Source organism: Acanthochromis polyacanthus, chromosome 22 (assembly GCF_021347895.1).
Source record: "Acanthochromis polyacanthus isolate Apoly-LR-REF ecotype Palm Island chromosome 22, KAUST_Apoly_ChrSc, whole genome shotgun sequence".
NCBI lineage: Eukaryota > Metazoa > Chordata > Actinopteri > Pomacentridae > Acanthochromis > Acanthochromis polyacanthus.
In genome coordinates this window covers 23,857,445-23,975,778 of record NC_067134.1, presented here as the reverse complement: position 1 = coordinate 23,975,778, position 118,334 = coordinate 23,857,445, and the positions used below count along the sequence as shown (strand labels likewise).

Genomic DNA, 118,334 nt, shown 5'->3' with positions numbered 1-118,334 from the left:
GAACACTGTAAAATTACTCCATTACGTGTTAAAGTTTTGCCTCAAAAATCCCACTAAAGTCTAAGAAAATGAGTATTAAGAGCAAAATTTAAAGTATTAAAGTAAAATCACTGATTCTGTCCCTCTGACTGCTATATTATTACATATATATCATTATTAGATGATTATTAGTAAAGCATCTGTTTATCAGCAGCTTGTAACTGCTGTAGTTGCTGCAAATGGAGCTACTTTAAACTACTTTATATCCAGTTTTATATACAGTGACAGCAGATAAATGTCGGCTTTAGTAATGTTTCTCTAATCCTTGACTTTTGGAAAGATGCTGGATTGTTTGAACAACTGCTAATATGTAACCATGTGAAAGGTTTGTACAGCAAATTCACTATTCCGACTCTAACTACACACTGATTTTAGTAAGCAGCTTAAAAGGTTGGAAACCACTGTTTTAATCTCAAACAACGTATTGCATTATAAAACCTTATGATATAATCCATGATGTAAAATTATCTTTTAAAAGTAACTCAAGCTATCAGAGATGTATGAGAGTAGAAAGTACAATAATTATCTTTAAAATGTAGACAAATATAAGAATAAAGGATAATAAAACAGAAATATGAAAGTAAAATTGTACCTAAATACATTTATAGTTACTTTCCATTGCCCACTCTTAACTAGCAGGTAGGTATAGACTGTAATGTGCCTGTATCTGTGCTAGTGCACATCACAACCTTGGAATAAGAAAGAAAAAAAGAGAAAAACACTGCTGATCCACTGCAAGTTGGAAGAGTGGGTGGTGGATGAGAGTCACAATGAAAGACACATTTTCAGAATTATTACAAGATTAAAACTTGGCATTGAAAAAGAAAAAAAAACATGTAGGAATCTGAGTTTAACATTTGAATTTTACATTGTGATAAACTTCAAGGCGCTAACAGTAAATTGAGGATGCTGTCAGTGTTTGAGTTCAGGGTTCTGCTGCAGGACTCTGCAGTTACTGAACATCTTTATGGTTCTGTTTGTTGCTGCTCATCTGCTACAGATCTAATTTTGGTGATGATCAAACACCTCACTGATTGCAAAATACAGTAAATGTGTATTAATGCTAAGTTGGAAAGACGAATGTGGGAAGGCACTTCAAAGTTTCAGTTAACATTCATAGATTATCATGGCCGATATTCGGCAAATTTCCAATTATTTGCCACTTCAGGTCTGATGCAGCCACCCCCCACAGCCTGTATTCACTCTCAGGAAGGTGTCTCAGACTGCAAAAAATGAACAATCAACACAAACCAGGAAATCAGCTGCACTCACAGTGGCTAAGGATACTATTTGGCAGTGAAAGTCTAATCCAGCCTTAAAGCAGGACATCTGTCATAGTAAGTTAAATATTCTGCGCATGGTTGTGTTTCCATAATTAAACACAGAATGTGACATTGCTAATCGATTATCTGTAAATGCAACTACATGCACTTCAGACTCCTGCCATGTTAGAAGCGGTGAACGTTTGTCTGACCTTGTAATATGTCTGTGGCTTTTATGGGAAAGCGACCTGGGTGCTCATTCAGATATGAAGCCGACACATTCAAATATCATCACATTAATGGAAGCACAACATGGTGATGTACTACAATGCATGTAAAGAAACAGTTGTGTGAGGGCTTCTACGGCTCTGGTGGCATAAGTCTGAGAGCAACTTGCTTTTGGAGACTTATTCCCAACTAGGTGCATGTGTACAGTAGAAATGATGATGCATTTACCAGGCAGGCGGAACGTCTAAGAAAAGATGCTACATAGCTGCATATACAAAGTGTATATTAAAAGCCAGTGCTGGTGCAGAAGGACCAGTTGGGACAAAATGCAAGCCTCACAACTTTATGGAAGCGCAATATTAAATTTTAAACTTTAATGCTACAAGAAAAGCAAAATGAGGGCAATATTATCCTCAGCTGTGATGGTCCCTGAAGGTATGAATGCACAGTATTTAGCAAAAACAACTTCTGTGGGTGTTAAGAAGCTGTGTTGGATTGTCAGAACTGCAGAGGAGAGTCAGGTTGAATTTCTCGATGTTCTGCTTCAAATGAGCATCTGTCCACCAGTTTCAGTCTCACTGATTTTCTTTTGGTTATGTTGAAAAGTCCACATTTAAATTCATGACCTGGGATAATTTTGTGGGTTTGTCTTCGGATATCACATCTTTTTTTGGTTTTGGGCAATATGCGTAATTTCTGTAGTTTGTCTTGGTGGTCATGTCACGTAATAGGAGACAAAAGCCAGCTTTGATCATGTGGTGAAAATGAAAAGCTGCTCTGGACAAGATTACGCACAGAAGCGTTATTATCCTGTATGACAAACTGTGGTTTCCTGATGCCTGTGGGTACTCTTTATTCCCACACTACATTAGTTTCCCCTTGTAGTTTTAAACAAACTACAAGCCGCCTGGTCTACTCTTTCCTGGCACGTTAATTCATTTGTGGGTATTAAAAAGTTATATTTTTTCTGCAGTTTTACCACTCTGTGCTACACAGAGCTGCCAAATCTGAAACTGCCTTTGCACACCCAGCTTTGAGTATTCAGCAGGGCAGTGAAAGGTGTGACAAATTAAACCGATTAGTTCGAACATATATTGTTTAATGCAATTTGTCCTGCATAAATTTGTTGTAGATATGTTTGAGTGTCTTTTGTCTGTTTTCTCTTATCTCCAACTTGCAGATTTAATTACCCGTGCGAGTCCATGTGGAGCGCACAACACAGAGAGGTGGCGCGCCGCTTGTGCTGGTAATTATTTTGTACTTCACCGAGCTTGTAGACAACCCACTGAAAATGTAAGCAGCATCCGTGATGACAATGCATCAGCAATGGGCTGCTCTGGGCTGATTACAGAGTCGTAGTGTTTAAGATGGAATAAGCAGAGAGGAGCAACATTAGCCATCTTGACATAAAGGTCAACTTTGTGCTCGCAGTCCAACGAGCCAAATTTCTTTCACCTCATTGTATGTTTGACTTCATTCAGAGCAATTCCGTCAGTTTAATGCGAGAATTCAGATAAAGAAACACTAACAGAAGCAGCGGAATTGCTCTCATTTACATTCAAGGATGGTAAACATGCAGTTACTTTGCATAAGAAGATTTGAAAGTAATTATTTCAAACTACAAGTGTATTTCTCCACCAAGAGTTTACACTAGGTTCTAGAGAAAAGAATTCCATTTTCTCAAAGTGAGTATAATTGGTGATTTTGCTTGTTTTCTTTGATAAATAAGAGCCAAATTAAACTAAATGTTAAAGAATGAATAAGTAAAACAAACGCCTCATTTGCCTTATTTCCCTCCAAACTTCTCAATGCACATAAATCATCATTTTCAAAAGCAAACAAAAGGAAGTGGAAAATCAACCACATTAACATGAGGAATTAAGATTTACCAGCAAAAGTAAAGGGTCACATTTGCATGAGAAGTGAGGAAATGTTAAAGTAACTGTGGGTTATACAATCTGCACTGATGCATGCAAACAAGCCAAGTGACTAAATTACTGGCTAATAAACACAGGAGAATCACTAAGGAAGCCCATTAAGTCAACACATTAGGGGAAATGTCACAATAGCTATCCGTGTTATTGACATGTATGTGGGCTAATTCAGTGCATCCCAGCTTTACACTTTCTGGTAATTGAATTTGTGCTGTCTGTTAGACTAAACACAGTCTTGTTCAGTCCAAATACTTCTCTGACACTTAAACAAGAATGCAACAGAACAAACTTTTTGACCTGCTGATTAAACAGACGTGAACTCGGCAAATTAGCTGTTCAGTTTTGTGTGCATTCCACATTATCTGCCTTACATCTTAGAGTAAAGAAAAGAAGAATTCTGAGACTCTTGAGGCTGTCACTGCTTGCACTCATCTGTCAGTTATACAAGATGGTGACGGCAACCAACAGGAACAGGAAGATGAAGCTAAAAGTGTCTTTGCAATCATGACAAGTCTTGACCTGCTATTATTCTGCAACCTGGACTTCTGAGCAATAGTTACTGTGATACTAACTACTGTAACATGAGTCACATTTCACAGATAAGGTATGTACTTACATACTTAGGGCTGAACAGCTATGAACAAAATAATAATCATGTGGATTTTCATCGATATTGTTATGATTTATTTCAAAGAGAAAATTATATCCACATTTGAATAAACAGAGCCCTGTTTTTACTTCCACATTGTGCTACATATGTGTGAATCTTTGCGTCCATAGCTTCTTCTTCTTCTCACAATTTATTCATATCTCCTAATGGGAAAATATTAAGACACGAAAAGCACTTAGAGAGAGCAGTACTCCGCCAAGGCTGCTCAGGCGTTGCATCATTTCGAGCGGATGAAATCTTTAATGAAAAATTACCTTGCGTTAAACACAGGCGTGTGTTATGCATGTGTACGTTATGTGCGGATACTCAATCACGTGACTTAAATATGTAGTGGGCAGCGGGAATTGATGGGATTCAGAAACACCCCCAAAATTTAATTAATTGTTCCTTGCATGATTTCCAAATATCCCAATAAGTCCACAGCTGTTGATTTGTAGTAGGATCGCAATCATGTGATCATCAGCAGGCAGCTGACGTCGTGTTTACTTGTTGTCATAGTTACAGTGACACCATGCCACTATCTGGCACCAAGTCGCATCACTGTCAAAGTTTAATCACTTGGTCCTTGTGTCATTTCTGACCTTCCCTGAAAATTTTGTCCAAATCCGTTTGTCCGTTTTTGAGTGATGTTGCAAACAGACAGACAAACGTATGCCGATCGTCACAAAACTCCGCCATGTTCCTTAGTGGAGTAAAAATGGTACCCAAAACACCTCACTTGCTGAACATCTGTTTAACAATGGACACTACAGTTTACCGTTGTTTCATAAATGCCTCACATTCAGGCTAAGTAGACGCTAGCTAGACGAGCTAGGCGGCTGTGCACAGAGAAGCCTTTCGTCTCTACTCACTTCCTGGACTTTTCACTTTTAAAAGGAGTAAAATAAGGCATTCTAATGCCAAATTAAGCCAAGTTAAAAACCCAATTAATTTATCTACATGTACTGTTTTCTGAGATCACCCATTTTAAAGTCTATCATATAATTATGGAAAGCCAAAAGCGTGATTTTGATTAATATTTGATTAGTTGTGCAGGTCTACATACTATACATTCCAGGACTGTATTTTTTGCCATCAACGTTGGCTTAAGTATTATTTAATACAGCTGATGGTCACTTGCTAGATACACTATTTTCTGTGTTAAAGCTTATTCAACATTACATTTATTGAATTAGAAAGAATATCTTTCAAATCTGTCTCTTTGTGTTCCAAATGAGATATTTCTGCACTGTCTCTTGTTCTCTCCCGTTACAAGCCCTATTCATCATAATGAGATGCTTTACTTAGGAGAAGGTCTCAGAACTGGCTGATCACGCTGAGCTCTGCGTGCCGGCCAGGTGTCATCGCTTCACACCGGCGTACGGAGACAAGACCACTCACTGTCACCACCTGTTTCCATGCATTCCTCCCCAACTGTTGTCGAGGATTGTAAACACTCAGCGAAACGTTGAACAAAAAAAAGCGTCCTTGCTTATAGCCCTCACTGCCACATCAGTTCAGCACGGTCGGCTAAATGTCACGACTAACAGTTCCAACAAAACCAAAACTCTGAACAATTAATAATTACAAGCTGTCACCGCCAGTGTCCATGGGATGGTGAAATTATTAGGTAATGACGTTTTGTCAACAGCAAATACATGATGTTGGAGAAAATAATGTGCTCTTGTCGACAACTGATGATGGTAATTTATTGACATACCACCAAGATTTCCAAAAACCTCAAGTTTCACAAACTCTTGCCCCAAAACGTCTAAATTTACTCCTTTATCAAGCTGCTACAGCAAAACTGACAAAGCGCATTTATGAAAATGAAGAGAGGTGAATTTGTACTCATTTTTAGGACCTACTTGTCAGTTCCTAAGACATGTTACCTGCAGAATCTCTCTCCAGAACGAGGGCTGCTGATTTAGTCCAAAGATCTGTCTGATCACTCAGAGCATCTGTCTGTGGGTGTGCAGTAATTACAAGATGTACGCATCAGTGTGGAGAGGGATAATCAAGGACATGCAAACGCGGTACGACCACTTAGATTAGCTAAAAAGTGCTTCAGAGCAACAGCTATCTTTATTATTGCACTCTACCTGACAACCTTGAGAAGATAAGGAGAGATTCCAACCTAATGATGTATGTGTGTATGTGTGTGTAAATGGTTGTCGTTACTTAGAAAATGTGAAGATTCAGAGGCCTTATTTCTTCCATCGAGTTGCACCAACACATATCAAAGGTAATGAACTGAATCGGGCACTTATCCAATGCCGCAAGCTGCATTTTCAATAATCATGTAATTTTCTCTATGTACGGCTTGATGTCACTTCATTGTAACCTGGTAGAAAGTCCTGTCCTTGATCATAGTGTTACTATTAAAACTTCAGTGACACGACATAATTTGATCTTTTCAATTTTATTTTATTTTTTTAGTCCCTGTACTCATGTCCTCCATTGGCTGCACTGGTAACTACTTCTTTAAGAGGTCTTTCAACCCATTTTTAGTGTCAAATAACACATCTTAAGTGTAACCTTTTGTGACAGTTCTCAGAGACGCTCTTAACACATAATGTGAAGGTACATTTAATCCATTACCTTCCCTAACAACTGGGTCCTAAAGTTAGTGAAAGGTTGCTATTTTTATTCTGCCAAGGAGGCTGAGCCTTGGTGGAGTTATGTGATGATCAGCGTTGGTTTGTCTGTCTGTCTGACAAACCAATGCTGATGGACTACAGACTAAAGAATATGGATGAAATTTTCAGGGAAGATCAGAAAGGACACAAAGACCAACTGATTAGATTTTAGCAATGATGTGGCCTATAATCTGGTTTGTCAAGATTTCGTTATCATTGCGAGATAGTACTATGTAACTGTCACTAACTGTGACAACAAGTGAACACTACGTCAGCTGCTTGCTGACGATCACATGACTGTGATCCTACTACACATCGACTGCTGCTGACTTACCAAGACTTATCTGTTGGAAATGATACAAGAAACAGTTGATTAAATTGTGGGGGTGTTTCTGAGCCCCATCAGTTCCCTCCGCCCGCTACATATTTAGGTCACGCGATTTGGCATCTGTACATAACGTACACATGTATAACACACGCCTGTGCTCAGTGAAAGGTCATTTTGTTTGTGGATACATCTACAATAAATGGCCACATTTTATTGTGCCGTGATTTATGGTGCCACAAATTTTTCAAGATTTTAGCCATCGGAAATGATACGACTGAGCAGCCTTGGCGGAGTACTGTGCTTTTCTTTTTTGGTTATAGTATAAGCAGTGGTGAATTTCATCATCACTTCAGACTCCTCACTGCTTCAGTTTTCTGGTGCTTGATGCCAAAAATAAATGTTAATGCTGGCATAGTGCACAATGAGTATCTTTTTCCTTTTTTTAAACATTTCAATTTGAAACATCGATGTTTTGGCTGAAAAAGCACTGCTGTCCTCAGCCATGTTTTGGCTGCACTGTTTGCAGGAACTGTGAAACAAGAAAACAGGAAATTTCCTGTTTTCCATTAAAGTCACATTTGTATTCATGTGCTAACATAATTGCACAAGGGTTTACTTATCATCAATTAGTCTGGTATCTTTCTAAGGCTTACAATTTACAAACAAATCATGCAGCCACTACAGTTTACCAATGTTCCACAAACGCCTCACGACTACCATGACGCTGTGCACAGAGAAGCCTCTAGTCTTCACTCAGTTACTGCAGCAAAGAAACTCAGACAAGCGAGAAATAATTTGTTTAAAAAGAACAAATTTATGTGCGTCAAAGTATGATTTACTGAAGCCAAAACGAAGTATATACACAAACAAACTTGCTAAATGTCAGACGTACTGATTCAACTCATAAAAATGTTGGTGACAGATATTTGATCACACGTGCAACCAAAATGATCACATATCTCTGTAGTGTAGTTTAATTTGTACTTTTGTTTAAACATAAAAGAATGAGCTCTATAAAGTTTGTTGTTTTTCGTATAAAGATCCAGATTTTAACTCAAATATTACACTGTGCCTAAATTATTGTAAAAGCCTGAGTGAGTCGGCCAGCAGTTTAGAGCCAAGTTTGTATTTGTGAAAAATTCACAAAAGCAGATATTCATACTCATTCTCATACATCAATAAAATGATGTCCTAAGCCAGAGTTTACCTCACTGTTACGAGAGTTAAAGATGGAATGAATTTGCTTAAATCTCCTCTGATCTTGGTGAGATTTGCGTCAGTGTTTCTTCTACATACCACGACTTAGATGTTGTTGACTGCTGTTAACTTCTGGCTCAGTCTGCTCATCTCTTGGAGCTCTTGCACATCCATTTCTTCCATTTTTACGCCAGCCATGAAAGCAGTCGACTCCCTGAAGACAAGCAGCCGGTGAGCTTCTGTGACTGTCCACTTTCACATTAAAGCCGAGCAGTAACTTGAGCAGCTGCGGCAGGACTGCATTTCAAAGCGCTCCTTTGAATGTGAGACGCTCAAGGCTTTAAACTGGTTAGTCAAATGTAAAACTAATGTTCATGCTCGTCCAGCTGGTTCAAGTGCCAAGTGTAATGTAATGAAGAAGGGAAGAGGGGCATCCTTGTGTATTCCTTCTCTCAGTCATCTACACTCTACCCATGTAAAGATGAATTACTGCAGTGCAGGGCTCACGTCTCAATGTGTGTGTGCTCTGCGTGGGCGGCTTCCTACGCCGAAAAGATATGAAACTTGGCTTTGTCAAAATTGAAAATTATAATACATTTGATATGTCTCCCTTTGCCTTTAGCACATTCTGTACAATTGATGTGAAACACTCCAAAAAAAAAAAAAAAAGACAAGTGTGTGGGTAGCACATGTTTTCCACAACTGGTAAAATAATTTGCTAAGAAAATGTGGAAGCACCAGTTACATGTTTTATATTCACCTCAGTGAAGAAAAGCTGTTGTTTGTAACCTACAGTGCATATTAGCATTTTAATTACATACAAATATTTAGCGTGCTTATTTTTTTCCCAGAACTCTGCTGTTCGGTTAATAAGCAATAATTACAGCACCTCAACTCAATACATTAATTAATTTAACTCGCCATTTATCGGTGATTAAAATATCATCCTTGCTGGTTTTAATGGTACTATTATCACAATGTGATATTTCTGATACTGAGCCCACCTCTGACAATGTTTACAGTCAGTAACAGTATCTTCAATAATGATACTTTCATTGTTACTTCATCTTGGCTATGAAAAATATTCACCTCATTTTTAAGGTAGATATATAACACCACAGCTTTCAATGAACATAGAAAAACACAGCTTTTTCACCACAACAACAGTGAAGTAAAATGCATTATTTGCCTATTCTTCCAGGAGAAGCAGCTCATCAAACATCTCATTTCCAATGAGGCAGATGCAACAGGCAAGTGCCCTCTTGAATGGATTGGTGTGGGGGGAAAAAGAACTACGAGCCCTTCATAAATAACAACTCCCAACTCTCTCAGGAAGGACAGCCGCACAATAAAGTGTGAGTGATAGGGGTTTCATCAAAGGTAAAGGTTGAAATGGTTTTCTGGCAGGCCCTTGCCTTCCTGAAGTGGGCGGAAAGCTCTGCGGGAATCGAGATAATATTTGCTTTACTGAAACATCAATGAGTTTCAGAACAAATGTATACATTGTTGAGCCGAAACTCGATGATTACACCTATTTAATCAACCACTGGCACCCCTTATGCCACCAGAAGCAGGTGAGCAGCTAAGGTATGGATTCTACAAGACATTTAATGGTGTCCGGTGGCATCAGGTACCAAGATTTCAGCTGAAGACCCTTTAAGGTCAAATCCCAGGCTTGTTGGAACACATCCTGTTCTGCCGGTTATGGTTTATGATCCATCCTCACACCACTGTTGGTAGGTATACATCCATGCTGACTGCTTTACCTGCACTATAGAGTCACCTGTTAACATTAGTTGCCTTGTGCAGTCGTGCAGCCTTTATTGTAGTCAGAGATACTTTCCCAAATGACAATTGTGAGGAGTCCCTGAAGAGCTGTGTGGGTGCTTTGGCTCTCTGCTGAAACAATATTTTATTCTCTTCCAAAACTTTTTTATTACTTTGTTAAAAAAAAAATAAAAAAAAAACTTTAAGCGACAATTCCTTATCAGTAGATACATCAGTTTTTACACATTTAATACTCTTACAGAGCTGTGTTTTGCTATCATCTTGTTTTAATGTTTAACAAAGCATAACCCAAGGACTCTGTGATTATCTTCCACATCATGGTTTTATGCACAATAACGGCAACCGAAAACCTGAACATAGCACTTAGCCATTAGTGCTAAAACAAAACTAAAATGCATATTTCACAGAAATCGACATTAGCCTTCATTGTAATGAATATAGAAAAGGAGAAAAAAGCTTTTGTGTGCACCACAGGTGAGCAGACCTCTCTAGATAAGGATTTAATGTTAAACAGTATATAGACAGTGTGTGACTCCAAAATTTATAACCTGTAATGGCCTTTTGATGGCTGACAAACTGGGAAAAAACTACCTGAAACTGTACCCAGAAAATGAGGTAAAAAAACCTCCCAAAAACATTTAGTATAAATGATGGAATATGCTGATTAAATATGCATTAGAGACTTTGAAGTAACACACTTTTAACAAGGTACTTATTCTAAAAAACTGGAGGTGTAGAGTCAGAACTGGGTCAGTGTTGAATGACGAGATGTTAACTGCGAGATCATTTTACTGCTGGAAAGTTTGAAACTTTAAATGCCTGAAGAGCCCTTCATTAATACACATGTAGAGTGATGTGATAGACTACAGGATGATGTTTACTGTCATACTAGGCTGGCTTTGCACTGAGGAGGAACTGCACCATATTCCACTATGACAGACTCGCTTAAATATTGCATTTAAAACATCCTTGTATGCCTTGGATGAGACTCACAGGTGTGCGCTTCACACATCATCAGGCCATCAAACAACATCATCCTGCGCAGCATTGTCAAGCTGATGTATTCTGAGGGAAAGCATATCACGACAATTTTCCACCGTGGCCCATGAGGCATTCGAGGCTGCGAAAAAAACAGGGTCACAAAAATGGACAAGGGCAACTTTAAAGCCCAAATGTGCCACTAACAAACAGATTTCTACTAATTCACAAATGGATATCCGAAATTGTCATGCACCCCGTGAATTCCCTCACTCGGTAGCAGATAATTATGATGCTTTAATTCTGCTCACTGTTCTCTTCTCAACCGTTATTAATCCATTTTAGAGAGAGGACATAATGACAGATGGGATACTTCTTGTGCTCATGTCCTCCCACTCTGATTGCAGCGACCCATCCATACCGCCCAGGGGGCCATATGTGCTGTACTCCTCCTTGAAGGAGTGCAGGGAAGGGGCATGGAGGCACGCCAGATCGCTGTAGCCCTGCTTCCAAACATGGGCTTTGTCATCATGCAAGACAATTAACCTACATTCTTTCTTTGTTTCTTTTTGGTTTCTGCTACAGTGTCAGGAGTGAAAACAGAAGCGATACCAGAGGTAACAGTTTACCAAAGTGCACACATTGACCTCGGTCCTGACAGCCACCACGGGGTTCTACTATGAAAAACCATTGACTTGGCAAGAATCCAGAGCTTCGCTGTCATGTCAGAAAGAGCTTTTATGGACCATTTCCAGCAACACGTGTCATTTCTATTGAGCTCAGTAGTCCCTTTCACTCATCAACGCTATCCTGGAGCGCTGCTATTGAGGGGACGCTCGGCCAGGTTGGCTGTTATCTCTAACGTACGATGTCTTGGGGTGAGGTTTGAACAGCTGAATTAGCATCCAGGTCTCTGCAGGAGGCCTCGCTCTTTATGCGGCGCTCTTTGTTTCTTCACTAAGAGGATTCCAGAGAAGTAAGGAGGTCAAAGGAGTGACATTATATCATACCGGCACAAATTGCGCCTTCCATCCACGTACTTGCAAGAACTCAGAGCGGCTGACATCTTGCAGTTGTTGCTGAATGCATCTCTTTGGCTCAAATTCAAAAAAAGATCACATTACATTCCAGTAAAAGTTAATCCTCCAGTAGGGAACAACTGATTTAAAGTCTAACTTCCAAATGCCGAAGCCAATTCAAACCCAGGCTAACACAAATGACCCTTGGTGGCTTTTCAGTCACGCTTCATCAAAAGTGATATGAACAAACTGATCCAGTCAGCTGGGTCCATTGTGTTAGATGCTGTTCCAATTGCCTCAAATGTGGCTCTCTTTGTAGAGCATGTATTGCCTGTGGCATTTGGAATCTGTTCGCCATTTAAAATAAATGAATCATACTATAACAATATCAAAAGGCAATATACGTTTCTGCTATCGTGGCCTTTCACAGTGATCAGATTTCCTTATTGGTAACACAATTGTCTGATTGATTAAATTAGAAACTCGCACAGACAATGAGTGAGGGACTGGTCGCATTTTTTTCTGGACCAAGAAGGTGACAGTTATGTAAATGCAGCATCCTAATCTGTCACTAGCACTCCTCCAGGATGGATATTTTGACAGCATGACAGACTTGAGCCTTCTATTTTTGGGAGATAGCTTCAACTGTCAGAAACACTGACAGAACTGTCTTGCAGCTGGAGAGAGATTATGTTTTCGGGCACATTCTTATTTAGGCTTTGAGTTTTGACAGACCAGAGGAAATGTCTTTCATTCGCTGGTTTGGGGGTGCAACTGATCGTTATTTATCACTAATTTATCTGCATAGAATTTGTTTGATTGACTGCGATTTTCCAAGATTTCGAGATGAAATCCTAAAATTATTTTGTCTCACCTGTAGTCCAAAATCTGTTTTCAGACTAGAAATACTTTCTACAGGTGCAAGGTGGGGCAATTGTTTCCAGGAGAGTTCCCTAATCGGCCCTTTCAGCCTTTCTGTTTGGATTGCGGTTCCAAAACAATGACAAATGGTGTTTACTGCAAGTAGCCCCAGTTATATGAGCATGCAGAAAATTGAACATTATACAGTGTGTCATGTTAGCCTGTTTGGTGAATTTGACATATTTTATGGTGATTTTAGCTGGTAGAAGACTTAACTAGGACAGTGAAAGAGCAAACAAACAATTATTTTGCTTGCTATCCTCTTTGGGTTGAACCAATCAGCATCAAGAGCTTTTCAGAAGTAATCCTGTCTCCACAAAATTACATTTCCATACAACTAAATTGAATTCTCAGTTACACTATATTATCAGCTGGATTACATTTCATTTTAACGTGTTGCAAATATACTTCAAATTAAGATATCCTTGCCATTTATTTTATTGCTTTTCTGTTTATGTTGCTGTCCCCTTGCAGTCATATATTAGATGGGACTCAAAATGAAGGAAAAGCTTAAATCAAGTAGTCAAAGGGTTGTGTTTTACCCTAATTAATTCCTCACTTTAACCAAGCATCTACAATCTACACAGTAACAAAAATATACATAACAATTTTGGAAAAACAAACAACAACAAAAAAAACATTGAAATAAATCAAAAATGGTGAAAATCTCGTAGCTAGGATGGCAGAAAAAAACTGTTAATGTAAAAAACTATAAAAACTGTGACAATACTGGCAAATGTCTGTAAAATTGTGTAAAATATTGATATTTTCAGCTGAACTAAATACAGGCAAAGGTTAATTCTGTGAAAGTGCTGGTCTCTTGGACAAAAGTCCCATTGCTGGTTAATTCCTTCATCCACTGATCCATTCTCCAGTCGTTTAATTGTTTACGATTGTAATTCTGTAAAGATGGGGTTGCCCGAAGAATGTACTTTTATTCTCACCTGAAAACAGCATTAAGAAGACGATCCACAGTGGTGGTTGGAAAAAAACAAACTTCTGGGCAGCTAGAAAGCAGCCTGCAAGTTCTTTCAGTAAAAAAAGACCTTGTGAGCTTCATGTTCACGTAGATTAAACAGAGGCGTAAAACGTGTAAATGTCGCAGCATGAGACGAAACCTACTTAACCTCCTAACATTACTTCCAGCATTGCAATAATTTCAGGGCCATTTTAATGTTTTGGTTTTTTTCACAAGTAAAATGACAGGGAATACAAATTACCTGATTTTTGGCGCACAACACCCCCTGCAAGTTTAACAATTAATGCAACACTTTGACAAATTACCCTCTCAGTGAACTCCTGGAAGAGGTGGGCTAAAAGACTAAAACCTAAACAGTCGCTGAACACTTTGAACGCACCGTCAGAAGCAACTTGCAGAACAGTTGTGAGAAATACTCAGTCACACATTAATTGCAAACATTTTTTTAGTATGAAAGGCTTCTCTTGACAAGTCTGCGTATCCACTGAACTTTGCAATCACATGTGCTGCGGCTGACTAAACGCATGTGACCCAGCGACGATCCTTATTCTCCTAGCAGATGCAGAGAGTGCAATTACTGCTCACACAATTACGACTCCTCACAGTGCACAGTGGGCTATAGGGGAGAAAAAAAAACTCCGCAGCCCTGCAGAAACGAAGAAATCCTCTTTAGCTGCCATTTCAATTTGTCAAACTGGAAAATAAGGTGTGATCCTAGAAGAGGTGACACGTAGGTTTCAATATGACAGCTAGATTATGAATATTTACTGTAAAAAAAGTATTTCAGTAATTAGAAATTCCACCCCAGATCAAATACTACTACTAATTCACGCAGCAGTAAATATAAATTCCGTTGAGCTTTGAAGGATTCTCGAGGAGTTTTTTTCCCGTCTCGTAATATTAATCAAAGCAACAATGCATCCAAAAGAAGCCACTGGCGCAGAATGTACTTTTTTTCTTGCCCCTCAACGACACTCCGCTGACCAATTTCCCATCACTTGCTCTGACTCACCCCATTTTGAAGAAGCTGCACACTGACTTTATTACCGCCGCACTGGCAGACGGGGACTCATAAAGCTGACAGGTGTGATAACTCGTCCCCTACCTTGTCATGGCTCGGAGAGGAGGACGGAACAAAGGTGTGATGGAGAAGGGCATGAAGCCATCATCCCGCAGTGTGCTCAATGGGTTTTCCCAGTGACACCCTGTCGCTCCAGATTTAAAGACTGAGGGAAGGCCCGGACAGTGACGGCTGATGGAGTGCCGGAGATGCAAACGGAGGGCCGGTGTACCTTTGGTGTTTACGTCTCGCTGTGCACATCTCAGAAGGGCAGTTTGTTCTCTTGACTGAGGCATTTGAAAAGGTGAAAAGGGCAGCAGCACCTTCTGATGTTCTTTTATTCCCTTCTATAGATAGATCATGAAAAACTGAAACTGTCTGCACTTTACACAGCCTATTCATTTTTAATCTTATTAATATTAATAACATGTCATAATGTCATGATTACTTAATGAAGGCACCTATCTTCACTTGCCAAGCTACATAAACAGAATATAGTCTCCACCTCCTTTCGGGTTAATTCAGATCAGAGAGAGTCAATCAGAAATCTTTCTTCTGCTCATGCAACAACAACAAAAAAATACTATGAGATCACATATTCAAAATGTAAAGCAGAAAATCAAAACCAAACCATTCCTCATACAAAAACTGGCATTTATAAAAAAAAAACCCAACATGGTGGGAATGTGTGGATGTAATGAATACTTCAGGCCTAGTGCAAACTGAAAATGGCAAAATGTGGTGAGAGACCAAATCTCATATGCTTTAATATCTAATATGCTCTTTTAGTTGTCAACTTTACTATTTTATGAATTTGCTCTGCAGTCTACAAACACAGAAATACTGTAAAAAATCTAAAACAATAAATAAATTAAGCTGTTGCGAGTCCTGGGTTGTGATGTTACTGAGAAAAAACGTTATGATGAAATGCTATACTTTAACTGATAATGACAGACATTGATTTGATTTAATTACCTATTTTTTCATGAATACTATTAGAAATTAGATTTAATTAGATATTTAACCACTTCACTTTGAATTTAACCTCATCCACCTGTACATCAAGCTGCACAGGTATTCATTTTGACATAAACGCAACAATAAAAAACACAAAGAAATTAATTCACACACAAATAAAAAAATGAAGGATCAAAATAAAGAAATGAGAAGCCTCTGAAAAGGGAGGTGTGTGAGTGTGGAGAATTTTTTGTGCATGAATATGACATAAAGCATCACTGGATTTGGACACAAGTCCTAAAATTAGATAAAGTGAGGCAAACAAATGGGTCTTAATCATATTGGCTCATTTATGTATTGAGAAAAACACCATGAAAAGTATGCAATGTGGTTTGCATTTGATATATTAAGTGAGTGAAACCAACATCCTATGCTTCATTGAACCTAAGTATTTACAGTCGGTACAATTTGCTACAGTTTATAATTGCCTAGTTGTCATTACCTTCCATAATGATCCATATACAGGGGGTCTTCCATTCCTACTGATCTATGTAAGTCGATTTTTGCCATAAGTCGGACCTCCGACGAAGAAAACAAAGTCGTTACGTTCATCATGATATCGATCAGTTCATCAGAAAAGTCACGAATATCAGTGACTTTCATGCATGTAAGAATTGTTTTACAAGAAAATAACAAAATATTGTAATGGACTGATGTTGTTGTTGATGTTGAGGTTTCAATGTTTATTTTTCAGTTCAAGATTTACCTAATGTCAGTGAACGTACCAAGTTTAGTTAGCTCACATCTGATTGGCTGACAGTCAGCAGTAGTGTGTGTGTCGAGTGAGAGAGAACTGGGAATGACGGCTAATTCTGGAGGTAAGGTGTAAGGTTTTCTTTTGTAGTTGTTTTGGCGTTGGCTACGGTGACAGTAGCTTGTGTGAAGGTTCAATAAACGAGAAGAGAACAAGATAAAGTCTCACTTATTCATCACAGAGGGTCACTATAATATGTTGCATTGTTTGTACATCTTGACTGATGTTTGTCGGTGTTTCGCCCTGTTTTGAGCATTTTATTCTATCATATTTCACTTCCACGGAGATGCTTTTCTTTTCTTCTGAGCACTGCTAATAGAAGAGTTTCATTTATGCTTGGATCCATAATGAAGGGCAAAAAATTAGCGAATGTAGCACAATTCAAGGTGCTGTACAACCGGCAAATGTAAACAAAGCCGTCATTAGTGCCACATGATTCATTCACTCCGCTCATCAACTAGTTCCACATAACCTGTTCCGACGTAATGCCATACGTTTAAACAAGGACTAGCCTGTAACCATTTCCAATGAAATGATGAAGCGCCGTAGGTCGATGATGTCATAAACCAAGGACCGCATGTGCTGTGAGCCTTGTCACAATTGCAACTGCTGTAGTTAATGTGAAGTTTTAGGAACTCCATCTGCTCGGTTAAGGGTAACGGAAATATCGTCCAAGTTAAACTAAAGCGTCGATCGACTTTGGTTTCAACTTGTAACTTTGCCCAAGAGAGCAGTTATTATTTGCAATTGTTTGAACAAAGCTGTGAATACATGAAATAAACTGAATATTGGCCTGATTCTTACTTAGGCATCTCACGACAAGTGCACATCTGTAAGCATACCATTTGTTTCTTGAATCTACAGACAGACTTTGCCCAAGGAGAGAAAAGAAACAACGGTGTCACACAACAATTCTACCCTTCTTCCTTAGCAATTCAGACTATTGATTTGGAGCCCGACAATGATTTTCTGTTGAGATAAATATTAATAAACTTGTGTAGTTTTGGCTAAAGCTTTGACTTATGGGTCATGGAATTCTGAATAGCTCAACAGTTTAAGAGGTCATCACTGGTGGGCGGTTATCATCTTCGATTCACAGCTCTGTAAGTTTGCTCGGGGGTATTGTCGACCTCTGTGCTGACACAAACTTATTGCTGGTGTAAATCACACTCCAGCCACTACACCACTCCTGCCCTCTCACCATGAATATTTAAACAAGTATACATACCACGCCGCCTTACATTGTCTACAATATCATTGCTTGCCTCAAGTTGCGGTTGAATTATGTCTTTGTCTCAGGAAGCTTTGGACATGTTTTATTTACATTTTCTCTACATTCTGACGCACTCTGATCATATATTAGATGGAAAAATAACATCCAACAGAAACACCTGCTTTGTGCCGTTTTCTCTGAGAGGTTACCGAGGACACAGAAGTGACGGGGTGTATCCACACTAATGCATCTCTGCTCACAGACAGATGACACACCTCCAGACCTATCTGTTCATTTACCTCCACAATCAAGATTCACGGCTCTATTTCCCACTGCCCTGTTTGCCAGAGGTGCTCTGTTTTCTTCAGTGTTAAATGAATTAAATGGGCCGGCTGCCAAAAGCCGTGCTCATTCCACGTACCAGATATAGCAGCATGTCTGGGTCTCGGGTATGTATAGACAGAAATTTGGAGAGCGCTCTGATGTTGCCTGGGGCTGACTGAAAGCGATGGCGTTTCGGGTTGAGAGCTCAGCACCGTGACCTCTATTTTGAAAGGTCAAACTGTGTTAATGTCATGATAACACCGGCTTTAAGGTATAATTGACGAAAGTATTACCTGTAAATGCCAGCCCAGATTCCACACTCGAGTGCACACAAAAAGTTGCAAAAGAATGCCACCCTGATGAGCACAGTTGCTCTTCCAAATGAGCTGCAATAAGCCTCGCGCCCGAGAAACAGCGAGGAGCAGGCGGCCGAGCCTCGGCTCTGCTTGACTGACTCCGTCAATGGCAGCATACGGAGGCCTGGCGCTGGCCAGGTGGCTCTTACATCTGGCCCATTAGCTCTCGACCACTGCAATGACTCTCCACGCCACTGAGAGCCTGTTGAAATAATATGATCAGGACCTATAAGTGCCGAAGGCCGCCTTGCCCATTGCCTGCTCAGAATAGCGAGTCCCAGCCACACTCTGAATCTGACCTGCCAGCTCTGAGGCCAGATCCATCCCTGAATGGAGAATACCTTGCGAAAATGTCTGGCTTCTGCACTGCAAGCAATGATACGATATGGATTTAATCAAAATAAGGCAGCATCAGAGGGGTTAGTAAACAGAAAATGAATTTAATTGAGGAACTGATTTTCTAGCTTTTTCAGGTATGAGGATTTGCATATTTTCTGTTTCACATTATTGGAAATCAAATAATTTTCAGAAAAATTAGACATTTGAGGATGTAACCTTGGGTTCTTTTAGCTTTACAAGGTTAAAAAAAATGAACCAATTAATCTAAAAAAACTAAAATGTCATAATTTTCAAGCAAAATTTAAAGAGCTCAGTTTCAGTTGAGTATTTTATGTCTTTTGACCAACCTAGAATGACATTCACAGTGTATTTATACAGAGGTGCTTGGGAGTTTGTGAACCTTTCTGCATAAATATGGCGTAAAATCCAATGATTTGGACATAAGTCTGAAAATTAGACAAAGAGAACCCAAGAAATCACTCTAAATTATATTTAGGTATGTAGTTATTAAGAAAAATGCTCAAATATCGCATATCTTTGCTTATTGGTGCAGTTGAGACACTTTCCTAGAACTCCCATCCCATAAATTAATACTTTTGCCACTTTTAGACACTCTGATGTTTGTTTGTGCACAAATTGAGGAAATTCAAGATCATTGTTATCCTCCCCAGGAGAGCTGGAACAACAACAATCACTCTGAGAGCAATAGTCCACAAGGGTACAAAAGGAACTCATGGTAACTTCTGAGTAACTAAAGGTCTCTTTTATAATAGGGCTGCAAGGACAAAAGCAGCAGTCTGAAACAGAACATAGCTTTTCGTCTGCACAGTTTGCTAAAGATCACATAGACGAGCCTGAAGGCATTTGGAAAATGGTTCAAAAAAAAAACTAAATAGAATATTTGTGTGGGGTTTTTACATGTAAATTAACATCCATTACAACCAAGCTTTTGTCAAACAAGTTCACACAGCCCTGATTAAGTCTGTTATCACCAGGTAAATCTGTCTGGTAACAGTGTCAGCCAGTTGTGATTGGTTTTCCAGAGTTGAAGAGAAGAGCAGCTGTAGGCTACAGCAACAACAAGTACAGCAGAAAAACCTTGAAAGTATCCAAGCTCGTTATCCAGATAATAAAAGTAGCTCATTCAGAGGGATAATGGTGGCGAGGCATATATGTTGATAGCATGCATCAAGAGTGTTTGAGAAGAATTTTCCATACCCTTGAAGTAAATGAGAAGTGTTTTGCTTAGAAGAAGGAAAACCTTGAATTCCAGCTTAACAATGCCGCATCATTTGTGAAACACGGTGGTGGTTGTATCATAGTTTGTCTGCATATCTGGGTAAGAACAATTTGCTATCATTAATGGAACAATGAATTTTTCAGTTTTACCCACAAATTCTAAAGGAAAATGTCTGGAGATCTGTGAACTGAAAGGCCTGAAACAAGCAGCTCATGTGAGAAAACCCCACCAGCATCTCAGACTTGGGCTCAAATTCTAATGTGCAGGATTGACAAACATCAAAAGCAACTGGAAACATTGAATTTCTGGTATTTCTGCACAAAAGTATTAAACTGGATGGATGCTAAAACCAAGGTTGACATATTTCTGCGGCTTTCACATAAAATATTGGCTCACTTTCCTCCAAAAACAAAAACGAAGAGTAATATTTCTGTTTCACGTTTATCAAATCGGGTTCTCTTCATTTATATTTAGGACTTGTGTGAAAATCCGGTTATCATTTAGGTCATATTCATGCAGAAATACAGAAAACTTCCTGAAAAGTTCCTGAACTTTTAAGCAGTTCTTTGTATTGCATCTAGTTAATATATATCGACGTTTTCCAGCATAAAGTCTCATAAGTCAAATAAATCACTTATTAAAAGTTAGTTTTAAAATGCATGGCAGCAACTGTGAATCTCTCTGATCTCATGAACAAAGATTTTAAATGATACAATTGAACTTCAACACGTAACTGTGTTTTTTTTTCGAACAAAGTAAAGACCTTGTCTCTGGCGCTGTAAAAACTCAGCGGTATTTTTCACTCCGTTGTAGCAGCTATGTTTAAATAATGTATGTTTTTGTCTGGGACCTCAGCCGAGATAATCTAGAGACACGTCTGTCTCTCGTGAATTGTGTGTCCCTGTCAGGTCACGGTAGTTAACGCGAACAAAACTGCCAGGTCTTTGGCCTTTACTTTCCGGTCTCCAGTCCCCTGACTCTCAGGGACAAACCCCCCACCTCCAAAAGCATGCCTCTTGCCCTGAGCACTGCACCAAGTGACACATTCTATCCATCAACCGCTGCACTGCAACATACGAGGCAAAAAAGTGCAGGGATGGCAAATTTTTCATGCATATGATATTCGGGCTACAGCACATCCGCCTACGTTAACCCAGGAGAGCGAGAGAGAAGGGAGGGAGGGGGAAGCTTTGAAGATGGATTACCAGATCACGTCATAAGAGAGGCTGCTATGAGCAAGCAGCAATTTCAGAAGAAGGCACTCAGAGTGAGTAGAGTGTGTAGGGAGAGGAATACAGATGCTCATTTGGTACGAAGAGTTGATTTTCATGTCAACACAAGAATACTGTGTATTAGTGCTGTCAAATACTTTAGACCGCAAGCTAAAAAGGCACTCTTCATTCTCATAACGAATAATAAAAACAGATGTCATGGCCTTAAATTTGAAATTACACAGCCACTCGCATATTCACAGATAATTGGTGATAACACAGATGAATTTTTGCTTTCCTCTATTTGGATTTCGCAATCAATTTTCTCGCAGCCAGGCTACATTTGGCATGTTAAAAATCTTCACTTCAGCACTGTGTTTTATGACTGTAATTCTATTGAGCGAAAAATTAAATGCATAATTCAGGGTTGAACAGGCTGCCCAATTCATTTTACAAAAGGGGACACAAGCCAAAGAAAAGGAAAATGGCAATCTGTGGACTGCTCCATCATTTATCATGACTAATACGGCGGTGACGAGGAAAGGTAGAGTCAAGATGCTGCTCAGTTTATCTCCTGCTGGCAAGTAGTCTCTTAAAACAAATAAAACTCAAGAAAAAACAGCTTTTTTGTCCTTAAATGACAAGGCCCTGCTGATGAAGTTGCTCTTAAATAAAGAGCGAGCGGCGTAATGAATGCCCGGGTTTCTCACTTGCCAAAAACTGCATTACACAGCTCCTAATGGTTTTCCCTTGTCTGAATCAAACTATCTGCAGACGTGCCGCGAGAAAGAGTGAATTTAACTCCCAGTGAGGAACCGTGGGAGGGAACTGGGGAGAACGAGGGGGGAAAAAAGGCCCACCAGATACATGACCCCATTTACAAACCTCGGGCAGAGGTGGCCATTATCATAAGCTCTCTGAAATGAACGACAATCCATCACATCCAAGGTTAGCAGCTCTCACTCAGCAGCGCTTTTCTCCATCTCAGGGACAGCATGTACTAGGATGGTTGTAACAGCAATGGTTAGAATTCCACCAAAACTGATGCTTGAAAAGGATATCCTTTGAAAACTGCATAAATTACCTGCATTGCATAGCTAGATGGATACGGAAATACACAACCGCCACTATGACGTGTGAATTCCAAGTGTCAGTTCTGGTTCAAGGTACAGTACAGTCTCGCCACTGAAAAATGAGTAGGTTATATGTTCACAACCACAAACAGCCATAGCTATGGATGGTGTTCAAAAAACTGCAGCGCTTGGAGCTTTATAATGCTCAAATTTAAAAAAAAAAGGGGGGGGGGGGGGGAGCAGTCTTATCTAATATATGCACAGACGGGGGCAAAAGGTTCAAGCCAGAATGTGATTAAAACACATTCATTCAACACATTAGCAGTCAGAGTGCAACAAAATCTGCCATTCTGAACATCCTTTAGAAAGCGGTCTGAACAAGACAGACTATAAAGCCTGTGTGTTTTCTGGGCATCCAGATTATGAGCTTTGGCAGATGAAGTCACAAAGTCAAACTGAGAGCACAAACAACAAGCAAACACACTGGATTGTCAAAAAAAAAAAAAAAAAAGAGTGGATTAAGCTCCATTTAAAAGCTGTCTAGCTTTGAATGATGGAGGATACCACAATGCAACAGCATATCAGGAAGCCACACAGTCCAACCTGTAGCTGACTGTTTGTCATAAGTTTCTGTTGTTGAGACAGCAGACAATGGAGTGAAGAAAAAGTTGAATTTAGTGATTTAACATCCAGCAGAAGTGCATTAAACCGGCATTCCTTCTACCGACCAGCAGGGGGCGAATCTTCTGGTTGCGAAAGGAGTCTGACTGTAAAGAAATCTAAAAGAAAATGAGCCTGTTCTGAGCTGAATTTGTTGTCTCAACAAACATTTTCCTAATGAGTTATGGTCTCATTTGCTAGCTTTAAGATTTAATCAATACGGCTCATTGTTGATTGTGTAATTTATGGCCCTACTTAGTTAAAAATACACAATAACGCAGGGTAAGTTTACAGTTGTGGGTACTGTATTACCATGCACTGTGTTTTCTAGTCAAATCAGATCAGTTTTTCAAAAGATAACAAGGCAAAATGACAAATTCAAAGCCTCAAAAGAGTAGTCCACAAACCAATGGGGTGAAGTCAAAGACATGACACCCATATTTCATAGACAACCTGTTATTGACAAGACTTTGGATGCAACATGTAGGTTTTCTTCTTGGGTTTTCAGTGAAAATCTCCAGAGTCAAACAAATTATTGATTTGAAGTCGCTGAAAGGAAACCATAGCAACTAATAACATCACCAGGTCAACACCAATTCCAGCAGTTCCCATTCACTGTAATGTGACCAATTACAATTTGACAATGTCGAGCCATGACCCCTCATCTCACACTGCATTTGAACGGTCAACTACCGAGCTAAAGCGTGATTTTCATCCGTCAGATTTTTCTATGGGCTTCTTCAAAAAATCTTTTTAGTGGCAGATATGTCTTATTTTGTTAACCAAGTTACAACTTCTCAGCTTCATCTTGCCGCTTTAAGGAGGTCCCATCCTTGAACCTACCACCTAAAGCTGCATAAATTTAGCATCTTACCGTTAATTTTATCTTCAGCTTGCACATTCATTGGTGGTCATTGTATTTGGGGTCACTAACTCTTCAAACTTCATGGAAAATTGGAAATATGAGTCATTAAATTGGCACTTAAGGAACATTTCAGAGTTTAATTTTCACGATGCTCGGAATTGCATTAAGTAAACATTTTCACATTCAAGAGTATTGGTTATTGGTTCAAACAGAGACCTAAAGCCTGACATTATGAGTTATTCTCATGTAGGACTTGGGTTGAAGATTTTAAATGTGTGGGCACATTTTAAATTGGATTATGTCAAAGATTTTCTCTAACCTTGCGTGGCCTTGGTATTGTGTCTCTCCCTCTGGCACTGTCCTTAGTCATTTTACTCACTGCTTTCCTATGGTGTGATAACTGTGTGCCTTATATTGAAATATTTTCATTGATGGAGACTAGAAATGTCATTGGCCCTGCCTCATTTAACATAAACTCCAATATAGGTCAGGGTTTTTGTCTATTTAGAGTAAGTGGCGCTGAGAAAGTGTAGCTCCAACTCCATCAGTACTTTTGCATTTTTAGAGAGTATTGTTGCACAGGCCTCGGATGCCGAAGATGAGCTCAGCGGACAGAAGATGAGGAATGTGCCTCAGGGAACAAATGTTTGAAAGCGAGGACGTGAGGGGAGATTTTTAACCTAGCGAGTACGAAAAATTGGTAGAAGACAATGTATTCGAAGGCTCCACCCTGCCAGAATGCGGCGGTTTGTCATTCGAGTGCTAGCTCAGCAAGTCAAGTCAGCTCATTACAACACACTGGACCGCTGTCCGGTGAGTCAGGCTGCTGTAGCTCATCCTTTAAAATTGGCCCATTGTTTTAAAAAAAAAAAAAAAAGTCACCTGAAAATACACTCGTGAGTGACTACGGCGATCCGGAGAACTGAACAAGCCTTTCTGTTGGGCCCATATTTGCAGCCCTCTGGGAGTTGGATCACGCCTACTCCATCTCTTTCCATACAGTATCTATTTCATTAGGTTTTCTCTAACATGCCCAGTCTAACTATAACATAGCCCCAGGGGAACAATAAGTAAGTTTGAGACTCACCAAATGCATGAACCTTCCTCAGGTCAAGATGCTGATACAGCAGAGGAGAAGAGTTCTGCTTCTTTGCTTGCAGCATCATCATTTCTGTTTCCTGAGATGGACAAGAACAGTATAATTTATATCTTGCGACTATATTTTTTTCTCAGATTTGAACAGCTAAATGAAAGTTTCTCGGAGTCTGGTCTCATTGGGAGAATACCGGACAGCTGCGATGTCCTTGAGTTCTGTGGAACAAGTCAAAAGAATAACCATCAACATACACTACACATTTCTGACTTGTCTCAGAGCGCCTTATGGCAACATCAAAACCCGGTAATAGAGGTCTGCACAGGGCGGGCTGCTTCTGTCCCACCAGACCAGCAGCAGATGTTGGTGGCAGATTTTTATTTATTTCTTTACTCACTCTCTCTTTCCTCCAAAGTCTTCGTGTGTGCAGCTTGTAATGTGATGGACAGTGTAATGTTACTGCACAAAAGCACCCAACTGCTGTTTCTAAACGCCTGTCACACTAAAACGCTGTTTACTGGAGTTTTTCAACGTGGAACCGTTTTGCGAAATGAGATGGAGAACAGAGGAGAGCAGATGGGATGCAGTGTAGGTAGATCTCTGCAAACTTTGTGGGAAAAGAAGTAATCCAACACATCCCTGTATCAAATTTGTCTTCACAAAATCTTATTAGCAAGTTTGGAACCTCTCTTAAATCAACAAACACTCAAAAAACAGCAAGTCTAGCCAGTCTGCGTCATTCTTTTGCTTGGATCATTACATAAATATTGAAAATGCTCCGATGACAAACGCAGTTTATCCTGAGAGACAGAGTATAAAAAGCTAAAAGACAGTTTACTTGATCATTAGGTGAGCTTACAGTTGGTAACATGAAGGCAGGATCAGGGAAGCAGTTGTCAGACAAACAGGAAGGTAGGCAACACATCAGAGATATGCAGGGAGACATCCCTTGAAGGTAGAAGAGGTGGTTTGGATGGTGGAAAAATGCAGTAAAAGTTCACCAGATCTGCTGCTGAAACTAAGAAGCCAATGAGCAACAGCTGTGCACGTGCAGAGACAAACTAAACGAGGACACATGGTGGACAGGTGAGGGAATAGCACATATTTCGTCAAATTTAGGATACAGACACCCTAGAAAATCTCTAATTTTAGCCGGGTGCACTCTTCGGTTAGTTTTCTTGCACCTGCCAGTAGATTTGTACGATTTCCTCCATTCATGGACACAACCTCACATAATTAACAGAAACTATACCCAGTTTCAACTCGAATCAGTGTTGAGTATCTCAACACCTTTGTGTGTGTGCTTCTGGGGCGGGGGTGTCAAACATACGGCCTGCGGGCCAAAACCAGCCCACCGGAGGGTCCAATGTGGCTCATGGGACGACTTTGTAAAGTGCAAAAATTATAGAGAAGATATTACCTGTAATTTGTACATTTGTAACATTATACATTTAAAATAATTCAAGACCATGACAAGTTGTTTTGATCATAAAGTAAAATATTAGATTCTTCATTGTTCTTCTGTCATTTTGTGTCTCATTTTTGTAATATTTTGTCTTGTTTTTGTTGTTTTTTGTCTTTTTAGTAAAGAAAATACTAGATTGTTCAGTTCCAGATACCTGTGACTAAATGTTTTGTGCCTTTATAGACACACTGTGATCTGTAAGTTGTAATGTGTGAAGGATAAACTGAGGCATAATGTTGTCAGATATCACAATATCCTCCAAAAATTGGGCGAAAAGCGATTTTTTCCATCACTATTCGGTACAAATTTTACCAATTGCCTCTACCCAACGATGCACACAATTCCCACAAATACAGGAAAGAAAGTTTCAGTGAGAGTGCAATCATTATACACAAGATGCAACTGAAACCCAGAGAACTTTATTGTCATGCAATTTCCTGTGATCTTGTGTCACCCAGAAAAACCCCGCCAGGAAAGCTTGTAAATCTTCCTCCCAACAGAACATATCTAATCAAGTTTGCTCTGCCTGTTTGTTTCTACGTTGTTTTGCCAAGACAACAGAGCAGCAGGGTGTCGTGGTGATTAAGGAGACCGCCCTTCAACTGGATGATGCTGTGCTCGGGCCCCCGAGTTGGCAAGCATCTGTCCCGTTGTCGCATGTTGTCGGAGGGAGCAACACGGTGAACCCTCCGGCATCTCTTTGCCACCTGGGGAGAATTTCCATCAGGGTCTTACAAAGTTTGGGGAAATGAGCTGGAATCGGGGATTGGATGTGCGGCTGCTGCACAGGAAAAATCTCACTCAGAGGGAGTTGTGCTGTATGAAAAAGTGTCTTCAACAAATGGCACTTTATGTCCCATTTGGTGCCTAATCAGCCCCAAATTTGAAAACACTACTGGTCCAGCCTCTTGACTCCTACAGCCAGTTCGAGAATTTCCAAAAGGCTAATCTAAATAATATGTTTCTCTAATTGAAAAAGTGCTGGTTCACTATAGTAACCGCAGCATCATCATGCCAAACAACCCACCTGAGGCAGTTTTCCCTACGTAATTAGATGCTTTCTTTGAATGTGGAAATCATAAAAAAAAAGGGATGGAAAAACACAGCCTGAAGAAGGGGGGAAAAAGAGTGATGGTGGCTTGTTAATTCATAATCACCCTGAATTAATGATTGAGTGAGACTGTGAGGCACGGGGCATATGGAAAAGAGAGGGCTGCAGATGCTCCCCGGCGCCTGGGGGCTTCGAGGAATGGGAGCAACTCGGTGTCTTTGCCGCACACACAAACATGGCTGCATGAGAGCCCATAACACACACATGCACAAACACACACTGATCTGAAAACATATCTGATATGAAGCGGTTTCAGTTTTACTCAGCATTCAAATCACATCAGACTATTTATTTATTTATTTTTTTAAATCTTAGTGGTTTGGCTGCTGATAGCCCGAGGGAGCTTAAATAATGAAAAACAGATATTTACTCCTCCTGGACAGTAAATTGCAGAAGGAATGCTTGACAGACTGTAAGGTCTCCTCTACTTTCCCTTCCTCTCATTTCCCTGTTGTATCGTTTAAACTAATTTTAAAAAAAGAAAGTTTGTCCTTGATTTCTGTTGATTTACCTCGAGTGCCTTCTCTATTTGAGCTCCTCAGCCATTCATCCCTATATCTCGAAACTGGATCGCAGCGTCGATAAACAGACGCTACAAGTATAGACCCACAATTGAAATGAAAACTGCCTCCTCCGAGAATCCCCCCGACGCCTGGAGCGAAAAAGCACAGGGTTTCTTTTTCTTTGACCAAAAGGATAATCTGGACAAGCCACAAAGAAATCTCTGTGGATTCATTTCTTGCTCTGAGAATATTGCACACATCCTATCTTCTAACGTACAATGTAGCCAAGGGATGCCAGAATAAGTGTCCAGACTGTGGCACAGTGAGCAGCGTCTAACTGTCTGCTATCAATATGTACAGCTGGCATTAAAAAAAAGGAGATGAAAACCCTTCATCCCTTGACAATAAAGCTGGGGATGGATGCCTTGCTGGTATTTTTTTTTGAAAAAAATGAAAGATTGCAACCCAAAGAAACTGCAAGCATTCTTGTCTTTTATGTTTATGCACAGAAAATCAGGTATGGATTGGGATTTTGGAATGACTGCTGGCTATTTTTCTTTCACTTGTTTTCTTCCAATGCCCGGTGAAAGTTGTCAGTCAATGCATATCTTAACTTGTGACACATATTACAGAAAATCTGTCACCTGTTATCCCATAAATATTATTTTTTCAACTATAAAGTACTGTTTTTAGGTTTTCCTTTCATGATAGGCTCAGTTTTCCAAAAAAAAAAAAAATCTAAATGCAGTGCCTTGTTGAACAATTACCAAAGATAAATTTGGCAAATGGCTCTAAATGCTACACTTCCCATGAGCCTTAACTGCCACTGCTGGGAAAAGAAACTCAGTCAGAGGCCCTCTTAATTAAAACCGCTTAGCAAATGAGATAAAAACTAGTTTCCATTCAAGTTTTCTCCAAAACTGACCCAAAATAGAAAAGTAAGCCGACACAAACTGTTGAATGTTTTATCACGTTTAGTTTCAACCTCCTGTTTGAAATGCACGTACTGACTTTTCAAGATCGATGACTGGATAATAACTGTTCTTGAGAGTTGCCGTTATCTTTTCCCCTTATCTTTTCTAGCTTATTTCTTTGCCTATCTAACTATATAATCAGATATCTTCCAGTGTATTTGGTCGCCTTTTACACTGAAGACTGGAGTCACTTTCCTGCCTATCCCACCTTTGCTCCATCATCTAAAATCACACTGCTGGAAATACCAACCCATTCCCACAGTAGTAAATACTGTCACTTTGTCAAAACCACTGAGATACGCACATCAATATTTGACACTGAGAGACCTATAGGATGTTTTAACAGTTCAAAAGAGCTTCAAAAGATATACAATATATATGGGATACTAACCCAGAAGGGTGAGGATTGTATCCTCCCTTGGACTTTTACTTTTCTGTTTTATTTGGTGTCTAAAGTTGTGCTTTCACTCACTCTTTAGGGAATTTCAGACACCAAAAGTGTTTGGTCTAGTTGAGGAAAACATCATGGTTGGGTTTGTTTGTTCCTTTTCTGCAAATTACTCAAAGTCTCAAAGGGAATGCACAGCGTCTTGGTTTTAGCTCAAAATACTGAAAAGATGGTTCACTGTATAAGCCCTGCTTTAAACACCCTTGAAGAACAACACATTGTTTACTATTGTTACATAGTGTCTGGGTCAAATTCGTAAAACTGGGAGGGTAACTAGTTGGGGATTGAGGAATGACAGAAGGGAACGACTTCATGTCAGTTTTGTACTTCAAAGAATGCATTTTCAACATATGGGACCTTGAAGCACTCACAGCACACAAAATGGTGGCAATGGTACCATTGGGCTATGAATTCACAGTGTTTATTTCTGACTTTCAAAGGTCTATTTTCCTAACCGGAAGATTGAAGGTACATTCAAAGGAGATGCCAAAAGGTCTTAACAAAGTGATAGTAAATGATGGGTTGCAAAAGAGACCAGCCTCGATACACAATATTTGACTTTAGGTTATTTCTACTTCGCAAAACACAGACCAGTGTTGAGCATACGCGATTAAATAAACCAAAACACCGCAAGACTCAGAGATTGAACCCGACTGACCCGATTTACCCCACTGACACGACCCTAAACCTCCAATATAGAGCATGACTACAACAACTCATTGCTACAACTGTGCACTCGAGCAAATATAGCTTGTGGGAAGTTTGTGGATTTGAAAATAGTAGCGAATCAAAGATTTGTGAATGGGCCCATCGCCCTGACTGAACCCAACACATTTATCAGCCATCGAGCCAAAATAATAGAGATTCAACAGCGTGAAGTCCTGCTTAAACATGCAATCTGAGCCCACGGGTATTGAGCGCTAACTCCAAATTAGTGCCGCCTGGTTTTGACCACTTAAACCTAAATTCTTTCTGGCTCGACTAATCAGAGAACTGCTTGGGAGTCACAGCATTTTCATAATGAGTCAGAAAACTGCCTGATATTTGTACAAGAACAGTATTTATACAATCATTTTGCACACAAAGAACCTCGATAAGCAACACTGGACATTAAAGATGCACAAAAGACGCTACTATAAAGAAGAAGAACACATTTTCTACACTTTTAATCCATTTTGTCTTTTTTTAAGCCAAACAAGACATACTGCATCCGTCAAAAATTCCCAATACCTCTGAATCATAATTGCAAACACAAGCCTGACCTGAGACCTGACAGTACTTTCCCCTGGATATTATCTTCAAAAAACTCATCTCTGCCTCCTTCCCACTTCTAGAGATGCAAGGAGGTGGTTAAGTCTCTAACTCCGTCTCTAACTTGCTGCCTGTTGATATTGGGATCCTTCTGGGTTAAATTTCTGGGCTAGGCCATCCTGACTAAAATAGGATGGCCTTCATCTTAATAGAATAAGGTCTCAGATGTTGGCTGAGAATATTAGCTCCTGCCTGTGATGCTCTAGTCTTGTTGGAAATGTCTTCCACCCTCGAACTTCTCTGTTTGATGATATGTTTCCTCCCATATTGCAATATATACGTAGATATATTTGAAGTTAAGTGCCAAATGTCTTTTTTAATGCTGTTTTTTGTTGGAGAAACAAGAAGTGATGACATGTAAATACAAACATAAGATAAGATACAGGTCTTACAGTCGGTTTTAGTGGTACAAGTAGCAAAAAGACAGACTAAAAAAATACAGAGAGAGGAGAAATAACATTAAAAAGAACCACACATTGGTCCTCTTGTGTGATTTTGTGCATTAGATTCCATAATAAAACTGTTTAAGGTATAACATTTTTCATAAAAAGTGCCTCTTTTATTAACATTGTTGATATAAAGTGACCCCAGTAAAAGTCTGGTAAATACCATCTACAAAGGTCATAAAAATAAAGAAAGGACATAAATATTGACTTGTAATTTTAGTGTAGGTAGCAGCTTGTCTTTTATTAATTCTTCTTCCCTTTTTTTCCTTTTGGGAGGCAATAACACTTCAGCTCCCATGCAGCAATAATTTGTCCTTCTATAATTCATAGTATATTACAAACAAACACCCACATCGTACGATAAGCGCCATTTTTCAAGAGCCAACTCCATGCAGCTTGGTCTTAGGCAGAAAAGCCACTTAACCCAAAACAGGCTGTGGGAATAACAGATAGGGCTCTGTCAATCTGGGAGGTATTTGTATTTGGATTCATTCACAGATCCCTTTATATTACTGAAGGGATATTATTGTGTTTTTTGAAGATGCATTTTACCACACTACATATCTTTGGATACACCCTGCATGATTGACTGTGGGGTGCGTTTGTGTTTTATAGGATTAAAAGGATGGTCAGTGGTCTCAAAGCAGAAGTCTCCTCAGACTTTGAGAAACTTCATGTTCGCAGATGCTTGTTTGCACTCCCTGACGTAGCGTGTACATATGCCGCGGTGATGCACAGAGCAACTGGAGCTCGGAAGCACACATGTAGTCTATCTTTAGATCAAATGACAGAAGTAACTGAATTTGTCACACCACTGATGTCACAGTTAGATGTGAAGAAATGAAATGTCACCATCGGTATGGAAAATCTTTGATTTTACAAAAATGCAAAGATTATTACTCTGCCAAGGACACGGAGGAGTTATGTGACGAACGGTGTTGGTCTGTTTGTATGTCTGTCTGTCTGTTGGCAACATTACTCAAAAACGGACTAATGGATTTGGATAAAATTTTCAAGGAAGGTCAGAAATGGCACAAGGACCAATTGACTAGATTTTGGCAGTGATGCAGCTTATAGCATAGACCCACAGATTTGTTAAAGAGTTCTGTATCATTGCGAGATAGCGGCACGGGGTAATTGTAACGATGTCAATGTTGTGGCATTTTAAGATTGAACAAATGATAAAATTACACAAACAGGATGTGTGAATTAAATTTAAGAGTAAGCAACGATAAGATTGGAAGACCTAACATGTCAACTGAAGTTATGAGTATCACTAAATCATATACATCCTGCTTGAGACTTAAGATGATGGCTTGTGGCCTTCCGGAATGGAAGAGGAGTCTTTAGAAGAAGTTTGTATGAGTAGGTAAAATGATTTAACGCTTTGTGTGGTCAGTTAAAATCTCAAGATTTTGCTCATGTTTATTCTTACAGCCTCTGCATTGAATAAACATTATTCACATCAGACTCTGAAGACTGCTTGAACACTCTATCTTGAGAACTTTTTGAAGACTCCAACTTTTGATCCAGAATTGAATTTTGACTATACGTTCGACAAAGCTTCCTGATCATCACTGGCCCTGAGCAGGCAGACTGAGTCACAAGAACAAGTGAACACTACATCAGCTTCATACTAAGGATCACACGATAGCGATCTGATTACAAATCCATCGCTGCGGACTTATCACGACCTATCCGTCTGAAATGAAACCAGGAACAATTGAACGACTGATTGAAGGTTGTGCCCACTTGGTACAGATTATCAAACTAGGAATTTATGAATGTCATTATATTGTGATTCTACTGAAAATGCAAACATCTACTGAAAATTCTCAAGAAGTCATTGTTTTGTGTTATCCAAGCTCTATGAGATTTTTTTTAACTGTTCTGCCTTTTCTATATAACTGATGAAAGTCCCTCCCTGCTCATTGATTAGACTCCTAAAAAGTCATGTCAGTGTTTCAGAGTGAAAATAATCTCTTCCTGCCTTGAAATGGCTTTGATGTATCTATCCCATTTGCTGCAGCTGGAGCACACCAGCTCACTATGTTACACAAGATGAAGCTGTGTTTGAACCGGAAATCAATCCTGAAGAAGAAAGATTATACAGAAAGCTTTCAAGCTTGTCATGGATTGTCACAGGAGAGGTTCTCCAAGTTTAGGCAACTAAAACTGCTTTGTTACATGGTCTTTTTTCCCCCCAAAGGCACCAATGCTTTGTATCTCTTCATTATTCATTGCAAATCTCACTAAAAAAAGAAACAAAACAACATCAATCCCTCTTTGTCTCCGTTTTCATAGATAACCTAAACTTTTCACCCCCTTGTCTCATAGTAATCTGGAGTGCCATTTTCCTAGGGGCGGTTTTAAAACATTGTCGTCCATCAATCAAGCATTCATTAGCATTAGCTATACTTGCAAACAATCCCCCAACCTCAGCTTCAAAGTAGTTTGGATTACAGACATGCACCACTGCACCCAGCTAGCTTAAAAAGAGCCACAGTGACAGTGATAATACACAATAATGTAAACAATCAAGCAATAGGAACTTATCTAACACTTAAACAATACTTTGATTTTGTGTTTTTATTATTTTTCTTCCTCAAAATTGATGTTCAATTTGTGAAAATAATGTTATTGGAAATTGATTTGGCCACAGTAATCATATTGTGAAGATCTGATATTGTGACATCCTTAATTCAAACAAATTTAGACTTCTCTGTCAGAGATCAGAGAATTTGTCACTCTGGTTTTAGCATTTCAGTTTAATGTGTTGCTGTTCACTAATAAATATTACAGTAATTTCAGTTTTACAACATTACACTCAGTGATTGCTCAACTTGACTCATTCTTATTGATAAAATAAACTCTTTGCTGTTGCTGCAACTGCAGCTGCTGGATCCGTTTCTGAAGCGGCTGATTGATGCCACTCATCCCAGCTCATTATTACATCGCAGTGCGCTGCTCCTTTCTCTCCGGAAAGGGGAAATATCAAAATGCACTTAAGTGTTTCTTCAGAGAGACAAACCCACAAGAGGTATGAGACCAAAGCCGCACCTCAGTGGTCGTTTGGCTTGTTTTCTCTCTGCCATCCCTGTCCGCCTCTGAACACAGATGGAGATTCATCTGTTGCCTGTTCCCTCTTGACTCGTTTTCCTTTTCTGCTCCCATCTCCTTACCTTTCTCTCCCCCCTACCTCCGCTTCCTCCCATCTCTCTCAAGAGCCTGTCTGCCAGCAGAAGCCCTGTACCTCACCGTGCACTTATCAGACAGTTTATCCTTTTCCTGTGGGCGCCGTCCTCCATCTGTGGCTGTGACAGCCAATCGCCATGCTGAGGGTCCATTCCAAACCGTGATTTAGACACCCGGCCTTGCCAGCACTGCTCTATCAACCCCCCCACCCCCCACCTCCCCACACACACACACACTCTCTCATGTGCATTTTTCACACGCGAGGCGCTTGATGCTTACATCCTGGCATTCCATGACTCACAGCGAGTTTAACACATGCACAGAAACAGATAATTAGTGGCCTTTTCCCTTGGTAACATGTTTTATCCACAGATAGGTAGCCATAATACAACAACACCCTCTGCCAGGCTGGGAAAGTGAATATACTGTATTAAATGCAAAGTGGAGGAATGATAGGAAGGGACTAATGAATAGGCTCTGTGTTTACATCCCTCAGTGCTTAGGCTTTCTCCCTTAATAGCCTGGCTACAGTCGTATCGCTCAGCACTTGCAAACATCCTCAAGAGGTATCTTCGTTAATATTTTACTCAGTAGAGATAGTAAATAACAAGCGAGGCATTTCCAGAGAACAAGAGCAAACAGGACACGGCGAGGAGGGGAGGGTGGAGAAGACAAAAAGGGAAGAGAGAGAGAGCGAGAGGGAGAGAGAGGATGGCTGTCTCGAGGGTGTCAGCCACAATTGCTTTCTCATTTTTAACTTGTCAAGAAGGCTTTATCTGTTTTATCACCAGTGGAACTCCGAATGCAACGAAAGGCTAAGGCAGCTTGACAGCGCAAATATGGCTATTACAAATTTCGAGGGGGCAGCAGAAGGAGATTTAGGAAAAATGCCCGCCGTGCATCAGCTCTTTCTCCCGCACCTCGAGAAAATGCATAATAGAAAATAACCAAAGGCGAGGTTTTCGTCTCAACTACACCCCAAAAATAAGGTTTGTTCAGCAAGTTGTGAACCCATTCGGACAGCTTGCAAAAAAAAAAATTCCACCTGTGACAAAATAATAGATTTAAATAAATAAAAGACAAAATGGAGCCAAGGTTGAAACGCACGTCCAATCCCGGCACAGCAGGTGAGTGAGAGATAAACATTTGTGCAAAGTCGGCCGGGTCTAGTCAAGCGGCTGCTACTCCTGGTTCATTTGCAGTTGCCAGCGATGTGTTAAATGGCCATCTGTGATGAGGTGAGAGCCCCCTGTAATGACTTCCTTGTCTGCGAAGGAAGACTGGCGTGTAGGGAGAGCTGCAACACACAGTCCGTTTGAGAACATGAAAGGTGCGGTTGGAAGTGCAGGAAAGAAACGGTGGATGTGCATGCTTTAAAAGTCCCATTTGTAGATGACAAATTCTCAAAATGACTATTAAAAGTATAAAGGAATCTGGTAAAAACAATCATTTATCTGTCGGACAATTCATCTGAAGAAGAAAAACAATGCATAAAGCAAAACACTAAATGCCAAAAATTAGACAAAAAGCACAAGAGAGACAAAAAGGAAACACAAACCAAGAAAAATGAAAAACAAAAAAAACATCAGAAACCACAAAAGTCAGACAAAAACAACAAAAACAAGACAAAACATTGCACACAAAATGACAAAAACATAAGACAAATGACAAAAGTCAGACAAAAAAGACAAAAAACAATGAAAATAGGACAAAATAAAATGAGATGGAAAATGACAAAACAAGACACGAAATGACAAAAACAGAAGACAAAAGTCAAACAAAAAACAAGACAGATGACAAAAACAAGACACAAAAACTGGTATTTTACTTTATGATCAAAACAACTTGTCAATAGAAATAAATTTATAGTTTTACAAATGTACAATCTGCGGTTCATGTCTTCTCTGTAACTTTTACACTTTTACAAAGTCGGACAGACTGAACCCTCTGGCGGGCCGGTTTTGGCCCGCGGGCCGCATGTTTGACACCCCTGATCTAAAGTGTTCCTATAGGGAACACACATTCACAGTGTTTCTATGATATTGCCAAAAAGAGGCATTAATAATTTGTACAAGTGCACACACTGGCTGCTGCTCATACATCTAACATCAAACACTGGAGAAAAACAACATAATTATACCACATTTTAATTAAGATCAAGATCCGTCTGTTTTGCCAGGTACAGCTTGATTAGAAAAATCATACACATATCTCTCATCCAACTCCAGAATTCTTGTGAAAAATTGTAAACCACCCACTCCTAGCAACACTTAAAAGCAATACACGAGTTAACAAATTGGTAAGACGCATGTATGCGGTGGTCCTCAAGGAGATTACGGTGACATTGAAGTTACTTTGGAGAGAAGCCCGCTCTGTGTTTTTTTTATGTTTCTCACTGATTTCATGGAAGACACTGATCATTTCAGCTGAGCATTTTAACAACTTAGTACTATATATCATTTAAATTTACTGTGGAAACTGAACATATGCTGTATATGTGACACATTAACCTGCTAATAACTATGCCTGTCAGAAAAATATAGGAGACTAAAACTGACATAATGGGGTGTGTGGACATCAAAACAAATATGCATTCTGTCTGCTGTGAAATAGATAAATGGCCAATCAACCCGACCACACAATGCCCTTTCACAATAAGAGACACAAAATATTCTACAGGCCTGGGGAGTCATGGAGCGATGTTAAATAATTAGTATACCAAACAAGTAAACACAGTCCCTCAAACTTACAGTAAAAAGATTTAATTAAATGAATTGCTACACTTCATAAAAGATTATTTCTCTGGTTGCAATTTTAACTAATAATACCAATTTTAAATAATATACAGCAACTTGAACTAATGTAGAGCAACTTTAACTTAAAGCAACTTTAAGTAAAATAGAATAATTTTAGCTAAAATAGAGCAATTTTAACTCACATAGAGGAACTTTAGCTAATATGGAACAATTTTAACTAATATAGAGCAACTTTAACTAATATAGAGCAACTTTCATTTGTTTAAAGCGGCTTTAACTAACAATTTTAAAATAATTATCCCTGACATGGAGACAGGATCAGTCAACATCTTTAAGATAAAATGACACCGTTTTCTCTTTTTGCTGTATTTGTTTCATAACAGTCGTCGTCAGGTTGAGTCCTGAGTTGTGACATTTTTGTTTAGCTTTTAGTGAATCCCAGTTTACTGAAGTGAGAATTTTTCTCTTTAGTGTTTGGTGTTATTATATAGAGATTTTTCCCTTTCATGATCTCAGTTATTTGCAGTAGTGACACTATTGTGACTATAAAGGTTTCCCACATAGAGGATGACCTTCCTAGTAGTAAAAGTAAATACCAAAATATGGAAATAGGTAACAATGACGACACATTTTCAGGTAACGTAACTTCCTGCAGTTAGATAATATATCATTAAAAATGTCATCTACACACAGAGTACATTTATGATTAGAAATTTGGGAGATTTTCTTCCCAAATTACTGATAGATAATAATCATAATATTTCTTACATGGGCACATGTTTATCTATTCAGACAGTAATATCATGGTACATTTCTTTAATATTGTGACACTTGGACTCAGAGACTGGCTACATTTTTAGTAGTAGGTGTATCAGAACATGTTGTTCGGTGCATGTTTAAAGTAACCTTTTCCACCCTGACTAGGGCTGGGTATCAATCTAAAAGTTTCAATACCGGTACCAATACTGATACCTTCACTTCGATACCGGTTCCTAAATGATACTTTTTTCGATACCAGTTTTACAATATATACTCTAACAGAATGAAAATTGCATTACACATTACTTTTCACATCTTGAGTTTAATTTTCCAGTGATTTCCACTGCAAAAGAACATTTGCAATCAATGTACAGTTCAGTACATACTGAGCCACCTTCGCCCCGGACCCTTCCTGGCCGACCCGGAGCCGGTCGCGGCGCACCGCCGCGGAAGAAATGCGCCCGGCGGGGGACGGCCCGCACCCGGGGAGAGGTCCCGCGAGGGGATTCTCCCGCACCGAGCGGCCGCCCCTGGCCCGCTGAGTTGAATCCCCCGGGCGGACTGCGCAGACCCCACCCGTTTACCTCTTAATGGTTTCACGCCCTCTTGAACTCTCTCTTCAAAGTTCTTTTCAACTTTCCCTTAAGGTACTTGTCGACTATCGGTATCGTGCCGGTATTTAGCCTTAGATGGAGTTTACCACCCGCTTTGGCATATACTGCACCGCGCACTACTGGCGTCCATTTTACAAAAGCAGAGCCACGTTTTAGACCTCAGAGGCATCTTTTCCCACTTCGACGACACGCTACACAACTGCAGTAAAGTCAATGTACCTAACGTGAAACCTGTCTGTGAATGGGGGAGGCGCGCCACAGCATGTTTTTTTTCCAACAAGTCCTCAAATTCATACGACCACATAGGTCGTTTGCACCGTGCACTGGAATACGACCTATGCAGTCGTATGAACGTTTGCGCCCCTACGGGGAAAAGGAACGCATTACGGGATTTAATTTGTGCAACGGCTTTTCTGTCGCGAAACGGCTTCTTTCTTACATTCCCAGCACGGGTTTAGGGTTATGGTTAAGGTTAGGGTTAGGGATAGGGACAGGGATAGTGTTAGTTAAAAGTTTGTTCATGGTGACGTTTCAGCTGACACACCGGAGTGTCGATATTTACTCAACCGCTAGAGGTCGGAAACGTCAAATGTAACATGCGGTCGTAATACGGGCGTGTACAGACGACCTATGTGGTCGTTTTTCTTTTGAGGACAGGCTGTTTTTTTTTCTGGTTTGCCGCAATCACGTGTAATGTCACAGCCAATTACAGGTTTGCTTTATCATAATCACGTGATAAGTACCGGAACATGGAATCGAAAGACGAGAATTATTTTGATATTCATTACTACCGAAACATTTCGGTCGGTGCCAGTAAAGAACCGAAGTTCGGTACTCAGCCCTAACCCTGACACAGTATAGATATGACATTCAATTACTGTGCTCGCACATTATCAAACATAATTCTCCTGTGCAGGAGAGAATTAGTTTTCAATGCCACATAATGTATAGTTTTATCAAACAGACCAACGTTTGGGTTTGTGCTTACATCGCGGTGAACAAACACAGACGGCGCTCAGCTGTATTGCTATTTGTATGTCCGTTCCAACCAACCTTTGAAGAGCGGAAGGTCTTCCCTCGGAGGGCATCTGCGGTTGCATAATTGCCCGTAATCATCTTTTCACCGAGCTCGCTGTGTAATTTTACAGCTTGACAGCTCTCTACTTTTGTGTTCTACTTTCAGCGCCGTCAGCACTTCTGTGTGCTCAGGTTCTGTGGCAGTAATTTAGCGTTCACTTCAGATCTTTCATAGTTATCAGTGTGACTCATGATCTAAATATAAATAGGGCGCGTTGCTACGACTGAGAAACATGGACGCCGCATGTAGACCCTGTCTCCTGCTGTCTAGATTGTGAAATAAAGTTATTTACAAATTGGCTATATCCTGATATATCAGTTTTATTATATGTTGCTGTTTAGTTTTCTTGTTTCAACATTAAAAATGAGCCTTGTTATAAACAACATAATACTGCATTCAGTTTATCTCAGTGTACTGTATCAAAAAACAGTGAATAATTCTCTTCATATCACTTTGTACTTGACAATAAGTGAAAGTCTTTTCTGCATTCACACACCTGATACAGTTGGCAGAGTGAAATTTGCTTTAAATGTGCTAAATTAACTCAAATGCAAGCAAGCCAATGTAAATGCTGATTATTTTTATGCTCAGAATTTAATTAACGCCGCCAATTTGCTATTTGACACACAACAACGTGAACTTGTCAAAATAAGGTATTCTCAGCGTGCATCTGGCAGTGCAGCTGAGGGAGTGGGAGGAATCTTGTGCCAGCCTGACACTGCCTGGATGGAGCTTATTCCCTTTGAAAGAGGCAAAGTGAGGACAGGCGATGGCCGCGAGCGCTTTCCGCTCAACCATGAAAACGGCATCGCTGGCCGTGCCGCTCGGCTGTCCCGTGGTCTGCCGCCAATTCAGATTGAGCTAATGGCACATGACCCTCAGAAGGGGCCCCTGGGGGCTGGTCATTGGTTCACCTCTGTCATTTTAAGACCCCACTGCCCACAGTTATACCGTCCATCCCTGTTGCCTTTCACTCACTGGCTCTCACACACATACACACCTCCACCTCAGAACACAGTGAACCCGGCAGCTCACCTGTCTAACTGCTGCTATTAGAGCAATGTTCTGGGTAATATAATGTGTTTCACTGGGAGGTAAAGGGAGGCATTTTGATGCATTTTTGATGTCTTCTCTGATATTGTTCTGTATTCACGCCCAATGTTTGTTTGCAAAGTAGTTTAAACTTGACTCATTCAAAACTTGACTTTATTTAAAAGGGCAATTAAGTAGCAAACACTGTGACTGAATTCAGTGGAAAAACAAACTAACAACTCAGTAAGGGTTCTTTGGGGTTACTTTCCTTTCTTTGAGCATTTTAAGTAAGATTTTTTCTTGAAAACTGTGTCCCCTCTCTCCAATAGCCCCTGCTCAAGTACAAATCTGCTCTAGTCCTGTTCCAAACTATTTGTCTGCACTCAGATATACTGTCGCCTCCAAGAATGTCCTGTGCTTCAGGTTGAGTACATCTTCTTGCACTCACTCTGCTGCTGTGACAGACCTCTGCTCTCAGATTTGTGCTTTGGAATCTTTGTCAAACAACTGCCTTCAAAAGTCCCCAACAAATAGAAATTATTGTCTACTTACATCTTAAAAATCAGTGTAGACACACTCATGGGCAGCTACGGACACCCATGACTGCCAAGGTGGAAGCAAAAAAAAAAAAAAAAGTTAATGAGACTTCCTATGTGTCCAAGCTTTAGGGACCCATGAATTTTAACCCTTTAAGCTGCAGTCAATTCCAGCCGTTTTCAGTACAAAAAATTGCTAATATTCTATTTTTAAATAAAAAAATTACGAAAAATACGGGGAATATTGGACGGGCATCGCGAGGTGCATTTCCTTGAAAACGATCGATTCGGGGATTTTATACCGACTTCAGGACATGTTTTGGACAAAATAGTTTACTGGCTTGTGTTGTCTGGATGTAAAAGGTTGGATTATGGCCGTTTTTTGTGGAATCTTTTTTTTTGTGTGTAATAATGAACCCGGAAATGTGAGTCGCGCTGTGTGCGTTGAAGCCGTGGATAGAGAACGGATGGATGAATATTCAATTTTGTCGGACAAATGTGTTTTTCTCACCTGCTGTGGTAATCACATCTGAAAGTGGTTTATACCGGCGGATTCATGAGAATCTAAGCTTTCCATCGGCGTATAGTGTTTGTATAAGCGCGTTTGCAGCCGTCGGACATTCTTGAAATCCCTATGCAAATTAGTAGGTGTACCGCCGGCGGTACACTGAAGCTTAACGGGTTAAAGAATTTGAAGTTAATACCTACACCACAGTCTTTTTTTTTTTTTTTTAACAATAATAGCTACATAGAACAGTAGCCTTATAGCACAGCATTTCACATCCATTTTATCATTTGTTGCTGCCTAATAGTGCTGGCATTACTCAAGTATAATTAACACTGGAAAGCCTATCATATTGTCATTCCCAAACTGCAAATATCTCTTCACTAATTAAATTCAAAGAAACAACAGCACCATGAAAACAATGTACTTACTTGATTTGCTGAGCCCAGTTAACAGTTATTGTAAATGCTGTAAAATAAAACACCTAACTGACCTTATTTTCTCCTTGGGTTAGATGAACCTGGTCACACATTAATCGCCCTTAAGGGACGTGACTGCAAGGAGGAAGTAATGATTTCATTGGTCACATCGTCGCTTTCATTCTGCTGGTCGGGGACTTATGATACGGTTGTTTCACACAGATCTCAAAGCAAGGGCACAAATCTCAGAGCAGCAAGTTCGACAAGCAGAAGCAGTCTGAGGAGATGCAATCAAACTGAAGCACAGGACATTCGTGCAGAGACAGTAAATCTGAGTGCAGATAAACAATTTTGAGCAGAAGAGCACATTTGCAGCAGAGCAAGGAATGCCAGGGTTTTGAGGGCAAACTTTGAGCTTAAAATGAAGAAATAATGCTTTAAAATTGAAAGACAACGCTCTTAAACAAAGATTCCATCGGGTTAAATGGGTAACAAAGAGAGCAGTGTTTCAAAACGTGCCTTCAGAAACCAAAGATGACATCACCCAACCCAAAGCCATAATCAGGATATTTCCAACTCGCCCATTCCACCAAATCACCATCATACACTTGGTACTCGATTGCGTGCTGATGACTGCCAGCCACCAGCTGCTGAGATTTCGAGCTCTCACAGCCCACCGTCTAGCCAATTTTCTCCTCCTTCCTCTTCACACTGTCAGATGCTAAATGATTTACAACGGAGCTGCCAGTGAACGAGCAAAGTCGCAATTGTTCTTGAGTCAAAAAGGGCACAAATGAAAACATTTCTTGTGCCTCCTGCGTGCATGTATTGTGTGCATTCTCTGACTGCAAACAGCCCCCGCAATTACTCAATATTATTACAACCGCAGCTAAAGCCTGACTGATGCAAGCTTAAAGATCTGCCTTGTGCTGCACCGCATGCATGAATATTGCACTTCCTCCTGCACTGAACACACCAGTGACATTTCTAATTTAATATTAATGGCATTCGCAATGATTCCTGCACTCAAACATGCACAGTTCGAAAAAGAAATGTGTTGCAGGAGAAACTTTTACCGAACGCCTTAAATAAAGGTCAGTGGAAAACTAACAGTCCTTTAATTTATTTATGCGACTGTTTTGAATGTGTCACGGTGCATTTGCATCTTATCATTTTTGGCTGCGGGCACAAAACAAACGCTCCTTGCTGACCAGAGCTGGGCTGCAAATAAACAAATGCAAATAAAAAATATAATAATAATTGCATGAGATGCCAAAGAGAAACTGCAAGAGCCTGGGACAACTGGTGTCACTGTTTTGCTAGTACCTTGTAATGCTGTCAGCGGGATAAAAACCAAAGCCACCTTCAGAAGGAAAAGAAGAAGGTGGGGGAGGAAGAAAGAGCAAAAAAGCACAAGAAGAAGAGGAAACGTATTGACAGGCGTGCCCGACTGGCAAAGGCAAAACAGAAAAGCACCTTGTAAAAAAATATCAGACTTGTAATTAATAACTTCACGCATATTTAACATCCTCTTTATTCATGAGCACCTGCTTCTATTGACCCGAGGGGCGCACAGAATCAGCCCGCATTTTAAACGTTTGCAGTTGGGAGGCTCGATTTGGGAGCCAAACATTTTAGAGTCATCTAAAACAGCTTGACATGATTAGTTCTGACAGTGCCATTAGATGGTCATTTATTCTTTCAGAAACACATCCTGCTCACTCTTTGTCAGGAGTCAGAGACATTTCAGTTTGTTTAGTGTTCAAGCCATGCACATATTCCTTCATTTAACAACCCCAAATTTTAGTTCAAATTGGACTTCTTGTAATTCGTCATCCTTTATTTTACCATCTTGTCTCTTAAAAAAGGAGAAATGCCAGAAAAAAACAATTTGGAAAGCAGGAGCAGATCTCTTTGTAAAACCTATGCATTACCGCCTATTTTGATTCCAACTGGACCAGTTTGCTGGATTTGATCGAGCTCACTCATTTCTCTTGACCTTTAGCCACCGAACAAATTGCTTCACTCCTCTTGTAACTGGGAAAAAAAAGAAAAAAAACCCCAGCTGCTCTGAACTAGAAAAAATGTTGGGCCCATTCAGCGAGTATTTCTGACTAAATGGAATGTTTTATTCGTGCTTAAGAGCGTTTGACACCAAAAACTTAAATAACAATGAAATAAAAATTGACATATTGGTGTAAAAAAGGAGAGTGATTTAAGTGTTCTATTGTGCCGCTTTGAAGTGCAGTTTTCTGAGAGGTCACTGATTACATTTGCATGTTAATCTTAAAATTTGGACTGCATGCTGCCGTCCCAGAGGAGGAGATCAGAAAATGATTATTTTCATGTGAAGTATAAAATCAAGATATTTTTGATTCAACAGCAGCTGTGGCTTGATTCAAGGAACACTGACATTCGGGGGGAAATGCTTGTCTTCTCATCTAACTTATAGAGACCAGAGTCAAAAGAGAGGATTGATTTCTTTTTCATATCTGTCTCCAAAATAGCCAGCAGCTAGTTAACTTTTCTTAGCATAATAACACTGAGGAAAACAAGGGCAAAGAGCTACCAGCAACTGTGCATGTATTAACATACAGAATCTCGATAGTTTAATGCAAACAAAAAAATAGCCTTATGGATAAACTCCCAAAGTGTTGCTTTAGACTTTCATTTCATTTTTTTCTGCATATGAGTTTCACAGAATTCAATGTACGGCAAAGGAAAAGGTAAAGGTGGATTTGCTCAATGTTGCAAAATGCTCAAATAAAAAACAAAAAAGAACGATCTTGTATGCACTCACCAGCCACTTTATTACCTGTTCAACTGATTGTTAACACAAATAGCTAATCATCCAATCACATCGCCACAACTCAATACATTTCGGCATGTAGACATGATCAAAACAACTTGCTGAAGTTCAATCCGAGCAATGGAATGTGGAAGAAAGGGGATTTGAATGTGGCATGGTTGTTGCTGACTATTTCAGAAACTGCTGATCTACTGGGATTTTCACGTAGAACCATCTCTAGGGTTTAGAGAGAATAGTCTGAAAAAGAGAAAATATCCAGTGAGCACTAGTTGTGTGGACGAAAATGCCTTGTTGATGTGAGAGGTCAGAGGAGAATGGCCAGACTGGTTGGAGATGACAGAAGGCAACAGTAACCCCAATAACTACTGGTTACAAACAAGGAATGTATGAATGCACATGTCCAACCTTGAAGAAGATGTTCTACAACAGCGGAAGACCACACCGGGTGCCGCTCCTGTCAGCTAAGAACAGGAAACTGAGGCTAAATTCACACAGGCTCACCAAAATTGGACAATAGAAGACTGGAAAAATGTTGCCTGGTCTGAATTTAATGTCAATAACATGAAAGCATGGATCCATCCTGCCTTGTATCAACAAAAATGTCAACCAAAGGTCCATTTTCTGCCTCTAACCTACACATTCAACTAGGTCTCTAAGTCAAGTATCCCAAGACTTAACTTGAACAAAATATCATTCAAAATCAAAAAGTATAGTTCATGATGTGTAACACTACTGTATGCAACACAATGTAATATGGAATTGGAATGACACAACACCATCTAATACAACCCTTTTCAGAGCTTTTTGGCTTTCTGAAAAAGTACAATTCTTCTTTACATTCTATGCCTCACTGAGACACCTAATGAAATAAAACTAATATTAATGTTACTACCTCTGCTTTTTCTGCTCTTACGTGTCAAAATGTCGGTAGTGAGAATGGTCCTTTGGCTAATTTAGATCTAGTATGCAAAATAAATGCAAATGAATGTTCGAGGAATCAGTATTCAGACTCTTTCCTGCTCTTTAAAGCGAGCCATTTTAGCCGTTTATTTCTGTTGTTTCAAAAATCCTGCCCTGTGAATTCGACAGCCCTGCTCCTTGAAACCTTTTCAGACATCAATGAATAGTCACCAAATCAAAACGAACTCTCCAAAAGCACATTTTTACATATTTCGGGCAATCAGCGTTTTGATACAGTGTTGATTAGTGGTATATTGTATTAGATGTGCAATATATAATTTGAGGCATGAAATGAAAGGAATAACAAGCTCATAGCTCTACTAATTAGGAGCAAATCAATGGTTATTCTGTGGAAGGAGTTCATTCTTATACTTTATTATTAAATGTTAAGAATATAACAATGTAAAGGGCATCTCCAGTGCCGTGGCAGGAAGTTTTGCCCTTGCTGTTCTTATCACTGTCCTTGGTACCTGCTCAAGTATATGGATTTATCATTGTAATTCCAGCTACATGGCATCAAAGTGCTCCCTTTCACTTTCTTTCAGCTGTTTGCCCAAGCCGAGGCGACAGATGTTTGAATGCGAGTACAGATGTCTATGAGAGGAATTTAGCGATGTAAGACTATTCAAGTCATGTACAAACACTCACTCACTCCCGGGTCCCTTCTGTAAGTTCTCGGGACTCAGTGGTGCTGGTTTTTCAATCCACACAGCTAGTTAATCACCGGTAATTACACTCACCTGGCATCCCATGTGTAAATCAGTCCCCCATTAGATGGCTGACAAAGAATGAAAAGCAGCGCAGCTCTGCTAGAATTAGCAAAACATAAATGTAAACCACACATTCTAACAGTGGGAGTTAGTCATTCCTTGGGAGCTTGTTCAATCTGTGACGTCAAGGGCAATGCAGGAGCTATTTAGGGATGAGATGTTGAAACTCGCTCTTTTTTGGTACATCCAGTTTCCTTCTTGAAGGCACTTGACCTCACTTATGTTGGGATGCAGGTGCTAACTCTGACAAAGCTGTGTTCACTCCAAATGCTCTGCCAAACAGATGTGTTCTTTAAAGCCTTCTGCATCCTCGAATCCACTGTACGCTGGTCAGTTATTTAACGGTGCCTTCAGGTAGCTTTTGTCAGCTTGTAAAGTTTGAAATACAATGACTATGTCGTATTTATTGTCTGAGGTGGCCACAGGCATTGCTAGAAACTTATCAAGTCTACCAAATTAACCAAAAATATACTGTGTAAGTGAAATCCAGAACAACACATTCCTGATCTGATGCTACTTATAGCACATTCCTGATCTGATGCTACTTATAGCACCTCACCTATCTCAAAGGCCAACATCAAACCCATCCTTTTAATATTCTCTAGATCCCCCTTGTGTCACCATATCTTCTGTAATTCATCAGGGAATGGACTTCTAAAGGTGTTTGTGGTGTCTGGAACCAGGACATTGGCACTGAATCCTTTGGATCCTATTGGTTATAGTATAGATCTGACTTTTTCTAAAGAATCCTATGAATTTCTGGACCCCAAAGCTTAATCAAAAAATTCTGGAGGCCGAGTCAACACCTTGAACTCTTTGTCATGTTCATCAAGCTATTCCTGAGCAGTGTTTGGGGTGTGGAAGGGGCACATTGTTCTACAAGAAGAGTGCTGTTTTCAGTGAGAGTATGATTTTTTCTGCGATAATGAGAATGTTGTATATGATTTGGAAGCATTCAGTGGTGTAGTTCAAACTATACGTCTTAGATATGAAGTAGTCAAAAGTGTAGGCAGTACATGTCAAAGTAGCATCCACATGAATCTCAAAGCCCAATGTTTCCCAGCAGAGCACTGCATAGTAACAGGATGATCAGTGCTATTTGCTATGCTTGTCAGTGGTTTAAACGGCCGTACATAACAGCTGCTTTACATTGTGATAAAATGGCACAAAGTAGGTTACTGAGAGAGGAGTTTTTGTAGTGTGGTCTTCAGTATCTTTGGTGACTACGCATTGTTCTTTTTCAGCTCGGTATTCACAAATAATGCTGTACTATCAAGAGATCAGTCTAATTTAATCTCTACTTAAATACCGTTAATTTACACATATTAAAAACAATTCTATAGATTCTGACCTTAAATTCTAGATATTCAGCTCTACCTTGCAATATGTCCGGCCAAGTCTGATTTAGAATCTGTTCTAGAAATTAATATATATCTTCTGTTGCTAATATGGCTGCATTCCTATCAATTTTGTCTTGTACTAGATTCTGGAACAGAATGTATTGAGACCATGAGCATTGTTTGGATATAGTGTAAACGTAAAAGACAAATTTACTGCTATGCAGAGGCAACAAACGGGGAGGTCTGTCTTTGTAGCTTGTAGCTCTCTGATCTTGGTACTGTAGCAAAGGCAACCTCAAAAACACATCCGAGGCACAGGGGAGCTGTAATGCATTGATAGATTTTTTTCTTTATCTTCCAGCCATGTCATATAAGAAAGGCTTTTAAAATTCAACACTGCATCAGTGCACCTCTGACCTCTTTAACGATTATTTCTTCAGCAGTGCCAAGATCACAGATGATTACGAACCTTTTATTGTCAGATGTACGAACAAAGCTATTTTCTGTCATGTTCTGAAACTGTTATTTTCATTTACTATTCCTAGTATTGTTACACTTCATTTTCATACAGTTGAACAGTTTGTGTTTAGGTGAGTTTGGTAAACTCTGAATCCATCAATATTTTAACCTATTATCTCGCCATTAATACCATTTTCCTTCACTTTTATCATTAAAATTAATCATTTTATCAAATATTTTGCTATATAATTGAATCATTTGTTCATTTTTTTCTCGATGTTTCTTATTTTTAGCTTCCTGTTTCAACCACTGACTCATTCCTCTTAGCAAAGCCCCTCAAATACAAGTCCCCCTAGGTGGGAATCACTAATATACAATGCTAAAAATGTAGCATAGCGAGCTGTAGACAAAAATTCAGATGGATGACAGGCTTGATCAATATCATAAAGACAAAGACCTCAAATCTAATCATTTCGAAACGGTAGAAAAAACATTATCTACTTACCCTTTCCTCAGTCAAAACCAGTATTCTGGTAATTGTACCCAAATCAAAGCAGAATTTTGAGAGCTAAAAAGAACATTTAATACAACTATTGTTCAAACTTTTTAAGGCTCGGCCTTCTTTAAACAATGTATGCAGCATAATAGTCCTAGTGTTGCCAAACTACTGCAAAATTTGTCCAAAAGATTGGTAAGATGATGAAGAAAACAAAAATATGTAGTCTATCTATTGCTATACTTCTTTTAAGTAGCATGATCATGTGCATTATTGAGTTGACACTTAGCTAAGACATGATGTAAACAAATGTTTAAACACAATCATCTATTTCCAAAGGTAAAAAGTCCAATGTTAGGTCATATTTCATCTCATCCACTAATGCACAACATCAGCGCTTCATTGGTTCACTCATGGAATCGTATAATTAAGGCTGGTGACTCTTTTCTGACCTCTACCTACATGCCCTTTAGCAAAGGTTCAGGCAAATATTTGAAAAATTGGTTGTCAGACAAATCACCAATACCATCATCATCATCTCAACAATAGCTCTTTTCCAATACACCCAATGCAATTTGGACTCAGGGCTGATCACTCAACAGAAACAGCAACAATCCAGCAAGCAGGGAGCAAAATTGGCTAACATTACCTTGTTCTCATAATGTTTTAAAGAAAATCATTTTAAAAGAATGACATTTCACATCTCAAATAATGACTCCTATGAGATTAAAAGTGGACCAAAACAACTTTTTAAGTGGAACATTCAATGTTTTAGGGATGTTTCCAACACATTCTTCCATAAAGCATACCCACAATGTTACATCATAACAAGGAAAGGAGATAGATGGAAAGTAGCAATGCAACATTCAGAAAATGTTTTAAGAAGAACATTTTTCGAATGTCTTCAGAGATTGTCATCATGCCTTTAAGATAAATAGTTTCGTCAATGTTAAAAAAAAAAAAAAATCCCGCCAAGAACATCGATAAAACTTTGCAGAACTTTCTCAGAACATTTTTAGAACAAAAAAAATGCCAAAATTAATGAATCCCACCCTCTGTGTTTATTACTTGGTGTTCCACAGGGCTTTATACTGAGCCCAAACCCATTCAGCATGTACAATATTGATGCACATTCTGTTTGTGAACAGTGTGATATTTCAATGTATGCTGACAATTTATTTTATCTGATGAATATCAATTTGAATTATTTTTTTTTTAACTGCATAAGAAGCTGGAAACAAGCTATCAAACGTTATGATAAAAGTTACATTCTGGCTTTACTAATGTCATTTGCACATTTCATTTTTTTTTTTTTCTCTACAGACCACAATATATATGGAGAGCAAGATATTCTAATTTCAGGAGGGAGATTTGAAGTTGTTACAAATGTTTACAAGTACATTTACATCACAACTTTGACTTCAAAACCACAGCAAAATATACTTCCATTCAGTCATTCTCTCACACATCGCCTCCTGTCTGAAAAGTTGATCTAATGTCCACTCTATAGCCAGAAAACCACTCGAATCATTAAACAAGCAAGTGCCTAAAACTTAAGTTTGTCTAGTTTATATAATTGTGTGTAGTTTAGCTACTCCTCCTCTGGCTGGCTCCATGAATTCCAAATCTACTGCAAACAGAGCTACTAGAGGTGCAGCTAGGGGGCACTGCACAATCCCACACAGAAAAATCTAATTTTGTCAGGCAGTCTTTTCTTTCAGAGCATTACATAAATAGAATTCAATACCACAATCAGTTAGACAGTTCTCACCCTATCATTCATTTAAATATATATTTTAGGAAGGCTCTTAGAAATGTAACTGAAGTTGGAGCTTCCAGACCTTGATGAGGGTTTTCTGTGTGGGATCAGGGAGTACAGAAGTTCACCAGTGGTGCTGCTCTGCTGGTGCTCCAGGGTCCAAACCCGAAACTCCTCATGCGTATAACAAAGTATATATATATATATGTGTGTGTGTGTGTGTGTGTGTGTGTATGTGTGTGTGTGTGTGTGTGTGTGTGTGTGTCTAGACTCTGAAAAGATAGTTCATGAGTTTAGTGGCAGAAGACTAATAAACCACTAATAAACTCCAGTTTATTCAGAGTGCTGCAGATTTAAAACCAAAACATTTAAACTCCTATTTGAACTAGACTTTACAACATATCTTGATAATTTTAAAGCTACGCATGGCTTAGCTCCTTCTTACATTGACAGTGTGTGACAGTTGTGTCTTCTTTTAAAACCAGACAAAAAATATATCTTGTTTGAAGGCTTGTAGTGCGTGTCAAGTGTGAAGAAAAGCTTTTATTTTGGAATATTATTTATGTCTGTTTTTGTCATTATAACCTTTTTTTTATAATTAGAATAATTCATTCATATCTTACATGTTTTTATATATGTAATATATTTTGATCTTCTATGTTTGTAGGTGTTTTAAATTATGTCCTTATCCCATATTGACGTATATGTTTTAGGTTATATATATGTTCTATCTTGTTGCTGTCTTCTACAAACTCTTTAATCTTAAGCCTTTTTCATATGTAATTTTTGCTTATTACTTATTTTAAAGCAGTGAGTTTATGCCTGTCACAAAATAACAATATATGCAATATAAATAACCAAATTTTGTTCTTTTTTCGCCTTTAGCAAGACTACACTTACACAGCACATACATAATTTAATTGTATTATATATGCTGTATTAAATTGTATTTATCTAGCCTGTAAATGCTTTTATTTGTATTGCATATGCACTGAATACAATGCAGCTTGTCATAATTACTGTACATATTGTATAATATTTACTATTTGGGAGGCCAGATGAAAATTGGCCTTTTGGGTCCGTTTACATTTATTTAAATGTGGACTAATATACATTGCGCCGTGTCAAATAAATAAATAAACTGAAGGGAAAAAGAATATTGAAGTGAGTGGGTTGGCCACAGGCTGTAATAGGTTCCACTGTGAAATACCACGGAGACAAATAATTAATTTTATGAAACCTGTTTTTCAGAGAACACTGGGATAAAACTGCAGTATATCCCTTCACTAAAACTTTGGATATTGCAGGAGATCCTTGTCTCCAAAGGGAATTAATGTCACTGCAGCAGGATGGCTGTTTGTCAGCCAAGAGTCTCTCACCCATTATCTTGAACTCTAAATAGCATTTAAAAAATATTTAATATTCACTCTGCACAGTGCCATGGCAACAGCTGTTTCTCCAGTGGCATTAACATTGCTCCTCCACGATCCACAGACACTGCAAATTGGAGAACAGTGTTGCATGGGCTCCACCTAGTGGCAGAAAATAGCAATTTACACAGACCACAGCTTAAACGCTGTCAGAATGGGCAAATGATCAACCTATTGATCAAATAATCCTATAATCTGCTGTAATGGCCCATCTTTGAGAAGAAGCCTCCAATGAAAGTGTCTTGCAAATGCAACATTCTACAAATCCATGATCTCCGTCTGCTAATGAGCAACAACAGCGTACAATCAATTTCAGACAAAAATAGCTCAACTACAACTCCAGATTGTGGGTGTATGTTGCACAAAAGGTTAAAAAATTATTAGACCACCCTTGTTTATGTTTTTTTTTTTTTTTTCAAATTTCTTGTTCATTTTAATGCCAAGTACAAATAAAAGTACATTTGTTTGGGCAAAGATAACAACAAAAATAGCTCCTAAGAGTATAAGAGCTGATATCGAGCCATTTTCCATGGTTTTCTTGATAACTTCAGTTCTTCCATCAACAGCTATGGCACTGTACTGCCAAAACCCGTGTTTTTTAGGCATTCCATGTTTTCTTTTGTCTGTTTTTAGTCACATGATGCACACTGGAGTTAGAACTTGATTGCATACCCATTGTTTTTGATCACTGCAGCCATGCGTCTTGTCATGCTCTCCACCAGCTTCTGATGTTCTGTGGTCACAGCAGCCCACTAATGTTGCACAAATTCAAACTAATTTGCTTCCTGCACAGTGTGACTTCAGACCAGCTTCAAGAAGTCAGTTTCCAACTGTCCTTACCAAACATGTCACATATCTCCACAGTGTCCACTCACTTTTAAGGTCCCTGGAGGTCTGAGGACGATTCCTGAGACAGAAACGGACGGGTGACGGTCATCTGGTGGATAGAAAGACGTTTCCTGCCATTATCAGCTAGCAGTTTGGTAGTACTATGTTGGGCTTGTTTTTTTTCTTGGTGTAATGAACAGCTGTCTTGGAGATCGTCAGTTTCTTTGCTACTTGTCTCTCACTCATGCCAATTTCCAGCAGTGCCAAGATGGCTGCCTTTGTGGCTTCACAATCTTTAGTTTCAGGCATTATGCGACGGCTGACAACTTCTGAGTTGTGCTACGGCTCGAATGCAAGCAGGAAACCACTCCAGACCTTTGCATGTGCAGTGCTGTCTATGACATGAAATGGCCTCTTATATACTCTAAGCTTCAGCATGTCAAATAGGACAAAGTATGATGCAATCAGCTGTGTTTGTCACATTCTTTGTACTCTTCAGGTAATATACCTTTAGTGGTACCAGGTATTAAAATGAACACAAAATTGAAGAAAACAAGGGTGGTCTAATCATTTTTTTCTCCCATGTTTGTCATTCTACCATAAGATTCTTGGGAATAGCTTACCAATGTCTAAATGAGCTCATAAATCCTTTTTTTTTTTAAAACATGATGAAGCACATCTCAAAGCATCACACTTAGTTGCATATGACACGTTGTTTGATCTTTGCACTTAAAGTAGTCACTATTAAAGAGCAACCAAGAGAGAACTTCTGAATCAAAGCACAGGATCTGCATTAAGGTAAATCAGAGGTTATATCAGATGTAAACACTACAGCTGCTGTTTGATATCAATGATCGCACACAGAGGATCAAGGATAACGCCGAGGCCAATGCACAATGGACAAAGAAGCTTGTCTGCAGTTCAAAGTAAGTAATTTATTTAAATTAGGAACCTATTTTATCAAAATGCTTCAAGTTTTCAGGACAAACAGTGCAATCGATGACAGACAATCCTCTACAACACACATAAAACATAACTACAGTCGAAGACAAAAAGCCACAGCTTCAAGTATCGTGAACAGTAACATATATACACACACACCCATAAAGCAACATGAAAGGCATTTCATATTTTTTACATTTCAATCCAAACTACACCATACAAAGATCTAAAAATATACAAATATTTTCATTACACCACTGCCAGCACCAAGTGACCGTAACATTTGTCAGAGTGTGAATGCTCCTTAGAAATGAGGGAACACATTTTACAGCCTGCGAGGTAATGTGTAAACAGAATGCTACATTAACCAATGAATGCACTCCTCTTCACATGACACTTTGTAGTTGATGTTAAAATGCCACGTGAATAAATAAGAGGCTTTATTGCATTTCCAACCATTTAGAGGATGGTTTTCATTACCTTTACAAACCTGCATTGTGTGGCACTTATTAATTTTGCACTTGCGACCGTGCCCTTTGGAAGAATACTGGAGTGGTTTTTCCAAACAAACACCACCATGTAAAATGTTTTTGGCCCATTAACACACATAAATCACAGTGCATGCTTTTCACCGCCGTGAATCCAGCTGTTGAGGTGCATTCTCGTATCATTTTGTATCCATGGATGAGTCATCACAGCTTCCCATAATCCTCTGCAGCTCCTGAATACAGGGAACAATTGACTGGCTATGCAGCTGAGCCATCTTTAACCTTGAGATATGGAAATAAAAGCACAATTTGTTAGTCAGGTGTGATCAAAACCATCAATCCTACTATTAATAATAATAATGCAGCACCTATACTTTCTGACAAATTTGAGAAACCAGTAAGAGACAAAATTATCTAAGAGTCTATCAAGCTTATCAAAAAGCTACGCAGTGTGCACCCCCACAAACCATAATACATTAGCTGCTACCTCATTTCTAAGATAATTAAACTGATAAACAAGCATATTTCATAAAATTAATGCACCCAAGTGAAGCTTTAGTAAATACACGAGTTTGGGAAACTTATAGGAAGGTAGTCCCACCTGTTCTGCTGGGGTTGGTGTACCAACCCGGGTGATAAACGTGCCTGAGCTTAGATTCAACAGATGGGAAGATGGGACTCCAGTAGGATGTCCACGTTGTTTTGCACCTTCATGCCAACTCGTCAGCAAAGAGGTTGTGGAAAGCGTATTGTGTATTTGACAGTAGTCAAAAACGGTAAATGCAACTGAAGCTCGACTTTCCAAGCAACCTGAGTGAAACTGGTCTGTTTGAAGATCAGGTTATTGCTCGGAAGGATGTAGGAAGCAAACTCTTGGCTTTACTGGTGTACACAGACACCACTTAGTATCTAGTTCACTGTGACCTTTCAGAAGTATGCATATTTAAAAGGAATTAGCAGCATGGGAGTTTTATTCTGGCAGCCACACTGAGCTGTTCACATGGCAAATTCCTTCCACTGCCTTAAACTGACTACAGCAAGAATATAATCAGTGTGCACATTGGCAATCTGACTGTATGAAGCCTGTTCATGTGGCATGATAAGCTTGACGTACCTCCTTAGCAGCTCGCGTCCTCTGTTGGGTTCGGGGCGGTAGTGCTCCAGAGCGGTGAGGCTGTGAGCTGCCAGGATGCTGTAACACTGTTCTCGGAGAGCGTTGTGGTTCGCCGTGTCCCACTGCGGCAGTTCGCTGGTGTATCGCCACGCCATCAACGAGTGCTCCAATGCAGCGTCCCACTCTTTGTTCCTCATCAGAACTTGGCCCCACTCCTGGCACGAAACCTGAGGGGGAGGGTATGGAGGTGACAGATTAGCGCGACACAATGAAACACCCGGCGTACGGAGAGATACTCTGTGGAGCAGGGTTTTAATCTATGTGACAAAAATGTCCTCATGACACAAAAAAATAAAGCTTAATTAGATATGAATAGCAGAGATATGGTTAAAAGGAGAACAACTCTTGATTTTGTATTTAAAGACAAGATTTTCTGGCAAAAAGAATGAGACAGTACACAAGACAATGTGCACATTTTCAAAATCATACGAACAAAAAAAGCTTAGACACTAGGGGAGCAGCTAGCGAGTGTTTCCTTTGTCAATTAATCTTATTCTTATTGAAGACGACATGATCAAATGTGTTGTTCGTTCACAAGCCGAAAACATTCATTCTACTGTAATAAAGGCAGTAAAGACACCAAAAAAATATTTCAATTCAAACTGAAATCAATGGATTTAGACTTTTTTCTCTTAAAAAAAAGCAAGATTCAAACTGATTAATCAATCAACAAAATAGTTCCTGAATAATTCAATGATTGACGACTCATCAGTTGATCATTAGACACCAGCAATACTCACTTTGAAAGCCACGAGATGAGGATAGGCCTTCCTGTAGCAGTGAGCGTCCCTGTTGGAGCCAAACCGTGAGTACGGTATGGACCTGTAAACATTTGCCTTCTTTAGCTGCAGGTCTTCCTGAAGATACTTCAGGTCTGACGCCATGATCCTGGGCTCTTGGCTCTGGAAAAAAATGCAGCAAGTTGTCTCATCAGCAGTGGCAGAGCCATGACTTTGCATGATTACATTCATTTAATTTATTTTTATTTCAACATCGAGGGCCTTGATCACAGTATATAAACATTAAAAGCACACAAAAGTTACATTATACATCATCACTTTATACAACAAACAGGCCGAGGATGTCAAAATAAAAGGATAACGTTAAGATACAAACATACAAACACTGGTTTGCCAGTCAAAAGGGATTTAAAATGATCAAAAGGTAACAGCTTATCTAACTTTAGTAGCTTCTACAGACTGTTCTACTTATGTGTAGAATAATAATTAAAAGATACTTTCCCAATCTCAGTATGAATACGATTCAAGGACCAACTATTCCTGATAACGTGAAATTTATCTATAGTTAAAAAGACATGCAAGATAACCCAGAAGTGTGGCGAGAATTGCTTTGGAGAGAATCCAAACCGTTCTTCATGCACTGCTACCAACGTTTGCCACACAGAAGTCAATTCAACAATAATCAATAAGATTTTGAAAAGGCTTTCTGCAATTTTTTAAACAATAAATGACTTATGTCTGCTTACAAAAACATCTGATAAAGTATGCATTTCCTGCTCCCACTACTGAACTGGACACAAAGTTATCTCAAGATAATTAACGTTCTGTGTTATCTTATTAATATTTTCACTTGAAATGGACAGTATGCATACCTGTTCCACTAAGATAAGAGATCTGATGAGCTGTACCAGCTGTTGTTTGGAGAGTGGTGTGTGGGGCTCATCCATCTTCTCACAATGCTCCTCAATGCCTCCTCTCCAAACTCCACCAATGGACAAGTCCACTGCAAAAAAAACAACAAAAGAAGTATGTTTTAAAGAATAACAGACCACTACAAAAATCACTAAAAAGCTCCAGCAGATACTTGCATGTAAATGGGAATAGAGACTAGTTGGTAAATAGTATTTTAGTGCATGGGTTTAGTTGTAATATTCATTTAATGCACCCTGGTGATTTTTTTTATGCATCAATTTATATCTTTTCTGCATCAATATATGGTGGAAATGTCTTTATGTAAAGCAATTCAGGCACCAGATGAAAATTCAAAACAAAAACACGTACGTAGGATGCTTTTAATATTATGGTATAAGCATTTTTTGTTTGTTTTGGACACAAAACTGAATAGCAAGGGACCAGTCACATATCATTCGGTTTCTTGCACCATTTTGAGGGCAGCTCACAAAACTAGACACACCTTAGTTTTGCAAGTAGACCTTTAATGCCTTTACATTTGTACTTACATGACTGTACACGCTTTGGAGCTGTGGTTCTCCCTCTTGGAAGAGGAGATGGAGCCAAACGTGCACTCAGAATTTCTAAGTAGGACCTCCTCATTCGAGCTGTAAACAAAATATGGATATTAAAACTTACTTAGTCTCCCTTTAATATCACTTGCAACTCGCTGCGTAAACAGCAAACAGAGTTTATCAGGCGTTTTAATTTAAAAGTACGTGACGTTGTAAAACGGCGCAGCTGCAAACGTTGATGCTAATTGCCTGTTAACACTGAGGGCGCGCGCGACGACAACATTAGCACATAGCAAAGTGGCGCAACTAAAGAGCGCAAGTTACACAAACTCAACGCAACAACTCATACGCGACTCTTACCTGCAATTTTGGGTTGCGGTGCAGGGATTTCTACCAAGGCACGTCGCGGCTGGCACACAGCTGCCATTGTGAGGCAACGAACAGGTAGATACGAAGCTAACTACCTGCTAATAGCCTAGCTGAACTTTAAACCCCACGGGGCTCCGCGAACAATAAGTTTTCCACGGCTGTAGTTGGCTCCTTTGGGACTTGTCAATCTTCTCCAGAGGCGTCAGTGCAGCTTTCGTCCTCTTCAATATCCCCTTGCTTTAAATTTAAACCAGCACGACAAAAAATAAATAAACTTGGGTGAAACGAAGACAGGCAAACTCCCGTAACTTTTGTTTGCGGCGCTGCTACTACAATACTACTGATGATGAGGCGCGCGACACGAGTTGCCGCGCAGGCGTGGTTTGCAGCATGCGTCGATCTGATTGGTCGAGCGTCCCAGCATGCGCGGAACAGGCGCCCAATATGTAAATGATGCGTTCACTGTCCCCCATCTCTCACCCACTGCTGCTTGGAGAGGAGGGGGGAAGATCACGAGAGTCACGTCCACACATCTAGACGTCACTGCAGCGTGTTTGTTCAATTCTTTTTGTTGTTTTCTGAGTGAATTAGTATCCTAACGCAATTTAAAACTCCGATTAAAAAATTATCTCGTCATCTCTTGTGTTTATCTTATTTTACTGGCTTTTCTTGAGCACTGATCTAACTTTTAAAACTCCACTCATGAAGTTCATACTTTATCTCATCCAATATTTCCTGCTTGTAATGTTTACTGTTCATAATGTATACAAACTGCATTTATCTCAGCATTAATATTGTTTATATTGTTAATATTGTTTAAACTGTTAACACAGTTTATATAATACTATTTATGCATGTTCATGTACATTTAGATGATCTATTTTATGCACTTTCCTGCTGCTTTTGCCTTTATGCTAAGCCGAATTTCTTGCTCTTAGTAACACTTCTGCCCTGTACAATGACAATAAACCTGAATCTAATCAAATTTAATCAAAGTTCTATGTTTCTCTAGTATGAAAATGATCCATACCTGCCATACAAGAAAAACACTTTAGGGTTGTTTCATCTCAAATCATTAATTTTGGACATTCTCTAAATTTGCCTGAAATTTATAGACCATAAAATACTGGTATTTATAAAGATATATATTTTTTAATTTTACCTTGATATATTAAATCATTTCTGAGATTTAAAAAAAAGAGTAAAATTTTCCAGTTGAGCCAAAAAAAATCACAATATTTAAAAAAAAAAAGTTATATTTTTAGAACTGCTTTGAAACTCTACAACTCTGTACTACTCAGGCATTTGTGAAAATTCAGTGAAATTTTATTTATTTTGAGATCAGATATTTCATATTGAAAAGTAGGCTAAAATGTGACATGTAACTGGACATAGTTCAGAAAATATCACTACTTAACCTGCATTAATAATTCATTTTCTTAATATGTGCTTAAAAATGGGATTTCTCATGATGGCTTCAAAGTTAGTTTTTTTTTTTCAGATTTCATCTCACCCATAATCAGAGAATTTTTGATCTACTTGTTCAATGCAGCAGATTTAGAATCAATGACATGAGAATTAACAGCCTTTTTAAATCTTTAATAGTTATTTAGATATAACCAAGAATGTTAAAAATGATCACCAACATGTAAAGTTCTTCTCCAGTCATTGGTTTAACCCCTAAAAACTCATCTTTTCCCATCAAAGTTACATATTTAGAGGTTTCTGAGGTTAACAAAATCCGTTGCTGCCTTTTAAAAAAGCCTTAAATGCACTCAGTGCTGTTCCTTACTGTAGAATGTGTAGATCTATGAATTCCTACCTCTGTCCTCTCATCCCTCCCCCTTGGTTTTCTCCAAAAGGGGGTCTTTAATGCTTGCAAACTAGCTTGGACCAGGTCAAACTGGATCAGAGGGATGCAGAAATCACATGATCCTGGATTCTCAGATGCAATTCTTGTAAACTGACAGACAGTACGTTTTATGAAATATATATTAATTTTTCTGGCTGTTGTGCTTTTATTCTAAAATGAAATAACTCTCAAAACACATTAGAGCTGATTGTCTGTCACAGTACAGCAATCAAACCAAAAGAGACATAGAATAAGACATTAAAAAAGTATCTGTAAAATGTCTTTTAATAGGTTGGTGTATTTTTGAAAAAAAAAAACAGGAATTTAATTTCTTCTTGAGATGTAACTGCGTCTTGATACATAGTGTGGAATAATAAATCATTCAAGCACAAAAACCTATTCCAAAATGGATAATATAACACACAAACTTAAAAAGTGGTCTGATATAATGAACACAGTGACTTTTTCAAGTTTTCTCAATTGTTAATATAATAGTATTGTAGTTTTATATATTTACCATTTAGGGAAATAAATGACCATTTACTGCTTATTATTTGTCTCTGAGAATCGTCAAGGTGGCAAAACATGAAGCAGTGGTTAATGCAGTGCAATTTGCCATTTTAGTGCTCCTTTATTTTAACCGTTTCTCATAAATGTTCCTCTTGTCTTGCAAATAAAAACAAAGAAAAGAGAGCGAGAGAAGAAAACTGCATTGAAATGCAACAGGATAGAAATCAGTTCACTTCTACACAGCCTTTCAGAAATTTAACCTAATATTTCACGTGAGAATATGATGCAACAGTTTCCCCACTGGACTGACATTGCTACAGGTAAATTATTATTGTTGTAATTATAAATATCTGTAGTAAAACTGCACTTCATGAACTGATTGAACTGAAAGTGAATTCACTCCAGCCCTGCACAAGATTAAAGCAAATTATGCTGAATACTCAATGGCTTCTTAAAACTGCTACGGCAAATAATATAATTATATTGTATTTATGTACATAATATACATTTTTAAATAAGTTACATAATGCACAGGTAAAAGGGTATAGTATCTATTCGGTACATATATCACAAAGGTCTGTGACAGTATGGCTTTGTAAATATACATTACAATATTGTCATCAGAAAAAAGCAAGTGCATTCAGAGGACTGTGTTTTGGCATCTTGCTCATCTTTTCAATGTGTTGTTAACTTTAATTTCAAGTCTAACTGCTACAGGTCTTAAATTTATTTTAAATTTTGATATGGAGACCTTATATGAAAAATATATGACTCTTCCAGCAGATTCAAAAACAACAAGATGCTTAAAGACAGACATCTAACTGCATAGGCCACACTACAAAGCATAAGGAGTAGCCTCTACTTGCTAAGCAGCGTTTTAAGGGAGCGGGTGAGTGCGTTAGCAATGGCCGACATGGTGCTGGAGTGGCGGACCAGGGCTTTCACGCTGTGCTCCCCTGGTGCTCCCACGGTGGCAGCCTCAGCTGCTTTGAGCAAACAGATATAGTTCATAACAACCTCATCGACCTTTGCAACGACCTCTCTTTGTTGGTGTGAACTCGAGGCTCCGAGTCCACGAACCAAACACATACAAGCTTCACAGAGACAGCATAGCACCTGAAAGCTACACGTTACAGCTAGCAGCATTTCCTCAGGACTACTGTGGGCCTGTGCCATCCTCCGACATGCCCTGCCTAATTCTTTTGACTCAACAGAGAGGAGCGTCTTGTACTGGGACACATCCTGGATAGGCATCTGGAATCCACGATCACAACGACCTATGCTGGACCTCACTAGAGCAATGAGCTCGCTGGCATCACGGCGGACATCGGTGAAGCCGGATGGGAAGCCATACATGCGGTCCTTGAGTGCGTTGATTCTCGCCAGGCGGTCGCTAAAGCTCATGTTGTTGAGGACTTCCCCGTACAGCTGCTCCCCAGCGGCATCCACTACCGAGCCACAGGGTAATATTGATGAAGCAGTGGCACCGTCATTGAAATCATTCCCACCACGGCTTCTTCTGGGCCTCTCCCACTCAATCTCATCCTCCTCACCCTCGGGCTTACGTTTAAAGAAACAGTAGCTAAAGGGCCCATTGCATCTCCAAGGACTGGTGTCCAATTTTTGAGAGCCCTTCATGTGTTTTGCATCTTTCTGTAATGGAAACGCCACAGATGCCCTTCTACTGTCCACCCTGTTGCCTGTAGACCAGCATGTAGTGTGGGAGCCAGATACAGAGCCTTGGGAGTAACTCTTGGAGAGGCGCTTCCTTGTCGGTCTTCGTTGGACTTTGGTGTCACCTTGCTGGGATACAGGTGGTGACAAAGGCTGCTGGCTCCGGCTCCGGGTGGGCTTATCAAACAGAACTTCCACACTACCAGAATTGGCAGTCACATTGCTCGTGCTGCGTTTGAGCTCCCGGCCACGTTGCAGGCTATTGCTAAAGTGATCTGTCTGTGGCAGGGTTGGGGTAACAGCCTGAATGTGGTTCTGACTCTGTCGGGACTGAATGGGATGGATGGAATCTTGCGGGTATCCTGAGTTGCTGGAGCTAGTGTTGGTCAGAGACATGGGAGGAGGTGGTGGGAGTGGTGGAGGAGGAGGTGGAGATTGTGGGTTGGGTGTGGGAGATGTGAGACAAGCTCTACTGCCAGTAGATGCCTGCCTAATAAAAGCTGAAGGGTGATCTCCCCTCCCAAGCGAGAGGGTGTTGAGGTCTGCCCGCTGACCGCTTACACTAGGGGCGCCAGAGAAACAAAGAGAATCATTAGGACGAGAATGAGGAGACTGACGAACTGCATGTTTTGACCTCGGGTCTGGTTTGAACCAGTCCTCTGTGCTGCCACTTGGTTGGCTTCTTGACCGAGGTGGGTGTCTGTTCACGGTACCTCCACCATCACGGTTTCCACCTGCGCTGACACTCCCATCACGGCTAACACACCCCTCTCTCTTATAGAGTGACAGAAATTGCTCAGGATCCATACCACTCCTCTCTAATTCACTCTCTAAGCCAGAAAAGGAGCTCCTCCTCTCAGAAATAGCTGGCCTGAAATCTAAGGTGTCATTTGGTCTCTGAGCGTGCATGTCTGGACTTCTCTTGAGTTTGGCAGGAAGTGTGGCAGAATGATATGAACGTGAATTTTTATTAGTCATCTGCATGGCAGCTACATTTGGGTTTACCAAATTTGGGCTAAGAAATGGGGATGATATAGAAGAAGGCATACATGGACAGCGAGCAATAGTGTTCCCCCGATTCTTAACCATTTCAACAAGCTGAGGGTTGCTAGTGATAAAGCGCCTGGTGTCCTTTTTCACTGCTCCTCCCATGCCTGCACTGTGCAGCTTCCCTCCCTGATGCATCTGGCTGACTGTTAGATAGTTAATCAGTTGTCTATAGGCCTCGCTGCCTTCCTTTTGGTTCAAACCCTTCAAAGAGGCCTGTTGTTTAGCAAGCAGATCATTGTGGGACCTCTTATTTGATGTTGTGTCTTTATGCTTAGATGGTGTGGCTGAGGAGGGTCGGCTTTGTTCAGCAGGGGGGTGAATATTGGGCAGCATTTTGCGAAGTAGGGCAGGGTCCGCATGAGGGTGGAGGTCTTTTCCCTGAGTGCTCTGGCCAGGGATGCCGTGAGGGACTCCAGGTTTGTTATCTTCATAGTTTAGCACCCTGAGTAACGAGGAGGAGGAACTAGAAAGCGGATGCCTTTGCAAATGATGGTGTTTCGCTTCAACCGCACCAGGCCCAAGTGGTGAGTCCGTGGGGGTGGCACAAGCACTACTGTTCGTGCTGCCACCAGCATCCAGTGATGAGCACAGAGAACCCTGCAGTGAACTGTGGGCTTCTCCTTGCAAATTTGAAATCCTTTTTGCTAGATGATACTCGCATAACCGTGCAACACTTTGTTGTCTCGAAATTGGCTGATGGTCATTTTGTACATCTGATCCCTGGTCAGAGCCCCCTGATCTGGAATTTTTGGTAGGGGACAACAATGATGCCACAACGAGATGTTCATCTTGCTCAACAGCTGCAGCTCCATTATCTGTACCACAATCCCCTAAATTGGCAATGTCTAAGAGGCGATCAGAGATAGCAGAAGAAGGGCGGGGACTTCTGTGAGGGAGGCTGTTCACTGCAATGCCCTCAGCCACAGAATTTTCTGCCAAAAATAAACTCTGTCTTCTCTGACTTTCCCCTTGCTCACAGAATGAAGTGCGCTGGTCCAAGTCAAAATGTCTGCGGCTATCACCTCTTTCAAATCGATGCCCTTCTCTTGTGCTGAAGGTGTTATACTTTCCACTGGAGTCGGCAGATTTTTTATGGTGCTTGCCTCCGGGCGTGGTCGAACTTGGACGCTGAAGAGTAGCTGAGAGATTAGTCTGGGACCTAATGTCCAAACTTCCTGATGATGTAGTCTCCAATTGGGGACTCCGTCTTGGAGGAACTGCAGGAGGCTGAAGGTGTCGTGTTGGACTTCGGGCTTTCTTCTGTATTGTTCCTACTGTGCTGGGTGAAACGGGGAATTCTGTTTTCTCCTCGAGCAAGGGCTGGTAACCTTCCCTGGTAGCCACCAGAAGACGCATGTGGCTCTCGGTCAGCCTGTGAGTAGCAGCTAGTTCAGAGATTTCAGTCATCTCTGAGGAGTTGGTCTCATTGCCAGAATCTGAGGACGACTCTGGGCTAAAGCCACGAGATGAGTAAACACCTAGAAAACAAGAGATACACAGTTAAATGTAAATCATTCAACTAAAAATTAAGTCCAGTGTACAGAATTATTATTTTTTGCTTCATAAAAATGGCCATTTTATGAGGGGTGGTCAAAAAGTTTAGATAGTGTTTGTGTGTGTGTGTGTGTGTGTGTGTGTGTGTGTGTGTGTGTGTGTGTGTGTGTGTGTGTGTGTGTGTGTGTGTGTGTGTGTGTGTGTGTGTGTGTGTGTATGGAAGTCATTACAATTACAGTTTGGTGACTTCTGGTCATTGCAATTTCACGATGAATTTCAAACTAGAGCAGAAAGTCTGTAGTCTGGAAGGAAACAACCTTCATAATTCATTACTGGCAACAAGAGGTGGGGCAGCAGTGACCACTATGAGAAGAAACAGCAATTTAAAAAATGGAAAATCCTGTTGTTTCCAAAACTAGGCAAGGGACATTAGGTCAGGAGTGCATCAGGGACCATTACAAGTACTGCAGGAGTGCTGAGAGCACTGTGCTGCTGCACAAGGAGACTACTTTGACACAAATTCAAATCAGTCATGGCTATTGATTTTTCTAGCGGCAGTCCTTAAATGTTTTGATCAACCCTCATACAAATGGTTTCTGTACTGAAGTTTTAGATGTGTTTTGGGAGTTTGCTAACATAAGGCGAGCCAGAGGTGGGAGTATGAGAAAGAAAATGTGTTAAAGACAAAATAACTTTCTCTGTTAAAACCAACACAAATGAAGGCATTCACATTTTATGGAGAGAATGATATCACAAGAGAATTAAACAATGTAGACCAAAGCTCACTACTTATTTAGTGAGGGTTCTGCTGATTATAAATGATTGAAAATCAATACAAGACAAAGACGAAAAAAACAGGGATCAAACACTGGTGTGCTTGCATGAGATTACAACAGACCTGGGTTGTTACTGCCGGGTGGAGGAGGGGGCGGCCTGTGTTCAGAGACAGAGAGAGCCTCCAGTGCTTGCAGAGTATTTATGGCTGCACTGTCTCGCCTTCTCTCCCCTCCCCTGCTCCCCTCCCCCTCCCCATGTGTGGGGACGGCATCAATTAACGACACCGGGATGTCATCGTTGTCGCGTGTGCTTAGAGGCCTTCCCTCAGGCGCCGTGTCCTCATCTGAACTGTCCCGAAAGCCCGGCGGTGGAGCCGCGATCGCGAGGTTGAGGGTCTGCAGCAGCGTGTCGTCTTCATCTTCGTCGACGCCATCGTCTCCCTCAGGAGGAGGCAGCGAGGTCAGGTCAATGATGTCATCAGTAGAACAGGAAAGTGAGAGGAAGGTGGCTTTTCCAGCTGCCGTGGGTAATCCTCCACCTTGGTTTGCACCTTGTCTCTCGTCACCCACAGGCGTCCCTCCGGTGGAGTCTTCTTCACAGGAAGCGTCGTCGTCATCCTCTGCATCATCCGTCGTGTCGCGGTAAAACAGGTCCCTCAGCAGTGGCTCCTCACCACCTTCCTCACTTATAATGTTACTATAGACATGTGTTAGACCACTGAACTGAAATGGAACTCTGTCCTGTTGCCGAAAGTCTGTGTTGTTGTGCAAGTAGGGTGGTCTGTGCTCGGGCACCTCGGGGCTCTCCAGCAGTCTCTCGTAGCCTAAGTTCTTCGGCTTGTTCAAAGGTGGGTTCCCCCCAAAAATAAATGACACTTTGGAGCTCCGAGGTGAATCTTGAGGTTTGTGTCTAGTAGCAGGGGGAAGAGGAGGAGGCAGTGGACTTCTTCTTGTCCCAAGGTCTCTGTCAGGGTTTTGGGGCTCATGGAAATAAGGAGAAATGCTGTTCTCCCTCTGCCCATTATCTGAGTACTCAGAGTCTCTGTTGTAGACCTCCCCCTGGCTAGGTGACGGCTCCTCGTTGTCCCCCAAAGATGTGCTGTACGGCCACTCCAGGACACGATCCTGACCTGCAGGCAGCAGCGAGATTTCTATTACTTTATGTGTTTTATATTTTATGATGATTAAATTTTAAGGCATTTTTTTTCACCAGAACTCTGAGTGCTCTACTTCAACGTGTTTCATGCTGCACTGTAAAGCATCAATTTTTAAGTCTTTTTTTTCCAAAATGTGTCAAAGTGAGAGTGATCATCAACTTCGTAACTTGTTCTAGTTTTACATAGAGCTTTCTGCCAGGACAAAGATCTTGCTCTGTATAGCACTAACAAATCAAACTGTTTTAAATCCACTTTTTGAACACTGACCAGCATAAATTGTCCAAAACTAGAGGGATCCATGTTTCCTGATATTTATAAATACACTATCTTGATTACATAATGAACACAATATATAGTAGTAACTCACTATTGTCATCCCCTCCTGGGCTGTTGCAGTGAGCCATGCTAAAAATAGATCTCCTTGAATCCACTAGGAGGCGATAGTAGCCTGCTGTTAGACAAGCAAGGTTCATTGCATCACTTGACTCCATAATCAGTGTGATGGGCTGTAAAAAAAAAAAAAAAGAAGAGAGAAGGAGGGAAGCAAGGGCAGATGGAAGGAGGAAGAAGAAAGAGAGGAAAAACAACAGATGTTAAAATTATGCAGGGCAAAATTATGTTTTTTTTTTTTCCTGGTACTTGTGTTCTCAAACAGAACTGTGCTCACCCTGACATCCAGAACATGCAGCTCCAGTCGGACGTTGGTCTCATCCTCAGTTAGGATTTCGATGCGGTTGACGTGGCTGAAGTCCGCCAGTAGTGCCACAAGGTTTGTGCGGGCGTTGATGACGTGGCTGATGCCGTAACGTGGCCCCACTAACAACATCACCTCTGTCTGTTTCTCACCTTGCTGCAGAAAGTAGTGCATATGTATGAGACAGTTAAACGGAATTTGTCTCCAAAAAGTTGTCTGACAAAACTCAAGTTCATTCTCAAACTTTTACAGATCCTTTCTGGAACTAATGTCCTTACCAAAAGTATTGATTTGAACTCCCTCCCTCCATAGAGTCTGAGTTCACTGAGGTACCTCAGGTAATGCACCTTGGCCTGCAAAGCAGTCAGCTGGGCAGAGAGATATGAAATACATTAGTAAGCATCTAAAACCAAGTCACTTGAACAAATGCATTTGTCTTCTAATGTCATAATGTAAAGCACTCTCGAGCCATTCGGATCTGGACCACTGATTTTCCATTATACCCCATCATATCATTTCAATCAGATCAGAATGTGAAGAGCTGCTCCACTGCAGCACTCTGTGGCCTGCTTCTCCAGACGTTTGCCTCTTTAGTCACTTACAGTCAATAGGATTTTCAAAGTTTAAACTTCAAAACATCACAGTCAATTCCAAATTACTGATGCCATCACATGAGTGAGATGTGTATTTATTCATGACTTGAAGTTTTATCCCTTCACTGTTAATTCTTCACTACACCACCTAATCCACAGTAAAATCCATTGGTATTTAACGCTCCATCAATCTCACAAACAAAAGCCTAATAGGATGTTTGACCTTGCCAGTTAAAACCTGACATCTACATTACAAAATGTCTATTTTTGAAATTGTTGCTCAGCCTTTAACCACTGCCTTTTCGCAGAATATAGCCTTTTGATGAAGGCTGACTGATAACTTCAAGACTGTAATGAGAAAGGTGACTTGGAGTGTCGACGGTTTGAATTGAATGTCGGTTTATTGATGCTGCTTGGCTGTATTTCTCTCTAATGAATAGGCAAGATAGTAGCCACCACTGTGAATGCAAATGATTAGTCAGTGCATCATGCTGCTCAGGCCACAACAATAAAACCGCTGGAAGGTGAAGTGAATAACATTGATGATCTCGTTACAATACAGTGATCTGATGGAAAAAACCCTTGGGTCGTGGAGTTCATGTGGATGTTACTTTGACATGTAGCACCCACATAAACCACATAACTCCCAATGCGCACAGCAGAAACTGTTCAGGGACAGCTCAAGGAATAAAACAAGATCCAAAGACATTGACCTGGCCTCCAAACTCCCTCGATTCCAATCACAGGAACACATCCCATCTACCAAGACCATACTCTGCAAAGTATGATACCCAAAGGATCTGTTGACATTTTGCCAGTGCCAAACACCACAGGACACCTTCATAGGTTCTGCGTCCATGTCCGGACAAATCAGAACTATTTTGGCAGCATGAGTTAGACCTACAGGATATATTGGTGGATATAGAACACCCTCAATGTTATATTTACATTGATTCTCCAAGTCTGGAGGGACAGACACTTTGTCTTTCGGTGTTTTGAAGGTGAAGAGTGATACGCATCCATCTAAAATCTCCCAAAGGTGTCCATTTGGGTTGACTGCAAAAGTCACAGCACATGATTCACATCATTTTCATCAAATCATTCAGTAACTCATCGTTCCCTATGGATGGACGGGTGCAGCGTCACCCTGGAAATACTATTCCCATCAGGATAGGAATGCATCATCATAGGATAAAGGTGATCTCTCAGAATCGTTTCGTATCGATTTGGCCAAACGATGACCCCAACAGCATAACAAAGCCACTGGATCCTTTTCACGTTGGAGTAAAAAGTTCAGTTTTTTCTCTAAGATTGTCACCTCTATGTATATACAGACATGAAGTTCAGGTGTCACTAAACCTGGACGTAATTTCTTCATCTGCTATGTCAAACTGTATCATGTAGCTTCACCCTTTGATGCGCAACATGCGTCAAAAGCGGCCCAAGTCCAATGGAAAATGGGTATCTCCTGACCCACACATCAAAGGGTTACGGTAGACATAGAATGACACCAAGTCCAAACATCTGGCTTCACTGCATGCTTCATGGCTCAGAAACTACAATCATAAAAATCACTTTGCGAATAATATATAAATATATTGTTGCTATAAAGCAACACATTAGAGTATGACGTGTATGAAATGCGAGCAATAAAACTGATAGAGGAGATAATTGAATTTGTAGCGACTATTACACATTCTTGTCACATTTATTCATTTTTAGGATAGATTTTAGACAGTCAAACACAAAGCAGAGTGCTCAAGAGACAGCTTTGTGCTGTCATATTATGATATGAAATCTTGGTATTGTGAAGAAAAAGTATCAGCATGCATAATATTCAGTCAGGATTGATACACAACTGGTGCTCTAGTGAGTGTTTTTGACTCTACATGTGGGATCAACTCAAAATACACAGTGTGCCTCATGTTTATTGTGAAGAAACGTGTTTCCCGGTGCAATGTAGTCACTCACCCATGAGTTTGTAATTGTTTTCTGGACAAAAACGACACAGAAATGAGCTGTCATTCATTGCTGGTGTTGGATATTTATGGAATTTCTTGCCAATTAGAACAATGTAGAGTATTTTCAGTTTTATTCTTGGATTTTGTGGCCTTATTGGTTATTTTGTGCAATTTGAGAATGAAAGAAGCAACAATCTTCCAAGTTAGGTCGAATAAAAGCCCCACTGCTCATTTTACTACTCCACAGTATATTAAAATCTACAGCGGCGCCCCACGAGCAAGTGCTGTTGACTTAACATAAATTCAATCTGTCTAACTCTGATTCACAAACCAAATTTGCATGACAGCTCAGAGAGAATCACAGGCTACAGTTAAATCTCAGGCACAGGTTAATTCTGTTTTGGTCCGCCGCTGCTGATTTGTACTTGTCAAAGCTGATATGTGGAGAATGAACAAACCAGCAGCTGCTTGTATCATTAAAACACTTTCATAAAGTTCAGTCAAAAGTTGGATTAAGCAGCCCCCTGACTGGGACATGTGTGTGTGAATATGAATATCTTATTATGCACAGAGTTTGACAGTGTTATTCGCATTAGCATTCAAGGCCCGGCTCGACAAAGGTCTTAGGTTGACAAGGGTGGGAACCTTTACAAGGTTGAATATGGCAGCATTGCTATTTTAGGATATTGCATCAGAAAACAGAGTGTGTGGTTGTGTGTGGTTGTGTGTGTGTGTCAGAAGTTCATTAACAAGGGCAAAGGAAGACAAAGAGAGCTGGTTACTTTTTTCCCCGGAGGCACGAGGTTCTGGTTGGTTTTGAGGATGTGTGTCAGGGCCTTCTTGATGTTTTTCTCCTTCATGCTGGACAGCACAGCGGGAGGCAGGAACAGCGGCAGACCCCACTCTTTTCTGTGGAGAGGAGATTGATTTCAGCATAAAGCCGTCCTTGGACAAAAAAAAAAAGCATTTCCACCGGACCTTGGTTAAACGGTTTCGGTCTAAAGCTGGGAATCGGATGACGCTCGCTCTTAGATGAGCTGTCAGCAACTGAACAAAACAATGAATCGACTTTCAGGAGGACGATTTTATCCGTGGAGGATGGTGGAATTTTCTGGGCTGAAAGCAAAAGAATTTATGGTACTGCAATATGTCAACATAACATAAGCCATGAAGGTAACATATACAGAATATTAATTTGACATTATATCGTTTTCTTTGGTAATATGCTACAGTATAATATCATTTCTGTTTAGTTAATTCTGTATTATATTTAACTGTATTTAATGACAGAGAACTCAAAAATACCCACTGTGCAGTATGATTAGGTTTAAAGAAGTTAAATATATTATATAAGTTAAAAGACGCTGGTGAGTTTTTGGAATTCAAAGAGTTAAATGACTTGCCACTTGAGAAAAATGTTATCATTTGAGTCTTGTTTATTTCTTTAGATGATGGCATTGTCAAACCGAATATATCCAACCAAGAAAGAAAAAACAATGTGCTCCGTTAACTCTGACAAACTTCTGCAAAACCATCAAAAAGTCTACGTCAGTCTTTCATTTATCTTTGATGATGCAGCTCCAGGCAGTACAACAGTTTAACATTACAGATTAGAAGTGTCAAAAAAAAAAACTCACACACATCCAACAACTGCATTTACACTCAAACTTACTGGATATATTTGAGCGAGACCTTCTGACTCTGCCTAGTTGTCATGTTGAGGATGTACATCTGCAGTGCAGCCAATCGCAGCGCGGCGTCGTACTTCAGCTCCGGGCCGAACCGTTCCAGGACCACGTCGTTACAACTCTGCGGCAAAGCAGGAAGCAAAGTTACATAAGAACCCCAAAGTCAGCTTGTGGCCTTCTGAGACACATTTTTTTTATCTCTCTGAAGAGCAAATACAGCAGCAGCACATCACTGCTAAGCAGAAATATGTTGTTCTCAACTTTGGTGGCTTGAGATCCCTTCAAAGGGAGACAGCTTCCAGTCGGAAGCACGTAATGTTGAACTCCGACAAGAAAAGATGATTAGCTTTCCTTGTTCCAGGCTATTTCACTTGACTAATTATCAAAAGAATCCTGTGGGGAAGCAATTTATTATATTTCAGGGAAGGAGTTTATACAAGAGTTTATTTGAAGACTTTATTTGCACATGAGGATTTTGTCTTGAAAGGATTAATAATTAAAATACTGTTCGTCATCTGAAGTCTTTTTCAGACCACCTCCAAAATGTTAGCTAACTTATTTAGTTTGACAAATGCTACTATCAGCATTGTTTACCTGAACATAGAGGTATTCAAACGCCACGGCGTCTCTCCGGAGCAGCTCCACGGGGTCTCTGGGCACAAAGCTGATCCTAAAGAAACACTTCATCTTGTCAGAGCCGGGCCTCTGAGTCACCTTGGGGAGAAAGAGACAGACAGAGTGAATGAAGGCAGAATGAAACCAAGCTATGTGTGAAGATACAAATAATAACAAAGATGCAAGTGGGTTCACTATAAGTTTGAGGCAGTGGTGGCAGAAGTAGTGATGATAGGTGAAAAGTATGAGCAGCAATAGCAGGATCCAATGTTTTGGGATGTTAAAATTCAGGATATCTCCACCAAAAATTTTCTTTTTCAAATCCTTGTGCAACTTTTTAGAAGTACCACTATGAACTAAAGTAGTCTCTTAAGGACAAGAAGACCAAGTGGAATGAAAATTAAAGGCCTGCTCTTTGCACAGATGGATAGCATTTAGCAGCAAAATATGTAAAACTAACATAGTAATAATTTGGATAAATGATTATTATTAATAATAAATTGCCACATAGCAGTATCTAATTTTAAGTGGTGAAAAGTATACCACGAGTCTGGCTAACAATCCTTGTTTCTGCACTTAAAACCACTCAGATCTATTTTGCAACCCCTTTGTGAAGGCAGCTAGCTTAAAGAGCCCATTTTATGCACAAGTTCCTCATTTTATTTTTGAAGTCTCCTGGAGTATGCTGACATGCTTTAACCCTTTAAGCTTCAGTCAATTCCAGCCGTTTTCAGTACAAAAAATCGCTAATATTCTATTTTTAAATAAAAAAAATTACGAAAAATACGGGGAATATTGGACGCGCATCGGGAGGTGCATTTCCTTGAAAACGACCGATTCGGGGATTTTATACCGACTTCAAGACATGTTTTGGACAAAATAGTTTCCTGGCTTGTGTCATCTGATGTAAAAGGTTGGATTATGGCCGTTTTTTGTGGAATCTTTTTTTTGTGTGTAATAATGAACCCGGAAATGTGAGTCGCGCTGTGTGCTTTGAAGCTGTGTATAGAGAACGGATGGATGAATATTTGTTTTTGTCGGACAAATGTGTTTTTCTCACCCGCTGTAGTAATCGCATCTGAAAGTGGTTTATACCGGCGGATTCATGAGAATCTAAGCTTTCCATCGGCGTATAGTGTTTGTATAATCGTGTTTGCACCCGTCGGACATTCCTGAAATTCCTATGCAAATTAGTAGGTGTACCGCCGGCGGTACACTGAAGCTTAAAGTTAAAGATCAAAAGAGACATTATTTTCCATCATTTTGTACAGCACTCCTCATTGTGCGTCTGAAAGGCTTCGTTTTAGCTCCTGTCGCTGATTAGTCAGCTGGCACCAAGAAAAAACTGTAACCACAGATCTATGATGAGAGGTAGCGGGAAGTCGTCCTCGAACAGAGGTGTCAAATATGCGGCAGAGAGTCCAAACTTTGTAAAGTGTGAAAATTACACAGAAGACATTAATTGCCATTTGGAAATTTGGAAAACTATAAATTTAAAATGTTTTCTAGACCATGACAAGTTGTTCGTAAAGTAAAATACTAGATGCTCATTTTTCTTTTGTGTCTCATTTTTGTAATATTTTGTCTTGTCTATTGTTTTTTTGTCTGACTTTTATCGTTCATCTCACATTTTTGCCGTTTTGCTTCTCATTTTAGTCATTTTGTGTTTCCTTTTTGTCTCACTTGTGTTTTTTTTGTCTCATTTTTGTCATTTGGTGCTTTGCTTTATTCAATGTTTTGTGCATCATTTTTGTCGTGTTGTTTCACGCTTTTGTCATTTTTGTCTCGTTTGACCATTTTTTGTGACTTTGTAACTTTTTTGTCTCATTTTTTTGTCACTTTTTTGTTTTGCTTCATGTTGTTTGTCTCATTTTTTGTCATTTTGTTTCTCACTTCTGATGTTTTTTTCTCATTTTTGTAATATTCTGTCTCATTTTTTGTGTTATTTGTCTTTTTTAAAGTAAAATACTACATTGATCAGTTCCAGATACCAATGATTACCTATATTTTGTGCCACTCTGTCATCTGTTAGTTGTAATGTGTAAATGATAAACTGAGGCATAATGTTGTTGAAATTGAACTTACTTTTGAATAGCGTTACCCTTTAATTGACAACTAAGTAAGAAAAGGTTTTTACCTTCCTGACATGTTTCAGTTGCTTCTGCAGTCTGAATATTTTCAGAATGTACTTTTTGGAACTAAAGCAAAGGAAAATTTTGGAGTTGTCATTATTTACAGGTTGCTATGTTGTGATTTTACTGGTCCAGCCCACTTGAGATCAAACTGGCATGAATGTGGCCTCTGAGCTCAAATGAGTTTGACACCCTTGCCCAAGAAGAAGAGGCTCTAGTGAGGAAATAAAGGTGGAATAAAAGGCAGCTGCTCTTTTTTGTTTGAGGGCATCCACAAACGGGCTACTGCTGATTTTGATTGCTTTTGCACCTCAATCATAACATTTTAGGCATGAGTTTTCTATGTGGGAGCGAAAACCACTGTTTTATATGCTGCACTTATCCTCTGCATCTCATTATAGCTACTTCATTTCTCTGACGTTATTGTGTGATTAGTCAGATTGAACTAAAAATATCCTGTGTGTACAGCCAGAGCAGGTATTTGTCAGCTCAGAGCTCAGACACACTGACACTTGGGTGCCACCTCATCAGCCGATCTTCAGAGGCTCCCAGAACAATCTGTCTTTAATGTTGCCGCTGCCACCGCCGCCTCCAGCTGGAGGACAAGAGCTCTTAAGGAGAGTGAAAAACCTCTTGGTTGTCTTTTCCATTCACAAGTTTGCAGATGTTTGAAAAAAGCTCAGTAGAGAAGAGAAAACTCAAAAAGCAGAATCTGGGCTCTTTTAAACGGCTTATTAGCATCATTAGCATCATGTTTTAATCAGGTCTAGTATGTAATATCAAACACAGTGGAGGAAAGAGTATAAGGTCGTATAAAATATACATATTCAAGTAAAAAGTTCAGTTTTTAGTTGTATTCCACAACAGGTGAGACACATGTAGCCCCAGCAGAATTGGCATTAGTAGTGATATCATATTCATATTAAGTGCTATTTGAGTCGCTACGACCTAAAGACACGGTTGTGTAATTCAGCAGCAGTAACCCACAGAAACCCAACTTGCTAGCTGGGTCATCTGTGCATTTGATTCCATTTCTTATTCAAGAGAAAACCACAAGTCCGGCATCATCTTTAAAATATTGATCGTATTTTATAAATTATTGAATATCGGAGAGCAGAAAGGGGGGCAGAGAGAGAGAGCGCTTATTTTCCATTTCAAGCACTACCAGCTCTCTCCAATGCACCTGTCACTGAGATTGACACCCAGGTGTATTAAAGTCTAGTGTACGGTTTAGCGGGCCTGTCATAGAAGAATGACTCTTAAACATTCGGTGCCATTGTGCGCGCCACATGCAGAGCTTCACATCTGAACTGTGTGGTATGAATATTAAAATTGTCCTCTTGTGATCCCGCAGCCTCATTAGAATGGAGCGGGCACTGTGGATGAGTGTGTGTGTGTGTGGGGTGTGCATGGGAGTGTGTGTGTGTGGGAGGGTAGGTGTAATGTGAGCTGTCGCCCCCGCTGTGCCTGTGCTGATAAATGACACTGGGGTCTAAACGCTGCTTGAATACTGAGCAGGAATGTGTGTGTGGAAGTATGTGTGTGTGTGTGTGTGTGTGAGTGTATAAGACATAAAAAGACACACAAAAAAAAGAGGAAGTATGTACCTGAGTAAGCATCTCCTGTTCGTGCAGGAGAAGCAGTTTGCTTCCAGAGTCTTCGGTCCTCTGCTCCAACATGAGGGAGAAGTGCTCGATGCATTTGATTGACAGCTTCTCTTGCAGGGTCAGGATCACTTCCTGAAATAATAATGCAAAAGAAAATTGTGAAAATATTTTGTTATTTAAAAGAGCTGTTTCTATTTTTTTTCGACTATTATGCGGGAAATCAATGTATCTTCCACTGCTAAATCAGCCTCTCATCTATAAATACTGTCTATCTACATGCATACAAAATGCCAAATAATTCTTTTGAAGCAGGACTTCCACCATATCAAAATTTGATTATGTGACTATTATGGCCAAAATTTTTATAATAACATTGCTGCAAAATCTAAACTTTGCCATTAGTCAAGTAAAAAAATATATATTGTGTGTTTTGTGTCATTTATAGCAAACAAAATTGCAAATATACATTGTCATATATGTAAAAAGATTTTTTTTTTAATTCTGAAGACTGCACAAGTACTATGGCCAAAAACTGAAGTAATGAAATTAGTGCAAATTATACTGTTAGTCAAGTTACGTTTGTCTGCCTGTTTGTCTGCAACATTACTCAAACTCCGATGAACAGATTTGGGTGAAATTTTCAGGGAAGGTCAGAAATGACACAAGGACCAAGTGATTACATTTTGGCAGTGATGCCACTTATAGTCTGGATTTGTTGAAGATATCTGTATCATTGTGAGATAGCGTTATGTGTCACTGTAACTATGACGAGTCTGTAACCCAAAAAGAACAATGAAACCTAGAGGAATTAAATTATGACCATCTGGCATCTCAGTGTGAACTGAAAACAGCTAGTTAAATGATAGTTGTATTTATAGTATTATATAAGCATTAACAACATGACATTAATATTACATCCACCATTGCTACTGGCATATCACTTTTTTGCTTTGTTTTGTCAGATTTTTCTCCAGCTATTCCCCCAACATCTGCAATTTGTTTCCAATTTGTTGTGTAGAATATTTTTTCACACTGTACAGCGCAGTGTAGCATTAGGGTTTTGTATGGAACTAGGTCACAGCCAAAGAGGTCCAGGGAAAACATATTCAGAATACATGAAGGCATTATGCATGAACTTTGTGCAAATTCACACAATATAGACTGTGTGCTTGCGGCAGAAACAAACTGAGAACTTTTTTATATCTGAGAAGATATATCTGGGAAGAAAGTGAAGTAGAGGTTAACTTATTCAGGTGATAACTACATCTTTAATGCTACTTTTCTCCAGGTTTCAACATCAAACTATGGTTGGGTAAATAAGGTGTTTTGCTCCCAACAGGCCTGTCACTCATTGGATCATTTACTTTTTGCTTTTCTGAAGCCGAGGCAGCTTACATGAGTTACAGTATATAGAGTAGCTCAGCAGCAGAGATCAGATGGCTGAGCTGAGTTTAAAGCATAATGCAGCAGCTGCAACTGAGTTCATCACTGAGTCATGAATCATCCACCTTGCCAATTATACAGTCTCATGCTGAGCCTCGAAATCTTGTTTTCAGATAATAAGGCCTGTCCTGAATAGGAAAAAGCAGCCCTTGACTTACTGTGAACCACATATTGTCACTCACCTTTATTATATACACACACAATCCATTTTACATTGGATGTAGCTGTTATATAGATATTCTTTACATATTATGTATTAGCTCATTAGATAATATTACTGTGGTTGATTATGGAGAAAATTCTGATCAGCAAAATAAGACTTAAAATGAGGCTCTTTCTTACCTGAATTCAGTGCATCCCCAAGAGGCAAAATCTGAATAAACCTCGACACAAAACACCTCATTTGCTTGCTAAGCATCTGCTTACCGATCGACACTTCAATTCACTGATGTTCCCTAAGCGTCTAACATGTCGGGCCAGTTGCTCGGCTGTGCACAGAGAAGCTTCTAGTCTCCACTCAGTTACTGCAGTGCACACAACTCAGAGAGGTGTGTGATCACAAATGACATTGAAAAAAGTGAAATAAGGCATTCTAATATCAGATTTACCCAAACTGAAACCAAAAGATTTAGTCTACATGGTCTGTTTGCTATTAGCGGAGTTTTCTTTGAGTGGAGGACTCATTTCAAATGCCAATATCGCAGTCAATCTCATAATAATGGGGAGCCATGATCCTAACTAAAATTTTATTAATTGAATATGCTCCTGAGCCAGGTCGCTCAGGAGCTAAGTAGCATTATTTATATACTTTAAAACCTAAAAAATGCCAATGTGGAATCAAAACGTGCAAAAGCAGAAAGTCAGCATATAATTTCCAATTGTCATTTTTGTCTTTCCTACTGCAAAATGTTGGATTAAACTGTCAGAAAGACAAAATACAGATTCTGTTAAATAATATTCAATTAAAGGCCTTATTAAGGAAACTTTTTTTGCACAAGACAAACTCATTATGTTCTCTTGATTTCTAAACGACACACTGGGAGCCACGGAGGATCACGACTGAATAAAAATCAACAAGTCAAAAAACACTCAACAGAATAAATAAGGTGCTCAAACAAATGGAACTCAAAAAGCGACTGAATTTCATGGTCCGGGTGCGTATCGAGACGCGCTAATTTGAACTTGAAATTAATTCCTCTCTATGTAATTACAGATTCAGCTGCGACTGGTAATGTTGTGCCTTAAAGCGCCGAAACACACGCACCTTGATCGAGGTACTGCTGTCAAAGCGAAAAGACTTTGTCTGCCCGTTCTCCAGGTAGACCTTCAGAACATTTGGCATGAACAGAAGAGAATTGTCCTTCACCGGGTTCTGCAAAAGATGGAAAACCATCAGTCTTTTTGCGGTTTAAAACGTGAAAGGAATTCAATATTGTGTCATTTTTGTCATTTCCTTATCTGTCTCGCAGTCACTGAGCTGTCTATCTTAGGTGAAAACCATCTGGCATGGCCTATATAGGTCATGCAAGAGTGTGTATGTGGAACTGTGCGGTAGAACTCACTGGAACCTGGCCGTTTATAATGACCTCCTCAGCAAAGCGCACTTTGACCGGATTGGACTTGAGCATGGCTTTTTTGGCTGCACTGATGAACGCTGATTTAGGGGACTAAGAGGCAACCGTCCAAAGGGAGGAAGAGAGAGAGAGAGGAGTGGAAGAGGAAGAAAGAGACGGACAGATGGAGGGAAAGAGATAAAGAGAGGCATAAACACGTGCTCGAATGCAGAGGGAAAAAAAACAGGCTTCAGCACATTCTGATTAAGAAGAAGATCTGCATTTAACACTCGGAAAAAACAAGCATTTTAACCTGAGATTCTTAGAATTGTGATAAATTTTGACCAAAAAAATCAAAAGTGGTTTCCTTTTATCTTCTTTAAGCGATCAGGCTGTCATTATTCTTCACTTTATCTCTACGAAAACACCAAAACCAACAGACTTTTCATTGTGTTGCATTCAATCTTAACCTCAACCTTATGGAAGAGTTTAAAAAATTAGACTTTAAAAATGCTGGCTATTTTAGTTTTAAGCAACTATTACTCAAAGGGATATAACTGTTGGGTCTATTTTCAGAGGCAGATTGATAAACAGCAATATTCACTCGATACTAACCATTGAACCAATCTTGGAAATGGCAGTGGAATAGAATATTCTCACCTCAAAGTCAACTTAATAGCATTTCCTGATTGCACTCCATGATCTTCCCCAATAAATGGTATTGTAACAGAAATATTAATAACTCCTGATGCATGTTGGTTTAAAGCTACAGTAGACAGTGTTATTTCGATGTCAGTGGCAAAAAATGTAAACTATTCTCACGAAATATTGTAATTCAGTTGGTGTTCTGCAGTACCTAGTATAAACCTTCATTATTGAACTTGGAAACACTCATCAAAAAACATTTTAACACTAGTTAAACCAAAAACTATCACATGATATAAGACAAATGGATAAACTATGTTGGGCTAAAAATATATGAAGAAAGTAGTGTGTATTGTGTAGGATCCACTGATTGTTGGTTTTTACCATTTAATGCAATAAGTTGATCATAATAATAATATTGAATATCACTAGATTTATCCTTTAACACAGCAGACAATTTAACAGGCCTGGAGGAGCCTTTTGTCACAAATAGCATCCTTTATGTAGATACATTTATTTTCCAGAGCTGTCATCATGATTGTGCTCTAAAATATTCATTTGAATCCCCCAGTTTTTTAAATATGAATATATGGCACATGGAAAATCCTATTTCTGGATTCCAAATATCATATCAGCACAAATACATCTTACAGGAACTCCATGATCTACTCACAGGATACGGCTGGACAACAGTCAACATGATGGATTCTTTGCAGCTCCTGAAGCAAAAACAAAGACAGCGAAATCACAAAGTCATGAAAAAAATAACCAAAAAACAACCATCGCAGCGAACAACACAAGCAAATAAATAACAGGGACTTGATTAGCTCGTGTGGAATGGAATGAGATGCCTCTGGCGATCACCATTTACAGTTAAAACCAGAAGCATGAACACGCATCCACTCATTAGTTTCCCATTCAGTCTAAAGAAATAAACAAGTGGCCACACTTCCTATGGAGTGTAGCATAATTTTGAGCTGAAATAGCAAACACTTTTAATTCTTATTTCCTCTTATTAATTCATAATATTTATTCTATTTGTGTGATGAGCAGAACTGTACCAGCATTAGGCAGACAAGTGGAGAGCATCGGCGAGAGCTTCATTGGAGTGATATTAATGATGTTTTAAAAAGCAAATGAACGATAATGACTTTAATTAATTGTTATTTTGTTGTTGTTTTACTGTTATGATTAATGTCGACGCCGCTGCTTAAAATGCTCGAAACGGCTCTAATTGGAATAGAAAGTTAATTTATGTTAATGGAACGCTGCTTTTCAAGGCAATTTAGTGAGAAGTGATGGGAAATGGTCATGCATGCTTTTGCATACAGAATCGTAATAAAGCTAATGACATGTAGCTGTATGTTTTTTATGGTTTGGAGATTATTGCCTGCATTAAATTTGCTTTCTTTATTTTTTTTTATGACTATGAGGACCGTGAAAGCAGAAATCCCAAAGACAACATCTGTCGAAAAAACACTAAAACAATGTGACAAATATGTCTGTTTTATAGTATTAGTGAAATGGGCCTCTCTCTATATAAAATCCACATCCTGAGCTGATCTGATCTCATTCCGTCCCTGAGTTTCTTTACCTGACGAGATCGATGACCCGTTCTCTCGGAGCCGAGCTGACGGGTTCATCGTTGATCATGATGATCTCATCGCCCGGCAGCAGCTTCCCCTCCGACGGACCACCTAAACGCACAAACACATGCAAAACAAGCCATCAAACCACTGTATCAAAACAGCATTCACACAGATTTACTCACAGATTGTCTGCGAATAAAGCTGCTGAATGTGTATTTGTGATTTTTTTGTGTGCGTGTCACTGTGCAGGTAATTTGTAGATAAATCCACTTTGTTGAGTGTGTCATTTAATAAGCGTGAGCATTAATCTACTGCCTGCGAGTGCATGTGTTCCCTTCCTTGGGCAGCCAGTCTAAACAGAATATTCATTAGCTCAATTGTCTGCTTAGAATTCAGCACTGATTGATTATTGAGATGCCTAATCACTCTGTGCGCCTGTACAGCCAATAGAGCTGACAGCTGATTGGAGTCTGTAAGCAGCAGTTTGGCAGCAATTTGACAATCAGCCAGCCAACCAAAATAGTTCAGCCATAATTTTGTGTTCATTTGCCTTCTTGCGTGTGGTCAACACGAACTTACGTGCGCAATCGCAGGCTGTACGATCTAACAGTCTGCATGGCTTCCTGGTAAACAATCCCGCTGGCAGCTGTTTGAGCTGATTAGCACGCTTCAAACGGTGAAAACAAACTCATAAACACTCTCAGGTCTGTGCTCGAGCATAGCTGGAGGTATTAGTACTTGAGTTCTTACATTTTCTTTGTTGCAGTTGTATTGTTTTCTTTTTGTAGCTTTATCACATCTTGCCAGAGTTTAATGTTTTGCTTTGAGTCACTCAGACACCCAGAGGAATGACTGGGTGGTATAACTTCAGTACTTCACAAAATAGCAATTCTTTTAGATGGAGGAAAGTTTGCAATGTGACAGCAACAGCTTTAAAAATCAGCGTTTGCTCAAATTGTGATGGCAACTCTTACAAAAATGGAGAAAATACATTCCTGCAGAATGCTGTTACAGACAAACATGAACAAATGGCATCTTTTTAACATTTGTGCACCAAACTACTGGCCTAAAATGAGGTTTTCTGGTTATACAAGGCCAAAAAACTATATGCCTGATCAACTAAGGTTCACAGTGGATGCGACATGAAAGAATTTTGCGTGCCTGTGATGATCTGACAGATGACTGACAGCAAAGCAGCTGGCCCGCTAGGCATGCTGGGCAGGAAAATGGCGAGAAAACCATGACAAGTCCAGATGATATGAAAAATGTCTCAATTCTCACTTGGAAATTCTCTGCCGAAGTTCAGGGAAATATGAAATGAGTTTGTTTATTCTGCCAATACAGTACTTAAGTAAGATGAATGCAGCTGTCTTTATGAATTAGGCGCAAGTTTCGGAGAAATTATATGGAACATAATGTTTCTGGTTAAATGTACAAAACCATTACGCGCATCACGATATTGATCAGTTCTTCATAATAGACATGGATACTGATGATTTTCATGCATGCATGAGTAATTTCACAAGAAGATAACAGAATATTTTCCACTGTTTTTATAACTTGATCTAATAATGCCAGTTTTCATCGGTGTTTCGCCCTGTTCCAAGTGTTTTACGAAATCTAATTTCACTTCCATGGTGTGTTGCCCTAAAAGGAGAATTATCGATATACTTTCATTTTGAAAAAGCCTTTATTTTGAAGTTGTCTGCTGACAGTTGTCACTTTCTGTCCACTATTTTGATGTTTAGCTTTACACACATACGTGTTTTTCTGAATGCACAGCGCTCTACTTTGTAAACGTCACAGAGGCAACGTCATAAGGAATTAACTTCATTTTTGGACTTACTGGTTAAGTTAAAAAAAAATATTTATATGAATTTATGTTGTTTTATTCTGTTTTTGTTGCAGTTTTCATTTTATTTGCAATGAGAATCAAGATCCACAGTACAGAAGTCAAGTTTGCTACGACTCATGATTCATTTTATAAGCACACGATTAACTAGTCGGATAGCTGCAGATTTTACCGTCACCATTTTCCTTGCCGTCAAAAGAGTCTGACTTACGCTTGGGAGTCATAACGAAGGGTAAAAAGTTAGCGAATGTTGCACAATCCACGATGGTGCACAACCGGAGAATGTAAAGAAAGCCCTCTTATAGCATCACGTGACAACGTATTCGTACACCCTGCTTGCCAACTAGTTCCACAAAACCAGTTCCAACGTAACGACGAAACGCCGTATGTTGAGGAGGTTGTAAACCGAGGACCCCCTGTATATTGGATTGAATGAAACATGCAACTTTAATGTGTACGATTTGACCCCTACCTGGCGTAACAGAGCGGACCACCACTGGTTTTTCACTTCCCGCCACAAAGCCAAAGCCCAGGACCGGGTCCCGTCTCATCTCCACCAATCGGGGGGCAGGAGGGACCCCATCCAGGTGGACCTCTTCCAGGGAACTGCTGTGGGACACTTGGCTAGAAAATAAGACAAAAATCAGGAACAAATGAGTTCAATTTATGTGGTAGAAGAAACACAAGGAAGAAGCACATCCTGCTCTAATTCACTTAAAGTTCAGACATCTTGCTGACTGACTTACTGACCCAGAGTGACGTCAGATGAGTCAGCAATTACTTCAATTCACGATGACATGCAGCCGGTAATGACGGATCAAATCTCTTCTGCCAGTTAAAGAGGGCTTTTTGAAGAACATGACTGAGTGCAAATTAGAAGTCGATCAATTATGTAATTCGTACAGAAGTAAGAGTTTGAGCTTCGACAGATAACATTAAACTCGGAATGAGTGATTTGAGTCGTTCGATCTGCTCTCCATAAATCAGAGCTTTGGCTTAGGTTTACAACATTTTATGCTTAAGAGCCACTTATAGCAGAGAGCACAGGTTCTGCATTCATAAAATGCCGCGGATTTGCAATCTGGAAGCTATTTGCCTCTTACAGCCACATAAAAGTCCACAGACGATTCCGAATAAAAGTGCACTGATCATTTAATGAGGTCACAATTATTCATTTTTCAGTCTGTAAAGAACTTGTACATCTTTTAATGTGGGCTCTGTAAAGGTCCCTTTTCATATTTTCTGCAGCTGTTGATTACAGCTATAGTCATTATTATGAAATCCATTTCTAGTTCAGCACTTTTTCCAATTAATTTCAGTTTAATTGATTCTAAGACCTGAGCATTTGGCAGGTTTATTTCACAGATAACCTGAGCTTTCCTGAACAGTGTTTCCCGCGGTTACAAACTAATAGCAGAAACAGAAATGCATACAGAATGGCAGGATATCTGTTTTTTGCATGGCAAAGACTATGGAAAAGATAACTGTGTATTCATTAAACACTCCTTTGAAGTGTGATTGCCCAGTCATACCTTAATAATGAGAAGTGACTTGCACAGATTTTGGTTGCAAATGTTGTTACTAATTGGAAATTTAATGAAATCAATGCAGAAGGACCAGAAACTGCAATTCCTCAAATGACCATTAGAGACGGCTCCAGAGTGGATCAATCCTCATAGAATTTCAAGTTAAAATGTCCAACTTTACAGCAGAAACAAACATGTTTACAGCCTGGAACAGCCTGCTGCATCTTGAACTCAATACCTAATTTCAAAGTTCATGGTGAATGTTTGGGTAACTCAATTGTTTACATTGTTCTAGGGCTTAAAATTTGCATAATTAAAGGCTTGGTTGCTGTCACCAGAGAGTTAATGTCCCAAAGATGCAAAGTTAATTTCAGCTTCACGTATGCTACAAGTTTTTGCTAATTTGTTGATTAGCTCGACGTCAATGGTGGGAGAAACCCCTTTGAACTTCAAAACAACTTCTCAGAAACCAATTTCTGGCTCCACTTTTGAACAGTGAGCGGAAACAACAATGCATCATCCATCTTTATCTGCACTCCGTGGATGTTAATAGCTTTCCACTTGTAAATAGGATTTAACATTCAAGTCAGAATTGTGACTGGCAAAGTGTCACTCTAGCCACCTTTGCACTAAAAAGCATGGAAGTGCAACAAATGCAAGCAAAGGTGGCTGTCAGCCCAATTCTACTGTTAAAGTAATTAAACACCTCTTCCGTAAAGCATTATTCCACTGTTTTAAATTATACTCTTGGACAGTTTCCATTTAGACTGTTTTGACACTATTTGGTTGATAAGTAGTATTTCATCACTCGTGCATACTCCTAATCCCAGAGTTCTTGTAAAAGTGCTTTAAAATCTGGAAGCATGTGAGTTAAACAGCCAAACAGGGCTATGTTTTTATAAAACATGGGTCAGATGTTGCATTAATGTTGTTGTTGTTGTTTTGTTTGTTTGTTTGTTTTTCTCTTTCTCTCTTCTGTAAAAGCCCTTCTAGGGACGGACTTTGCAAATTGGCTCTGGCTATAAATGTCATAGTGTTATACATGTTTATTGTATACACTGGTCCCTATTAAATAAACAATAAATAAATAAACAGATCATAGATTCATATTCATTAAGCTGATAGTACTTGGACTAAAGAGAACATGCAATAATATATCGCTTTCTCCTGCGATTTGTTATCAATATACTGGAAATGAACTTCTAAATTTATATTTAAACATGCAGATGCTCTAAATGGATTCCCCCATCAATTGGCATAACACAGTCATTATTTTTATTATCAGAAGTTAACTAACTTTGGTGGAAAATGACGGGAACTGCTAGAAAAATCAAATCAAGAGAGCTACTGAATTGAACTGTCATATTAAGAAAATTGAATAATAATGATAATACACAAACAGACACTACGATGCAGTGAATGATTACATATTTCCTGATTTTTGCCTTTTTAGGGTTATTTTTTTTGTTCCATAGATACAGTGAGGTGTCAGAGAGGATTGTGTTGCAGTGCAACAAGAATCATGTTTTATGATGTCTTTACTATTGTAGACAGTGTGATCGGAACAGTACTGTTTTAAAAGTTACTTCATTATAAGAACAAGAATGCATTTTTTTCCACGTATTTCACATGGATTATCAACTAGTAAGAATGTTGAGCCTCAGATATCGATATCATGATATCAAGATCTTTCAGACCATTTTTCAAGGTTTTTAAGCAAGCTGGGAACAGTAATTTTAAAAGTAGTTTATAGGATTCAATGGATGAGAAGCCTGTCTGCCTTTTAACTACATTTCCTGATATCTTCTCCGGGTTACTCTTGAGCTCATCGCTCCATGTTCTGAGCTCTGGACAGTTCCAGCTTCATCAATACCGTTTTTATATATGTGGATATGAACCCTTGAGGCTGTTGGTTCCTCAGCTTTATGCTTAGGTGGATAAAGTGCTATCAATGGTGATGCATAGCCCGAGAAAGAGACCGAGGCACTTCCAGTTGAGCAAAAGTGGCCGCATTGCATTTTTCCACTTCTTTAAGGTTGCAGAATCTTAGGTAAATCCACTCAGTGTGACTGCTGAAGCGTGCAAAACGGTGAATCTTGAAAGAAGTTTGTGCTCCTTCTAAGAGACTGACATTAAATCATGGCGGCAAATTTCCTAATGAATGATTTTTATGAGTGGCTGGCAGCTATCTGTGGCCACCAATCGTTTGTGCAACTTTAATACAGGTTAATATTGGCGAAATTTAACATTGTCCTTTTCTTTGCCTTCTTGCAAGTCACTGCACTCAGGCTGCTAAAATTTAAATGCACCATATTAAATTACGTTCTGCTTGCTGAACCTCAGACGTCTGTCTCGCCCGAGACATTGAGAATGCAAAGTGCCTGTTAATTAAGAGGTGATATACACTTTCAGTAGGGTTAACTCATTCTCTCTGTCTCTCCATTTCTCCCTCCGTCCTCTTTTTTTTTTTTTTTTTTGCAGCTTAAAAAGCTCCCTTGGCAGCTGTTGCTTCCTTTCTGCTATAAAGTCCAGCATATGGTGTCTGTCTTTTGCTGCCTGGTCAGCATCCACTACATTGTTGCGTGCCTTGACATATACATAGGAGATCTGATGAATTTCCTGCCTCATCCCTCCCACATAGTCATAGATGTGTGCAAGCATATGATTTTTATCTACAAAGATATGTATCTAGTTATTATGCAATCTATATATATACCTGCAGCTTTGTCTAAATCTGCCCTCGATGATGAAACATGTTCAAACCGCACGGGTTGCAACTTTATCTCCAGCCAATCCATATCAATCTCTGACCCACTTCCCGACTTTTTTCTTCTTCCCCCATTACTCTTGCACTTTCTCATTCTCTCCCCGGTTATCACATTGATCTCTATTGTACATACGGCACAGAAATCTCGGGCTAAATCTGTCTGTAATGAAGCGCGTTCCAATCTGCGACGATGGCTCATCTTCTCGGTCAGGGTCGATGGGATTTAATCCCAAAGAAGGACAGTTGTGAGGGTGATGGGGTCAGGGGGGAAAGCTGAAAACAAAAGGTCATATGCTGATATGGCTGCCAGTCATGGAAGAATGGAATTGAGGATAGTAGCAACTAAAGGTCGACTGATAGGTTTTGACATTGGCGATACTGACACCTATTTTTAGTAATGATGGAGGCCAATAATGATACACATTTGCAGTAAAAAATACAACATAAAGCTTAATTAAATTTAAAAAAAAATGGTTTACCTATGTTGCACAGTAGTAGCACACAAATTTGTGTATTGGAAATCTATTAGAGAACAATAACGATGCCAATATTTTGAAAAATGATGAGTATATTGGTCCTGATTATCATCCAAACTTATTTTGGTTGCCCCCTAATGCGAACCTTATAATTCCCACTTGTCCAAGATTGTCTTTACTTGTCACATAGCAGTCGTAATTGTTGAGGTTTTTCTACTGTTCAACCATAACATTAAGTAACTGTAAGGTGATTACACCAGTTGCTGTCAAATGTTACAGGTTTGACTCAACTATTGATTTGGTGTAAACATCAAATTTTGATTCATTGAACATTTTACTGCACAAAAAAAGTTTATATTTGCTCTTGGACAAGTGGTAGCTTCACTTCCTGCTAATGTCAGGTTTAAGCTCACCAGAGCGATTTTTCATGAGATCATTTCTCAGTGAGTGTATCATGAGTCAATAGAGATGTAATACCATCAATCACAAAGCGGCGCACTTTAGAGTTATATAATAAGATTAACAGTCCTCGCTAACCTAATCTAAACTATTAGGCGCCATAATCTATAAAACTGCACACAAGTAGGGCTGAGTGGTTTCATGATATCTAACATGGGATGATGTCAATTAATGAGATTGTTCTGCTCAGCTTAAATGCTCAGGACTGATTGATATATATATGCTGGATTTGCAGGACCTCACTTGAGACCTGTGGCCTGAAAATCCCGCAAACAACACTGTAGTGATGCCAATTTAAAATTAAAAACAAGATGTTTGTCCTCTACCACCTCCACTTCTGCAACTCCTACAGTTATTAAAAGTCACCTTAGGCTACAGAAACTTTTCAATGAATGTAGTGTAATTAAAAAAAGGTCTCACTAGAAACATTTTATGTTATCTATGACATGCTACATAGACAATAGGTTTGAGAATGTTATCAGTGTTGCCCACCTGTATATCCAAAGCAGTTAAATAGGATTCATTATGGGAGTGTTGCACACTGAAAGTTGTAAAAGCAACAGTCGGAAAGCACAAACTGCACTGCAAAGTTCAAATAAGAAGAATATCTCAAGTATAAGTTTGTCAATGTGAACGCTGCTATTTGTCATATGGACTTTTTATCACTATTTTTAAATTTGTTTTGAGAAGACTCGGGGAAAGGGAAGCAGGCTTTTTGGGTGTTTACGAGTGAGTGATGGCTGGGTTAAAAGGTATCTGCAACCTGTCAGCTCTTCTCATAGCGAGCCACAACTCTTCTCTTGACAGGCCAGGCTTCCAAAAACATCCTCGCATCTAAAATGTGATTTATTTACAACTCTACTAAAATGACAGACGTCCAGAGAATATACAAAAAGGGAAAAAGGGCAAGAAGACATTGGAGTGTGACATGCATCAGCATGAAGAGTAATTGTTTTTTTTTTTTTTTTTTTTGGATTACCACCACCACACGCAAACAACAAAGGTAATTTATGACTGAATCTTTTCATATAGACAGAGAAATCAGAGCCTGTTCCACTGTGTCTCCATGTAGCTGGACATAATGTGCATAATGTTCTGTACACTAACACCTCAACCCCGGACCAGCATGGGCATTTGCATACTTATATGGCAGAAGAGTTCTCCCTGCATGACAAATTCACAGCAACAACAGGCAGTGCATGTCTGTATGGAATGCAAAATTACCTATATGTTGGCTCCTTTATCTACTTATAGGGAGGAAAGGGTAAATGAAACTAGGCGTAAATGGCTCATTCAGCATGTTTTATCTTTAGTAGTGGCTTCAAGAATGGGGCATAAGGGCTTCATGCATATTGTATGTGCAGACGGTCATACATATTTAACTCAGTTTGTATTCCATTATGATGGGTATTTAAAGGTTTACTTGTACATAATTACTTCTTTTTACTCTGTACTGTGCAAACTCCCTCATTCCATGCATAATTCTCTGTCATTTTACTTTACAATGACAATAAAGCATATTCTATTCCTCTGTTCTATTCTATATGCATTGTTGGTACGTCATGATTAAATGCCTAAATATACCTCATTATGCTGTTACCAACAGTGCGAGGTGATAATCTAACTGAATTTAACCGTCAATCCATGCATTTTGTTCTACTTTATCGGAGGTTGGGTTGCAGCAGGCTCTTCCCACCAACACTTTCCAGTTATTCCTGGATATCCCAAGGTGTTCCCAGGTCAGATGAGATACGTAACCCCAAAAAGCAAGTTCTAGGTCTATGCTAGGGTCTCAGTTGGACATGCAAAGAAAACCTTCAAAGGAAGGCAATCCGGAGGCATATCAATCGATCCCTGAACCACCTCAACTGGCTACTTTTGATGCAAAGGAGCAGCAACTCCTTTCCAGGCTTTCTCCGGATGTCCAAATCCCTCCCCCTATCTCTAAGGCTGGATCCAGGAACCCCACGAAGGTTTAGCTTTCTCTTCTCCATGTCAGTCTGATACAATGCTGACATTACTGCTGAAGATGTCTGTCCATCTTACGGTCCATCTTACCGTCCCTCATGAACAAGATCCCAATCACAATACAGCAACTTAGAAACTGGTGGGTTGAATTTAACCATTATTATGTCTATGAGCACCACTGAAGACCAAACTAGACAACTCCATTCAGAGTACTTTAGACTCCTTTTGTGATTTTCATGTATGTATTTGCCTTTAAATGTATTATTCCCATTTCATGGCATTCTAGGTAGTAATACGAAGCCGTATCAGGAATATCTGCAACATGTAAATATCTGCTTAAAGAATGCAACTAACCATGATTCTATATCAAAACTGAAATTACAATTCCCCATTGAGTTTCTATTATGTAACCAGATGTAATTGCGGAAACTATAGCAATTCCTTCGAGTGTATATTTGTGCTTTCATGAATTACGTCCACATATTTAAGCACATGCATGCCATGTGTTTAGCATCATACACACTTGGTGAAGCAGTCCCGTCCCTCCCGGCTGTTGTTCATGCTGTCCCAGCTGTACGGGGGACCCTGCAGTCCACCCCAGGAGCCTGGACCAGGGGGCGGCCAGCCCGACGTTTTGTTCTTATGGCTGAAACAGAAAGGACAATGGAATCAGCGTTGATGAATTCACATAAACACAGGCCAGTGTCGAAAATCAAGACAGTGACCAAATTTTTTCTGTCTCAACTCTTGAGAGTCAGTGGAAGGTTTTTTGAACGGGGATCATCTGACTTTAGAAATCCCACCACCCTCTGTGCACATAAAGGCATTCTGTAACACTTTGTGCACCTCTGGTTAGATTCTTCTCAGTCCAATTAGTGTGACTTCTTGTCTCTCGGTGTGGCTTGCAGTGTGAGACAGCACTGCTTAGCGCAATCGACTGCAGTCAAATAACATCTCATCGGCTCCAGAGATAGGCACTCAATGGCCGCATGTATGGGCAGCGCAGGGGTAGTCACTCTGCAAAAAAAATGCATGTATGCAGCGAGGGAAGCCACTGATGTGACGGCTCATTCCACTTAATGCAGATTACGCTAACAATCTAACAATGTCACTGTGGACTCCAGGAGGGTGGGAATGGAGACCGACAGAGAGGAGTTGGGAGACGACAGTGTCTCTACTGTGGCACCCCAGCGTGAATTATGCAAAAATCCTATAAGGAGAATTGGACGTATCATCATCGCGAATCAACGGTGCTGAGTTACAAGCCTCTAATGTCTCTCTTTCTACAGTGCGGTGACTAATTGTGCACAGATCCTATAGCATCTGCCCCATAAGTCTCAACAGAAACAATAACAAATGCATTAAAAGATCATTAAGTCGCAGAAATGCTGCTCAGTGTGAGCATCCGTGCACTTCATGCTTGTGTTTGATTTATTTTATTTAGAGCACTTCCTTCTTCTGCTAAAGACTATGGAGATCCTTCCTGTGGTAGCATGCTGATGCACAGCTGCATAAACAATTAAAGGATTAATGGCATTTCAGAGTGAAAATGTAGACTAATATTCTATTACACAATTGATTCGCCAGTGTTTTTTCTGCATTAGATGTTTCAGCTTTTGGGCCTTTTCTAATGAAAGCAGCTGAAATGCCAAATTGATCAGTCATATGCTAATAAGAGGCATAAAAGAGGTGAAAGTGCGTACTAGATAAGGACGTCATCACCGTAAGAATCCAGCTGATCGATTCCCATTTTGTGCTGCTGATGGGTTGGATACATCAGTCATTCATGTCATAGCTTGCAGTGTATGAAAATGGAAACAGATTGAACAAAAGCGAGAGAAAAACTAAAGCGATGTTTCGATTGTCGCGAGAAAAAGCTTCCGTGCTTCCATTCACAAAAACTGTAAAGGTATCAAACAAAAACAGACGGGATTCAAGTTATCCTTAAGCAACAGCTCCAATTCAACACTGTTGGGCTTTTGAGTTTCTATTCCGCTGCCATCCTCGGATCACGCTTCGATGCGTGTACTTCTGCTGATCTTCAGTCATCTGAAAGCAAAACAGATCCACCGCCACTTCAGAATCCCAATCAGAGGCTCTTGTGCTCAAAATATACAGCGACCACGGCGTTACTGGCTGTGCGGATCTCCAGTGTGTGGCCAGACATCCATCTGCGTTTGTCATTGTGCTGCTGCTGAGAGCAGCTTTGGTCCAAACTGAACTAAACTGCCGTGGCCTCGTCTCCTTTATCCCATAATCCCTCTCATCACAGAGAAAACAAATCCACGCTGTGTGTGAGTATGAGTATTTCTGTGTGTGTATGAGTGAGTGTGCTCAGCTGTGCATATATACATGTGAGGGTGTGTGTGTGTGTGTATGTGTGTGTGTGTGTGTGTGTGTGTGGAGTAAGAGGATTTTCGGAGAGCAACAGCGTGTATGGAAACACAGCTCCAGCTCAGAGGTAGAATCTCACAGTGAGAAATGGGAATAGGAAACTGATGACGTTCACCTGGACGGCACAGCTATTTCACTCATCATTTCTGGTCTTCATTCAGAGAATTCTTATTTTGTCAGAATGAGAGTGAAAAGGGCAAATGGCTATGTTAAAAAAAAAAAAAAAAAGAAGTGATGCTTATTCAATAAAGTGGATGCTAATGTGAAGGTTTTGATGCTAGCATGTTCACATTTGGCTGGTTTACACTACAGGAACTTGCAGGTTGGTTTAGGGGATCCTAAATCTTTGCACATGTTCTGGCCACAGGAACTGCCCTGTAGAATCCTCAAATTACCCTCTTTCAGGGTAATTTGAGGAAGAAAAAGTACCATCTCCAGGATGAAGCTTGGACATGTTTGGTTAAACTCAGAAAGTACAGCAAGTGGCTTTGTTCCTGGTCTGCAGATGTCCAAAATAATGTCACTATCATCAACAAACCCTCCATTCTCCATTTCCTACATGCTTATGGAACTGGAGTTACATCCAGTAGCTTCTAATCGCCATTGTTTTGGTACACTTTGGCACACTGAACAGCATGGTCGATGCTATTGGATCCTACACCAAAAGGAAACTGAAAGGCTGAAAAGAGTTAATTACAGGTCCGTTCTTGTAAATGTCTGTGCACGCCCTAAGGTCCTGCAGTGAAAAATAGCCCAATGAAAATGCCAACATGTTCATGTTAAGCGCACAATGTTCTAACAGTCCGAATTTAATGCCTTAGCATGTTAACCTGTGCTAATTAGCACTAAACACAGAGTACAATTGAGGCTGATGGGGATCTTGTTTGTTTTTCCAGATCAAAACCTCACTTGGCCTACTATATAGAGTAAAATATTGACCAGATCATGGAGTTTTTAAAGACGCTCTCATCTGATGCTTCCACGTTAACTATTTAGTGTGTCTTGTTCTGTCAAATATATGTCAATAAGGGACTTTCTTTGTTAATTCCCGCTCTTTTCCCCTCACGTAAAGCTATTTTTCATCCTGCACTCAGCGCTAACTACAGTTTGAAATTTAAAACCAAATTCCAAATCAAATCAAGTTACATCGAGATTTATATCTGGAGATGAAGACAAGGCATTCTTTGGTGTCGGTGCAGCCCACGTCAATGCTTCATGTCAGTTGATATAATGGAGTTATTACACTTTAAAAGACCCTCATAAGGAGGTTGCCAGAGTGGACGTGGCATAAGTCACAGGACCGATCTTTTCATTTCGCTCTCATTTTTACTTACTGCTTGGTTAAGTTTAGACACCAAAACTGCTTGGTCAACTTTGGGAAACAGTCATAGTTTCAGTTTCTATGACACCCTTTCACAATATTAACCACATGTCACAAGGCAAAGGAGTGACAGTGACTATACCATGCGAGAACACTTAGCTACGGACTCAAGGCATCTATTTCTGATGCTCACAGATTTTTATAGGTCGATTGGACTACTCTGCATGTTGAAAATTACGCCAGAGTACCAAGTGCATCCAAATGGGATGCCAAGTGTTCCTGACGAAGCAGCAGCATGGGACAATTTGGTAGTGAGATCAAGCTTGTGGAACAAGAAGAGTGCACAGTACCTTCTGCCAATGCTGTCTCGCAATTTTAATGGAAATAACCCCGAGTCACATTAAGCCACATTAAGATTTAATGGACTTTCCTGTTCCAAACCCCTCGTCTCCACCAAATTTCACAAAATTCAGCTTTGTAGTTTTTGCACAATCTTGCTGACAAACAGACAGACGGCCAGACAGACAAACACTGATCACATACAGGAATCGAGCTCAAGAAATCTCAAAATGCAGTGAAAAAGAGCACAAATCCAGTGACAGAAGCATTCCATTTAGAGCAGTAAGGTTAAAAGACAACCAACAAACAACACTGAAAACTCCAACTTCTATCCTTCAGGATGATACACACTTCCGTCTTTTTTCCACGTACTCCTTTCCTGTATTTCAGAAATGTACAAACTTCAACAGATCTCAACACACACTGCTGCTGCTAGAAATTCAACCTCTGACTCCACATCAAGAAATTTGTCTTCTCAATGAACTATGCAGCAGAGTTTCACTCCAACTGAAGCGACACAAACCTACTATGTTGACACAAGGCCTTTTCCTTCATTTCTCCCTTTGAAACATTTGCCTTCAGCATCCCAGCAATCCAATATGCATTCAAAAGAATCGTCAGGGCGCTTTGTTCTTATTGTTGCCTTTGCCGAAAAGGACTGCATATTGACTTCAAAACGTACTCTCTTCTTTCACCCTGATCAATTCCCGTTCCTCTTGACAACTTCGTCTCAGAGGATCAATTTCTCTCGGTCATTCACACTTCGCATCACAAACTCCATCAATGTCTTTCCTGCCTTTGACAAAAATGTGCTGAGGACAACCATTTTTATATTGAAAAGGTTAAACACAGTGAATGGGAAATGGCTACCTTTAATGCTTTTAAAATTTAAGAGCATTAGGCACATTAAGATGACATCAAGATGACACCACTTAAGATAGAAGCCACTAAATAAAACCTAAGTTAAAATGATTTTTAGACTAACTTACAAACATTTAGAGGCTGCCTAATAGACATTAAGTCTGATATTAAGTAATAAAAACAGTGATTACAGCTTATAATTTTGTTCATATAGTATTTAGTGAAAGAAGTCTGACTTTAGTATATAAGAATGCTAGTGGTTCTGTAAAGCTGTACTTCAGAATAGCGCTAAAGGCTAATGTTAGCATCAAACATGCTTCATACGTGGTGTGTCATGTAAAAGGTGTTTGTTGACTTAAAGCTAGCAGTTGAGACCATACGTTCAGCAGGAAAATGTTTATTGAGATTAAATAAGAAGCGAGAATTTGTGTCATTTTTTCATTGATGTCTACACAATTGGGCTTCTTTTTAGAACCAAAAGGGTCGCCCCCTTCTGGCTAATAGAGGGAATGCAGGTTTAAGGCACTTGCATGTTGGCTTCACTTTTCAGCCTGCTTTAGATGATCTTTTAGAGATAATCTACGCTTTAAACATAGACTGAATATACAGGATGGATACAGCCATTGTGACCTCATCCCTTGGTTTGTAGATTACTATTGTGAAGTTTTAATTTTGGAATTATGGTGTCGCCATCTCGGTCTTTTGATTCCTAACTATCAAGCGAGGGGACAGTATGTACATGCACATGGAGCAACTTATCAATCACAATCCAAACTAAACATCATGCTGTATTGACGAAGACCATAAAACCGTGAGGACAATATTTATGAAGGTGATAAATCAAGAGCAAAGTAGCGTCATCTTCCCATAAAGTTCTTTTTAGAGACAGCAGACCTCCCCCTTGCTGGTCATTTAGGTTTCACGGAAAATATGGCCGTCTTTTAAATACAATCTGTGTTTAAGGATGCACTGTTTGACTCATCACACTGATTCATGCTAACAGTTGCTAATTCAGAGTATAAACTGGTATTTAGTCTGACATTTTAAGTTGACAATAGTATTGATACCTAGTTTGGTGACAAATTAATTCAATTTATGTTGTGACATTTTACCACAAATGTCGACTTGCTGGCGATGCAGGAAACATTTTAAGGGATTAAAGTTCATTCCCTGGAAACCACTACCATATTTTATAGGAATCCATCCCATATTGTCGAGACAGCGGACTGACAAATGAAATACCATGAGACAGAATGGAGCAAAAATGCACTTGGGAATAAATTAGCAAAGACAAATGACTAAGAAAAGTTATTGACAGAAGTTATTTGCAATTATTTTTTTTGCAATCTACCTTCCGAGAGGAGTATAGTATGTTTTATTTTCATGCTTTTGAGAAAATTAGAATTCCGATGGTTTGCCTTCCCCATAAACCACTCCCCTGTTATTGATTTCTCATGACTGGTCCTTCATACACTGTCACTACAGATATTGATCAGCTCTGTCTTTTCATTAGCTTGTTCGAAACACCAAGAACGAAGATTGGATCCCGGTGATGTATTGCACAACAACTCGCATAAGCAGCCAGTGTGGAAGAGAAACAGCTTCAGTCTGTGCAACATCATTGAATCTTTATGTTTGTCCACACATGACAAACACCCATAGTTATCCAGTGACGAATGTGGCGGCTACCAAGGTTGGTCAGGTTGCTTTTTGCTGCATCATATGTCAAGCCTCCACAGAAAGCAGTGAAGCCAGCTGGCACGGAGCTCCCCGCTCAGCCACATGCTCCAGTCAGCAAGAACGCACAGCCCCAAACACTGAGCTCTGGGTGCATCTCAACAAATGCCTCTTTTCTCATGTACTGCAGCTTTGATTTGGATTATTACTGTCCAGTAAAGTAATCCAACGCAGGGTTCATCCAGGGTAACATCTATAGCTCCACATACACATGTATGCCCAGCATGTAATAGTCCATCAGAGTAGATTAGAAATCCCTCTTTTTTCATTCGTAAACATGATTGTTGTGGCATTTATGGAGAATTCTGAAACGTCACGGAAAATTAGAAACAGATCTAATGTTGAGTGAAGAGTTTTTACAGAGGCAAACAGATGTCAGGAGGATTTCCCTTATCAATTCCTGTAATGAAACTGGTAATTCACACTCTCGCTGCAGTAACAAATCGATCGACCACTGGCTCCATTGAAAATCGACAACATTTGGTTGTTTGGTCTGAAAAGCATCAATTATCGCTTCCTAAAGCCCAAAGTGATGTCCTTAAATGTCTATTTTTGACCACCGGAGTTAAAGAACGAGAAAATAACCCAATTTTCGAAGCTTTAGATTTTTGTTTTTGCAAATTACACAAATTAATGAATTTAACATCAAAATATCAATGGAAGAGGAGCGTTGGTTGCATTCTTACAGCTATAAATTGTGGTTGCCCCCAAGGAGGGAATATATTCCTTTATATTAATGTCAGAGCATTCATTACATCCAACACTGTGTAAAGGTTGTAGTCACTTTAGAAGTTTTGATTCTGAACCATCAAACAGTGACATTAAGAAGGCATCTGACCGGTCCCAAAATCCATTCTGCACCATGACAACAACCCCCAAACATGCAGTCGTGGAGTCATAAAGAATTATTTTCAGCGACGAAAAGAACAAGAAGTCCGGCAACAGATGGTATGGCCTCCACAGAGCCCTGGTAACATCAATGAGTCACTCATTGGATTACACGAAGAGACAGAAGCAACCGAGACAGTCAAAATCCTCAGAAGAACTGTGGTGAGTTCTCAGATATTTGAAGGCATTACTGTGACATCTGGGCTGTTTTTATCTTTTCATATTTTATATTCTGCTCTGTTTACGAGTGTGTGTGCTGTTTGTTTGTTTGATCGGATGTGTGACTAATTTCTAGTTTGTCGGCCTCTTCAAAGAGGGATCTGAGCCATTTCCACTTTGTCCTTTATTGACACACATCTTCCATTCAGGGTTTGACTCAGCAGAATTGTCATTCAAACAAGATGCTGAAGCATTTTCAAAGATCCGGCTTTGAGAGTGAGGCCGTTTGAAGGACTGTCTTTGCCAGTGGCCCGGCTACTTATTACTTCAGGGAGTGAAAATAATTTCAAGTGGCCTTCCTTTCTTTGAGCATACCATGCACGTACACAACGGCAGACATGAAATCTTGCCCTGGAGATCTTTATCCAGACTGATTGAATTTGAACAAAAGGCGAAAAAGCCCTCAAAAGATGCTTTAGCCTACATTATGACTGCTTACAGTAGCCTGTACAGTACAACCCACCACTTTACACACTAAGGAACAAGTAGGGTAATTTGAGATCAAACACAATTCTACAGAAGATTTATTTTCATCCTTTTACAAGCCCAGCTGCTAAGTGTCCTGAATGCTGCTGGAATCAGGGAAGTGTAGGTTAAGTGGTCGGAAAGAGCAGTGTGAAATATACGTGAAAAATGTAAATTAGGATTTGGGTCACTTCCCTCTCACTGTAACATGTCAGCTGACTCTGCAATAAGAAGGGAAAAATGTTCACTCGCTCCTTTATAGACTGATACAATGACTTGAGTGCTTTTGGAAAATCTACTCCAATCAAAGGGATTTCAGCTCAGTCTACTTCAGTTGCTTCTGATTTCACACGACTGAATGCGCAAACACAGAAAATGAAGAAACTCTCTGTAAAAGTGCACAGTTTGCCTCAAGTAACTTTTTAGTGTGTGTTTCCAGAATGTGTCTCCAAACTCAGCAGGAGATTCTGTAAAAAACAAAACACTCCGCTACTGATTTAAAGGTTCACTGGAGAAAGGCGCAGCTGACTGTCTCTCTCTGGTTTTGATTTAAAGTTTTAATATTAATAATGAACGGAGGGTGAAGCGGACTAAAACCCCCATACAGACTGAGATAGCAGCTTTGGAGCAGTTTATAATGTGTGAGCGAGCAGGGTCTAATAAAGTCCCGGTTACAATCTGTGTCATGTTGTGAAGCTATAAATTTTGAAGCGTGTCACATTGTGTGATGAATGTCGGGGTGTATTGTAGTGGAGACATCATCAACTGGGGTCATCCATCCATTCTGCAGCGAAAACAAAACTGTAGTTGTTGCTATTATACAACTTCACTGAAGAAGTCTGCTCGGAAGACACTATTTCATACATGTTTAGGAGCTTGTGTCTACATTTTCTGTGTATACACACTACTCCTGAGCATACGTACTGTTGTCCCAAAAGTTCATTCTCCCCTAAAACAAAGGTCAAAGACTGAATATACAATATAATCAATACATTTCAATTTATTTCCCCCTTTCACTTTGATCACGACTTTAGCAGTAGCTTTTCCAGAATGTTGTTGGTACAATGTTGTGCACTAACAGTGATACCTTGAGCACAAATGCTATGTGGTGAGGTTTCGGTAAAAATCTACTCATTCAAAGTTTGATTGAGTGTAGGGAACACATAAAGTAAGGAAAATAACAAGATTGTGTTAAAATACAAAATTTTTCATCACATGTTTGAAGCTTTTCCTCCATTCTGTGAGCTACCAGGATGATGAGTTATGCTCCATTTGGTGAAAAAGTTGCAACATTAAAGAAATAAAATGAAATGCAAAGATGTGTTGATTAGAAATGTACTGGTAAGACATTATAAGCAAATGTAATCTGGCAAAAACATGTTTTCCTCAAAACATACTTTTCCCAACACTCCACTGAGACGCACTATGGTCATTTATGTGTTCCAAATATGTTCATTTGAGGTCAGTAACTATAGAAATCAAACCACAGTGAAATAAAACTGTGTAGTACTTATGCTTTCCTGCTTTGTGCCAAAAATACAGATCCATTTTTTCTTCTTAAACCAAGCTGCTCATACAAAAGAGGAGTCTGGTTGTCAGTCTTGTCAAAGATGATGTGTTGTAAATTGGAGTCGGGGTCACTAACATCTCACCTGAATTAACTGGATTTGTGCTGCTGTCAGTAGAACAAGATCATCCACTCTGGCATTGATCTGTGACTCGAATTTTCTTAATTGGCCCGCTAATGGAGGTTCTTCCCCTTTCCTCATTATGCTCATGAATGCTCTAACTTAACACAATCTTAGCTGCTAGCACGACAAATCCAGCCTGACCTTCCTCCCGTCCAGTCCACTTCCCTTCTCTTCTCTTATTCCATTTACTTTTTTCTTTCTTCTCTCCTACTTGCTTAGTCTTCATGCCGTTCATAAATGAAACATTGGTGGACGTTGTTAAAAGTTGCCCTAGAAGCGCTCTCACTTTATATAGCTTTACTATCTGCAGACAACACGCTTTGGCTCTCAGCGTGTGCACACACACATACAGATGCACGCAAAGTCTCTTTTTATGCAGCGCCTTGAACATTAAGCTCAGTTCTGCAGGCTTTTTGGACATCTTGCAGAGGGAGAATGTTTGCTAAAGAAGCATAATGGGAGAAAGAAAGTGCAAGAGTTTCACAAAGTTGCTAATTTGCAGCAAAGGGTTCAGAGCCTCTTGAAAATAAAGCAGATGCAAATTTAAGGAATGCAGTGAAAAAGACACTCACATTCATTCAAATCCATTGATTTTGCCGATTCATGCTCACCTTTCTGAACATCCACCACAACCTAAAGACTCTCATATTCACCGTATAAAGATCACACTCAGATTTTCCTCTTATAACATCATAAGTTGGACTTTCGACATGGTCCATCATTCCTGACAGCCTGAAAATCTGAATTATCTGCCTTTCTGCTTCATTATTCAGTCTGACACCCCATATTCATTTGAGAAGATCTCTGTTTGTGAACGGGGTAGGTGTGAGGTGTGCTTCTTGGTCACAGCAACCTCTCGAGACACTGATGAAATTGCAAAAAAATATCTCATAATATGAAGTTTCTTTCATGAAAATATTCATTGCTTGCCTTTAAATGGCCAAGATGGAACTCTGTACCAATGATTCTTTGAGAATGTGTAGATTTATGAAGTCCCTGCCTCTTTGTCCATCTTTCCTTTTACCACTTTTTGCAAATTGAGCACAACAGCTATGGCTCTTCTTAAATGCTGTAAAACTATTTTGCACACAATACACAATAACAAGATAAAACCCCGCCCTGCAAGTTCCCAGGATTGTTTCAATAGGTTTGTTATATGTGAAACCCTTCTGGGAAACCATTGTGTTACTGGTACACTGCGGTTTCAAAGCTGAATGCTAAACCACGGTGCCGACTGCTCATTTTGCTCGTGATGTGTCTTCTAGCATATAGAAATACATCACGTGGACATGATAACAGGGTTAAATGCTTGATTTCCAATATAGGGGGTCTTTAAAATGGTGACATAAAGCATATTTTAATGCTAAAGTGCTGCAGATCTTTGCAGAAATGGAGTCCAACACAGCAGAGGACGTTGTAGCTTATTAGCTGTGCAGCACCATTCACCTTTATTTATCCTTCTCTGCTGGAGTATAAACTGCTCCAGCAGAGAGACACGAGTAAATAGTGCAGTCAACTATGTGAACTTATTGTCCCATTAAGTTATTGCCTTGTTAATAGCCCTATTATTTTCCAAGCTCGCGAAGCATTAGTAAGCTTTAATCTCTCTTTTCCTTTATTTGCTCTTCATTAACTCTTCATTTCACCCTAAAGCTACAGCAGTTTGTGGACCTTTTTGCTTCGGTCACATTTTTACTCAATAAGGACTTATTTTTAACTGCAATATAATATCAGCACAACCATGGATTACATATTTAACTATTTATTTTGCAAATAATTTAAAAACATGGAGTCAGAATGTGTAAATTTCTACAGTTGCTGCCGATATTGTGAGAAAAAAAGCTATAAGCTACAGATGTTTTACATCCTTATTTGTCTCCATACATGTCTATCTGCTTTGTGTAAACACAGCCTGTAGTTCAATCAAAAACAAAAAAAAAAATCTGTCATGTAACTCTTGGCTTTATGGTTGTGCACAGGTTTTTAGTTTCTTAACAGAATTTAATCAGTCCAATAGTTTATCTTTAAATAAGACATGCGCAATGAAGGGATTTTGATTAAATATCAGAATCTTAAGCTTAGATTTGGTTATTTTTCTCAATGGAACACAATATCACACATGATTAGATTGGGACTGTCAGAAAGTTGAAAGTCTTACAATTTTTTTCTGTTTTTGCAGATTCGAGATCTGATAAATGGTGTCATTTTGGCAATTTTTTAGAGACAACATGCTTTTAAAACTCACCGGTAGCTCATAGGGTTCAGGGGATTATGGGAATTAAACACAATTATGACAACAATAGACCAAAGAAATTAAACAGCACAATAAACAAACAAACAAAAAACAGATACGAGCTTAGAAAAGCTGACCGGCTTAATAACTAGCCCCTGAAGTGCCCCTTTTTTCCTACCAAGCCTCTGGCACCATATCAAGTGATTTATTCATTTTGCCTTGGTCTTTCATGCCATTCAGAAAAATAAGTGTGTGCACTGACAGCAACATGTAAACCAATCAATCTCCCCTACGCTTGGCACCATTATGTGCAGTTTTTTCAGCCACTATTTTTCACGGGTCTACTTTCAGGGTCTGGCACAGAAAGATATCCCCATTTCCAACTTTCACCAACAACTTCTTATTGGTCGGTTGTTTGTTCAGCTGTCAGTGAGCACAACGCCATATAAATCACCGCAAAAACACAAGTGATTCAGAGCGGTGGAAGAGGCTAATTCAATATCCAGAAGGAAAATCTTGTTAAAACATGTTATTCATTTAGTTTCCTGTCAGGCAACCAAGCTTTCAAACCACCAGATACAATCATTTCCATTTCCCTGTCAGACGCCAAGCTGCTAACTCCGAACAGAACTAACCGCAGAGGCAGTGAGTCACCACCGCTCTGCTGCTTTATGGTTGCGGGTAAATGTTGCATTTCTACCAATAAAGTCTTCTCCCTGCAAATTAACTGTTCTCCGAGATCATAATAAAGGCTGAACTGTACTTGAAGTGATTAGTGGGAGTTGGATCGTTATATCCTCCGGAGATAAAAAAAAAAAAAAAAACTCCTTACAAACACTCGTTGGTCTTACTGATGTGGAAGCATGCCAGCAGCGTGTGATGATGGAATCAATTAAAGCTCACCATTAAAAAAATAAAGCTGCTCTTTATACAGACATCAAAGCAGGTGAGCGAGGGAGCCATTTTACTGAGGCCTGGTTGGTTTCAGCACCACGGACAGCTCCCTTCTTATTATACAGCACTTTCCAGAATCCTGATCGAGTCGACGCACAAACGCAATATATAAGCAGACAGACATGTCAAGGTTATGTCAATATCTACACGTTCAGCTGCATCAATCATGGCTGCTTGGCCTCGTTACACCTCCGGTCACTACAGACTCATTTAATCCTCAGAACCCCGAGCAGTGTCTCATATTTTAACTCCTGCACCTCTTTGGAGTAGTAGAGGGAACTCAAATGTTTCTTCTGTACTGAGAGTTGAAGTGTCAAAAATCATAAAAGATGGAAGCTGGATTTGTTAAATTATTTATTTTACAAAAACTTGAAAAACCCAGAATCAATATGTAATATATTTTTCCAAGTGCCCCCTGGAAAACAACACTGCTCTACATATTACCACTTACGTTTTTATTTGTCTCCTCTCAGCTCGGCGTAAACAAAGCCTGCAGTTCAATCAAATTCAGCCAAAAAGTCCCTGAATTCTTGTCACGAATAGATTCACATTTGGACTGAGAAATTTAGAATTCTTTCTATCTTTAATAATATGCTTCAATCATACCTCTTTCTTTGCATATTTTTTTTATTTAAATTACACATTTAGAAAAGAGGGCTTTTGATGAAATATCACAATCCGAAGCTTTAGAGAATTTTCCTGATGGAATGGCACATCACAAACCATTTTTGTGAGACCTGAGAATCCAATGCTACTTTCTGTTTTTACAGCTTCTGGTTTTGAGAACTGGTGTCATTTAGACGATATTTTGAAATTGGGTTCTGAGGTTCAAATGGTTAAAAATGATGCAGCCACACTGGACAAGCGGGCAGTAGCATCACTACAGACAGCGTGAGACAGGAACGAGCGTGTCGAAACATCACATTTTGGTAACAGAAGAGCTTCAGTGGGAGGAGAGCAGGTGCAGCTTTACAAGTGTGTTCAATTAGGACAAGCTAATAGCAGATGAAACCTTTAGATCCCACTGGGGAGACCAAAAATAGAGGACAGAAAGCACAAACAAGCAGAAAAGCTAAATCAGTCATATGTTTGTGAGACTGTAGGAAAGGATGGCACGAGACGACAACATAGAAGAGATTAATTATGTAAATACACTTTTTAAGCTCAGCTTAAACTCACCTTATTTGTTAAACTGCGCTCAGTTAAATTAACTAAACTTGAGAAAACAAGTTAGATGAACTCAAAGTATTAAGTAGAATCAATTAACTGTGTATATAGGGGCTATTTGGGTCAATATATAATTAAAATTAACCATCCAAATTGAATAACAACCACCTTCTAACTCGCTAAACAATAATAAAATGAGCTTATTCAAAATTTAAAACATTCCACAATTATAACTAACCCAAAAACATATTTTTATTCCTACATTTACCAGTTTCAATGTGTTTTTTTTAGATTTATGGCTGATTGACAGATTAAATATTACTGAAAGAAAGAACAATAAGTTCATTTAACATATGAAATACACATACTAAGTTTCTACCGCATCGATTTAAACAAACAAGAGTCTGTGGGGTGTTTTTTCCACACCTGGCAGGACAACCTCCTCGCTTACTTACTCTTCAGCAATGCATCCTGGGAAGTCCGCATTATGCAAGCTTTGTTTCTCGTAAACGTATTTAGTTAACTTAGATATTAACATCAAGGGAAAGATGCTGATGTTTTACAGTGTGTGGCTGATTATCTGGAGGGGAAGCTAAAAGCAAATCAAGCATCCCAACCCTTTAGATATAAAAAGGGGATGGAACCTCACCTGGACTTTTACTGTGATATTGAAAAAAACATAAACTATGTGTTCTTCCTTGAGGCTTTAGTCAATATATCAGTATGTAGACATCACTGATTCATCTATTGCAAGCATTTAATGCATTTAGGCCTTCCGGTGGGGCATTTAGGTGCCATTAAACCAAAACAGAATAGACCGTTCCATTTTAATTAACTGTAAATAAAACATCTATTCTGGGAGTAGCAGCCTGTGGCTATTGCTTGGTCATAGCTTAAAAATAAACATATGCTTTAACTATGGGGACATACTGTGTAAATATATGTGTTTTTTTTTAATACTTTGAGCAAATTTAGATGGAAAACAACAGCTGCCCTTTGGGAGCTATTAAAGTCAAAGCTGTGATTGACGGACAGGAATGCCTAGCATGCTGGAAATAGCAATCAATAGGTAGCAAAGACCCTTACAGTACAATAAGAGGTCATGCTTGTTCAGCTCAAAGTATTACTTTGGAATGTATTTTAGATTTAGTCTTTAAGGGAGCAGATTTAGATGATTTCAAAACAGTGGGGTGACTAATTATGAATGAAAATCTCATCAGTTATTCATGTCTCTTATTCATAATCATTGTATTAATGCTGATGATATCTGAAATCCGTCTTTTTTGGTCTGAATAAAGTCTAAAGATAGAAAACTCGAAATAAAAGACGTACGAAAGAAGGTGACTAGAGGGTGAGAAAATACTCCGACTTGTATCAGGACAAGATAAGGCCGATGAAGTCAAGCAAGGAACATTTCCTCAAACCTCTAGTTTACTTGCGTCTCCATCCGAGAGACACGTCAATAGTTTCCAGTGTATCTGTATCAGCAGCAGACCTGAAAACACTTTACAGTGCCGCTCTGCAACCTTTGCTGCACAGCGGTGCATCTCTGTGGGCCAACACAGTCCATGACACATCACCCCATTGATTCTTTGTGAATGTCACTTAAAGCTGCGGCAGAATCAAGGGGCAGAAAATACAAAAGGGCAGCAGAGCGAGGTATAAGTGATGTTTTGAAAAGATGTTTGTCTGTTTGAATCATATTTCTGTCAACACTTGAACTCACTCAGTGGAAAATGCGACCAGAAAAGGGAATTTTCATAACAAAAAGCACCACAGCAGTCAAATATTTGTCACATCTTCAAGCTGAGCAACATTGCCAAAATAAAATCCAGTTTTTCTCAGCATTTCCAAAGCATTTTATATATACATATATAGTAGTAGGTTATCTGAGGACAAGCCTATGGGGAGTTTCACTGCTACTTAGTTTCTGGTTGGCTGACTGCACTCGCGTGATGTAATGACAACAACAGCATTGACTACCTTCGTGTATTTGCTTTCAAGTCAATTGGAAAGGTAAAAAAAAGAGACCGCAGTGTGTGTGTGTGTGTGTATGTGTGTGTGTGTACATCTGCTTCCAGTTTCTAAAACCGCTGCGCAGTATGTGAATACACGTTGCTAAATACGCTTTATTTGTTGCTGGGGTGCATTCAGTCTTTGTCAAAACACATGCAGCCCACAAACATTTACAACCGGGTGAGAACATCTGCACAGGCAATAATTCCGAGGGCTAAAAATACCGCAGCCGAACAAGCGTCGCTAAACGATCCCTAAATAAGATTACACAGGAGAATGGTGATCATTAGGATGAATGAGAACACTTATGCTCACGGTTTGCGTCTTGAATCATAATGTTGAAATGAAAATCTCTTTACTCTGAGTGCATGTTGAGCAAAAAATAAAAATAAAAAAAAAGAAGCAGCAGAGGAACTAAAAGGAAGAGCTGTAAGGAAGGTTATGCCACAGATAAACATGTTACCACAGCATCTCAAACCTGACAGAAAGGAAAACTTGAATGTTTGACCATTGCATTGTTTTTTTGGTGATTTTAGATACAATTTAAATATTCCATCTCATTTAGCCATGTGAGTAAGCTTTAAATGCAGTCAAACACCCTCAGTGCTATGCTTCAAAGCTCACTGATTCACAAACAAACAGCCTGAATCATTTTAATTCACTGTTTTTCTTCTTTTCTGTCCCTTTCATACATTACCTGTGTTTGATTTTCTCCATCCTGATGAAGTTCACTTGCAAATCTCTTGCCGATTTTACAATAAAGGCTGAAAATGGTAGGAAAATAGCCCTGCCAAATAGTGTGCAGCAAATACAGCGAGTTTGTTTGGGGTATTTTAGGTGTACTTTTTCATATTAGTTGATATGTTGTGGAGTTGACACACAAAAATGGAGCCACGTGTAGTTAACGTATGTAACTCCAGTTCAAAGAGGCAGTATTTGCACGTTCATAACTGTAAATTATGATTATTGTTGCACATATAAAAACCTTGTGCAGTATCAATTTTGCTTCATCTACCAGAATGTGCAATATCATTATTTTTCCTACCTGCGCACAAATTTGTGCAATATTGACACTTTTATAACAGTATTTCCACTCATGAAAGAATCTGGGCAAAAGCACTGAGACGTGCAATTCTCTATTTTCCAACCTACAGAATTAGCATTTGCAATATATTAATTTTATTTATAACTTTTTTTTGGCCTTCATTTGACAGATACAGTTGAAGAGACAGACAGGAAAGTAGGGAGAAGAGAGGGGGGAAGACGTGCAGCAAAGGGTCACGAGGGGGAATTGAGCCCGGGGCGCTGTGTCAGGGACCAGCCCCTGTACATGGGTCACCGGCTTAACCTGCTGAGCTATAAATACGCCCCTATTCATAACTTATTAAAAAGTGTGTGAACCATCACTTTTAAATAATAAAGGCTTAACTTTGCTTCGCTTAATTTCAGCAACTTAAGTAACATAATAATTTGATTTATTTATTTTAAACTTTTTAAAAAAAATTGGAACTGTCCCTTTTGCTGTTGCAGAAATGCAAATTTTCCTACTGTGGGATTAATAAAGGCTTAATTTAGCTTAGCTTAATTTATCTTAGCTTTGCTGAACTTAACTTAGTTCAGCTTAACTTAACTCATATAGGACATAGGAAAACGTAGGGTTTGCAATGTTAGGCGATATGGGGAGTTTTATGTTGCTGAGAGGAGAAGATTAGGACTCAGTGAGGAAGGGTTTTTGTCAGTCAGAAGACCTGCACTGTTGTTTGTCAGGGCGGGGGACTTTTTTATCCCTCAAAATGTTCAAAAAACAGGTTCTACAGGGCATTTCCTGCAACCCAACTCTGCAACTTCCTGCAGTCAAAACCAGCTTGTTGCATAAACCAGTGACAATTTTATGTCCCCCCCCCCAGTCTTCCAATTTGTTGCGCTACCAGATAAATAATGCAGTGGCGGAGTTACTCATTTCCAAACCAGCTTCACACTGCTATGCTCGGACAACCAGGAGGGCTCGACTCGTGTTTGGCTTTTCAATTTCCTCAAAATCGAATTACTCAGTTCATTTCAACCCAATTAGGGGAAGTAATAGCCATGCTCCGCCAGCAGGAGAAGTGGGTGTAAGAATGTTGACCACACGGAGCATAAACACCACACATGTGAGCACTGTACCGTACGTTGACAGTACATTCAGTGTGTGTGGCTCTGAAATGCACATTGGCACTTAAGTATTATGTGATAGTATTTGGAGCAGAACTAATCCATCCACTTGCCTCTTTGGCGAGCAGATGTATCGGGAAACAAATGACAGTGGGTTCATCCATCACCTCCTTGTCACTCAGTCGTCTTTAAATCATTTTCAAATATATAAGGGTTCAATAATATTCATCAATCAGCTACATTAATCACTAAACATCTCCTCTCTCTCATTTAACCTTCAATCTATCAGACTCTTGGACAAAATGAATGCCTGAACGAGACTCTGAACATCTTCACTGGAGCTGACATCAACCTAAATTGACAAGAAACCATGTCCTCGATCCAAAACAAACTCATGCAACTAAGTAACATTTCAGTGACATTAAAGATAAATGACAGGGATTCATTAATTCCACATTTTTTCTGTCATGTTTGATTCATCTGCAACTCTTCTCCCAGAACACCAGCAGCGTGTTTGTGCTTGTGAATTTAAAATGCAAGAAAGATGTGGCAGATATTTTTAACTTGCCTTCTGTCCTACAACCACAGAATTGCTCACTGTATGTAGTAAAAAAGCGAAGTGATCAATTATTGAGCTCGCTAAGAGACATGTACAGTACGGCTGTGTTCGTCCTCACTCGCTCGTTCATTGGAGGTTATTCTGCTTATTTCTGGAGGCTATTAGTGAAACATGAGTTTTCAGATTGCATTGCTTGGTGTATAAAGTGAATACAAATGCCAAAATTACCCATGTGACCTTGGTGTTTAATGCTAACACTTACACGATGTTAGCAAATGCATCCATTTAGCTAAAAAGGGAAAAGCAAGCCCTTCATTCTGTAAACGCACAAGACAATCTTAGGTGTGGAACCATAGATATACAAAAAATACACGTTTGCCTGCAACAGCTGCAATCATAAATTTCACGTTATTCTCATGCATAAACGTTAAATCTTTTCTAACTGCTCTCTCTGCAATGGATGATTTCAAAGGGTTTTTCTACCCATTTCTAAACAGTTTTTGAGATTAACTGCACTGCATTCTTTTAGATTATTTTCAGTCATGGTTTGTTTCAATGCGTATAAAACATAGTGTTTTATACGCATGTTAACAAGGTAAAGAAATCTTGATTTTTCACCAGAGAGGTTCAATCTGGATGCTAAATATGAAGCTAGAGGTATGAGACAGGTAGCTTAGTATAATGAGTGGCAGCAGGGAAAACAATTAGCCTGTATTTAAAAAGATCTCACTAAAGCTCTCTAATTAGCACTTGGTTAATCCCTACTAAAACCAGTGTATAAAGGAGTAGCAGTGGTTTTACATGGGGTTATGCTGATTAGTATTCCTTTCAAAGGCGTATAAAAAGTACTAAGAGAAGATTCAAGTGTTTCATGATGTCAGAGGCAACAAATGGCAGTGAATCCTTTGATTTTAGGCAGAAATGTTGTCAAAACTCCACGTCATAGCTTCAATACTGCAAGATGCTCATGCTATTGACTTGCCCAAGCTGTGAATAGATCATAATCAAGCCAAACCACCCAGTCTAGACAAATATGATTGATAAATTAACAGAGAAGTGGCCTGTCTGGACACCAATTATCTATGATGACATTTTTCTGGTTGTTTTCTGAGAGCTCCAGTTGTGCTAAGGAGGAAAAAAATGGAAATAACGGGATTTGACTTGACCTTATCACAAATTACGTCCGAGAAATATTTGAAATTTTCATGGCAGACACCAACAAACGTCTCAGTAAGATGTCAGACCACCGTAATGAGCCGTATCATATCGAATCACGTCTAACTCCATTTTTGTATTCAAGTATCGTATCGGGTCGTATCTTCTCTTCTGTTCTTTTACAGAATCATATCACTCAACATCAGCGCCTACTCTGCTGCTAGAATGGAGCTACAAGCTCAGAGAGAGAGAGCAGATCAGTCAATGGTATGGGTGCCTTTGTTCTCGGGGATTCTTCTGGGTTCACCCTGAGGCCAAACACCATTACATGCCGTGTTATAACGGGGATTAGCGGAAGGAGAAGGTTGTCTCAGCAAACAGAAAACACTTTGAGATGGAATTCTACAGCCGCATTATGGATGCAACAAGGCAGTTACCCACCGATACAGCACAAAGCGCCTATGTGTCATTAAATAATGCACCGAGCACTCCTTAGCCTTGCTTCCATGCAGAATACATGAGACATGAAAGTGCTATCAGAGGAATACATGGTGTACGTCACATTCCCGCTACAGAACACGTGATGCACTCCCCTGGGCAAAAATTCAATGAGAGTATCACTTTGTGCATCGCTGATTAGCCGGTGTATTATCTACGGAAATTTTCAGCGCGCTCGCTGTTTGAGAATGAGAGCGTAATTGGGAGATGATGCTTGCTCTGAAAGCTATTTGTTTTTGCGAAGCCTGAGACGAGGGAAGGAAGTCGAAATCTGAACAGAGCCTTAAAACAAAATGGGTTTTGCCTCATTTGCATAATTGATCGAATTTGGTCTCGCGTCAGAAGGGGAGCGGAAGCCGAAACACATCGCCGTACGGTCTTTCAGCATTATCTGGCGTGCGAGAGATGACTGGAATTATGAGGAGCAAAATGCGGTAATCATAACATAACAGAATATTAGCGTTCACCAGGAAATGAATCCCTGGAGAAGAAAGTGCGAAGAATGCGGGACTGATTAATGCATTTCATTTCGGAGCCGGTATCTTTCATCAAATAAGCACTGGGGGATAACAAATGTGCATTAGACCGGGATGAAATTAAACTTGCTACCATGCGTTTACACTAAAAAAGAAACACATCATCAGTTTTTAGGCTAATGCATAAACAAAATATGTCCGAAAAGTATACTTTCAACTTGCTGATCAGTCGTAATTTGACGGATGAATCGCAACCACGAGGCGGACTGCGTGTGGTTTAAATTACTAGCAGGGACAGTATGCAGATAAGTGGATGGATGTGCTGCCATATAAAGTAGACAGATAGGTAAGGGAGGGAGACAGAAAGAGAGGATGCTGAGAGATGTGTGATGCGATTTCATATACTGAATGAAACAGCCAACAGAGTGTTCGCCCTGCCAGCCGCCCCCCTCCACGCAGTGATCACCGACCAAATCCCTTAGGAGGATTATCCAGACACAAATCAAGAAAATCGTGCAACTTTAAGGGTTACAGGCGGAAAAGTGAGAAAGAGAGAAATTGAGTTGGGGGGTAGTTGCCCTGGAGCTTGGTGTTAGTTTATCTGTCCTTCGACCTGTACCAAATGATGATACCACCTCCATGCACTGCATATATGGTAAATATGAACCCAGAGCCAAGAAGTGATTGGATTACTTTGTTTAACATAAAGATGAAATACTGGGAAAATATGAGCACTCAGGCACTTTCAATTCATTCCCCTTTTTTATTTATATAGCGCCAATTTGCAACATCAGTCATCGCGGGGCACTTTACATAGTCAGGTGAAGACCTGACAATATTATATTATGGAGAGAAGCCCAACACATTCCCCTTAAACAAGCTCTTTGGCAATGAAAAGACTTTGCCTGCTTTTTATTCAAAACCATTTTTCCCCTATTTCTTGGCATGACAGGCTTCTACACTCTGGTTCATCTGACCGAAGAGCCACACAGGGAAACCAGTAAAGTCAAATTGAGGCTTGACAAAGGTTAGTCTGAAGGTGAACAGAGAAAAATATGGCAACAAGTGAACATTAGATTTGAGAAAGACAGTAAATATCCCAGCAATCAATTACTTTTTTGATACACAACAATAATATTGCAACCTTCAAAGAATTATGTATCAATCCTTTAAATCAACTATTTGCATGCCCATTATTATGGATAAAATTACCTTTACTTCCACATTCTTAAGGGCCCCACAGACCCTACAATAAAGTCAAAACCAACCATTTTCTTGCTACTTTCTTTTGCTGTGGCTTTAATAAAGACAGTAAATAGTAAAGTACTGAAGTTTTTAGGCTTCTTTCTTGCCACAGGCACAACTTGAAGAAATATGGATGTATGGAAATTTCAGCCTCTTATTCTAAATTACAGCCGTAGTGAACAATTCAGCAGCTCGCGATTTATGTCTACCGCCTAATTTCAGTGCCGCTCAAGAAAAAAGGTGCCTCTATAAGTAGCACGGCGAGTATGAAGGTCAGGGTGAGCATCTCGATTAGCACATTAGCTATTTAAATAAGAGAATAGAGTCACAAGTCATAAGTTCAAGATTGATTTTAGCCTTTTTGACAACCATATCCACAATCTTCCAGGTCTTCCACTTTAAGTGTTTTAACCTTAATCATGCCATAATACTGTTGGAGAAAGTAAGAATTTGTACTGCTGGTAAATGAAATAATCTTTCATCTTCTAAATGAGCTCTAAATAAACAATTATGCAGCACTAAATTAGTAATTCAACATATGCACCAGACAATGATCTGATCATGTAATCCTAGCATTATGAAATAGTTACAGGTCATTTTACGTAATGAATCCAGTGAATTATTCAAAATTGAAAATCACTGTTTGGATGCCACGGCTCGTCAGATGGCTCTCAGCACAATGGAACCCGCCTCTGAAGTAGCAGCATGCATTGGCAAAAAACAGAAGGTAATTTGGCACACATTACTGTAATCTGATATTCAGAACACAAACAAGCCCTGTTGGCGTGTTTCGCTGCCAAATGCCGACACGCAAAAGCCAAGGTTTTTTCCCACACCACACATTCTGATACAGGTCCAGTCTTTAGCCTGCATGTACTGGAATGGATAAGAGAGATTGGGTTAATGTTCCTGAAATAAAGCCAGATGTGCAGTGACAAAACTCTCATTAGGCCACAATGAGACTAGAAACAACGCACACACAAGCAGAAAGATCACAAACCCCGTCATACCTGCCACAGCTGCTTAAGTTTCTGTCATACAATGAGTGATTTATTACAAGCAATTAAAGGTGGTGAATGATCCACAACTTCTCATTAAAGTTTATGGAGCAAATTTGGCTTGTACGCCATCTGCAAACAGAAGGCTTCGAAATTGTATTATGACAGCTCATGGATACACACCAGCCATCTGGGCACTTGCAAAGTGCAGCTAACTTGCCATGCAAACACTCTCTGGGTGCCTGTTAGCATTACGCCATTATTAATTTTTGCCATTTTGCAGTCTGTCAACAACGGATGGAGCCAAATGTGTAAAAGTGGGTGTGGCGGACGTTATGACTGGCTGACAAAATAGTCAAACATAAGGCAAGGTGGCTTCTGTGAGAGTAAAACTCTGTGAAAAGGAGGGGAGGGAAAGCACTTAACATGAGAAATTGAAGCTATTTATTCAAATTAGACCTCATAAGGAAATAAAAATGAGATCATATGCAAAACATTCACACTTCAGACACTTGTTTCCGTACAGTGTGACATTCATCTATATTAATGTGCCAAATAAGAATGTTTTCCATCTTATATTATGTTTGGAACACTTATTAAGGACACTTTAAACTGTTTAACTCTTTTCTTATGACCTAGAAGGATAGTTAACACTATCAAGATCACTTGGGATTAGAGTGCTTGCCATGGTTTTTCATTATTTTGATACATTTTTTTGACATGGTGCAGATAGACGTAAATTTAGGCAATGGATAGGTTAGCTTAACTTAGCATTAAGACTGGAAGCAGGTGGGAATAGCTAATATTTCTATGACCAAATGTGCAAGATTTTTGCCAACTTTAGAGCTGCAGCAATGCCTACCATCACAAGAGCACGTATCAAACATGCAAAGAATGTCAAAGTAAAAGTTTAGATTTATTTGTGGCTTTATTTAGGATTCAAAACTTGCTTTACCATGGGAAAATCTACCATCTAACTCAAAGGACCATCTATCTATCTCATCTTTTCTGGGTAAAAAGACCTGATTAGCATGAATTACAGTATGCTTTGAAAACAAGAGGTTAGTATGGAGTTTTTGTCCAATAATGTCAAAAACAACGCTGCGTACCCCAGCTTTAAAGCTCCCTAACAAACATATTATATCTTGCTTTTAAATTGCTGTGTGAAAAAAATAAACTTTATATGAACCAAAATTATAGCGGCGATGAATATAATCCAATTCAACAACGTTCAAAATGAGGTGTCTAATGTGAAAATTTAATGCTGTCTTGCAGTGCCTTAAAATACCTGCTAAGAATATGTGCTCTCCCTTTCAAATCCACACATTTCAACATGAAGAGCTTACTCAGTCTGTCTGAGGTTCAGCCACAGGTAAGCGAGAGTTGGCGACTTTCTTCCTGCTGACGTTTTGTATTTTGCAGTCTAATCCTAACGGTATATGAGAGATCAAACACAACAGACTGCATCCATGTCAGAATGGCTTCCATGGGATTCTCAGCAGAAGTCTGGACTTGAAAGACTTAACTTAGCCGTTAGCTCATAGCGCAGCTGTTCTTGCTATAAGCTCAGATGTGCTCCCTTCAAACTTTGTGTCTTTTTTCTCCTCCTTCCATGCACTCCAGATGTTAACCTCTGACTGAATGTGTGCGCTCGCGTATAGGTTTAAAAGATTTGCCGCAAACCATGTTTAGCGGGCTTAGCCATGCGGGCATATATGAGTAAAGGATCCTGCAAACATGTATTTATGCACATGTGCATTAAGTAGTGTGTGACAGGGATTGTGGGGTGAGCTTTTCATCATGACCTCTACCTTAAGTGTTCTGAATATTTCTTCACATTCAGTTCAAATCAGACTGTTTGGTTCGTGAAACTTCTGCATCGGGTACTTGAAATGAAATACGATACCTCTGACACACTGTAAAGAGGAAGGATACGTTTACCTTCAGGGCAAACTTTTAAACCGACTAATGCACATTCCTTAATTAATCAGTGCTATTACATTTCTGAAGAGCTGGAACCATTGACAATTTAACCTCCAATTAGCAAAATCAAAATGCTAAGCTGCATAGAAGTGTTTCCAATCAGGTGTCTGAATCTTCTGCCAATGAACTCCGATGAGTGGAAACCCAAAGTGTCTTTTGAAGTAGTTTAGTTTCAACTCTTTCACTGCTGGCCCACTTTGTGTTGCCATTTTTTTCAGTAAGACTCTCTTGTTTAACTCTTTTCTAGGACTTTGTGATGAAGTATACCTTAAAGATCCCCACATGGTGACTGCTAGGTCACTTAAACCAGTGGTTCTCAACCCTGTTCCTCAGGACCCACTGTCCTGCATGCTTTAGATGCTTCCCTGCTCCAACACACCTGATTCAAATGATCAGCTCGTCATCAAGCCTCTGCAGAAGCCTGATGACGAGCTGATCATTTGAATCAGGTGTGTTGGAGCAGGGAAGCATCTAAAACATGCAGCACATGGGGTCCTGAGGAACAGGGTTGAGAACCACTGACTTAAACAACCCAAACAAAAGAAAAAACAAAACAATGCATCAATGAAGGCCTCTGATTTGAAGTTACCACAGTTTTTCTCAAGTGTAGTACTTCAATTTATCAGTCATAAAACTTTTTAGGTAGAAAAATTGAATATCCAACATTTCAGGTAGAAATTTGCAAACAAACAGAGTCAGGACTTCTAGTGCTGGAATTACCTTGGATTAATTTTGTTGGCATTGATTCCAAGGAATTGGTCAAGACACTGGAGCGAAACCTTTCAAAATGGGCAATAACCCATTCACACGTCTTTGAGACGTACAAACATACACAAGCGTATGCATAGGTCGATATGTTTCCATGAAAAATTTACTAGAATGCCCTTTAAGGTTGAAAACTCAACGCACACACTCACCCGGACAGCTTTGGCATCTTGGAGAAACCAAACATTTCCATGTGCTCCGGCTACAGAGCACTCCGTCCCAGAGCTCAGGTGCTCCACATCAGCATTCTAATCCACATCCAAATCCCCTCACAGCTAAAACCGAGACAATCCAGTGTCAACCCGGATCCATGTCAGAAGTCAACAAATGTCTGCTGAAGACGGAATTCTCGCAGTGTAAGAAAATAAAGTCAGACACCAGCAAGTATCACTCTTGTTGAAAGCCCCGTCCAGTGTGCAGACAGTCCGAAGCCTTGCCTTGAGGGTCACCCTCCACCTCTCTGCTCTCTGTAGGACGAGTCAGCCCTTTGTGCTGCTTTCCACCTGGATCAGTTGGGCTGCATTGAGCCCTCTGTATGTGCTCTCCATCTCAGCCCATGGAGAAGTGCAGTGATCGTAGCCGCGGCAAGGAGAGAGAGGAGAGAGAATGGGAAAGGGAGGGAGGTGAGAGGGAGGGAGCGTCAAAGCGAATGGATGACGGATGCTCTCTGGCTCCGGCGTTGCCCTCCGCTCATCTGGACTGCGAGCCTCTTTGCAGGGCAAAGAGAGGAGGATGCAGAGGAAATAGAAGAGGTGGGGGATAGAAGAAGACAAGAGAAACAAGATGAAAGATGGAGGAGGGACAAAAAGGAGAGTAAAAGTGCACTGGTTGTAAAGAGAAAGCAACTGAGGGGGAGACGGAGGGAGGGGGAATTGAGTGGTGATGGGCAGAGGAAAGCTGACTCTGCAGAATGGGACGCTGATGGGAGCAAGACCCCGTCTCTCATGGCTTTTTTTCTCCCCTGTTTGGTTTTACTTAGAGAGCTTGTGAGCGTGCACATTCCTACATACCAGCATCAGCGTGATACAAACATATTTGCTGACCACAGACGGCTTCCTTGTTACTCATCCTGAATGAACATTTGGCCGTGCATCGTTTCTTGTAGCCTGCATCTCCTTCTTGACACTTATTTTCTCTGTCTTTCATCTTTTAAGATGCTAATCAATTACGTGATTTAACAGTAAACGCAAGCCTTGACTTGATACTGATCATTTCTGCAGCTGCCTGTTGTCTCCAGCAAGAACATACAAAAACTCTTCCCTTCTCTTTTCCCGTCATCTATCAGGTCTTGTGCATTTACACGTGCACAGATGGTTCAGTCTTAGCAAGATGCTGCTCCTGTTGGCCTCCTGCCACATTAGCGGTCAAAGACCAACCACAAATGAACCTTGGGGGCAACAATGAATTTCAGTTGAATGCAAATGAAGTGAGAGTGGGTTTGTCACCCAGTGCAATGCAGGTTCAAGGAATTCCAGTTCTTCTATCAATGAAAAACAGCTGAGATTTGATTGTCCTCAAGATGTATCAAGAGTCATAAAACTAGGTTGGATTCTGGTATTTTGTTCAAAGTTGTAGTTACTGTCATCATTCGGAAGGCGAAATATCACCCCATATGAATTGAAGGAATTAGAAGCGGACATCCTTGAGTTGAACGCCACAAGATGTAAGAATTCATAAAAGTTACTCTAATGGTTTAGCAGAGTCTAATCACTATTTATGAGCATGAAGAATTCTCTGGGGAGCAACGCAAGGCTGCATACTTGATCACATTAAAAGTTAGAGACTTAGTT

At 39.7% G+C, this 118,334-nt stretch overlaps 2 protein-coding genes across 2 annotated transcripts; both read right to left on the bottom strand.

Moving 5' to 3' along the window:
- Positions 1 to 54,089: 54,089 nt before the first annotated feature.
- On the bottom strand, positions 54,090 to 59,388 carry LOC110963952 (uncharacterized). The gene is made up of 6 exons (XM_022212486.2): positions 58,340 to 59,388; positions 57,974 to 58,072; positions 57,386 to 57,516; positions 56,514 to 56,675; positions 55,714 to 55,940; positions 54,090 to 54,881 (listed from the first exon to the last, which is right to left on the bottom strand). The coding sequence occupies exons 1-6, from the start codon at positions 58,404 to 58,406 to the stop codon at positions 54,779 to 54,781; spliced, it is 789 nt and encodes a 262-aa protein (XP_022068178.1). The 5' UTR covers positions 58,407 to 59,388; the 3' UTR covers positions 54,090 to 54,778.
- Positions 59,389 to 60,467: 1,079 nt separating this feature from the next.
- Positions 60,468 to 117,301, bottom strand: LOC110963951 (FERM and PDZ domain-containing protein 4-like). Its single transcript, XM_022212485.2, has 16 exons — positions 116,697 to 117,301; positions 90,953 to 91,075; positions 83,706 to 83,857; positions 81,387 to 81,489; positions 80,466 to 80,511; positions 79,157 to 79,261; positions 78,859 to 78,966; positions 76,152 to 76,283; positions 72,392 to 72,511; positions 71,782 to 71,918; positions 70,892 to 71,018; positions 67,834 to 67,923; positions 67,529 to 67,711; positions 67,229 to 67,367; positions 65,827 to 66,834; positions 60,468 to 64,912 (listed from the first exon to the last, which is right to left on the bottom strand). The coding sequence occupies exons 1-16, from the start codon at positions 116,735 to 116,737 to the stop codon at positions 61,569 to 61,571; spliced, it is 5,958 nt and encodes a 1,985-aa protein (XP_022068177.1). The 5' UTR covers positions 116,738 to 117,301; the 3' UTR covers positions 60,468 to 61,568.
- Positions 117,302 to 118,334: the final 1,033 nt, after the last annotated feature.

Bases quoted from the DNA above. Each gene is read 5' to 3' on its own strand.
- LOC110963951 (XM_022212485.2), bottom strand. From the start codon at position 116,737: ATGGAAATGTTTGGTTTCTCCAAGATGCCAAAGCTGTCCGG. The intron at 91,076-116,696 runs GTGAGTGTGTGC...TTTCTGTTTCAG, and splicing joins AAGATGCCAAAGCTGTCCGG to CCATAAGAACAAAACGTCGG. The intron at 67,712-67,833 runs GTAAGGACATTA...TACTTTCTGCAG, and splicing joins AGTTCAAATCAATACTTTTG to CAAGGTGAGAAACAGACAGA.
- LOC110963952 (XM_022212486.2), bottom strand. From the start codon at position 58,406: ATGGCAGCTGTGTGCCAGCCGCGACGTGCCTTGGTAGAAATCCCTGCA. The intron at 58,073-58,339 runs GTAAGAGTCGCG...TTTTGTTTACAG, and splicing joins ACCGCAACCCAAAATTGCAG to CTCGAATGAGGAGGTCCTAC. The intron at 54,882-55,713 runs GTACGTCAAGCT...CCATATCTCAAG, and splicing joins GGACGCGAGCTGCTAAGGAG to GTTAAAGATGGCTCAGCTGC.